The following is a 140920-nucleotide window of genomic DNA, read 5'->3' as shown; positions in this document are numbered from 1 at the left end:
ATACGTTTTATGTTTCGATTAAAGTGTTTCAGTATTAAAATCAAGACATGTTATTACCAAACTAATTCAATGAACGGTTCAAAAACTTTACCAAACTTGCAAAATAATTATTATTCACACCGGTTAAACTCCCCGACTGTTCTTTGGCTACCGGAAGACAATCGTGTCCAGTTTGCCATCGTACATAAATAATGTTAAAACATGGCCGACGATAAATGTTTGGCCGGACTCCAAAAGAAACAGAGAGCTTTCCCAAAATTCTATCGTGCGCGCAGGAGATTACCAGTAAAAAGTCTAGACAAGCTGCCACCGGAAAAACTAAAAAATAAAAAAACACTAGCACACCACCAACTTTCAACATTAAACCGAAAAGTTCCCTCTTCCCTATTTGCATGTCTGCTGTTTTTCGTTGCCTTTTTCTATTTCCCTTTTTGCTCACTATCTCCATCAGTACACCGCTGCACCGCACGGAACGAAGTCGAAGGAATTTCCTGATTACCATTACGGGGTGTTCGGAGGTTCGGGCGAACCTTGAAAACAGTACCGCCCGACGATGAGATGCTGGAAGCGGTATCAGGCGGAAGCCAACGCAAAACCCTCCCCGTGGCCTTGAGCGCCACCGATGGTGCTGCGAAAATGCACATAAGTTAGCAAACAACGACTACGGAGCTCTCGGACATTCGGTATCAATGGTAGCGAGCAGCTCCGTTTTTCGGTCGGCTTCGGGAAGGATCGGACTTTGCATCAGTTTCATCCTAACCATTCCTAATGGGGAATAGGTGATGAGGGTTTGGGAAGCAGAACTCTGACGCCAACTCCGGACCAAGTGACTCCCAACTCCCGATCGGGAAACCTTTGCGTCGGTGATGCATAAATCATTGCTCACGTTCACGAGGCTCGACCGAAGCTTTAAATATTTTGAAAAAGAAAACTGAACACAACGGGCGGCGGGTTTCTAACGATATCAATTTGACCAATGAACCGCTACTGTTTGAGCCACAAATAGTAAAACACAAAACCCTCCCCAGGGGTAAGAGGACAATTTAATTTCCCAACACCCAAGACAAAGGAAACGGACGAAACGAAAATTAAATGTTTCACCAACGAGAAACACGTCACCATTTTATTGCAACATCTGATTTAAAATATGACTCTTCTCTACATTAATTCTTCCTCTTCATTTACTCAAAGTCTTCACCAATTCCATTTTCTCTACCGAGAAGCGATTAATTTCGCTTTTAAACAATTTACGAAACTCTTTTTGCCACATCATTTCGAGCACTTCTTTTTTTTTTAAATTTGTTTGCGTACATCACTCCCCCGCGTATTAAAAAAGGGTTCGGAAAATTATTACCATTTTTAATTGCCTCATTTGCCCATTTAACTCAGCGAGATCAAAGTGCAGCTATTATTCAAATGCTGGGAACTGAGACAAAGGTAGCTATATCATAAATGCTTGTTTGATCTGCGTCTTATTTTTAAATGCAACACTTCAAAAAGTGTCGTTTGGCATTAATTATCTCGAAACGCACTAAGAAACCTTCGAATTGGGTCAAAAACGACAACCTACAATTGCAAATAAACCCGCGCTGTTGTGTATCGTCAACAGCGAAACAAAAAGTGAACGTGAACATCACACTTGTTCAAACAAGTTGAATACTCGGGGAAACACTTTGGGAGTTATGCCGAAGGAACATTCCACTTTCTTAGAACAGGAGCTTACATAAATCGGGTTTTCAAATGATCCAAATCCATTCAGGACGATACATTTACCTGCAAAGAAAGAGAAAAGAAAAAAACATAAAGTTAAACTTTGTACTGGCAACATATGGAAGAAATATAAAACAATTAACATGCAATAAGAAAGACATTGTAAGTAGAACCTAACACTTCCCCGTTCGTGTCCCAAATAGATGCACACTAACACGCCACTGGGTCAGTGTAACAGTCACAATTGACCTGTGCACACATACAAATTCTCTCTACATACACCAACGCGTATCTTTAATGGCATAAAAATCCTTCCGCGGTTGGCTTAAATTGCATAAATGTGTATTTGATTCCGTGCCTTTTCCGAGACGGTCGTACTAAAACTTCATCCATTATGCATTAGCGTTAGAATGGTTAGGGAGAAGAAAGCCTCTGCAGGGAGGGGAGGATTGGAACACCGAAGAACTGGCTTGAAGTTGATTAGGAAAATAGAGAAGGAGTTGGACAGAGAACGGGAAGTGAATGAAGAGTGGGGAAAAGCTTTGATTCTGTTGTTACAAAGTAACGCCAAGTTGTTGATCGACTTCTACGAACGCATCGGTGGAAGCGGTTGGTCTACTTCTCTGTCTCAGAACGTCTGTTTACTTATTAGTCACCACCTGTTGACTTCAGTTAGGATTAACACGTTGACTGCCAAGCGTTTTTAGCACACTTTTTTAGAACAATCTTTTTTAATAAAATTTTCTTAAAACATTTACTAAACCAACGATTTTTGAAGACTAAGCAAAAACTTAGCTTCTCAAAGAATTGACATAAAATACTACTATAATTTTTATATTGCATTTTCATTTATTTATGGATAAAAAACTTTTTAGAACTTTTTAGAACTATCACCTAGAATCCAAATTGGGGTCATTTTGACACCAACGCAGTTTTCGATTTTAATATCTCGAAAACGGCTGAATATTAAAAAAAAAAATAAGTCTTTTCTCAAAATCATCTAAAACAAAAATCAGATTCAGATTTTTCTGTTCGACAAGTTTCGAGAATCAACTTGACTATCCCTAGAATGCTTTTAAGGGTCATTTTGACCCCTACTTGTAAAACGCTATAACTTCGCTGTTCGAAAATTTTTCAAATCCGTTAACTGTTACTTTTTAGTTAATTTGTTGACTATCTTTTGACGATCTTCATATTCCGATAGCTCGGTGTATAACAAAAACGGTCGGAATTGCGTTTTTCAGCTTTTATTCATTCAAAATCTATAATGTAAATCTAGAAAAAAAAATGTACGCTAGAAAGTTAGTATGTTGAGCAACATTTCAAAAATAAAATCATATTTTTGCCATTACAAATGACGTCATAAATTGGCCTCGAAGATCGAAAATAACGCCAATTCCCATAGTAACGTATCGCGCATAACGCTTCGAAAGGCTCGCGTACGGAAAGTACGTATGGAAAATGTTGAAATCCATATCTTCGAGATCAATTTGTGGCGTTATTTGTTAACTTAAAAATATGAAATTATTTTTCGAAGGTGGCCTAACATATCAACATCATAGCGCATACTTATTTTCTGAATTTACATGATACATTTTGAAAGAATAAAAGTTGAAAAGGATTAAAATTCTACTCAAATCGATCGATCATATATCATGGTACATAAAAAAATAAAAACACCAAAAGATAGTCAATAAATATACTAAAACGTAACAGTTTATGGATTTGAAAAATGTTCAAAAATAGTGAAGTTATAGCGTTCTCAAAATAGGGGTCAAAACGACCCCCAAAAAGCATTCGGGCAAGTTTCCAAAGCCATGTATTCTAGTGTTGATATTTTCGTTTTGTAAACATCAAATTGGATGGAAAAAGGGCGAAATCAAATATGTAATTGATAAGAAAATAATAATTAAACCCATCGCTTGTAAATCTTCGGTCGGTTTACACAAGTAGAGAACCTAAATGAACCACTTAGCGCGGAAGAGATCGCTCGGAAAGGTTCGCCCGTTTGTTCCAGCATTCAGATTTAAATGGTAATATCATCTCGAAACTCTCGCAGCAAAGCCAGATTGCGATAACATCTGCGAAGTACCTTCCCTTTCGCTCTCGTCCCACTCCGTTCCACTCACTCTCGATGAAATATAATCCCACCCCGGAGCGAAACCTTTTCCGCCATCGGTTCCAAGTAGGTTTTCCCCCATTGCAGACGAGAAGCGTTCGCACGGCTTTGACCTCGAGAGATGTAAGGGAATAAAACACGATGAGACGATTGCACGTAAAGTGCAACGCTGCTGCTGCTGGTGAAGTGCAGTTTTCGTCCTCCTTACTCCCTCCATTTGGACGAAGCACTTCCACCACCCATACAGATGCCGGTCGTCGAACAACGGGCTTGGTTTATCGATCGCGATGCCAGATATTGCTAATTAAATCTTACAATTAATACTCCATCTTTCCGCCGGTGGCAAAGGGGGGTGGTATGGGCCGGGAGGGGAGAGTCTGTGCTTAACCGAGGGCGGAAAGCGAGAAACGCTAATTGTATAATGATTTGATTGATCGGCAGCTTTTGCCGATGACATTCGTTCGTACATACGGCGCGGGTTCTCTCCGGCGATCCTCCGGCGGAAACTCAAAGCCAGCTTATCTTAACCGGATCCGGCACGCTCGATGTGTTGTCGGTTTGGAAAATCATCTGTCATACTTTGAACACGCATCGACACGAAGGACTTTACAGCGCCAGACGATGGTGACTGGCTGAAGTGATCTTCAGGATTGGATGTTGGCTATTGCCCGGTCCGGAACGGGTTTGTCTTTTCTTCAAGGTGAACCTACCCACCTTGTTGCGTCCCTCCTGCTTCATCTTGATTGGTTCATCTTCTTTCCTTCCCTTTATTCACCCTCCCGCTCGGGAAAGGATGCAGTTTACAAGAATCATTTTTCATTTCGATTTAAAAGTGGTTGCTTATTTTTGCTCACCACACAATAAAAGTGCAAAATTTAATCTGCTTCTTTAACGCATCTTTCTGCTATTGTCCGTCCTCACCTTCGTTAGATTCCCACCGCGATATGGTGTGGTGCGCTGATGAAATCGAAAGGCGAACAAATTCGAAAAAGTTACCCCAAAAAACGGGCGACAACGGGCCCGGATAGCATAAGCTTCGTGAATTATTCTGCAAAATAACCGCAACAATGGACGCGAGTTCGCGACCGGCAAAAAAGGAATCAAAATGGAGCCACATTGACTTGCGCAGCGAGCGCCATGAATTACGCATCAAAGCCGCTTACCTAAACTGACGCCCCCGGCGCACGAAGGATGGGAAAAGCTCTCAACCGTCGGCCCGTTCCTTCTCATCCTCCCCCCTAAGGGACGACAATTTGCTTTCGCGCCTTATCTCGCGAACGGTTTTACCTTGAGCCGTCGAGGAAAACGAGAATAAATTTCCATACCGATCGAAAAGCATGACGAGAGGGAAGAGGTGGGGGAGTGGAGGACCGGGAGCATCGCAATGAAACGGAAAGTTTTTTTTTTTGTTGGTATGATGGGAATCGTAATCAATCGTTTGCATCTGAGAAATCGATGGAGAACAGGAAAAGGAGTAAGTAAAACAAGGGAAAAAACCACAACACAAGCTAAATAAAATGTAAAACAATGCTAGAATTGAACAAGTAAGATCGTTCTCAAGCATAAAACCAAGGATAAGATATCCAACTTTTCGGAAGAGAACATTGGAAGCACAAAGGCGACAATTCTAAACAACTCAATAAAAACACACAAACACAAATCATTGCAAATAAAGCAAAGAAGAGTTCGGAGTGACGCACGCGTAAAAATGCGCTAGAAAATTGACTTCCCTCCCCGGTTTGATGGCAAAGCGCGAACTAACCCACTGCTTTCGTATGCAAAACACGAAGTGTTCAACGATTTTTCGGTAGCCATTATTCATTATCCACCTTCACTACGTCTCATGGATCGCGTTTAACGTTTCAGCAACTAAGCAACAGGTATATTGTTTTTAACCACCAATAGGTTGAACTTCTCAAACTCAAAGTCATTTACGAAACGGTCAACTTTCGAGTTGGCAACATTTTTGTAGACCTTTTTCGATATTTCTTTTGTGTTTTAACTTGTGTTTTCCACTCCGGTGGCCCAACGGGGAAACGTTTGCGAGCGGATGGAAGCGATTTTGCAATAAAATATGATCAATTCAAATCACATCCGATCGGGCCCGGGAAGGAAGTGAAGCTGGGGATAAAAATCTGAACCGATTAGGTAGCAGCAAAATTTGCCTGGGAACACATTTATCTACACCATCTACCCCGCCACCAGGTGTACTAATTAAACACAAACCGAGTTGGACAAATAATATGGGCGACTTAAACATACACAAAACAGATTTACAAGAATATAAGATTGCTTCAATTAAACAATGAATAAATTGATCATATTACACAAAATAGTTAAACGACAAAAACCAACAAAATTTTGTGCAATAAATTAAAAAGATTTGTTAGTGTAAGAAAAATTACTAGATTGAAGTGATCATACCACAAAAATGCAGATTAAAAGTGTTTATTGCTAATTTAAAGTTTAAAACCAGTTCGTCGTAAATAATTGTTAAACCATAACCAGTTCGTCGCAAAACATTTCGCAAAAGAAAAATAGGAAATAGAAGGTATCCCCAAATGAATAATAGTTTAGAAAACTGTGTCTCATTCATCTTGGATAAAACTAGCTTAATCAAAGAAGAGTTGACATAAAACTGGAAGAAAATCAAACGACAAGTAGAAGAGTACGACTGGCTAGAGCAAAAATAAAAAGAAATGAAGCGAAACACGTATCTTCATCGGTCATGGCGATCTTCCGGCAAGTTTTACGGGGAGTACTCCGCAAGTACCACTCCCGAGGAGAAAAGATCGTTTACTCGTTGTCTTGCTTTGCGGAAAGCAAAAAAAAAAAACAAACACCAACACAGCCCCGCGGCGTGCACGCATTCACGGTGAATGTCACAGTGTAGGTCAACAGACGGCAGACGCACCGCCGCGATCGTCCGCGATCGGCTGCTGGACGCACCGCCGACGGAACCGGTTTCCTCCTCCTCCCCTCCCAGGTTTGCGATCGCCATCCGAACCGGTTACTGCGACGGCGGCGGCGACGGTGGTCAATGGCGCATTTGGCGCAGAGGAAAACGTAACGATGACCAACAAACCTTGGCGTACGAAACCAGAAGCGACTGGATGCTGTGGAACTGCGTGGCTGGAAGGGAGGCATGGGAAAAAAACGGAGGAACCCACCAACGAGCAAATATGTTCGTCGACGAACCGGCAGCAGCCTCCAATGCGATGTCGAACCGGCTGGCAACAGAGAAAGAGAGAGCCTCCTAACCAGCTTGGATTGTTCTGCGGTTGCTTTTTTTTTATTTGGGTGGAACTCGAAGGAACTGGTTTTACCTGACACCGAGTGCGTGTGGATGCCGCTACAGCCAGCATACAGTTGGTCAACGGAGTTTGCAGCCTCGTTTTTGCATGTGGCTGAAGACTAAAGACAACCGAAGATCTCCTGATGAGGATCGTCCCTCACCTAGGTTCCTCATCTCGAGGAACGGAAATGCAACTGAAAAACGCCAACATACCCTCTATTCTGTCAACACCTTGCGGTGGAATATGGAAAGCTTTCCATCGGCTGAGAACTGGAACCCGTATTTGCCTAGCAGTGACACCGTTTCGGTACACAAACCATACAATGTTGCCGAGGGGGAACGAAGACAAAAAGATGGAATGCCTTCTGCGTCGTGGCTGCCTAGTCGTTGTTTAATTAAAATCGGACGACCGACGAGCCGAACCGTAAAAGGATAATTGGTCGATACGCCGATGGATGGAACTACACATACCCGATATTCAGCGCGACGATCGGAGACGGTCATTTACGGACAATAGAGTTCACTGTTGTCTACTTGATCGTTGAGTTCTGCCTGATGCCGTTCAACAAATGCAGATGAAGAGATCGAGAGCACGTTGATTATAACGAAATAAATCAGTACAAATTGGATGTCGTGGGACGAAATTAAAAATACCTTCGTGTAGCTTCTTAATCCCTTAATCTTGTACAACACATACTGAAGAGTGTGGAAAGAAGGCAGGATAAGATAGTGCCATAAAAGATGATCACGGTAGGTCTCAAATAGCTTTGATGTACACCACTGTATCGTAAATCCGAACAATAATAATGTTCGTGAGACGTAGGCAGGAAGTGTTTTGAGGAATTATCAAACGCACATAAAAACAAACCGGTTGGACGCATCGCATTGAAATGTTTCTGTTGTCTTGTTTGTCAACATGTTTATGGTAGCCGCTCAGAACTTGGTAAATATGCTTTTATTTTACAATAAAAGAGGAACTCCAACGCGATTGTGACACGACAACTGAAAAGATTGTCAATCGAGTCCAATAAAATATACAGAATCAGGCATAAGTCTCTCACCCAAAGAACAAACGAAGGAACAGGAAGAATCGGCCACTAGTTTGGAGAAAATAAATCACCTCGTCGGCGGCAACTTCCGGCAACAGTCATACCGGGGGAGAACCTTTCGGTGGTTCAAATAAATCAAACGTGCGTCGTGCGGACTTTAAGCTTTCCGATTTTTATTGGTTCCATTTTGTTCGGCTCAAACATTCTACGGCCGGGAAAGACCGCCGCGCGCCATAAAAGCATGCGTAGTTCACTTGTGCAAAAAGGCGTGACAAGACCATTACCACCACATCACCACTACCATCACTCTCCCCCACCATTGGGGGTCGTTGTTGACACCGCGAATATAGCGCTCTATTTGCTTAAAGTTAATGGCATGAGCAAATGATTGATAATCTTTGCAGTGGATGTAAGGAGACCTCGACCCGGCCGGCCGGAAAGCTTGTGGAAAAGACAACAAAACGCGAAGGAAAACGAGCGAGTCAACCCACGTCGTGGGTGACCGGAGGATGTTGAGAAAATAAATAAATCCGTAAGGAAATAACGATGAAGAACCACAGGAAGAAAACCTTTCGATGGAGTCGATGCACGTGTGTGACGACCGTCGGTTGAAGGAAGTCATCGACCGGCGTCCAAAGACACTAGAGGCAAGTAATGCTCTTTAAAGAACTATGTAGAGCTGTGTACTTGATACTATGTACTAAATTCTTTAAAGAATTAAGCATTTTCAACTCTTTTGCAATGAGAGATAGACAAATTGTTATATCTATTATAATCCTTGTGTTATAAATACTCTTCCAACATTAGATTTGAAGTTTCCAGCCATTTTGGACATGAGGGAACTAAAGCCAACGCTTTTACAACCCCACTTTGTTCTATCTAAAAACCTATTAGTTCAACGTTCAATGTCCTTCTTCTCCTTATCCTGTGGTTTTTAATGACTAGTATGGACCGCGTGCGTCACCCGTCTAGCACATGCGATTGAAATACTAAGTTTGCCCCGCCAGAAGTTCAGTAGGACACGCCTTAAGGAGCAACGCGTAGCCGCTAAAGTTCCCACATGCAGCACGAAATGGAGCGCTCTAATCGTTGGCACATTGACAGTAAATTAATCAACGTCCACTATAAATTACGGCCACGACACGCGCCCGTTGGGATATCCTGGTATATCTGGGATGCCCTCGATTCGAACGAATGCCGGCTCGATTCCCTAAGGGAGCGATGGACTAAGCTCGGTTGTGTTGAATGGGACGTGGGGCTTTTGAGGAGAGTAAGGTTTTCTAACTTCCGCAGGCCAATTAAGTACTCTTTCATAGGAACTATATCTTCTTTCTATCCAAATTAACACTAGCTCATTTTAAAATACATCAAGTGAGGACAGAATTCAAATTAGTTTCATAACTGGGCCAATCAATTTAATTTTGCGGACAATCAAATACCCCAAGTTCCTCATCCAAGAGTTTCCGTTGGCCAATTAAGTTTGGCGAAAAGCTCCTCACGCACTCACACTCCACTGATCGGTTGATTAACGATAAATAATTTGATTGACAGCTAGCAGTAGATCGCGATAAAAAGAAAAGAGGGACATACCTAGCAAAATGCGTACGCACCGTAAGAAAGGTTGAAGAAAAAGTATCCGACAGAAAGTACAACCCTTTTTTCATTCTCGAAGTTAGACCACAAAACATACGTCCAAGAATTAAGCCATATTTTCGCCATACTACCACATCGTGCAGGACTTCTTTTTTATTTTATTTATTAGGTTCTTTTCTCCGATCTACTGTGCAACTCCACCGTACCTAGCGTAGAGACTTCGATAGATTACGGGCGGTTTAAGATTGTTCCTACCGGCGTGAGTCAGCGCTTCGAGCGCTTCGGACACCGGGAAAGCGAGAGGTGAGTAGTGTCTTGGAAAACTAAGGTAAGTTGAGTTTCGGGGCTTACCCTCACCATTCCGGCACGACACGACTCCCGCCGTTCCCCGGACCCCGTTTGAATGTTCCGCTTTGATAGCCCATTAAAGATTACCACCCGCGCGCATTTTGAGGTTATGTTGTCGGTCGGCGCCTCACGTAGGGTTCCCCGGGTCGCGGGGGTTTCTTTCCTGTCCATGGCGTGTTCAGAGGGGAGTTATTAAAAAGTGACGAAGTATTCTCGGCACCATCACCGCCCTTCCACCCCACCACACGGAGGGGTTAATGACCTACACGATTCATTAGCACGATTCCCCGACGTTCAACGCCAGCCGCGCCGACCGGTGAAGTTGGACTCGCGTCGTTCGCGAATGTGTCGGAATCTACGTCGCGAATCTGGTCCTTTGGCCGCTCGAGGAGTCCAAAAACATTAGGTGAAAGGCGTGGAAGGCACGCGGTTACGAGGCTAGTGCAGAGCGCTGGAGATCTCATATCGGCGCTTCTGGACCCGCCTTCGCACCCGTGTGGTCGTGCTGGGTCGTGATTGGCGGCGAAAAGTCATGACTGGACCATTCCCAACCCCCGCCCCATGTCTCTTGGTCCGCCGCCGCTATGCCAACGCTTCAACACGTGACACGACGAGAGAGCTAGGTTAGGTTGGATTCTTAACTTTTTTTTCCTCCTCCAGCAAAACAAAGTTTCAAATCTGTCAAACGTCAAACGTAAAGCGGCACGAGGCGTGAATTTTGGACAGTATGAGCCGTTGAGTCGGCTTCTCTTCCCCCCCCCTCCAGGATGCCCTTCATCTATTTCAACCTTCGCAGCTTTTTGATAGCTTCTTCTTCGCGTACAGGTTTGTGCGCGCGCTCGGTGGAGAATATAATGGCCGCACACAACGTGTATTGTGTTTAATCAAGCATAAGGCAATAATGCTGGCTCTAGTCCGCATTTTTATTTTTCTACTTTCGACGCAAAGAAATAAAAGATCCTGCCTACGAATTGGAACCCGAGCTGAGCTTTGCTATTGTGAACTGACGTGATCTGTATACAAAGTGATGATTCTAGCCAATTTCAACGAAATTTACCCTACAAGGGTGGAGTTCATTGTATTCTAGAGTACAAGAGTGGAGTGGAGAATAAAGTTCGTCCCTATTTATCCATCAAACAAGGGGATTAAATATTAAAGGTTAGAAAGTAAATTCCTGAGAAAAACATTCAACAAAACTCTTCAGTAAATTTTATTAAATAGCAACGATCCAATGCAAATGAAAACATGAAAACCCGTTGTATTAAAGCCGATCCATTTTTCTTTTCGTAAAAAAAACTGTTTTTGAAAGAAAAAACAAATCCATACAATGGATTAAAAAAGGAGATTTCACACACAAACAATATAAATCAAACGGTTGCCTACACAACGTGTAAGCGATGCATTACAAGAATGAATCGGCATGTTTTGCGTCCGTCATGCGTGTTTGTGATTCTTTTTCTTGTGTTGTGTTCAATTCGCGACGATTCGCGGCAAAAGCTTTCCGCTAGCCATGGTTTTGCGTTTCTTCACCCTTGTCGTCCCCATTCGGTGCGATTGATTAGTGGTGGTTCACACCGTGCCGAAGAGAAGAGTGGGTCGGTCGGTGGGGTGAGGAGGATCGAAAGATAGATAGTTACGCAGCTTAACCTTGAACATAGACGCAAGCCGGCATCATGATGTCGTCTTCATTGGTTTCACATGCCGGGCGCCTTCTTGCGAAATCTTTGAAGATGCAAACAGGGTGGAAAGGGAGGGGGGGGGAGTGAAGATAACAAAAACAACAACAAAAAATATGGACACTTTACACCTTCCCCCTCGGGCTTTAAGCCAATGGAGTTCTAAGGGCGGTTCCGCGCGGCTTCCACTTTCCTTTGTTTTAACGCGCCGGCGACCCGGCGGGAAAGGGAACACTAAGTTACACAACGGGCTGAAGGGAAGGTAAGGTAGTGGGGGGTAGCTTTTCCGCCACATACTGCGGGGCATGATGGGAGACCGGACGGCGGTGGTGCATATGCTAATGGGGGTTTCTAAGCTCTAACGGGCAAAGCAAATAGAATACGCGCAACGCCAACGGCCTTTTTCGAGCCAGCTCCGCCTTGCCAAGGGAGGGGGTAGAGGGGGGAGGGGGTGAAATGGGGTGAATGTCAGTGCAAGCCGTTTACCATACACATCGATGTGCAAAATAGCATGATGCCATTTGGATGGGGAAGGGATGGAAGAGGTTCATTGTACTCTTGCGTCTAACAAATGTCGCCCCGAATGGAATGGTTGGGGATTTTTGCACATCAGCTTTGAAACTGCTTGTCCGGCAGGTTGCGTTAGAAATAGCAAAGTGTTTGCTAGCATTTTATTTCTGCTTAGTAATGTAGTCTTTTAAGTCTGTTTTATCTATCTGCAACGTGGTATGATAGGAATGAACAACGTTTTCTTTATGTAGAACTAGTTCTTCTGGTCTTTGAACTTAGTTTTTCATTTACAAAATGGAAATCTAACTGCGTTATAAATATCACGTATTTTCCATATTTATTAAATATATAAATCACTCTATTTGTATCCAAACACATCTTCAATATTATTTTCCCCTCACCATTTTAGGATATAAAAAGGAACAAAAAACCAAGACGAATACTTTAAACTGAAATCAAACAATCTAAACGAGCCTCTAGTTTTTGGTGTGGAAAGAAGTGGAGTGGAGAATAGTGATGTGCCTTATGAATCTTTTGGCGAGATTCATTCATATGAACCTTTCATCTAAGATTCACTCAGATGGATTCTTAAATCTTTTGGGATTTCAATCTTCAAACGTTGATGAATCTTGCGAAATCTTAATGAATCTTCATGAATCTTTCAAGGATCTTTCACGAATCTTGATGATTCTTTGATTGCCTTGGATCATGCGACCAACAAAAAAAGGGTAGGCTTTCTAACCAGTTTTTGGTATTTAGTTTTCTGTTCTTTTAACATTAACGCATCTTTGAGGATTATGAATTTATCTTTAAAAGATACATGACTCTCTAAACAGACGTAAAGACTCATTTAGATTCTTGAACCTGAATCGAAATTACACAACTCTAGTGGAGAATCATTAAAGTAGCTAATATTTTTCTAATCATCTATTGAATTATTCTTCAAATAGAGTAATTTATCATGCTTTTTCCTTAATCCAAAAGCCACCATTAAAATATGAACCAATTTGTTCTATTTGAGTTTTTTGTCTCTTCCTCCTGTTAAGGGACTACGTTGTTCTATCGTTACATAGAACAGCCATCCGTGGAGAGACCATTTCCGATTGACCTATATAATTCGTGGTCTGTGATGTTTCAGGTTATCTAAATTAATATGTTTCTATCACTAGCACATGGTCCGTTCGGAGAACTTTACACTTACTTCGCATCCACCCCAACGTGCCCCAAGTGTTGCAATCTGAGATTTCCAAAGTGAACCCATCAAGTACCTGAAGGTGGCACGAACAGAACCAACGAGCAGCACACACCCTTGCCCTTTACGCCGGTACCGCGCCAGTAACGCCCCGTTCCCGGTTTGGTGAGTTGGTTTTAATTTTCCAAGCTCATCCTCCCCCTCCCAAACACCCCCACAGCATCAACAAGGGCGCGCCAACGTTACGTCACCCAACACCCCCAACCGAAGCCGCCCCAAGAAGCGCCCTCATCTGTTTCCGGCACCCAAGCAAGAGTGCGAGAAAGGGATGGAAAGGCGAGTAAGCTAAAACAAAAATTTAAAACACAAATGACGGGCCAACTGCAGAAGTGCAGATGTGCACGATGAGCCGCAGCTTGCAGAATACGAAAAAGGGCAGCAAAACGAGGCGAAGCGTATTTGATCTCTAAGCGCGAAAAGATCCGTGCTCGATCAACCAAACAGACACACATACATAAGACGGGTTAGTTTACAGTGTGCAGCAGCACGATCGGATGCACCACCAAACCCATACACACACACACACACAATCAAGCGAGAAAGTGTCGAGGGAATGGTGCAGGAAGCTAATTTTAGCGCAACACAACCAACCAACATCATGCCCAGCATCTTCGTCACGGAGGAAAAAGTAAACTAAAACACGATACGCGGCAAAAAAAGAACCGGCGCATGATGCAAGACGATGCCACTGCACTTGTGCGGCATGACGGTGGCGTTCTGCTTCTGCTGTGGCAAACGGGAGGAGTAGAGGTTGGGTTTTAGAAAATGCGTCGGAAGAGCTGCTTGGAAACGAGATAAAACGCCTGCGTTCGACGATACCTTGAAGTTTACGTTTCTTTAAAGGAGCAAAAGACGATAACAAACAGGATCGGAGAATGAATATGTTATTTATTTGATGATATAGAATAAAGATACAAAGCTTGATATGTTCCAATATTATACTTTTTTAGATTAAACATACTTTTGAACGAGAAGAATTTCACTCCGAAGATGGAAAATAAGATTGGAAAACCAAACAGAATAATAAATTAATTGTTTGAAACTTCGTAATAGGAACTAAAAATAGTTTCAAACAACTTTATCACTATCTAAAAGGCTTAATATAAAGAGATGAAAACTATGGATATTTAACACGAATAACGAACAGACGAGAAGAAAAAGATCGGTAAGTACTTTAATGTACTAGAATTGTGCCATCGTTAACGGCTACATTGAAATGAAAGTGTTCGTGAAAAGTAGTGTGGTAACAAACGAATGTTTAGAGAGGGGAAAAACGTACGAAAAGACGTTAAAGAAACCGAATTTGTCACACATGTCGCACTCGCAAAAATTGCACCAGAAATAAGAGTCGTAACGAGGAGACTTCGAACCGCTGTCTGATGCTCGAGAAAGAAAGAAAAAACAAATACCTCAAGCGAAGCAAATACCCGTGAACCCGAAAACGAAATCGAGCGTTCGAGTTTCACGCTGACCTACTAAATGTCGACCAAGATGAAGGAAGAGAGAGAGATAGAGAGAGAGTGAGCCAGGGAAGGTGGAGACGGTGTCCCCGATGGGCACGCAGGAAGCACAGATGCAAGTGGTTGGTCGCGGGCGTGCGCTTGTGAAACACCTTCGGAATCGACGGCCTGTTCTCGGCACGCGTTTACGCAGCAAGAAGACGAGGATCCGCCGTCCCGAGACGAACACGTCAAGATGATCTTCTCTGTGAGCCGCCACATGTGCGGTGACACATAAACTTCTGCGGTTTTGTTTCATTCATTTTTCGTTTCGACAAGAAAGGTTATGCGGTCGGCGGGGAAAACTACACTAGATAGAAGTCAATGTTAACGATCTTTGAAACGATCGTGTCTTCGACCGAAAGCAGTTGTCGAAAGCCGAAATGGTTTTGAGGGGGTTTTAGTTTTTTACAAAAATTGTCGCTTAAAAATAACATTTTATAAAACAAAGAAATTGTTTTAGAAAAACATTGAAAAATGTTTGGAAATTATTAACAAAACTAACAGAAACACTGGTTCTTACAAAAATGCTGCACTAAATCGTAATCAAGCTATAATGAACACAAAAAACATACGAAAACTGCAAACGAGACACACGAAAACTATCACTCAAAAACCACAAACGGGCCACAAGTTGCGTAATTCTGGGATTTCCCAAGTGCAAACTTTACAACGCGTGTCGGAACTTTCGCGCACCTCTATTCGGCGTGGTTTTCGGATTCGTGCTGGCGGAAAAAGCTACAGCTTTCTGAACCAGAACAAATTAAAATGATAAAATATAGCGTTTCAACAATCAACGGGAGCATTAAATCATTACGTTTCGGACAGTCCGACTGTTTTCTTCCATCGTTCCCGCTTTAAAGAACAAAAGCAAGAGTGAAACAAAAATTCGGCTTAGCTAACACAGTTGAAGCACAATGGATAAGTGATTCTTTAACAAATGCAAACCTTAAGAAACATCTCAAAAATGACCATCGAACGAAAGAACACAATGTTATAGAAAATGATACATCCATCTAGCGAATGGTTTTGTTTTGCGGGCGAAAACACTGGACAAGATCGTCCCAAAGGGAAAATGAAACGTTTCCATTGTGCTTACGGCGGAGTGCAGCGGTGTGGAAAATGTTGGCTCCAGGGGGGAGGGGGAAAAGAAAAATTCCAACACGTTGCCGGTAAAACAAAAACAGCCCGCAAACCGGAAGACGTTTCGCTTTTATTTCGCTTCTCCTTCCAGCAGTGGAGACGGTAATAAATCTGCTTCACAAATTTGACCGAAATGTGCTCTCGTCTGTTGCCAACAGATCGTCAGTTTGTGCGTGTGTTTGTGTGTGAATACATCAAGTGTGAAATGCCGGTCATCTATATTCGGAGTTTAATAAGCCACGACGACGAGAACCGCGACCCCATGGGCCACTCCTTGGGTTAGAAAATATGTTTCTTATCCTAGGACTAACCTGTGATTCAATTTACTGCAGACGATGTTGATGACGATGATAATGATGGTAGCAAATGTTCCTTTTCCCTCGACGAAAGAAGAAAAGCGCTTCGGCCGAATGTATGAAGAATTGCTTTTCGAGTAGTTTTTAAGTAGATATTTTCTACGAAGAATCGAACACGAACGATGGTTATCAATCTTTTTTTTTACACAGATTTTTACACAAATTTTACACGACACCGATGTTTTACTTCAACACACAAACTATTTTTACATTTTATTTCATGTTTCAACTCACTTTCCACTACTATTTACCTTCCGCTGGGTAATTTACAATTTGTGGAAACGATACTTCACATCAAAACCGTGGGAGTGGGCTACTAAACCGAACTTGGCCGAAAAAAGTCACTTCACATCACTTTCCTCACGACGATTTCACTGCTTCCCGAGCTTGCTTGCTCTTATGTACACACGACACACCTCACCCAAACGTACACCAAGGTTGCACACACCTCTCTCTCTGTTGGCTAATGTTGCCGTAATGATTTTACCTTTCCATCGGGTTATGTTTGAACCACTTCTACTTTTCTTTCACTCGCCACCACCAATATGGCCGATGGTTTTCACTTCCTTTTAACACCGGTGACGTTGTTTTTACTTTTCTTCGCTTTGTGTTGTCTCCTTTGCAGCCAAATCTCGGATGACTTTTTCTCCACCCGCCGCTCGAGATGATTCCATTTGTTTTTTTTTTCTTTCTTTCTTTCGCCTCTCTATTTCCCGGCCCGGTGCCCAATTTTTCGCATCCAACTGCCCAGCGTTTTATTTTCCGGCCAGTTCCGCGCAGTTTGTCGAACACGCTGATGCTTAGGGCGCACACTTTCCACCCCGATGGTGTTTCACATTTCACTTTTCGCCCCGGTTTCACCGGCGATGTGATTTTTTTTCATCTCCTTTGTGCCACTCAACCATTTCACTCCAGCAGCGCCTGCTTTGTTTTATCAAGGAGCTGCTGCTGCTGCTGCTGTCACAATTCTCTTATTGCATTGCTCGTAATTTTTCACTCCTCGTTTCGGAAGCAGAAGTTCACTTTACCAACTCCCACTTTTCATAGACGAGAAATAGATAGAAGGATCAAATTTATTTTCACAACACTCACAGATAAAACACCACATTGGAAAATAATGATAAATGATCTTTCTCGCACCGACTTCCTCTAGTAGCTTTTTATCTCCACTTTACTGTATGATTGCTTGTCGTATATTACGTGCACTGTGGTCGGTGTAGAATTATGCCAATTTCTATTCCTCTATAAGAAAGTGTAAATGCTTTTCGTTGAATTAAAAGTTGTGCACTGATTATCGTACGATTTTACCGATAGCTTACTCTATTCGCTTCATGTGGGAGACGGTTAGAGGAAGCATGGAGTGTGTTCTGAAAAATAAAAATAGAAAAGAAAAGATTAGCTTACAGATTTTTTAAAAATAATCAGGAGTTCGATTTATCTAGTTTAATTTAACAATTTGAAAGAGAAGAATTTATCATTTAATTAAAAACCATCACTTTAAATTGCACATAAAATTATCTTTTTCATTGGAAAAACATTCACCCACTCCTGCGACTAGCTAACATCCGTGCGCTCAATCAAGAAAATCTAATCAGTCGCTTGAAAAGCTAGAACAATTTTCACTTTCTTCACCCCCTGCTTCCTTTTCATCTCCCTGCAATGGCGACACACTTTCACCGTCAAGGTCACCGAGCAGAGCATCACATCTCAGTCCAGTGTAACAAAATCGAGGGCACTCTTTGTGGGGAGGATCCGTGGGTATCTTTTTGGTGCAACCTTTTTGCCGTCGACGGCGTCGTGAGCATTGTCCTTGACAGGACGTTGCATGCAAAAGGGAAAAGAAAAGTAAAGAATGCTTCCAACACAAACGTGGCTCAGCGAAACGATAACGACTGGCAAGAAATTGGTTGAATCAATTTACCCTCCGGGAGGAACCCGTTCGAAACGTGCTCCTTGCCAGCTTCATCAGACGAAGCTCCCTGCACTCCAACAGCGTTTGAAAGGACGTTGCAGATCCTTCACGATGGAAAAGCACGTTATCGCAACCCCTTTCCTTAGCGGGGCTGGCGACGAGGCTGGAAGAAACACCCCCTTTCTCGAACCATTTTATCAAACTGCCCCACACTTCCCCCTTTACCTTCTTCCTCCTAAGACCCCTCTCCCTCACGTGTTTGCGCTGGGCGGTAATGAATAGACGCAAAAATATGCTGCTTCTCGTCGTCGTCGTGAACGTGAAAACGAAGACGATTACCCGATCGCATGATGGAAGGGCAGCAGCATACCAATCGTCGGCAAGAACCAACCGGGCGGCAGCGTACAAAAGGTGCTAAACTTTTATGTTCATTTACATATAAAATTTTTACTCACTTCCAACGGTGCGCGCGGATTTCGAAAGCAATGTTGTTGTGCCCTGACACTGGAAGCACAGCTGCTGCCCCCCGGGGGCCAGAGTTGAATTGCTGTAGACGGGTTGTTTTATGTTTTCGCTTTTAATTTTCAGGCAGTTAAGGCGACACACGAATAACAGCCGGTACTGTGGGGTTTTACAAGGGAAATGAATGAACAATCGGGAAAAACCTGAGCAACCGAAGGAGGACTCAAAATTAGGGGTTAAATAATTGGACGTAATGAAAATCATCATATTTTATTTGAAAAAAAAGGTATCAACATACGTAACAAGCCTTTGTGGTAATTGAAAAAAAAAACTTTTTTCTATTTTAATTCGTCTGATTTTCACAAAGTCATGCTTGCCAAGTAGTATGTTAAAATTTGGTACTTTGTTACCATCTTTCAAAAGTTAAGATTTTCACAATATTCACCGATAAATTATTGTTAAAATCAAGTAAGCTTAGTTAGCGATGTAAAAACAGCAGAGAATGTTAATTTGAATTGATTTAACACGTTGACTGCCAATCGTTTTTGGCATACTTTTTTAGTACAATCTTTTTTTAATTAAATTTGCTAAAAAACATTTATTAAACCAACGATTTTTGAAGGCTAAGCAAACACTTAGATTCCCAAATAGTTGATATTAAATATTACTAGAATTTTTATGTTGCATTTTCAATTATTTATGGGTCTCAAACTTTTTAGAACTGATTTCTGCATTACTCACTTTTGGGTGACATGGCAGTCAACGTGTTAAAGAAAGTAAATCCCATAGCAGATAATTAATTAAACCACGATCAGAGAAAATAAGTTGGAGCCCAACCAGAAGCCAACACACACACACACAGTTGGGTGCAAAAACAAATCTCGGATGAATGGCATTTTGGGTTCACAAATTTACCAAACATCCCTATTCTTTGAGTCTGAAAAATTCATAGGATTCTAATGAACACTAGGCAAAAAAAAGTGGAACCTCAATTCTGGAACCGTTACATTCCGGAAAGGTGCCAAAATATATCTACTCCAACAGCCCAACCTCAGAAGAAACGTAAAACATCAAAATATGCGATCAGAATCGGATCTAAAAAGATCTGCCCCAGCATGAAAAGAAATACCTGGAAACAATTCGCTGCGGACTTGAAACCGGCGGCGTTGCTCCATTGCAAGACTGCTCCCAGTCTGGTTCTGCAACGATCACTCACACACACACAGATATTGCCGCCGAATTGTAAGAAAGATATAACGCACGTGCGAATCATGCTGTGACGATCGAAGCGACGGGAACCGGCTCGTTCCGGGCGCTCCCCAAACCCCGAGAAGAAATGTGGCCCCAAAAAAGCCCAACGTCCACGTCGTCTCCCCCCGGGCCGGGCCGAGGAGTCTGCCGAGGGAGACGATCGAGTCGCAAACCGGTTTTACCAAAAATCATTGCTTCTTCGCTCGGAGATTGTTCTCGGTTTCGTTCCATCGGTTTGCAAAGTGGAAGAAAAAGGCCACCAAAACATTTTGCCCACCACAAGAAGGTGCCGGCCGGGCGAAAATGCGGCGAGAAAGGCAAATTCGCCCCATGTTTTCTTTGGGGTTTGTCTTCGCGTTTTGTGCAGTCCAGCTTCCTTCTCTTTGGTTCGCGTTCGTGTGTCCACTTTTCCGCCGAAGGAAAGTTACTTTCCTGCCAAGGGGGATTCTTTTTGCCAAATATTCTTCCTTCTCCTTGGACCTTCAGAGTTGGCCCGCGGTGAACCGATGCGCATACCAATCAGATACTCCACCCTACTGCTCCCTTCAACCACCTCTCCTCGTTGCATTAGAACCACAACGAGATAGAGACCCCACAAAAAAACACACACACACACTACTAACGAACGCAACGAAAGGCAAACTGTACGAAAGTGAAATGGACGATGGCAGATGATGATCGAAAAGTTGAAACGGGTTTCGCGATCCTCGAAAAACCGCCAAACCACGGTGGAGAAGAAAAAAAGGCATACAAACACCCAGCAGCGGATGTCTTCGTTTTTCGCGTGTGGAGTCGCCTCAGCTCCGGCTAAGACTTCATTCAACAGTTTGGCTACCTTGAAACCTTGTTTCGGTGTTTTTTTTTTTGCTGCGCTGGAATGTTTCCCTAGGTTTCCTGGAAGGATGCATTATTCCACCAGGGTACACACATTGTTGACTCTCTGACCTTTTTGTTCTTCCCCGAAAGCTTAGATTTCATTTGGCACCTTCTGGGTGTATCATTCAAGATGGCAAAAAAGTCATCCAATTGATGAATGAATGTATGATTTTTTTATTTCCATTGTATTCCCGGAGGCGAATGGAATTATGTGGGAAGGAAAAAGACACCAAAACAAAATTGTCTTATCCGTGAGTTGAGGATAACGTTAAAAAAAAGCCTTCGCTCTCAATATCCTTACATGGTCCAGGTGAATGTCTTACTCCAATGTCTCGTTAATAGTTAAACCTAGCACGCGAGTGTTTAGTGACTTTATTTCAGAGGTTTATTTGCGCAAACCACCATTTTTGTTTCCTTAGGTTTCCAACATTCAACAACCGGACACAACGACAACACGATGGACCACATACAAATTGGGTTTAATGTAGCTATTTTCCATTTCAAATGGGTTTATTCTTTTTTCTCCCAAACACTTGTGGAACTCGCCATGGTTTAGGAGTTGAATGTTTTATGATCGTACTCGTAAAGCCTTTTTGGAAATGAACTAAACCGTTGGAGGCATTTTTTGTTTACTGAAAAAAGCGAGGGTGTTTATGGTTTCCACGCAACGAGAGGTGTGCTGAGAAGATGGTTTACAAAAACCAAAAGAAAAAAAAATAACATACACAGTGACAACAAAAACACGCCACAAAAAGCAAACCCAATCGGCGGAAGGTGGAATCCGGAAGAAAACGACAGAAAAGGGGAGAGATGAAAACAGATCCAACAACAGCAGCAGCAAAAAAAAACGACTACCACATCTAATGGAACCACCCGAGAGTGACGATGGAGAGTCATTGACATAATTAAGCAAAAGAAAAAAAAAGGGAAGGAGAAAATTGTAAGCTCCGCATTCCGAAAAGCTTCTACGAGCGCGGACTCACGGTCACAAACCGCGGGGTGTCTAGCGGGCGAGGAAAACCCCCGGAGGGGACGGTCCGAGTGGAGTCGATTGGACATTGGTGGTGGACTCGGTTGTGCCATTGTTTTTCCGCGACTTTTCACACCCTTGCACACGGAGAGAATGTAATTTTGCATAGAAATGTGAAATTGAAAAGTGGTATAATAAGAGCACAGTCAGGTACTAGAACTTGCCATTCTGTTTATAGAAAAAAATAGACTTCACTTTAGGTATAAGATTTTAAAACTAGAACAATTCTTGTTCATCTAAATTTCTAGACCGAACTGTTTGGAACTAACTCAATTTCAAAGCCGCTCATTAACACATTTATCGTCGGCATGTATTTTGACACCGTTCCAAACAACACAACACACATCAATCACACCAAAACCTCATCCGCGCATAACGAGGTTCAATTACGCCGTGGGGCAGCATAAATCGAGAGCCCCAAACGAACGGATGAATGTGTGCCAACGGAAAACCGCAGAACGAACGAATGCCAACGGTAGATAATATCTCGGCTGCTGCCGGGATTGACCGATTGGACCAGTTTCGGTTCAGGTCGAACCGGATCGGGCACTGCGCAAAGCACGAGTACAGGAGCACATGCGAACACACGAGCACACACACGTACAGCCGGAGTGAAGAAAATTGAACCGTTTTTCCGGCCCGATGCGCCTCGGTGCGCCAAAAGTTCACTCAAGAGAGAGAGTAAGTCTACGAGGGAGCAAAGTCGGGTCTTGTAACCTTTCCAAAAGCTCAGACAATGTGTACCGGATGAGGTTCCCTTTGATTGATGTTGTAGGGCCACCGAAGTCAGGCTCGCCACATACCCAATAGCAAGCGTCGGAACCGCCGGTTGAGCTGTGTTCTAATTCCGAGGTGATAATGATACGCCCGGCAAACGTGATAATTACTCCCAGAGGCCGCACACAATCCCCCCCTCAATGCTGCCTCATCGCTGTATGTAATTGCTCCCAATCAGCACAATCCGTAGCTTGCAACGAGGAAAATGGTGGCGGTGTGAACTACTGAACTTACGGTACTCCGGAATCGGAGGAAAAGCTCAACCCAAGGTGCGATAACAAGAGGAACCTTAAAGTCTATGCCGGGAGGATTTAAGTCCAGAGCTTTTGAAGTCTTTTAATCCAGGGATTTGGAGTGATTTAAACATTCAATCGGAGTATAGCTGAATGGGAGATATTTGTGCAAAGACTCAGATGAGGCTTCTATGTGACATTCTGGAGTTTTTAATCGAGAACAATGAAGTCCAATCGCATAAATATTAGTTAGTTAGTTAAAGTAGAATTAAAAGGAAGTATTAAAAAAGCAATATTAAGATGCTTATCCACATACTCCATATTCCAACTTTACTAGAAAGTGCTGCATCTTCTTTCAAAGACTTTTTATTCCACTTTTCGAACCTTCTCTATTTCTTTGGCCAACGCCCACCTACTGCTACGGAGCACAACTCCGCGCTCCTCAAGTGAGTTACCCCAAAACTCGCCAGAAAACCCCAAATTGGGCTTTGAAAAGCTCGCCGGTGTTCCAGTTTCGAAGTAATTTCGGCTTCAGGCCTGGCATGCAATTATCGATCTTTACTCCCTTCTAATCTTCACTCGGTCTTGGAGGCTTTGAAGCAATTCCCGTAGGTGAGAGAACCGTGGAGTATGCAGAAGAGGTCAATGTGAGACGGAGGGAAAGGCTGGAAGGAGAGGTTCTTCTGAAGGCTCATTTTTTCCGGTATGTGTGGAAAATTCTGCACAACGGATACACCTCAGCTCGAAGAGAGTCGGCCTCATCAGCGTCGAGAGAGAGAGAGGGGAAAACCCACCGTGGCCCCGGGTGGTCGGTAAGGTGCAGTTATTCAACTGTAAACAACATTAGCCAAAGTGTGTTACAAGTGTTCGGTATGGTCTGGCCGCCTTCGGCAGCAATGTTCGACGTCCACCGGCCGCGCGGGCCCGGCAGGGTTTCTGCTGAAAGTTCTGCCCATTACAAAAGACTTCAAGGTTCCTTCCCACCCCCTCTCGGGCTCGCGTTCTCACACCTACCCCTTCCAATCCTTCGGGCCGGCTTAGGGCAAAAAGGTACCGGACTAGCAAAACGAGAGCTTTGTGTAAACCACACTTGCTTGCTACAATGAAGCATGCAAAACTGTTTGTTCATGGCTCTGCTCTCGGCCGCCTTCATCCCCGACACCTACACACAGTAACATACCTCCACCGGGCTTGGTTTCTAACTTCCACGGAGTCACAATTACTAAACAACACAACTACAGTAGACCGTCACCACAGGCAGTTATTCTCTGTTAACCTCTTTGACGTAAGGCAATTTTCAAGTCACCGGCATAGAAAAAAAGGTTAAAGGGCACCCGCAGGCTTTCTCATTAAGAGTTATCTAATGTGTGGGATGTCCAATTCACTGTGGAATAAACGACTTTATGTATGTTACCGCTGACAATGAAATAATGTCACTTACGTCCAATACTATTCTTCAACCTAATCTGATAATACCACTCAGAAACAAACGTCAAAGTTTCTCAATAAGAGGACGAATTAAACAGTTTTCACATGTTTCCTAATCCCCGAAAGCTGCGACGACACTCAGCCGGGTTCTTACAAGAACTAAGATAAAACTAGAGGCAGTTTTCGGTCAGGAACTCGCTGAACTAACTGTATATTACTTCCCTCCTTCACTCTAGTACTTTTGGTACTAGAAGGTCATTCCCAAATGCAAGAACCTAATAGAAATCCACAACGGGTTTGGCTTGCAAATCATCCGCGTGACTTTTTCCGCATCTGCCTCTGACCCACTAATAGTTCCGATGCATGTAGACATAATAGAGCTTGCACTGCCGACCACAGGTCACAGCCGCGCGATAAGTGCAGGAAGTCACTGGAGCGTGTCCTATCGCATAACTCTCAATCGAAACCAAAATGCTATCGGTGGCACGGTGCAAGACGCAAGCCTCCTCCTATCGAACGATATGTGACTTACTGGTCGTTCTTACGCAATGGATTGCCCAGTTTCACGATAGGAAGTGAACACTCGGTAAGCAGTTTGTCGGTGATAAGTGAAGTACGTACGTGCCCCATGCTGAAACCTTCATCGGTAAACTCCGATAGCAAACTGCAGTCGGACATGGGAGGCCGTCGTCGGAAGGGAGGAAGCAAAACCTCGCGAACTCGGAGCTGCAAAGAAAATTCTTTATCGCCAGAAGTGTATATAAGGTGTGAAGTGCACTGGTACGAGCTGATGAGCGAATATTGCAAACAAGATCCGTTGCAGCGCACGCAGTTGGGATTTTCTTTAACTTGTTCTCCCACTTGAAAGCTGCCGGCCTACTACGCACCCAGCATAAACTGTTTGCCTGACATTGAAGACAGCAAAAACAAGCAATAAAACAACGGCCTACTCAAATCACTTAACAGCGGAACCATCAGTGTAAATACTTGAAAGTCTTTCCTGCCTCTCGCGGACCGTCCCTTGCAACCGTTAGAGGTACAAAGACTCGCTGCCTCTCACCTTCGCCAGATTCACCACCAGTAAAAGGGTGCGTCGGGTTTGCCTTCCAAGTGTTCGCAGGCACCACCATTTTACCACCATTTCGTAGCAGGAAGAGTTGGTACTGGTACGTCGCGAAGTAACTTCAGCCTCTTCGACTCGCGCTAAACAAACACCGTCTTTATGACAGGCGACTAAACAAACGCAAGTCGGAAGCACGAATGCCTGGACCTAACTCCATCCAGTGCCATTTCTGCCTCAGTGTCCCGCGGTGCTGCAATTGTTGAGCGAATTCCCTACCATGCACTTCAACCTACTGCCAGATGTCTCACGGCGTGTCGCCGGTCGATCATGAACTCCGCACGACCAGCAATGCCAACAGTCAAGATCGATGTGCATCGATTGAAAATGCCATCCCTCGCACGGTGAAGAAGTTGTACCAGGCATAATGGGTGTGTGTGTGTGTCTGTGAGTACTCCGGTCACGAAATGCCCTTGGAGTATGACGACGGCTTTCTTCTGATGGCCTGAGTAACCATTTAATTAACACCGCCGCCAAAGGTCAACCCGGTGAGGCAAAAGGAATGTTGGATGGGTTGCATATTACTTCTAGTCTATCGCCGCTGACCTCATTTTGTCCTGCAGAATGATTCTTCACGTCAGAAGATGTCTGCGAAAATCTGACCGAGGAAAAATGAACCACCGGAGAGGCAGGAAGAGACTAAACAACTGGCCAGCCGTCACGTTCCTGGTGGCAGATGGACGAGAGGCTACTAGAGGTCCTCAGAGAAGGCGGGTGGATGGAAAATTGATTTCATGCCGGTGGAAGATCGTCCCTTCTTCCTCGAGGCGTTGGGACTGGGGATGTTGATGGACGAGAGTCGTGAGCGCAACACAACAAACACTGAAGAAGAAGGAAAAAAAACGACCAACCTCCATCAACATCTCACGCCGGGCGGCCTCGTTTCGCTAATGAGACACACGGACGGGATGGCGTGGCTATTTTTATGCCATTTGGACTTCCCCCGACAACTCCGTCTCGGGGTGCACCCTCTCGCCTGTTTTTCCCACCTTCCACCATTTGCAATTGTAGACCTGCTCCTTTTTTTCATTCTAGAACTGCAAACCTGGTTACGGCCGAGGGAAATTAGGTCTAGTCCATTTAATTACTAGTTCGCCGGATCATTAAGTGAGAGTCGTTTGAGGAATCGCCCGGAATTGGAAGGTTTTCTTGCGGATAAATAAATAGCGCTCACACAAAAGACATTTGTGTGAAATGCAAAGGTGAAAGAAGGGAAGGAAGAACCATTTAGTAAACGGCAATTAAATGTGAGAGGTCTAAATTTGAGTAATACTGATTTCTACCACATTTTTTGACAGTCTGAAGCAAGATCCATCAAAAGACAGGTCGGGTCAAAGCTAGTTTTTGCTCCACCATTGTTGTGACAGTTGGTTGAAAAAGTGTTTACAAAAATTTCCACCATACTTGTGGGAGATCTCCGCCAAAATCTTCGCGAAATAGGTAATTGGTAATTCTAGATCACAGTAGACATGATCTCGCGGATAGAAACTGCTCTTCTGTGTGAAGTCATGGGATATAGATCCTTTTGCGCACCGTGATTGCCGAAATTAAGTATGTTGGTCTAACTTAAACGCAGCCTTCTTCCAGAATATGTTTCGAACGCTTCAATTCCTTGTTCTGTTGATGAAACATACCAAATTTGCAGTTTTACCTCACTTTCCTGGCTGCTCGTGAGAGGTAAACAAAATTTCAACCAACTGTCAAAAATTTTCCTCACGGTTTTTCTCTCGTTACACGGTATGCTGCGACCTCTTTTCCATTGACTTTGATCTGAAGTGTATCTTTACGAAAATAAAACAATAAGCTTACTGAGTTTTTCTTCAGAAATCTTTATAAAATACCATCGTTTACACTGCGGTCCAAAAAAGTAGCACAACAATCGAATCACACCAAACACAGTTTCCGAATTATTTTCAATATTGTCACCCGCCATCCGCTTACCACATCATAAATCAGTGAAATCAGTTGTAAATCCAGTTGTGGTCGCATTTTGTTACCTTTGCGGGCAACGATTGCGAAGCGAGAGATATAAATAAACGTTACAATAAATTCTAGAATTTGTACACGATAAATAACACCTCCATCCTACATTAAAAGACTGTCACACAAATAAGCCTTCCGCTCGCTGGCCTCTCCCGGCCTTCATATTTTACGAGCTTTTTTCTTGTGAGAACCCTCGTCGAAAGCTGCAAACGTTCTAGTGGAGCTGAAGTGCAGCAGCATTTCTTTGCGCATCCCCGCCTCGGCCTGAGGATAGCCATCGGGGCCACCCGCCAAGAAGCCCCGACTCGATGCAGGATTGAATTTATTCTGTCTCATGCTTTCGTCCCAGTGGAGGGCGCAAGGAGAGACCGAAAGGGGGAAGTGCATCCAAAAATGGGTGGCTTCTTCCTCTTTCGCCGGCGTCTGGAGGATGTCTTTTTTCGGGTGTGCTGTGTTGTGTTCCGTTTTTATTTTTTGGAGTAAGTTTTTGGCAAACCGGGCGGCCGTATTTTCACTGGTCAAGTGTGCCGCCGCCCCGGCTTTTGGCCGTGTTTCGTCTTCGACGGCTTGGAATGTTGGCAGCGGTCGTTTATTTATTTATTTATTTTATTTTATTTTCATTTCAACTTTGTGTTGCTGTCGAACTGCCGACACCACCACCAAAAATTGCCCCGTTCCGTTTTTACTTATTGGGCTCGTTCATATTTTTTTCTTTCTTTCTTTCCCGAGCCACGTCTCGCGAGTGTTGTGCTCGTGTACAATTGTGTTCGTTTAAGGTGAACGAAAACGAAACTTCGATTCGGGCGTATCGTTGGGATATTTATTCATTTATTTATTTACTTCTTGCCCGATTTCTCCTGACCGTGAAGTGCGCAAGCTTCCAACTGCTTCTTCGTTTAGTTGTATTTCTTCTTTTCTGCTACGCGCAGTATCTGCTTCGATCTGCGGCTCAGACAACCACCTCCCCACCCGGTCCCCAGACCAAACCGTCTCCCCGGTTCGGTTCGATATCGACATCGGCCGAAAAGGATCACGACACAAACAGCGACCAAGCATCAATAAATTTCGTGCGAGACACCATTTCACGCCAAAGGACGCCGGGGAGGAATTAAATGTTCGGGTGGCGAGGAATGGAACCGGAGCGTGGACAGATGACAGTATATGGCTTGGGGCGACACGAGCCAATAGAAGCTGGGACCAGGAATGCCAAGTTCCACAAAATAAGAGACTCCACAATTGCGGAAAGAATTCAAGGAGACGCCTTCCCTCGATTCATCCAACATCCGGTTCCGTCTCGCTCGATTAAGGGCGCTATGATTCGGTGTCAAAAGTCGTGCCAGATCACATGTTTCATACAGTTTTGGCAACCGTACAGTGTTGGCTTTAACATTTTAAACTCAAGGGGAATGTGAAATAACAAACCGACTCCATGTTCATGCCAACATCCAATCCCTCAGCAAACGATCGATAGCGGAAAAAGACAGTCCCCGGAGCGATAGGATTGCGATCCTCCCGCCCAGCAGGGAAGGTGTCGATCCGTTCGCTTCCCTTAACGAGCAGCACTGCTAAATCAAGCCTTAAAGCCTAAGGTTACCGATAATCCTCGAACCAGGCGGTTTCAACCCATTGTATCCCGGGGGAAACACTTCGGAGAGTTTATCGCATCGCCTCGGGTTTCGTATAGTTTAGTTTAATTTATTGCGGCGCAGCAAAGTTAAATCAAACGTCCAATAATGTCAATGTCGACAGGAAGCCAACCTTATTCGGCGCACAATACGATACACGTCGACATGAGAGAAGTGTTGCGAGACTCATTTTCGACAAAATTTTACAAATTTAAGCAAAATGGAAGATAATTTGAAATTGCCCAAAAAATAAATCAATTTTCAAAAACCAAAATAATAGTAACATAAAAATTAACTACTACAATAAGAAAACGTACAACAAAACACATGAATTGGATTAAGTGAAGTGAAAAAAAGACAAAACATTTTTAAAAAAATGATAACTAATCAGATTGGAAGAATGATGATGAAAGAAGATCGAAGACATTCTACAAAAGTTGGATCAAACTTCAGAAACGAATAAAACAAGCAGCAATGCAAAAAAATACATTAAGAAGTTTATAGAGACAACCATGAATTCAATGAAATAAAGTGAAAAAGAAACAAATCTTGTCAAAAGTATAATAAAAAAGTAAATAAGAAGATGGTAACACATTCATAAAAAATTAGGACAACCAGCAAAAACTAAAAAAAATGAGCAATAAAGAAAAAAACCTGTAATAACCAATCATGAGTTTGATGAAGAAAAGTGAGAAAACAAATTAATCTTTTTGAAAAATGGATTATATCTTAACAAATTGCAAGCTGACAACATTCTACCAAACTAAGATCAATCTTTGAAAAGTTTTTAAAACCTGGAATAAAATTAACAAATCCGATAAGAAAACGTATAAAAAGTTAGAAACAAATCGTGTTAAAAAACGGATGTGCTTTCGGATTCCAAAATTCTAACGACTAACATCGTCGAGGTTCGTCAAGCTGTGCAAAATAGACCGATCGTTACTTTGGCCGCTTGGATAACTTGGCAGAACGTTTCTAGCATGCCGGGAAGCAAAACAACACAGAACGTTAGATTCTTCCTTGGAGGAATAGACAACAAAAAAAGCATATTCCATAGCGAGCTTTCGTAGCACGCATACGAATGAGTTTAATTAGCATGCGCTGACATTCACATGATCAGCGAAACACACACACATCGCAGCACATTGACGGGGGTTTCACTATCATCCCTCTCCCCCCTGTGTTGAGCAACGGGGGGGACGCGGTCATCATCACACCGTCCGTGCGCCACACACCAGGTTCGTTGAACCGCGTGAAACCAACCCCTCCAGCAGTTTCTTTTGTTTTTTTGTCTTTTTTTATGTTTGTTATCCTTCTCAGTTTAGGTGTTGTGTTCGTCGGGGCGGTTTTTATTTATTTTAATTTTTGTGCCGAGCTTTTGCTTACCACACTTTATGTTTCCAACCTTCCCTTTTTTTCACGATATGCCACCCACCCCCGGGTGCGTCACCTGCCATCTCCGTCGCAGGCGACGATGACCAATACACACACACATAGATACCCACCAAAACGTGCCAGAAGTTCGCGAGAAACGCGAAACCGCGTCGCCACCGGTGCGCGTCGTCTTGTGCATACGCAAGCAAAGCGCAAAAGGTTCGCCTTCTCGGTTTCGATTTCTCGCCAAAAGTCGCGAGTCGAGTCTGGGCTGGGTGTCTTGCCGCTTTTTTCCTCTCTGCCTCACCCCGGTGCCTTATTATACAATTGGCGGGCCCGAAGAACATAAAGACACCAATTTCGCTAGCATAATCAAAAACAAAAGTGTGCACACGGCAGGCGAATTGTTTAACTCCTGGTCTGTGAAGCTGGAGGAAAGAAAACCACCCGGGAAAGAGTTTTCCAACCCCACCCGCACCTCGGTGGAAAATGGTGGAAAATGCAACCGACCGCCATCGATAAATGAAAATGCACCAACACACCAGCACACGGCACCGACGCTCGTCGTCCGCTGTTGTGTTTTGCGTTGTGTTGTGAGCGCATTTTGGGTCAAGGTTAGGCAGAGCTATTCATGAGCTGCGATGGCGTGCGTGAACGAACCGATGTGCCCCCTGTCGCCTGAGGTGGGACTGTGATTTTCCCGTGCCACGCGATGTGGTGGTGTTGGTGCATCACCTCATAACCCAGCAACCACCAACGTTGGTTCGAGAAAAACCGATGCACGTCATGGAAAAACTGTCCACAGTGGTTGGGGTTTTATTTTAACTCTTTTGTTTTATTCTCTACTACCACCACAGGTGTTGCAGGTTATCGACCGACCGCTTTTTGTGTGGCGTCAAGGAAGGTATATAAAAAAAAGGACACAACTGATGGTGAAAAACACGATAACGAAATTTTCTGGAATGAATTATGATTTTCTGTATTTTCCCAACCATTTTCCAATAACAAAGAAAGGTAAGGTAAAAATGTATCGCCTTTTTAAAACTCTTTTTATTAAATTTTGTTTTTTTCAGTTGCATTAGTCTTTCATCAATTTTAAACAAACTTGTTTGGTCCTTATTTTTAAAATTCTTTACAGTTTTAAATAAAATAACGAACACCGTTGAGTACAACAAATTTAATTATTCATTTCAATTCGTTGTCGATATTTTTGCTTAAAACGTAAATTTTTAATCCCCATTTTTGCGAATAATTTTGTTCATTATTGTTTTCAACTGTTATAATTTTCTTTCCTTTCAACAATTTAGACTTACAAGTGGTCAACAAATCAAAGCATCCTAAGTTTTGTTTTCCCATAAATCGATACCCAAAGGGTAGCTCAAAGGGAGGCCGTAGGGCCGTAACAGTCCATTATTACACATCGATTTGACCATCGGCACCTGCCGGACCGCGAACGGTGAACTAATCGCTCCACGATCGCGATTTGTGCGGTTTGGTGAAACGTGTAAAGAGTTCAAAAAAAAAAGGGAAAATTTAAAAAACCCTCCACCTAACCCCACCGCTGTCTCACCGGAGCGAGTGAAGTGAAAACTAAAAGCAAATAAAACCTCGGGCGAAAAAAAGTCAACGTAGGTAAAATAAAAATGAAACAGCCCGAATCCCGAACCATGACCGCGCGTCCGCGTTGTTGCGCGAGTTTGCGATTTTTCCTTTAGCCGCTTAGCGCTTGCAGCAGCAACAGCAGCATTGTGCAATCGTGCACGGTTAATTGTTTGAACCGGCGTTAAAACTCGGCGGCCGGCGGACGCCAAAGGCCGAGAGGGCGATGCGAAACCCGTCGAATTGCGATTTCGACCCGGACCGGACCACGGCATTGACCACCCGTGGGGGGGTGGGGGAAGTATGCAACGCCCCGCCGTAAGCGGCAAACAAAGAGTGGAATAGGGTTTTCCTATTCGGACGTAATGATGGCGATAATAAATACCAACGGAACCGATCCGCGAAACGCCGTTTGTTCCGAGAGGCCTCTTCCCCTACCAAAGCCTACCCAGGTTGGGGTTGTCCTTTGCTTGCCGTGCCGTCAAATTATACTGTTTAAAGTGTCAACCTTAGTTGCACGAAATGGGCGCTAGATGGAGCGTCGAGGTTACCTTTTAATTGCTTACCAGAGCAGAGAGGAAATGCATAATTGCACATTAGACCAGGGGTCGGCATAAATTTCCTAAAAAAAAGGCCAGATGAACATAAGAACCGGGCCGGATACCTTAAAAGATTATGTAGCATTATGTTTTCCAAGTAACAATCATTAAATCCATTTCTAAATAGTAAAGTTTCATAAAAACTACACAGAATAATTTAAAATCTTTGAAATTTTGCAGTTACACTTTTTTAAACAGTTTCGTTGGGTTTTGAGCTTTTTCAACATATTAATTTTGATTTGTTGCATCCTGTTTAATTATTTAATTGTAATTCAGATTAATCCTCGACTCAAATGAAAATTCTTGTTATTTGGGTTTACTGGCATACTCACAGTAATTAACTCAGCATCGAGAAATTTTTTGTATGAACATTGTATTCTAGCTATTTTGGATGCAAAGTAAACGAGGTATTTTTCTACGCGAGACTAGGAAATTTGAGAACAAACAATAATCCAAATACGATAGAAAGAAGTCTAACAAAAAGTATATTAGGATAGGATTAGGATCTTCTGGTATTGAACAACTCGTACAACAATTTCAATCTTCATTCTTGGGGAATTACAAGCGTGACATCGTGAAAAAGTTCGATAAGAATTGAGACGAGTTTTTCGTATGTAGTTCTAATATTTTCTTACGGGCCAGATAAAACAGGTTGGCGGGCCGGACTTTGCCGACCCCTGCATTAGACAACAATTCCGAAGGCAGCAAAGATTTGCAACGAAAAATCACGGAAAAAATTGATACTTGAATTCTGAAGCAAATGATTCAAATCTAATAAAAAACAAGAAAACAACATAATTTTGTAAAAACCAAAACGAGTCACTACAAATATACTTGCTTGGTGTTGGTAGTTGTTGGTGAGTCGCTTCAAAAAAACCATAAGTTGGAAAAGTGCCCCGCTGTTTGTGCAGTCTTTGCCGCAACGAAACATGATATCGTCTGAGGTAAAGCTCGAGACATCCACATTTTTTCACCCCTTTTCCGTACCACCCCCCTTCTCCCCTTCCTATGTGCAGTGCAGGCGAAAAAAGGTCAAACAGTTCACACATTCGCAAACGTCGCCAAAGTACCCGGGCGTTCAAGACGTGGGACTCGTCTTGTCTTGAGTGTTTAATGCATCCGCCTATTCATGCGTATTCCTCACGTCTTCAATCTTCTATTTTTTTTTTTGCCTTTGCTGTTTGTATCGACTGCCTGCTTGAGTGGCATATATTCATTTATACTTCGGATCCGCTTTATTTCCCTCGACGTCCGCGCCTCGGGCGTGCCGTAATGCGTGCGTAATAAAATGCCTGAGCCTCTACCGGATCGAGGCGGAAATTTCATCAATCAATCAATAAGCGAGGCTCTGCTTCCTCGCAATGGTGCATCTTCCGTAGCGCTTCCTCCGATGGGAGATGTATTCGGAAAACCAGCTGAGAATATATTTTAATATTTTCAAAAATGTTTTCACAACAAGCTTTATCTTCACAAAAAAACTGCATCTAGTGCAGTAATATGTACTGTTCCCCTCCTAAACTGGCCTAAGTTTGCATACATTAGAAGTAGTCCTGAAAAAAAAAACATTTTTGAAAAATAAATACAAATCACACATGCGGTATTATAACGGAAATTTAAATCAGCGCACAATGCCAGGACCCGCCTAAGTGCAGAAGCGGAATGGAAAAAGCTCCCAACATTTCAAGGGCACGGTGGGCTGGGATTTACATATGCAACGCTGGACCACCCTTTTCCGGAACAATCTACCATTACTCCGACGACGCCAACCTTCCGGTCATTCGATGAAAATTCATCCCCGCCTTGTTTCCGTTGGTTTGCTTCGCAGTGCTTTGGAAAAGAGAGCTGAAAATTGATTCTTGCAAGGACATTACTAGTTATACAAGGACTAGTTAACAATATAACTGCCTTAAAGATTCCCAACAAATGTTCGTTTAAAAAAAGGGTAAGCTTTCAAAAGATGATAAATTGTAACATATGAGTGCAAGTAGGCGTAGTTTAATAAATGTAAAACATTCGCTCTAATGCAAATGCATGCAACGCCCCTGCTGCATGGGCATACCCCGAACACGACAAGGCGAGTACATGTTGAGCAAGAAAACGGCGTCCATCCATTGAACGTTGGGCGACAAATGTGCGTTCCGCGCACAGTAAAAACCTCCATTCCGCCATAATCCCCCCCGGGGGAGGAAAGGAGGGGTAAAAGTGGTACATATTGAAAATGAAATATAGCCAAGCTGCAGGAAAGAGCTTCTTAAGTTGCACTCGGCACGAATAGGAGAAGTACGACCACACGGCACTTACTGGCCACCGCCTTCGATGTGCCTTTTGGTGCGTTAGCTTATACCTCACCCAGGCTAAACCCCGCCAGGGTTGGTAGCAACGACCGGACGCTGGTGGGCTTCGTTCCGACCGCTCACGGCCGACATCGCACAATCCTTACGAGAAACCCACCGAAGAAGGACCTTCCACCGTTTCTATTTTTTCTACTCTTCGTACGAAGCGTTGCAGCGCTTCAGTAACGTCTTTAGGAGGGGGGCAAGGAAGCAGGGGGTGAAGGGCGGTGAGAGAGGGCTGCAACATGCATGCATGCCAGCCGGTTGCATCCGTAATGAATGACAAATTATTGACCAGCGACGACGGCAGCAAAACAAAAAGTAGTAGCGAAAATCCCTTTTTCCCGACCACCTCCTCCCACTACCACCACCAACCCACACACACATACACACGCATGCAATCAAGCAGTGGGTCCAGGGCTCCAAGACGTTTCCGACATTAATAAAACATCTTCATCAGTGGTGGAATGTATTTTATGCAAATTACTCCCCACTCTGGTTCGGGGACGCATAGAAGCAGAAGGGAGGGGGAGGGGTAAAAAAGTAAATGTAAGGGCATACGTTATCTCCGACTTATACGACCCCTGCCCTCCCCTACGCCACCCCTCCAAGGAGGAGCTGGTATAATAAATGTGTGCGGCGAATTGATCGTCTCTTAAACGGTGGCCCATTTGCACATCATTTTCTAGAACAACGAATCATCTCGAGGTGCGAAGGAAATAAGATTTCATCCGGCAAGAAAACGAGTCCGGCGGGGGGCGTTCAAGTTTTATTTTTTTGAGCATATTTTCTTAACATTTCCATTCGGCTGATTTCGATTATAAATGATTTGTTAAATATCGTACAGTTGGTTTGTATATTATTTAGTTCAAAATAAAACACCTCCACTTATTCATACATACTTAAGTGATCCTAACCCTCCTACACAACGAACCCGGAGTCATTTGCATTTATTCCCGACCGATGCAGCACAGCCAATGGCGTGGCAATAAAACCTTCCGAACAAGGGATAAAAACCATTGCACGTAAAGCACATTTACAACTGCGCAGCCATGCGTCTAAATTATGACATGGCCCAAACACGGGGGGTCTCTGGGCAGAGGTATACCGCCCCGGGGACGATGTAAAGGGCCGAACAAAACCCCCGGGGGACAAGAATGAGTCAACGAAACGACAAGCTTCCGGTTTAGAAGCGGTTTAGAAGAAAACTCCACCGTACCCGCTTTTGTGGCGGGCGAAAAACAATATTTCGAAATAAATACAGGTGCGGTAAGTGCATTTGCATAGGAAACCGAAAGGCCGCCATCTAAAGCCGCGTTTGTGTCGGTTTGTGGATGTAAAATTAAATGCAAGAGCGACGTAAATATATTTTTAACTTATTAGATGGTTTAGGTTCTCTACTTTAGTTGTTATGTATTGAAGGTTTTCAAATATTTTGAGCAGTTACATATTCTTCCAACTTTTGCCGAACCTAACCTAGTTTGATGGTAGAAAGCAATTTAAGCCCCTACGCTTTCCGCTTATTTCCAATCCAACCAACCGAACTCACGGTCACGGCTCACCGCGGCGAGTGAGAGTGGCGAGTAAAAGTGAGCCAACGTTGGTGAGGAGACGCACGCGAAAGTGCACGCAACGCACGCCTAGAGAAATGGCGTTACATTGCTGGTGGCACAAAAACGAGGAAATGGATGAAATACAACAATGGGAAATAATATCCGATGCGTGGGGGTTGGTGGTGGGAGCGGAACAAGCGGAAAGCCTCTGGATGGAGAAGCTCGAACATAGAAAAAAAAGCATGCCTCCGTTTCGAATCACAACAAAACCGGGGCCCGGCCGTCGGGTTGGTTCTCCTTCTTTCGACCCACAAAATTCCACCGTTTTCTATCCATTTTCCGGCCCCCCTCCCAAACCCCATCGCAAGGGGTTTCCACCGCAGATCCGCTAGCGATTGTGTTCAGCAGCATACAGCAGAGGCAGGGCTGCTGTTGTTTGTTACAGCGAGCGGAACCCGCCGCGCTGGAGCGACGGAAGAAAATAAAAGCACCGTTAATGAACGAACGCCGCGCAACGCGATCGCGAGTCCGTTTTTCCCACCATTTTTCCTCCCGGCCGGCCTTCCGATTAGAATCGGAGGAATTTTTCTATCGTTTACTACACAGTTTTTCCTACCCGTTTCGTACGCGGTGATTCTTTACTTTATTTATGTTCACTGTTACTTCCCAACTATTCCGTATACATATATATTCTGACACTGAAGAGACGTACCTCGGAGCGCTTGCTGGTTTCAGCAACGAAGGGATGCTGCCAGTTCGTTCGCTATTCGAAAACCGGAAGCTAGTCATACACACACGCAGACACACAAAAAGAGCAGCACTCACACACTGGACGACATTTCCCGCTGAGTTGGGGATTTTCTTTTTACCTTCAAACACACACCCGGCCAATGTTGTGTTTTAATTTTCCTCCACAACCGTCGAGAGTGGTATATGATCTGCCTTCTTTTCTACTCTACACAAACTAGTTCTCTAAACTGTGAAAAAACAATCACTTTAAAAAATCAAAACTTATTATCACACTATATTAAATATCAATTGAAGCACAAAACACTTGCGTCAACAGAAGAAAGCTCGCCAGCATGCAAAGTTTACTTTCGCAAATAACTCATTAACAAAGCAACCATCTCATCTCACTTCGCTGCTCACTCTCACCGTAAGGGTGAGGATCACCTGTGCAGAGCACATTCAACAGGAAGCTGCACGCAGCAGCACAGCACCGCGATCTGGCCGACATAAACAATAAAACTGCTCAAAAGATGAACACAAACACACGCTTACACTTGCCCTCCCTTCATTCACAATACACGGGCAAAATGGTACCAATTTTGTTGTTGTTGCTCTCTTCCTTCTATTAGCTCAAATAGCAGTGAAAGAAGTAAAAGAATGAAACCACGAAACTAAACAAATCGTCATCTGGAGAAACATTACGTGCACCGTCGGAATGCAAGCACGGTTTCGCAAAACACACCCGAACGGCACGTTCGTCGGCCCCGCGAACACACTTGCACTTTTGCGACGAGTGCGCTCGCGGTTGCAACGGGAAGAAGAAGATTATCACCAATATACACACAGTGACGTTCGCGCTGGGTCCACACGGTTGGTGCACGAAAATGGTGCATCCAACCCAACACCACCCTGCTTATCGGCAACGGTGCAGTGAGGAGCAGCACTTGAGCCCAGGCGTGTCTCATTAGTGACAGCTGATAGTTTGACCGGGTTGAGTGAGTCGGTCGGATCCGTTTGCATCCGATGGCACCCTTACCTCCATAAAGTCGCCGATGCTGGTGTGTCACTGGTGCACGAAAGTTATGGTTTGTTTTGTTGGAGAACTATCTCTGACGAGAAAAGACACCAAACAGGGACAGGTGGTGGAGAGAACTAACTTAAACGAACTCACTGCGGTGCAATGGCGGGTGCAATCTCAGCCGATCACAAAATCTTCACCGATGGCGGCCAAACAAAAATGCACCGAACCGCGGGATGTCCGATGCGTTTACATCCCATTTCTCTCCCCTACAGGCGGGGAGGGACACACGTAGAGGTAGGCACACGCACGAACGCACGAAAACCCGCACACACGGTGACGCCTGTTTTTTTTTTTCTTTTCCTTTTCTATACACGGTAGTATTCGTCGTCCGTCACAGCGTTGGAGCCGTACGGCGTGCGGCAGAGGCCAGCAAAACCGAACGCATCGGAGGTTGATGAGAAACTAACGGCTCACCGTGTGCTGCGGGCGACCGAAAGCGAAACTTTACTCGCAAAGTCCCCCACAGACGGTGGTTGTTTGCGAGCGAGAGAAATCAACTGCCCGGAGAGAGCCGGTCGTGGTCGTGCTTTTTTTTGTTGGGGCCATACCACACGCTCCCAATCCCAGCTTTGGGGCTCGCGCGAGCTCATCTGCGTGAGGGAAGAGTACAATTCACGAGAATCACCTCGCTTGCTCAGCGGCGCGCGAACGCGAGAATCAACTCTCGATAAGATGGGCGTTTTTTTACTATTTTGTTCTAAGGAAACCGCCGAATCGCTGGACACGGCGAAGGATGCAACCCCGATGCAACCCCCGGCCGAGGGGGAGAAATTGTTCCGATTGCAATTGCTCCACCATTCCGTCAGTGTACCGTCTCATCGTCGACCGAACACGTACAGCATCCGGATTCTCATCTCATCAGCACGCGAGTGTCCGACAAGGCGAGAGAAAAGTAATCAGCTGACAAAAGGCTATCGCTTTACCGCTTTCAATCGGGAACTTTAATCAACATCAAAACATGTAACTCACCGGACGCACGTGAAGCTACTATCAATATGTAATAGGTCATAGAAACGACATGTGAGTTTAAGAACGCTAAAATTCTTTCCAACACAAAGGAAAATTACAAAATTCTCTCTAGATTGGAAGGAATACTGATAAAAACATCGATCTTGAACAAGTGTAAAACGAGCTTTGGAATAAATAAAATCGAAAAAGCCAATTTTAATAGCTTGTAATGTAATAAAAATAATCGTTCATGTCATTGGTTTGTTTAGAAGAATACACAACTGTTACTACCAACGTTTTTAATCCTTTTAATGATTCATGTTCAGCGATCGTACTCCTCGAAACCATCCGCAATCTCACCGATGAGTTGGAGTGAGGTTGCGGAAAATCGCGAGATCGCTGAGATGATCATACCTCAGCTCTTTCCCTGAAATCGACACGAGCGAAAACAATGCGCTCTTTTCAGTCCGTCCGAATGATGCTTCACCACAACACATGATCGTTGGGTGAAAGGAAAAAATAAAACCCCAACAGCCACAGCAAACCCTTCGAAATGGACCCTTTTCCGCGTGAGTGTGACTGTGTTTGCCCGGCAAGGAAAGGCAACAATGCAAAAGCAAAACAGCAATTCGCTCATCACTGGTCGGCGAAAGAAAGGCAAACAGAATAAACCGGCCCGCGGGGGGACAACAGGGTTGAGAAAGGGGAAGAAAAGGCACCACAAACCGGTTCGCGATCGCTTGTGATCGTTGTGGTCATCTTCCGCCCCGACGGCGGAGCGGGCCTGAGGTTGACTCCCTTTTCCGCTATGTATATCTCGCCCCATCTTTAACGTCATCCGTTCCATCTCTCTGAAGACAGTAGATCGACGCGGGGATCACGATATCATATGCCAACGATCGCGCGAACTACACCACAAACACTCACGAATGCAGTGACGCGAAGAAAATGACGATCGGGATGATGACAATGATGGTGATGATGATGATGGTAAGCCGAAGGTTCCGGAGCGGCAAACCGGTGGAAAAGCAACGACATCGACGGCAAATAAGGGGTTAAAAGTACAAACGAACATGCGACACATAAAACACGATCTAACGATCGAGAAAAAAACGGAGGGAAGGTGAACGTTGTTCGAATTGTCTTATCTCTTTCTTTATGCGCATCGCCCGATTGGAGGTAATTTAGATAAACACCGTTGACGAAAACCAAAGAGTGGTAAAAAGCAAAAGTTGAACGGCCAATTTATAGTTATGCCTTTTGCAAATTTTAATATCCCTCACTACCGTTGATTTATGGTACTGACTTCGGTGTTTGTTTCATTTGAAAACAAGTTTACCACCAAGTTGTTGTATTTTAGTTGATGCCTCTACCAATTATTACTTATTCCCTAATACCTTCCATCTTGAAACTCATTAAAATACGTATTTATTCCATTTTTGAAACATTTCCCCTAGTGAAAATTTCCTCTCATATGCTGCTTAAGAGATCATAGAGATTGGTTGTTACGTCTTTCATCCTGTTGACGATAACGCTCCCGATTTAGCCTCAACTAAGATCTATCTATCTTGCATTCTACATCGCTATCCTCTTGCTGATTCGTTTATCTTAAATCTCCTCAATAAGAAGCCTCAAGCCGCATTCGCTACTGATTGCTACAACGTTGAAATTCTTCCACGACCAGAAAAAAGCCTAACCTCTGCATACCACCCGTTGTCCGTTGCCACCCCGAGGCCGAAAGCCATCTCTTACACCTATGACCCTTGGGGCAGGATCGTAAAGAGCACCAGCAGCATGCTCTTTCCAGGGACGATCGGAATCGATCGGGGCACACTTCAAGCAGACGCTCCGAAGAGGCACCCCGGTCGCACTCCTAACTGGTTTCTAGCAGTGATATTCGGTCGATATGCGACCTTTTGCTTCGAAACACGGTATGATTCATTGCCACTCGCGCCATTGTTTCTTCTTCGTGTGTCCCCCCTCCCCCTTGGCCAAATCCTGCCTTTCATCTTTATGTGCCTTTTAATATCTGCCAGTGTATTTGAAACCAGCTCCGGTTGATCTTCGGGTGGAATAAGGTGCAGCTCCACACCGGAGGACATGTTGCTATGGCGAAGAGATGAGTTTATTACACATACAAAACAGGACAAAACGAATGGAGAAAATGCAACATGCGAGTGCATTCTAACGGACTGTTTCCAACAACAGGCTCGTTGTATCTCAAAGCTACAAGATGTTATACCATGTAGCAGATCAAGAATGATTGTTGATGCCATTCAAAACTGGAAAATACCTACTATTTACATTTGCCGTTAAAAATTAAAACAAAATGACAGTAAAGTGGAAACATACAAATTTATTTGATCATACAAATAGAAGTTTGTCTAAAGTCACTTAAACTGCCTTTGCACATTTTCAAAACATCAAAAAAGGGCAATGCAAAACCTGATTGCAGCCAGAAAGATGAAGGTTCTAAGTAGCACACATTTCGAAAAGATATACCCAAGTTACAAGAGGAGTAAGAAAAATTCTACTACTAATTATTTTATTTAATGTAAATGTTTAATTTAATTCGCTTATTTAAACCAAGAATGAAACCACGAATGATTCAATAGCGGAGGCTCGATTGCAGATAAGCAGATTTTGCAACATTTCCGTAAACTTCTCCCAAACACAAACAACCGTTGCCCGTTCCAGATAAGGGGAAAAGTTGTACCAGATAAGCGTTGCACCTTTCGCAAACGCCTCCAAAACACCTCCGAGGCAGAGAGGCGCCTTACCCGCAACGAAAAAAAAAACCGAGACGCCGATCCCACGATGACGGAATGGGGTAGAGAAACATAAATTCTTAAGCCTCCCACCATCCTTTCGGCTCAGCTCCCGTAATTGATCGATCGACTCGATCGGTTAACGATCGAAACCGTGGGGGAAAGCCGTTCTTCTCCGGCACTAGAACGAAAGAGGATTTTAGAATTCGATTTTGAGTTTTATGATTGAGTCGTAAAATTTCATCGTCGTCCCGACTCGAGACCCGGGTTGGTTTTAACCGGGCACAGCTTTATCAAGGAAGACGTTGGGTAGCTGGCACTGTGTAGGATAAGAAGAGTGGGTCTTGAACGACGAAAAACTGCAACTCGACAATGATCCCCGTTAGGAAAATTATGAAAGCCCATAAATCTCCGACCTAAACCTAATGAAGTCTTCACCTTGAGTAGAAAGAAGCGAAAGGGGAGAATGTTCCGTGCTGAACAGAATGTTAACATACAGTTATGTTTTTATTTCAGTCAATTTGAAGTACATAAACCTTGGATAACGAGTTGAAATAATATTTTCAAGGCAATCACTTTTGGCACTGGCACTTTATCTTCTAGATCCAACAAATAATTATAGGACATGTATTAAAATGTTGTACAACTCGTGCTTCCCACCATCGGTCCCTTCCGTATCCTTGAAGCGACAATCCACAACTTCCGAAAGCGTTGAGCTGCACAAAGAACTCTCGTTAGCTGCAATCTGATTAAACTTCATTCTTCCTTCGCAATGGTGTGATAATACGAAGCTCTCGCAGAGGCGGACTCCCGCTGAAATCCTTCAAGGGCGCGCCCGGACGAGATGATGCTCTTTTCAATATCATAAGAACAAAAAATAAACCAGAGAACTCCTGATACCCGATTAGCTAACCTTAGGTGGAAGTGAAAGATTGGGAAATAAAATGAAATTGAGTACTAAACACGAGCACTTTCGTCGGAGTCGAAAAACCGGCAGTTGAGAGTGGGATTTCAAAGAAGAAGTGGGCAGCTTGAAAAAAACGAACAAAAAGAAGCAGCCATTGTCCAGGGACGAAGAGAAGCAATAAATTAAGATCTTCATGTGCAATTTAGCAGCGCATTCCCACACGGTGGGGGAGGAAAAAGTGGATACATTGCTTCCGATTGCCCTTTTTCCCGGTTTTCCGACCCTTCCCTCAGTCAATCGTTCGAGTTTCTGGGCGCACCAACATCCTTAGTCCTTCGGGTTGCCCCCCGCTTGGTGTGTGTTACTCGTTCGAAAACAGGATTTAATGCTTAAGAGTTTACACTCCGGTTCATTAGCTGTGCGGTTTTCCCTCTTTTTTTCCCAACCCCACGACTCGGCACAAACTATTTATCCACCAACATCTCGATGGCAGTGTGTGGAATAATGCAACACTGGAAGCGAAGAGCGGGGATATCCTGGCACGTGGGAGACCTCTGGAATTGTGTTCGAATGTTCGAAGCCGAAGTTTTGCGTGCGGAAATGTGCCGGAGCATTAGAAACTTCGCGGTTGCCGCAAATTGCAAGTGATTTGCGAGCGCTGCATCAATTAAAACTTTTGCCCTGGTTTTACCTGACACACGCCCGTTTTGGGAGTACAACTCCGTGCGGTGGGAAAAGTCATGGTAAGCATAAACTGAAAAATGAAACAAGGTTTATCTTAACCACTATGAAATTATGCACTTTTAAACAACTTAATTTGATGAGTTAAAAAAGCTCCTTCTAAACATTTTTTTTCGGGATTACTTCTTTATGCACTTTGTGACATTGGGTGTCACCCTTACCGAATGCAACAAGCACCAAACCCTTACACACACACACGCACCGGTCTGCTGGACGGTCCATGATAAATAGGTCACCCTGGTACACCCCCAAACACCCACCCGTTCGAATGGACTTGTGCTAGATTGTGCACCGGGAGCACCACGTCCTGCCCAAGGTTAAATGTTTTTCCAACCCAACATCCTTCGGTTTCCTTTCGAGGGAGTGCTTGCTTTTTTTTCTACTTTTCCCCCCATACACCACAACTGGGGGAGTGTATTTGAGGTTACATGGTTTTTCCTTTCCTTCTAAATTGTATCTCTACACCCCGGAGGAAGGATGTTACTGGCGCGGTTGGGGAAAACGCAACGGAGGTGGAAGGTGTTTAACAGCGCGAAACAAGCAAACCGACCTCACCACCCACAGCCGAAGAGGAAAATGCACCAAGCGGACACGCTCAAGGGCAGCCAGTGCCCGCCGATTGGCCTGCCAGTCCCTTTGTGCATACATGTAAAAGGATATTTTACGACGACTTTATGCTAAACTTACGGTACGGTTTTTACTCACCCAAACGATCCCCGACACAGGATGCACTTTGTATCGCAGAAAGGGTTGTTTTTACTGGCATTTTGTTTTTCTTCAGCAAAAAACCAACTACTGGTAGGAAAAACAAGTCAACGCAGAGGTCGCCCATCGTCATGGGACTGCATTAAAAAATTATCTAATTACATTTAGCGCTTCTGGAAAAGATGACTGACTTTTTTCATGAATAAAAGAGTGTGTTTAGCTAACCTTTTACTTTTCTCTAAATCATCTTACTAACTCTATTACAGTTGCAGAAATAAACATAGCAAATATGAAAAAGGCAATAAAATTTTAAATATTTTTTTGACTTTAAACACTCTTTTTTTGTTAAATATATTCTTTAAAGATGTTGTTGTGAAAAAACATAAATTTATCTTTCATTTTACGATAGTTTGACCTTGACTTTCCTGCTTTAGAGTTGCCTTTTCATTCTTCATTTGTTTCATTTTATTTACGTTTTATTTGACGATAGTTTGACATTGTTTTTCCTGCTTTAAAGTAGTCTTTTTCATTTTACTATAGTTATGTTTCATTTTACGATAATTTAACATTGACTTTCCTGCTTTAAAGTTGTATTTTCATTCTTTCTTTGTTTCATTTTATCTACGTTTCATTTAACGATACTTTGACATTGACTTTCCTGCTTTAAAGTAGTCTTTTCATTCTTTCTTTATGTCATTTTATTTACGTTTCATTTGACAATACTTTGACATTGATTTTCCTGCTTTAAAGTAGTCTTTTCATTCTTCATTTGTTTCATTTTATTTATGTTTCATTTTATGATACTTTGACATTGATTAACCTGCTTTAAAGTAGTCTTTTCATTCTTTATTTGTTTCATTTTATTTATGTTTCGTTTTATGATACTTTGACATTGATTGACCTGCTTTAAAGTAGTCTTTTCATTCCTTCTTTGTTCCCTTTTGTTTGATATTTTTATGCAATTAAAATAAATTTATTTGGCTCCACGGAAAGAATACATAGAATTTTTAAGATGTAACCAATTTGAATTAGTTAACAAACACAAACCGATTTTAGTAGCTTTTGGAATGGTCGAAGTCATAACGAACTTAAAACACGCTAGGCAATTTCGAGCAAATCGCCCTAAAAACGTCCTCCGTGACACAAACATCGAGCAGTTTTGTATGGTGAGTAGGACGAGCAGGGCGATTGCTCGAAAAACGTCCTCCTTTTGTTTCATCCCCATACAAAAAAGGACGTTTGTTCGCGCGGAGGACGTTTCGATATTTCGAGCTGCCTAGCGGGAAGCTCCCTGTTAAAACAACCATCATTTGACAGTATCGATTTAAACAACCATTGACAATTAATTAAATAAAATCAACGATAAATCGCTTGTTTCACTTACTAACACCTTTCCCATCTGTTTTTCTTTTAATTATAGAACACTATGATGCCTGCGAAATGAAATAGAGTATTGTAATTAGCTATCAACAGCTGCTAAGAAAGCTAAACGTAATGTGAAGGAGCTGCTGAGTGGTAAAACGTTCACCATTACTCCCCCGTTTGCGCACGTCGGCAAACACATCAAACTAAAATTGTCTTAATCTCGATCCCCAATTGGCAAGTTGGAATGACATCGATGTGCATTTAGATATGCATCCTAGCCCCGTCCCGTCGCCTCCCGCGTTGGTCAAAGGCCATCGGTCCGGAAACGAGATGTCCTTGCGTTCGCCTTGATGTCCAACCTGATCTTGTCGATCTCGATTCGACCAACACTCGACTGCGTTGAGTGAGTGACAAAAAGGAGAGTACGGTTGCCGAACACGAACCGGGAAACTTTTCCCATTCCGTCACCGAGCCGAACCGAACCAACCCATTAGCCTTGTTCCTGTTAGCTAACTAGTCGTTAACGTTTCGTCCCTCTTTTCACCCCCCCAACCCCAGAGGGGAAGGTTGTATCACGAAGGACACAACATCGACAACGAACGACGATGCACTGCAGCAGCCCACCGATTGCAGCACAAGCACGGTGTGCCATAAAATATCATCAAAGTTTAAGCCAAACCCCGCAGGGTTGTCCTCAAAGGAGAGTTCCCTTCGAGGTGGTCCATTTATCGCGCGCTGATTACTATTCGGAACGGGACAATCTAGGACTTGTGGTATGTGGAACGCAAACAGAAATGGGAAATGTTGTGCAAAATGGAACATAATGTCAGTGTTGTCACCGAAAGCGGGACATCCAATTCCTTCCGAGCCCTTTATGTTTACTGCGAAATTTTGAAGGACAACTTATTTGATAATAATCCCCGTGGATCCACGCACAAGCTGCTGCTAATCCTCGTCACATGATGGACAGCTTCATACCCAACACAATCTCCAAAGCTTGCTAGGATGAGTTTGAGACACAAACCCGGTGAAGTTAGACCTGAACGAAAGTTGAAGCTCGGAGTAAAATAGCTTCTGGGAAAACGCACCCTCCATGTTTGCGGAGTTGAAGGGCAAAGTTTTCAATCTGATGCTAATACTATTAAATTAGAGTACTAGCATGAGGGGATATTGTCCTTATGTGAAGAGTGTGTATCAACAGCGCAAGGGCGTGGAGAATGATGGCGCACATAACAATGCTAATTAAATTTACCCCTAATCAGCCCTAGACGTCGAATGCTTAGGGCACGAACCAGACAGAAACACATCATCGGTATTCGGTTGTTTTATCTACCGACCGATGTGGAAAATTTTTGCCATCAAGAGAAATACTTTAAATTTACGCCAACCGATGAACCAAGTGGAGAACTTTCTCACCATGACTCAAGTTAAATCTCGCAAAATAAACCGATACGAATTACTCACGGAGCCAAACTCGCGAGGCCAGCATAAAAGATGGCACGCAACACGGCGACCAGTCTGATGGGCGCTTCCGTTCTCTCAACATTTTCTTCGAAGGTTAGCGAGGAAAAAGAACCTGAAACGCAGCCTCCAAACGACGTGAATCAGCTTCAGATTCATCCTCGAGGAAGTCGCGGTTCCCAGATCCACCAGGTCTTCCTACGGTTTCCTGTCCCAATTGGAACGCTTGGGCTTTCCGGTTCGGTTTGCGTGTTTGTTTTTTACTTCCTTCACTCCCTGCTCTCTCTCTCTCTTGAAAAAGCCCAATCAAATTCCAGACAAGCTTACCGCGCGCGTTCGTTCCGCCAAAGATTCTGGCAGGATTCTCCAGCCCCCAACCCCCTTGTGCTCCCGTGGTGAGGTTTTGTTTATCCTTTTAAATTGAGAATGACGACATCGGCAGACAGGCCGTTGCCCTTTGACGGTAGCGAAAGCAAACAGACGGAACAAGGACAAAAGTGGCGTGCGTGAGTGGTTGGGCACTGGGAAATGGTAATGGAATGTGCGCTAGAGAGAAGGAGAGAAAGAGATAGAGAGTCCACCTTCTTGTAAGGATACCTTTTGGAAGTATTTTCGGGTTCCCATCCTGTATGGGAAAATGAGAGGGAATATTTTTTACCAACGCACGAACCACTTTGCGTGAATCCGCGCAACAACTATGACTTTGATCGAACCAAAGAAAACCAAAAATGCTCTAAGCCCCTCGGAAATAACATTTTGGGCAACTCAAACAAGTCGGAAATGCTGGGTAGAAAACGGTGGATTCTAAGAAATTCTAAGTTGGCATGTTTTAACAGGTAAACTTTAGCTACAAACCAGGTATGCCCTTCATGAGGACTGGAAAAATTTAAATGTATTAGATTTTAACCGTTTTTTAATGAATGCTTTAAGTTATTTCAAATAGGGTTTATCCAAATATTTTCCTCAGTGTTAGCAACAGAAATTAATGTGAACCGGAGCAGACGAAACACGAACATGAAGCCATTATAGTTCTAAAGTTTGTGCAATGTCTCTTAGTTTTGACGCTTTTATTTTCACCTATATTATCAACATTTTCATTGAAATTATGTTTTACCATTTTGTTTTAGTTCTTAGTAAAACGTGAATAAACTAATCTTTATTCTAATTCTAAATTTCTATAATTTTTTGTTTTCTGTAAAGTACCTTAGCTTAACCCTTTCTGGACCATAAGCTATTCAAGACTTAAATTGGCAATACAACACAATATTTTGACTGGGGTTTAAAACAAGAGAATATCACCAGAAAATGTAAAAAAAATAAAAAAAAAGTTTAAAAGTAAATAAACGACGAGTATAGTTATGATATCGGAATTTCTTTTATTTGCTTTCCAATAAAAATTACAATAAAAAAATTAAAAATTCTCAAAAAAGATCTTAACCATTTCTGTAAATAAATTATAAATTTATCAAGTCTAATAAACTTTCCAAATATTGTTGGTTGATGTTTCGTTTCAAAAGAATCGTTTTGATAATAGTTGAACAAACAGTAACGAGTTTTATAGATCGGAAAAAATATTTCCCTTGGTCGGGAAAGGGCTAAAAAAAATTAGCTACAAATCTCAAGGTACTCTACATTTGAATCCGGTTATCATGGTTGTAGGAATTTAAAATAGTATAAAAAAGTTTTGCATGATAATTTACATCACATAACACCAATAAACAACAAGACCACCAAGAGGTCCTCTTGAAAAAGAAAATTCATTCATGCTTCTAGTTGGTTTTTCGTCTAATCTAGATCCGCTATCTCCCAGCTCCGACCGCAAACGCACTAGTAGTATGATTCAGTTAGGCATACAAAAATATACCCTCACGCAGAACTCGTGCCCGTGCACAGTAATAACAAACAGTCCCCGACGAGGAATCGACCGAAATCGCAAAACGGAGCAAACGCCAGGAAAACTACCCCCTTGCCAGACGTATCAGGAAGAAGATTTGCGGAAATCAACCGTAATCAAGTGCGAGCGCCAAAGGGGTGTGTGTGTGGGGGTGGGTTGTGTGACGGAGAAAGGGGCGTAAAAAATATCGCCCAGCGTCGTTGTCGTCTGGCCAAATTGGTCCAATGAACCGGCGACCTCTAGTCAAGGACGTCCTGACGGAGCAGAAGAGCGCGTACGGGCGTACGTCGTTAGCACAGTCGTCGCTACAGCAAGCCAGACTAGGCTCTACGTCCTTAGCAATAAGAGCAATGGCAGCGACTTGGATTTCCTCCCCACCCGCCACCGCACCTGGGATGGGCGGCTTTTTCTTCTCAAATCGCCTCCCTTTACGGCAGTGAGGGAAAAGTGAACACGGAGCTTTGAAAGCTTACGGTGATTTGCTTCAAGAAGAAGAAAATAAGGAGTACACAACAAATAAACACACACACAACATTTACCTGAAAAAGATGGCTCCCCTTCAACCGGAGCCGGAAAAGCTTCACCATGAAAATGAAAGCTCTCCGTGAGAGTGAGTTCCCTTGCAAGACCTCGGGGAAGCTCCAGCTCACTTCGGCCCCGAGTGAGAGAATGGGTTCCGTCTGCAAGGATCGGTTGTTGTGACGGGAAAGCGACCTCGCGAGCTCCGAGTAAAACTCGAGAGATGCCAGAACCAGTTCGTCCTTGCAAACAAGTCTGTGTTTGTGTGTGTGTTTGTGTACACGACCCCAAAAATGACGTAAGAAGGAGGGGACTGGCTTTCGAAACTTTTCTCAACCATTCTCTCACCAGCAAACACGGCCAGCATCCCCGCGTCGTGTCCTCGTGGAGGAAGGTAAAGAGTCGCACGTGAGATTTTCACTTACTCTCATTGACTTTCCTCACCTTTCGACCGTCCCCCCTCCTGTGAAGCGTTGCTTTCATCATTACATCGGAACGGGCACCGACGGTCTGGTTTATCTCGCCCAATGCAAGGGGTCAAGGACGTTTGAATAACAGACAATGCAGACGGCATGAGTGCTCAGCTTCCGAAACCGATCCTAAGCATTGGATTTTACTTCTTTTTTCCCCCAGACGAGTTTGATTTACGTTCAAAGGTCCCAGGTATATGCGGGAAAATTATGGACTAAACACTGATTTTGACAAATTTATATCACTAGCAACTAAATCAAAAACGTAAGATTTGGAGAATTACAAATTGCATTTTTTTATTTGTTGCATTAAAAGATTTTACACTATTCATCAATGTTATTTTATCTTTGTGTTACATCTCTTCTATTACTTTCTCATTACATTTCTTTTAATTTCTTACATACAAAACCCATTTTGTCAAAGTTCGATTGACTTCGAAAACCTCCTCCAACATCCTTAGATACATTTGAAAAATAACCAAAAAAGGTTGGAATAGAATCACAATACCCGTTCGAATAGATCCAAGCATGCGAAGGAGACAAACATCCTTGACATGACCGGAACGGCATCTCATCATCCATTTTCGGTTGGCCCAGCAATGAAGAAGGATTTCGTATTGTGTCCCACCGGTTATCATAACAAAGGATCACTGAATTTTCACACCACGCTCGGCGTCCGCTCGTCGTGAAAATCGCACGCCCACCGAGGCGATTACCGAGCCCAGCACCAATCGAGCAGCAAACGTAAGGAGAGCTATTTATCATCTGCCGGTGTTCCTTTTTTTCCCCCTCGTTCCGGCATCCAGCCGTCGCTCGTAAGATCTATCTCGATGCGTTAGGGCGTTTGGTGGGAGGGAAAAACTTTACGTAATAGATTGGGCATCTGGAAATCCAAAGGAGGAAACAGACCACCGGAAGCTGAGAAGTGCGATGCTTCGGAGTGTCTTCGTTCGGTAGCATCGACGAAACTTGGGACCGAACATTGGATAACTAAGTGCTTCACAAGATTGGGAGAAGTTTTATTTTTTATCCTTGGAAAGGGAACCGAATCGTAGCTACGATATATCTTTTGATTTTTTATTGATAAAATAAAGAATTTGGGTATAGACACAACTGGAAACAAAATTGTTTTAAAACATTCATAAAAGATCAAGAAACATATATTAATGATTAAAAGAAGATCACACAAAACAACAACAACTAAAAGTTTATTAGATAACTACTCCTTTCTCAGTGTAGCAACTGATTCTGTAATAATTTAAAAACAAACTTGAAATCAAACATCACATCGGTGATTCACACCCAAGAAAGGAAGCATTTAACTCCAAGTCAAGTAAAAAGAAATATTTCCAAGAAAAGTTCCGATCACGAACGAAAAGAAACTGCAACTCCGTGGAAGAAGAAGAGACCTTGAGATGGAGAACGACCAATGTGCCCTGACCTACCACAACGCTCGGGGTTCGCGCAGTATTTAGCATTCATATTGTTTATCGTTTCGCTTATCCGTCCGCTGGATTCTTTTCTTTCTTTTCCGACCACGAAACGCTGGATTATTCTTCTTTTTGCACGCTTGCATGGCGCTGGCTCGTTACGGTCCATTCGGTCCGTATCGTCATTCCTGCATCGATTTCGTGTAGAGAATTATGTATTCTCCGTACCAGCGTACACCACACGTAACGGAAAGGAAATTCATTCACCTCGGTGCAGGGTAAAAAAAACGGCTCCGGTGGAAAACGATCGGCAACTGCGAACCTTAAACTAGGTAAAGTTGTCACAAATGTTCAAAGACTATATAATCTCGTTATGTACTTGATGGAACTTTCTTGCTGGATTCCAAATAAGGGCAAGGAAACCAATTTTGACTTCCATCTTGTCCCGCAAAACCTGTCGTAGATGATTTTTGAAGTGGAAAAGGTCCAACCACCAGGCGACTCCATCGCTCACGAAAACACTACCATTTGTTGTCGTTCTCCTAAAACAGGTGTCGGTATGCATTTCCAAAAAAAGGCCAGATGATTGAAAGGAAACTGTAAGCCCAGGCCGAATACCTTAAACGATGATTCAATGTTTTCAAAGTAGTTCCTTTTTGAATGGAGTATCAACTTTCTAAATAATAAAGTTACACAAAAAAGTGACAAAAGATAAAATATTTGAAAGTTCATCGTTATTCATTTTTAAACGTTTTAAACAATCCAACTTATTTCCATTGAATTTTGATATAACAACATATAACAGGAACATGTTCAACAATTTTAATCTCCCTGATTTGGAAAGAACACAAAGCTGACATCGTGAAGAAATCCGATAAAAGTTGAGATGAGTTGTTTGTATGAAGCACTAAAATTTTCCGTTCTATTAAGTCGATCGCAATGGACGAAGGCAACCAGATACACACAACCTTCTATACCATTCTTTTCCTATCGTTCTCCAGAAAATATAAGAAAATGCGCCCTTTACCCGCCCTAAATGGGACCTAATATGACTTAAACTTTGTAGATCGAGGACTTGATCTCAAAAGCAACAAATGCTTTTTATTTTCCCTAATCACGTCGTACACATTGCTGGGAAACATAACTTTCTAATAGCATGAACAAGAATGAAGGTGGAAAAAGGAAATATTTCGAAAGGTTAACTCCGTATCGGAGATGACGGATCGCCGGAAAGTGTTTCCTTTTTGTTTTATTAAATTAAGTTTAGTATAGGAAAGATTGCTACATCGATGCCGCTAAAGTTATTAAAGCAACCCAGCGAAACTTTCAAAGATGGTTCTTTGGACTTTGTTTCGGTTGACTAAATTTCACATAACCTTAGGGTAAACAAATCCTGAAGTTGCCGGTCGGTAACGACCTTCCAAGGCAGGTGGCCAGTAGCCTCGGCCCAAAACCCCGTATATTCAATGATCCCGGTACCAACATGAACTTTCTCAGCAGGCGTTGGCCTAGGTCAGGGCGCATACCTTCGCACAGTTCAGGGCGTGGTGATGCAATCACCTCCGTCGACTGCCAAAGCCCAAATCATCTTCACACACACACTCTTGGTTCCTTCTCTCTGTCCCTCTCTAGGTACGGAAAAATGCGCCGAAACCAATGAACTGGATGACGCCAAGGACAACGATCCACAGAACTACGACCGGAGGTTTTCCGGGAACGTTCGTGTACGCTCGTAACGCTAGGAAACGGAAAGAAGTGTTTGCGTACCGTGGTTCTGTGCAAAAGTTCCGATGATGTAACAGGAAGACCGGGTGGGAGAACATTTTTGGGTGGAAAGGAACCACCATGTTGGAAGGTCTATTTATAATACAACGATTACAGTAAGCGACGTTTTATTTCGTGTTTCCATGACATCCGACGTCAGTAGGCTGCACTAATAAGCCATGTTTGAAAGAAAACGTCTTCCTGATATCAAAGCCATACAAGGGTGAGGCCTTTTTAGCCGAGTACTGAAATGGAAAGTGATTTTTTCGCGTTGCAACTGCGCGTTTTAAATAATGCACGGGTTGCAACCCATACATGCACGCCACTGCAGTGGCCACGAAAAGGACTATGTTTCGGTGGGAGGAAGTTCTCCAAATGTTCGCTTTTTGCACTGCACTTGCATTGGTGTGCATCGGCATGCCGTACATGCCCGTGAGTCCGCAACATCCCGATCGTGGCGTTGGTGGTGTGCGTCAGTCGGCAGGAAAAGGTCGTCGAAATCGATGCGATGTTCGGACGGAAGGATTCAAGTTCATTGCCTTTCCGGGATGAAAATAGAAAATTGGAAAGTGCATTCACTGGCAACCTCCCCCTGGCCAGCGTTGGGGGGGCAGTAGGTGTTCAAGGGAAAGCGGAGCCAAAACGCACGGGATGGAGAAAATGCGCCGGCGCGCGCGACTGCCCCATACAGAGACGGGGTTGCCTCCTACCCGCCGATTGTGAAACGAATACCATGCCAAAGTCGATGCAGTACATGAAAATGCACACCTCCGACGGCTGCTTTGAGGGGCTCGAAATGACGCATAAGCTTGGGCTGAGAATAAAAAAAAAACAGTAACTCTGTTCAATTTAAATCTCCCCCTTTCAGGATGAGATTACATTCAGGAGGCGTTACGATGGTTACAACCGGTTACTACCGGCTTGGCTGATGATAACGCGGCGTGGCAAACCAATTAATACTATCAAGGTGTTATCTAATCGATCTATTGCGGTCCATTACTGTCCCCACTAAGCCCCTTCGCTTTACCTATCTGACAGTAGATGGACGCAGGGAATGGCGGGGGCATTGACCGTAACCACCGCCACTGGGCGAGGAGCTTTGTTTACATCATTATCGAATTATTGGTTATCGCTTATCGCGCCCGTCCCTTCCGCCAGAAAACGCAACGATGCAATGCCCCCACCAGCGGCATTTGTTTACAATCACCACAAACGCATCACGGCGCGTACGGCGAGGGTTGGTTTTCCTGTTCTTCTGTTTCCTCTTTTCCACCGCTAAAAATAGAACCACATCGACAGCGACCCCGAATCAAAAACTGGTGGTCGTCGGAACACACTTTCAAGCGGAAAAAACACGCACCGCGTCACGGAAGAAAATGAGTAGTTTTTCTTTTCTTTTTCCCAGGAAATATGTTCCACGCTTTGTTTATTAGGATTGTCTTCGATTCTGGAGCAATAAACATAAAAGTTACAGTCATCCGTTCGATGCTACACATCTTGTTTAGGGCTGTAAATTTGGTTGGATAATACCAAACCCCGCAGTAGGGGGAAAACAGATCACCTAGTATGGAGAAAGGGAGGGAAGGAGAATCTTACCTTTTACGCCGTTTCGCCCTGGTTGCTTTTATCGCAAACCTTTCACAGATGCATCTCCATCGGGGCAGTTTTCCGCGAAGTGTCTCGGGATCATCGCCATGGAAACCCAACTGAAACTTTTTCTGCGTACTTTTCACTCGGTTCAGGTTTATCACACCGCTTGCTTGTTCTGCTTGCGCGACGCGTTGTCTTCTCCCCGAATGGCCGACGAAAACACAAACAACGGATTCAAAGCGGATGTACTGGAATACCACCGTCGTCGTGAGGGCAAAAACAAACTACGCACGAAACCCTCCCGTGAAAAAGGGCCACCCGAAAGCTTCCAGGTGGTAAGAAATTTGCTTACATTCAAGCGGACATTGAAATCACTTGTAATCTTACACGGCAAGCATACACAAACATTCACCTTTATTTTTGTCACACGCACTGCACAAAACAATTACACGATGGACACTTTTTCACGTCCCCCTTTCACATGACACTGTGAACACTACGGAAATGGGACAGATTACGATAGAATTGTTTTTTCCATATCGCGTAACACCATTCCATTCAGTTAAGCACTTGCAAAGGGTTTTGCCGTCGCTGGACGGGAAATGGTAGGACAATTTATTTATGGTCTGCGGTTGGTGCAGAAGAGGCGACCGATTTGATACTGGTTTTGACGTTTGGTTTGTTGTTGTCCGACCATCGGGACTCGGAAGATTCGAAGATTCAATCCCTAGAGGGATTCTAAAGATTCGAAGCCCATTTGACGGATTCTAAAGATTTGATTCGATTAGGATTCGAATCAGATTTAATTTGTTTGGGACTTGATTTGATTCGATTCTGACTTGATCCTAATCTATTTAAATCGACTCACAATGATCAGCCGAATTAGTCACCTAACGAGTCGAGATAATGTAATTGATTTCAGTTTACTCGTATCGAACGCTGGATAGAACGGATTATTGGACATAGATTGAGTTTTTGGCGTGCTTTCCAAGTAAGGCTCAAAAACTACAACATTTACTAAATACATTACAAGCACAGGATTACCACAGGATACCATTGTACTCCTTTGAAAAACAACGAATTTCCAGACAGATAGCCGGGAAGTCTTGACTCACCGGCATTACGAGTGTGATACCGATGCACGTCAGACCCAACCACTTTCCTCCCCCCAAATACGTTGGTACCAGGTCTTTCAAAATTTTGTACACAAAAACTACAGTTTGGAACAATCCGCTGCTTGGACTGTTCCGACTGTTTCTTGGATTGGGATTCGGATTTGGGGATTCGGTTTACCCACCACTAGAATAAAGCTGCAGCGCGCCAACAAGCTTCAAAAACCTTGGTCACAGCTTTAAATAATGACTTAAATAGCCGAATTGTTAATAACTTTAAAGTGCCTCAACCAATTTTCAGCAACAGACAAATGAATGGTCTTTTGTAGGCAAACAACTTGATACGACAAATATTCTACCTCGATTCATAGTTTATGAAATAAACATTTGAATGGGATTGAGATACAGATACCTTGATTGGTATTTTCTGCTGAAATAATAAATTGTACATTGTAAAAACTCGTGAGGGTTTATATATAACGTCCCTTTTTTATTAATTGCGTTTAGAACATTTCTACTCAGAGAGAAACGAGATTACATGGCATGTGTTTTAGTAAACTTAAACTTGGTATTATCCTAAATTCCTTAGTTCGATATAAGGCACAGTTATATTATCGCATTCAATTTACTACGTTTGTTCGAGTTAGGTTTTCTTTTGGTGTAATGCTATTCCTACCGCTGCGTTCCTTGTACGCTAAAGTTCGTTCCGTCGGTTTTTCGCTTCCAGATCGTGCTCGTTCTGTCCGATGCCGGATTCTGCTAGCAAAACCGGTGCATTTGGTAGCTGCTCCTTATCGCCCTTCTTCGGCTCACCCGGCGCTGCATCGCGCGTATCATTGTTCACAACCGTCGAGGACCCGCCCTTACCCGAACCGACGGCGGGCAACGTGCCATCGATGCGTGCGGAATCCTCCGTATCAGAAATGTAGCCCTCATCGCCGGTGTAGTGCGTTGGGTAGAGCAGCAACGGTGCGGCACTCCAGGCGTTCAGTGTACGACCATGGAAATGTCCGGCCCAGCTTTCGTTCGGGTGATTGCCAAACATGATCGGTATGTATTCGTCCACTGGCAGTAGCTTCTGGAGTGGGTTTTCGCGGAGTAATTTCTTTGCTCCCTCCAATGTAATGACGTATCCGAGCGTCCAGTACGAGTAGCCCGCCTTGACGAGGTACTCCGAACCATCGATCCACTTTTCTTCCTCTTCCTGCAGCCGTTTGCGTCCGAAATAGATCAAATCCCAGCCGCCAATGCGCCGCGCATCGCTCAACACACCGTAAGCACGCCGGCGGAAGAACGGTTCGAAGCGGATATCGTCCTCCAGAACGAGCACCTCCTGCTGGTTCAATCTTACCATTCTTTCCCAGATATAGTAGTGGCTGAGAAAACATCCAATCTCTCCCATCGTCATTGGGCTGAAAAAATAGCATCATCATTCACTTGTTCTATAATCATAAAGACCCCAATACGCACCGTTTGTGGAAGGGGTCAGCATAACCGGGCAGAAAACGAATGCCCAAATCATGAACCTTCTTATCATCCAATTGCTTGCCGTCGACCGCTGGAAAATGTTCCACATCTAAACCGAGTAGGTCAAAATGTTTCAACATTTTTGTTCGTCTTTCCTCCCGCCGGTTTAGGTTTATCATGTAGATATTGGAGAGTGATAGTTTGTCCCTTCGAAATTAAAAAAAAAAGTTATTAACGAATAAGCTCATATTTACCTCGCAAGCGCATACTTGGGAACACTCGGGACAAATCTTCTTAAGTCCTCCTTCAGTTTCACCTCGCCATACTCGATCACTATATAGCTTAGCACATTGGTCAATTGCTCCACATCCTTGCCCGGAACCGTCTCGCCAGCCTCCAACGGTACCATGATGTATCCGTGCAGCAGAGTATTGGATACGTACATCGGCAGGCCCGAGTAGTTGGCCGACATGGCAAAGATGATGATATCATCGACCGGGCCATCGTACCGACCAGCCGGAAGGTTCTTCTTCTCGAACGTAAGCTGACGGGTTTGAGCTACATTGAGGTGCACCAGCACAGCGCTGTGTACCATCGGGACGGCCCACTGACCGACCTGGTCATAATTGAGGATCTTCTTGTAGTCGTCCGTACGCTGGTAGTAGTAGTCTGGTGACATACCGCACCAAAAGTTAGAATACAGTGCATCCGAGACGAGCATCGGTGCAACGACCGGTAGGTTCAGGCCAACCAGATGCCGTAGGGTTTCGCGGTGAGTCAGAAAAACATCTGCGTCCAGAAACTAAAAACATAAAAGATGGTTGTTTGAATACCCTCATTGCACTGCTACAATGAATGCATCAGCGGTGAGAACCCAAGAGAGCAGTACACCCCATCGACTGCACATAACTTACGAAAATAAAATCTGCCCACATGTTTCGGGCCGTCTGCAAGGCTTCCTGCTTCAATCGAATCACATCTGTGAAGCGCTCCTCGTTCCAGTGCGTGTTGGTTTTCTCACTCGCTCTCCGTTGCGGTTCGTTGCGGTACTTAAAATCTACACTATGATACAGGGCAGTTGTGCGCTTCAGCCATGCTTTGGTAATTTCTACGCTGCGATCTTCGTTATGATCAGATCGTATCCTGCAGATGAGGAGCAGCGCAACGGATAAGTGATAATAGGAGACTAGCAAAGAAACTGCACCACTTACCACAGCGATACGCGGTCCTTGGGATAGTCTAATTCTTCCAAGTACGAGAAAAAGTACGGCAACGTGTGTTCCTTATTACGCACCAAAACTGCAACCATCACCGTGGGCAGTTGAAGCGTTGGTTCAACATGATCTCCAGCGACGACCAGCGACAACGACACGAGCGCGGACAAAACAATTGAACACACCGGAAGCACGACACCGCACCGGAAGGAACACATCGTGGCAACAGATTGAAGCGAAATAGATCTAGCGAGTCTTGTGCACCACAATCGCAGCAGCCCGTTTTCGTGAACTCATATCAGCTTTCGTTTAGAACGTTAAGCTACGTCAGCTTGAGCGTAAACACCACGAACACTGAAACGTAGGAGCAAAGCAATGAACCCCAAACCAACCACCCGCCAGCAGCAGCGCAATCTATGTAATGAAAACGTCAAACGTTGCGACTTCTTCATGCTGGACGTTGTTTTATGTTTTTGCTTCTGTTTCTTTCATTTGAAAGAGGCCCATACATTTCTTTCGCCTCTTCCGCCTTCCTTCTTACATCTTGAGACGATTTGTTTATGTTTTGCTTCCGAACACATACCGATACGCTCTTTATCATTGCCACATGGATTAGTTTGATAACCCTTAAAGTCATGTTTTTTAATGATAATTGTTATTTTTTATTAAACTATCATGAGAATAGTGTAATGATAATTAAAGGAAATATCACACGCTTAATTTATTTCTCACTAGGACATTCACAAATCATAATTTATCTACAGACATCTCTTAAAAGCTAGACTCCTTTTTGGTTAATGTTACATCTAGAACCTATCAATTCCATTACTAGGAAATTAAGAAGTATTATTCAATTGATTCGATTACAGTACGTCGTTTTTTGCAGGGGAAGTAAATACTTGAGCAACCGGAACGCTCCTCCGGATTAGAACTGTGGTAGACAAACCTTCTCGGCAAACAGTTCCGATATGACCGTGATCCATAGGGCTAGTACGAACATTATATACGAGATTCCAACCTGATGTGACTGTGGTAGATGGTACGGTTGGCCACCGATTTCGTCGACGTGAAACCCGAGGGGAAATATGACTGCCGCCAGACAAAACAACACCACTGAAGAGAGTATGAGGAAAAACCATTCACCTTAGAACCAGACAGTAAGATAGCGATAACAGAGAATGGTTATACCTACTTGCAGTAAAGCCAACCCACCGGGCGTACGGGATAACATTGCGATCCCAATTGCTCGATGCTAGGAGTATGATGGTTGTGGTGATACAGATGCATCCCACGAAGATGCATATTAACGCAATCAGCCATTCCGGTTGTAGCTCAGGGGTGAAGCAGACTTGTGGCCTATTATATAGCGTCATACAGGTCCACATCAAGCCTAACCGTGTTTCCCCTAGAATAAAAAAGCACAGTTCTCTGTTGAAACAGTTCATTTTCTTCGCAAGAACCTTCTTCGTACCTCCTACACTGGTAACAATCCAATCAGGCATAGCTAGACTCACAATGGCGCATACGTCCGCAGCCATAAACAACGCCGCACTGATTGTGGTTAACTTATCCATTGTCAGCAACGGCGTAAGATATACAATTTGACTGCAAATGTTCACAAATTAAGAAAACATATCTTTTCGCCTCACATCTGTAGCTGGTGGAACTTAGCAGCATTCAAATGTGTTTATGTTTGGAAAAATGGTTTGACAAATATTCCACGAGACGTCAATTGTGCAATGGAGATCAGAATGCTACGGTTGTAGGGTTTTGCAGCCCATGAAATTTGGTGCTTAAAATTAGCACTTTTCCTAAGATGCAACATTGCTGTTATTTTGTATTATTTTGTGTTTGTTCAACAATTACATAACAGCAAAAAGTTTTTTTTCCATTTGATATTAATCTTTTTATAGTTAAAGGTTGTTTTACGATTCTAAGATAAAATTCACCAAATGTTAATAATTTTTATGGACCATGCACGATTCAACTATTCTTGGCGTAAACAAATCGAAGTCATAATATCCATCGGAATTCTCTACTTCTTTGTCATCGTCGGTCAACCACGGGCGAATGGTTATAGTTTACGTTGTCTGTGCCCGGAATAAATCCTTTTTGGGATTTAGTGCGTTTGCGGTGGCACTAAAATGGCCTATTGGCTAACCGTGCGGGTGCTTTTACGATATTTTTGAATTAAGGTAGATAGTGCCGGTTTGCAAACGATTTTATTTTTGACTCGACCCGGGAAACTATCGTGTTATCGATCGGCTGGTACACCACCATTCGCCAACCATGAGCGATCAAGATGACCCACTGTCGGCGGCATGTCAGCAGCAGCAGCAGCAGCAACAGCAGCAACAGTTGCCGGTACAAACAACACCCCGCAGTTCACTCGGGTCCGGAGCGCTCTCTTATAGCAACTCCTCCATCTCACCCTCGACTAGTTCGAGCAGCTCGCAAGGGTCTGCCAAGTCAGCCGTCAGTGAATGCCTTGGAGCATGGCTCAATTACTTGCAAATCATGAACAATCTCTGTGCGGCCGGATACCGACTGGCGCAAACCATCGCTGCTCTCGAGCCGTGGGCGTACTTCGACCAACCATCCGGAACCGGCGGTCAAGCTGGGACAGGGTCGACTACGGGTGTGAATGTGTCCGGCGCTGCTGGGACCGGTGGGCCGCAGGCACAGCCACCGCCCCAATCGCAGCAGATTCCGCAGTTACCTTTCGTCACCTCACAGATTCCGTCGCATATGGCATTTCAATTCATCACGGCCTGGGATGAGCTTGCGCGGGCTTCCGTTATGGCGACCAGCACGGTTAAATCGCACATCGTTAGTGTGCTTCAGGATTTTAAAACGCAACCTCTAGCCACGGTTGAGCAGGAAAGTGAACTGTTACATATCAAGGAATACAACCAACTCATCCTGCAGGATAACGCACAAACGATGATCAACCTACAGCATCAGTTCTGCGTAGCGTCATGCGATGCTTTCGCTCAGCTTATGTGCTGCTACCAGTGCCAAACGCAGGTTGGCTTTCCACACGATCCCGATTGCCCAATGATGCAGCATCCGATGTCGGCCGCGGCAACAATTGCTCGGACTGGCGGTGGCGGTGGAGGCGTCGAGCAACGTTCGCAAACTCCCTCGCCTCACTTTGGGCTTAAAATGCAGGAAAACGCTCGGCTTTATGACCGTACTGGTTCCATTTCAACGCAAGGGTCCTCCTCTGATCACGGCACGACGGCGTACGAACAAACCCGCGGTCCATCGCCGCACGACATCCGCGGTCCAAGCCCGATCCAGGGTTACCTCGACAACATCCGAGGACCCTTGCCCAACCCGGGCCATCTGTCCGGCATGAAGGCACCGTTCTATCGTGGTTCACGCTCACCGCTCAATTTTCCACTCTTCACACTGAATGGTCAGCGCCGTTGGTCGGAAGCGGCCGCCGGGGAAGTCAACTCCGAGGCGGCTCTCGATCCCGAAAGTCAAATGCGCCGCTGGTCGATGCCGTGGGAAGCGAAGGCGGATAAAACCACGGTACACTGGAACCAAACGCGACTGATGCCGATCTCGAAGCTCGCCGTACCGGCCACTTCCGCCGGATCGGGGCCGGCGGCCAAATCGTCCCTGGGCGATCGAAGCCAAAGCACAACACCCGACTCGACCTGGCACTCGTCGATCACTAGCCAGGATGGGCTGGTGGAAGCGATACAGCTGCTCTCCTGCCGACCAATCCATCGACTGCAACCGATGATGATGATGCCACCGCCAAACATAGGCCCACCGTTCGTCGAAGAACCTTCGGGGGTGGTATGTCTCGATGTAGAAACCATTTTCTCCAATTTTAATTAATTTTTTTAACATTCCCATTTTCCTCTAGCAGCAGCAAGAATCTCAACCGCATAGCATGGCAAACCAGACGGGACTGTACGGCATCTGGACGCAACAGAACCCACCGAGTACCATTCTGCGGCAATCGACTGCCACGATACAGGACCGGATGGGACCGACGCCACTCATGAACTACATTCGCGAGCAGGACTCGTCGATCGACGAGAGTCCCCCGAATAACTGAATATCCCTACTACTAATCATCGTGACGTAGACATCATTCATTATTCATCATGTAATCAATGTACCCCCGCCGTACAAGTACCAAAGCATCATACAACTTCATACCAAAACTCATAGGCGATATTTGAACGAATTTTGTACGTAGAATCGATATGCGGTAGCAATATACTAACCGACTCATCCGACTAAGGCTGGTGTCATTGCTTTACCGCACGATCTTTTGACAGACGAAAATGTATGGGATTTGACAGCTGCAAGGTTCGCACGATTTCTTCGCACGACAAAATCAAAATCATTTGATTTTATCGGATGGACGCATCCGATTTTATCTGTCAACAAAGTTGGACTTTATAAACTCGGAGTTGTGGCTTTCATCTAAGAAAAATAATAAAATTCATTTAATTGCCTTAGAAATTGAAAAATTACAGAAAAATTGGCGGACCTGTCGTCCGACAAAACATCGTACGACAAAGCACTGACACCAGCCTAATCTCAGATCAAAGTAGCCTTCATGTAATGTCAACTAGTTTACACGTTTAGTTTCGTGATTTGTCGCGTTTGCATATTGAATGTACGTAGACAGAAACAAAACAAAACATTATTTAGATGTTGTTCGTTCGAGCTCAGATTCGATTACGAATTGGCTTTAGTCGCAAATGTATCGCAATCTCGTGTAGGTGTTCTCCGCGTAACGATATTAAGTTCAAAAATATTTAAATGTTAGTAGTGTATTCAGTGCTAGGTGCTAAACTTAATTTTAGGAAGGACACGATCACGTTCCCATCGTCCCATTTTTCGGAAGCTTTACCTTCACACGTCATCCAAAAGAGCGAATATTATTTATTGACTATTATGTTATTCAACAAACAGTTTAAAAGAAAAACACATTTCCACACGAAATCGTAAGGGTTTTATACGGCAGGTTTATTATGATTTTAGCGATAGACAAATTTAAGTGTACTCTTTCATCCTTTTGAAAAACTGATCGGTAGCAAATACTAAATAAATTTGGCTGTCTATAAAGAAATGAAAAACTGTTTCCGTTTGATAAAATTCAAATTCTGAATTCATTAGAGAAAATTCTAACTTTGATAAAAGTGATTTCAAACATACGGCTTGAGACGTAATAACTCTAAAATTCTTATCTTAATTCATTCGCATCCACTCATATGGGCTCAGTTGCTTACGTCTACTTACGTAGGCACGGGAAGGGTGGCTAGTTCAACTTTCAGCTTATCATACATGTCCTTATAGTCCGCATGCTCCCTGATCAGCATCGCTACCGTGCCGCGCTTCACTCCCATGGCCGAACCCAGATCCTTGCGGCTCGGCGTGTAGCAGTAGGGAATGTTCTTTTCTTCGCAAACGGCTGGCAGGTGGCACATGATTTCGACTGGCGTCACATCTCCAGCGAAAACAACGATTCTATATAACGGATGAAGGTTAGAAAAAAAATCATGAGTGATTTTATTCGTGGTCAATTTTGCACGTGCGATGCTTACCCGGTTTCTCCTTTGCGCAGACGAACCTGAACATCCTTCAGTCCATTACGTAGGAAGGTCTTTTGTTTCGAGGCTGGAATTCCAAATGCACCGTACCATGAGTTATTAGTTGCCATTTTTCACCACGTTACCGCGTGTTGCTTCTTACCTTTCTCGATGAGCTTGTGGATCTTTTTGGTCAGCTTCTTTGATGCCATCGGATGGGCGATAGCGCTTGCGTTTCGCAGCTTTTCCTCATAGTCGTCCTCGTCTTTCAATACCGACTCATTGGCCGACACTTCACTTGCGTCGGCTTTTTCGATTTTAATCTTACCCATGCTTTCTGTGTCGATTTATTCTTCACAAAACTATCTCTGTATCTATGGTCCGCTGAGACGCCTTGCACGTGTTTGGTAAACCGGGTGTCGATTTATTCTTCACAAAACTATCTCTGTATCTATGGTCCGCTGAGACGCCTTGCACGTGTTTGGTAAACCGGGTTTGGTTTTTGGTTGACCAGCAATTTGACAGATCGCTGTTGTGGACTTGACTGTCATGTTGGTAGCATTGTGTGATGATCAAGATGATTACATACTAAACATTCAGTGTGTAATCATCTTGGTTGTTGTAGGGATCGAAACGTCAAAATTAGTGATGGAGAAACTGAATCTCTACTGGGAATCGAATCTTTTGATTCAAATCCATTCTGAGATCCGGATCTTCGAATCCGAATCCCAATCCGTCATATGATTCGTGCTTACCAAACTTACCTATTTTTCATATTATTTGTTAAAGTTACAATTAGACAAACAATGGTTGAATTGATCCACAGGCTAAATCGATTCTGTGAATGGTCTCCAGGACCATCAGGATCGTTATCGCTCCTAGGGGGAGTTCCTCATTTCAGCATTTCACCCACCACTATGCGCCAATAGTACCTTCCTGCAAGGCAATTTCGAGCAATCGTCCTAAAAACGTCCTAAAATGAAACAAACATCGAGCAGTTTTGTATGGGAAGTAGGACAAAGTAGCACGACTGCTCGAAACGCCCTGCATTTGTTTCACCCCCATACAAAAAAGCAGGACGTTTGTTCCTCGCGTAGGACGTTTTTAAGACGATGTTTTGAGCTGCCTAGCGGGCTTGTCCCACCCCATGGAAAGATCTATTAAGGGGTCTTCTTCTTCTTTTTCTTCTTTCGGTATGCGAGTCGGGGTATATTCTCCTACGCTAAGTTGAACAATTTGTTCCCTTACTCGGGGTCCACACTACAGCGCGACGTCCCGTCACGAAACGCGACGTCGCCTGACAGGCGGCCGAACTCCATACAAAAAAAAAATGTCGCACAAATCGCGCTAGTGTAGAAACAGCGAAAAACGCGACGTCGCGCTAGCTCTTGTCAAATGTCAATTCGAAACGAAAACAAACCGACATCTGGACAAAACGTAAACAAACCGAAACACAAACGCGAAAAAAACGATTAATATTCTCCCCGAAACATCGGATTTTTCGTTGTACTACTTATTTCTAGCCTTCACAAATGTAATTCAGTTATGAAACTCCGTTTTAATTGATATTTTTACCAAAGTTTTTTGGGGTGCCGAAACGTAAACAAACTGCACTCAACAAGTAGGAGATGACGGAGAAATATATACCTCCTACGGTGGGGCAAAATATCGTCGATGGTTGTTTTAGGTGGTTTTCTCAGTGAATTTCAAATGTAGAAGCGACAAACTCACTCAGGGTGCATAAAATACGTAGCTAAACAAATATCATGCATTACTACCTCAAAATTCAACAAAAAATTTTAGCCGAGTTTGCGCCCCAATGTGATACATATTTCCACATAGGGGAAGGTGGGGCAAGACGCGCCGGTGGGGCAAGATGCCCCGGCCTGTTTTACGCTGAATTAAGCCATTTTAAAATAATTTAAGTAATAGAATATGTTCATCAACGTATCTACTACAGCCTATGTAAATTTCACTGCACGAAATAACCATTTCAAAAAGAAAACGAGAAAAAACCAAATTGACTCTAAATGATCTAATATTTTGTCACTTTTATGTAAGGTAAGGCATGCTTTGATATTATATTTTTTAAACACCGAGGCCTTCTTTTACTACCTGATAATGGTATTTAACGAATACCGAAGAGAAACTGTTTTAAAATTCTCAAAATTTTGAATAAATTACATAAAACGGACGATCCTCAGAGTGGGGCAAGATGCGCCGGCCTAGGTGGGGCAAGACGTCCTAGCATTCCAAATGTAAACAATGGGGCAGGACGCACCAGTAAAACAAGAGCAAGTCGCACGGTGCCTCCATTATCAACGCATTGTTGATTTAAATAAGTCTTATATTAAACATGCCATGTGAGTTTCATAAGAAACGAATAGTTTTTAGTTCTTCATATGAAATTTGTGTTAATTTTTTATGATGTTCAACTGTGTTTTCAAACCACAGATCATCTAGATTACAAAACGTCAAATTTTGACTCTGTCAGAAGTGCTACCTGCAAGGTTGATGTAATTGTAAAGGTTGTACTAAGGCGGTTTGTATAAAAGGCAAAAAACAGATCCGTGAAAATATTTAATAATTGTTCGGAATTCAGCAACGAATTTATACCCAAACTGTCTTTTGAATGGTGCACCACAAAATTCAATCCAATGTGGGTTACATGGGCTCAGTATCGGACTGTTTACTAGTGCCTCTGCATAGACTAACCTTTCAACAAGCAACCTTGGTCCATCTCCTGTCTGTTTTGGGCCATCTTGCCCCATGTTTACGTAGTGGCGCGTCCTGCCCCACCGGCTGGGCCATCTTGCCCCACTATTGTCAACGGAGCAAAAATTGAAAGGCCCTTGGAAAATCTTATTTAATATGAAATTGATTAGTTTGATATAGTGTTTGATATTTTTCATACATAAACAAGATGTTTATTTATCTAACTATGAAAATTAGAGACTTTTTAATGAAAGGAATGGAAGAAAATAATGTTTTTCGCTTAAGGGGCGCGTCCTGCCCCACCTTACCTTACTCCCCTACCTCTGTCGCGCTTGGCTTGCGCGATTGTTCTGCCGAAACTGGGCTACTTTTGAAACGGGACGTCGCGCTGCAGTGTGGACCCCGAGTCAGGCGACGTCGCGCTGTAGTGTGGACCCCGAGTATGGAGTTCAGCTCCTGTCAGGCGACGTCGCGCTCAAGGTGTATAAATATAGAAGGTGACTTTATGTCGCTTTGGAAGGGGTGCCATATTTGAGAAGAGTTATGTCAAAAGCCCAATCCTTTTCCGATACCCCCCCTCAAAACCCATCCCAACCAACCTTTTTGACAGCGTCCGTCATACCGTCCGCCTTCCGAACGCTGATGACGGAAGGAAGCTCTTTCTATGGAGGCATCCACGGTGGTTCGGCATGTCATGGCGGCGAGATATGTCAAAAAAATGTGTGTGTAAGTGACGAAAAAAAATGCACTACACCACATACGTGGCGTTGTGTTGTGAGTTTCAGATTTTCTATCCTTTGCATTGTGTGTACAGAAGTGGGACACAGAAGTGTTTATGTACAACTTCTCTTTCACGAAGTAGAATCTTTTTATATGTTTGACGAGGCTGCTGCTGACGAGAAGTTGAACCTTGGACCTGAAAGATAAAGAAAAGTAAGTACTACCATTAGACTAACAGTGCTGTTAAGATGTGAGGTGTTAATCGTGCTATATATATTTACAGGATTGTGCAAGATACATATTGTGCGAAAGCCTCGGGCAGTGAAACAAGTGAACAGGCGTGATCAGTGTCGTGTTCAGTTGCAGCTTCAACAATCTTGCAGGACCATCCGCGGGCATCCACATCAGCTGCAGCGGATGCATGTGCCCGGCGAATGGATTCCATTGCTCTTGTGGACTCAGCAAGTGCCGTGCAGAATTCACCGTTCAGTTGCATCAGTTGCAGCGGGTGCGACTTTCGGATGGATCCCATTGCTATCCGTCGAAGATCGTTTACGTCTGCCTGGTGCTGTTTGGACATCGTGCCATCGTGGACAAATTTAAGTAAATGTATGTATTTTGTAGATAGTTTTCAGATATATTTTATATGAGAGTAATTATATATTTATGATAATTAGTAATAAACAAATATGTGATATCTGGACTGAATAAAGCCACAATAAATTTACCAGAGGAAATGCTCGTTGCACTAGTAAGCTTACCTTAAGAAATGTATGAACAGCTCAAAATGAAATCCGAAAAGAACACATAATTAATCTAATCGAGAACAGGGTACGTATTTCTCTTTTATTTACAACACATACTTAATATATTAAAGTATAAATATATTCACAACTGAAACTGTTAAATTAAAGTATGATGTAAAGGAATGACCGATGCATTCTTTTAATTTTCTAAATTATTTCAATTATTTATTTAACTTAACAGCACGAATAAGACGATCAAAAGTCCAACAATCACGTACAGTATTGACCAAACTGAAAGATTTAAAAACATTGCTTCAGAGCTTTCACTGCAGCTCCTTTACGATTCAGTTGTTTAACCGTTTCACAACCTGACTCGTGCGTGGTTCCACCTTCAGCTCTAGTACGTCGAGCTTTGCCAGATTGTCTCCGATCAACAGGGTTATCTTTTGTTCAATCGGGTCCAGCTCGGTCGCGGTCAATACGGTCGCTTCGGTTATGTTACTTCGCCCAGGTTCATCAACAAGGCATCAGGTCGGACAATGATATTAACCGTATCGCTTGCCGATAGTCCTTGCCCATCGTAGACCGTCAGCTTGAAAACGTACCTTCCCGTGACAATGTCCGTTAACTGAAACCAAGCAACGAGGAATAATATATTAATACGCCCTACAACAAAAGGCAACAAGGATCGTACTATAAGCACTAGCTTTTGGTCACTTCCATCGATGACCGCGCCGGTTGCCAAACTTACCGGTTCCCGTGTCCAGAAGTAGTACTTATCATATAGATACTTATCATATAGATTATCTTAACGCACGAGTACTTATCATATAGATTATCTTAAATGAAATGAAACGTTCTATTTAAGCATACAGAAAACTATCGAAACAGATCAACAGGCACTTTATCTGCGTCACCATACAAATGTATTCACGTTCGTATCGCATATCGTACTACTAATTTATACTTACTAGAAGATTCATAAATGTTGCTAAGTCGGTTCATACTTTTAGCATGCCGCTTGCACAGGCTTCCCGTACGTCGATGCTGGTTGAAAAAAATTCTACGAGATGTTATTGAACAATTTGGACACTTAATATTTTTCTAGCTCACAAAATTAGACTGGTCTGTTTTGTTTCGATAGAAAGAAAATTGGTGTTAACCAACACAATCTCACAATCATTCGTTTGACATTCTCACCGTCCGGCATACCGATCGTCAGTTCTTCTGAACGAGGGCAGTGTGAAAAGGAAAGGTTGTGATTCAGTCGCGGTGAACTCACTCTTGGACACCATGTTGTTCCGGACGCTGTCAAAAAGGTTGGTTGGGATATGAATACCCCAGAAGTGTTATGTCAAGTCATGAAATGTCATTTTACACTGGACGACTTCACCTTCTAATTTATACACCTTGGTAGTTACCGCCATCGAATCCTCGTTCTCGGGGTCCACACTACAGCGCGACGTCGCGTCACAAAACGCGACGTCGCCTGACAGGCGGCCGAACTCTATACAAAAAAAATGTCGCACAAATCGCGCTAGTGTAGAAACAGCGAAAAACGCGACGTCGCGCTAGCTCTTGTCAAATGTCAATTCGAAACTAAAACTAGCCGACAGCTGGACAAAACGTAAACAAACCGAAACACAAACGCAAACAAAACGAGCAATATTCTCCACGAAACATCGGATTTTTCGTTGTACTACTTATTTCTAGCCTTCACAAATGTAATTCAGTTATGAAACTCCGTTTTAATTGATATTTTTACCAAAGTTTTTTCGAGTGCCGAAACGTAAACAAACTGCACTCAACAAGTAGGAGATGACGGAGAAATATATACCTCCTACGGTGGAGCAAAATATCGTCGATGGTTGTTTTAGGTGGTTTTCTCAGTGAATTTCCAATGTAGAAGCGCCAAACTCACTCAGGGTGCATAAAATACGTAGTTAAACAAATATCATGCATTACTACCTCAAAATTCAACAAAAAATTTTAGCCGAGTTTGCGCCCCAATGGGATACATATTTCCACATACTCCCCTACCTCTGTCGCGCTTGGCTTGCGCGATTGTTCTGCCGAAACTGGGCTACTTTTGAAACGCGACGTCGCGCTGCAGTGTGGACCCCGAGGTTCAAATGAATGTCTTGTGAATGTCATTTGAATTTTTCGTATGCAATGTAAATCACTTTTTTCGATAGTCAAATTTAATTTCGTAGCGTCAAACAACCGTAACATATAAAAATAACTTATAAAAACGGTGAAGTTTCTGTTCACGCCACGTCGGTCACGTCGGTCCATCAGTGTCGGTCCGCCAGTGTCGGTCCGCCAGTGTCGGTCCGCCAGTGTCGGTCCGCCAGTGTCGGTCCGCCAGTGTCAGTCCGCCAGTGTCAGTCCGCCAGTGTGCTTAATTTTCATGAACTCTCTTCATTTCTTTCTGTCCACTTCATTTCGTTTTAACGTGTTAATCACAATACACATATTCTTTAATTTCAAAAAGAAAACCTTAGCACTAGCGCTGGAAACGCACAAAGAATGAGACCAAAACAATCGTATGACAGGTTTTACTGAATGTTGGATGGTGGATATTCGTATGCTAACTTGATCATTTGAATCCCTGAAAAATTAGTGTCATAGGATTTCACCAAGAAAATGTCGTCGTATCAAATGACATTTTTTGACGTGACGGTCAAGTGAATGAACGAAATTTGAATGTAGAGCTTCAAGCAGAATGAATGTCAGCAATTGAATGTCATTGAACATCACCGTTTTCAACACTGGTTAGGACACAAAAACTCGTGGTCCGCTTGATTGACTCAAACAGCACGAGATGTGCGGCAGCTAGGATTTGTCTGAGCTCCAGCTCAGCGTCACCACGCGGTCGTGCAGTAACCTTACTTTCCGCTAACTATTTTCAGAAAACCCCGTGCACTGCTATCAATCCGCTCTGATGCACCGCCGAACTGGAACTGATTTAAGGAGTCACATGTACAAATCGGTTCAGTAATTGCAACGAAGCTGGTGGTGGGTAAGTCAAATCCCCAAATCCGTATATCATGTCCAGGGGGTTTTCACGTTGCACGCGAACCTCAAGACGAGACGCGATCGTAGGTACCACATCGACGACACGCCCGTCCTGGAAGTGCTACACGATCTCGACTCGAAAACAGCCAAAGAAATCCCTCCCAAAGTGGACACGATCCAGGATCCGATCTGTTGCTTGGCATCGTCGGAGAGTTTGCTTTTGATCGGCCAGTAGAGTGGCTTCATCTACGAGTACACGCTACCACTTCTGGTGCTGCCCAATCGACACTATCTGCAGACGGGAAGCTACAAGCTGGCGATCAACTGTAACTCGAGCGGTCATGATCGACGTTGACTCTTCGTGTCGACACAACAAGCAACGAACTGGAGCAATCGAGCGGCCACATCGAACGAAAGGATGCGTGGGTCATCTGCTGGACGAAGGACAACCCGCAGCTATTGGCCATCATGGAGAAGACTCGCATATATATCCTGTGTGGGGCCGATCCGGAGGAACCGAGCACCTGCTCCGGCTACATGTGACACTTTGAGGACTCTACTGGACATCATGAAGGGTGGAGGACTTACTGGCGCACGTCGGGATAGCTGAGGCGAAGCAGTTAAACGAGGATAACCCACACCCGCGGCTATGGAGACTGCTGGCGGAGGCATCGCTGAAGAAGCTAGACCTAGAGACGGCCGAAGTGGTGTTCGTGCGATCCAGCAAGTATCAGGGCATGCAGCTCATTAAACCCCTGGTCACAGCTTTGCGCAACCGCATGCGGTTGCGTTTTTTCCCATGGGAGAGATAGGAGCTGTCATGGGCTGTCAACGCAGACGCAAGACCTTGCGGTTTCTGTACTAAAAAATCAAACGAGTTTGATTCTTGCCGCAGACTCTTGCGTGTTTATATGTCAACAGTGAATATTGTTCCTAGCAGACTTTAATGAGGTTGTATGCTCATATAAGTGGTATATTCAAACATTAAAGTATTATTTTTGGCAAAAAACTGTGCTCGTTTGACAGATCAAAAACGCAACCGCATGCGGTTGCGGAAAGCTGTGACCACAGGTTAAGCGCCTCACGAAGGGCTCCAACACTCCAGTTTTCTGAGGCGGAAAAGCTGTACATGGACGTGGATCGACGGGATTGCGCGGTTCGGTTGCGCCAGACGCTGTTTCGTGATTGGTTTCGCACGGCGTAGATGTATCGGATCGGGCCGGGCACATCCGACCAGCAGATGGAGAAGACGTGGCGTAAGATCGGCCACCATCACAGCGCCAAGAAATACTACTAGAAGGCGCACCATATCGAGTTAATACGAATTAATAGATGATTATCGTGATTAAGCTGACAACTTTTGATTTAATTACTCCTAGTAGAAAGAAAACTAACGTTCAAAAGGTAAATAGGGTAAATAAGACACTGGACAACTACTTTACAATGATACTTACTCTGGCTACCTAAAGCGCAGGAACCGATAGGAGGGTTGATAAACTAGAGTCACACTTTACCGTCCTTAGCGCGGGATTAGAAAAGTTGACATTTCGATATATAGATTTTGAATCTTTAAGTAGTTTACCAGATTCCTGTGAACGAAAGAACTCTTCAAAAATAAAGAAACGCAGCTTTCGGATATTTTGATTAAATACTATCAAGCATGTTGTTCATTTGAGGTAGAACATAAATGCGAGTTTATTGCCCAACAAAGTTTCTTGTCCTTACATTAGCATTGCTTTTGCAAAATTTTGGTTATGATTAGATTTTGTTTAACACGATTATATCATTTAACATTTCAACGAATTTAGAAGGTTTATGATTTTAAAACTAACAAATAGATTGAATTGAAAACATCTAACTTTGCGGCCGCATATATTTATATAGACTGATGAACCAAATTCGTTCAGATAGTTCACATCATTTGGGTTTGTCGTTAACTCTCCATCAATTCATCCTATCCAAATTTGATTTAATTTCGTCATAAATTTCATGTTTTGCGTCTAAAGTGGAATATTGCACCCAATCTGTTAAAAATCTATCCATATCCGTCCGCGTTAGTTTTGATTCTCTCAAGCGTTTTGAAAACATCGAAGCCCATTCTTTAACCGAAACAGAATTATTTGCATGCAACTCCTTTCGTATAATATACTCTGCAACGCGAACATTATTCAACAACGCATAATAAAACACATTATGATATTTGGAATCCAGTTGACCGAAGCAGTCAAAAGCGTCTTTCTCCATTAAATAAGTGAATATTTCTAATTTGTTTGAAGCATTTTCACTGTTGCACACGCAGTAGAAGAAAGCGTTCCAGTTATCGTCTTCTTCATTGATTTCCTTCGCATTGAAACCATAATGTTCAATGAGACATTTCGCCAAAGTTAACCAACCCTCCATGCAAGCGATATGCAGAAGATTCCTACCCAATTCTTCTTCTCTGTAGTCCAGTTCTCCAGTTGTTTTCAAGTAATCGCAAATGATCTTTACCGACTTTTCATCAACCAAATGATTTTGCCTAAATTTAAGAATCTTTCCGTAGCTATTGAGGCAAGAGTTTTTTAACTTGTCCATCAACACAGGGATTCGCTTTTCGATAGGAAGATGTTCCTGCAATTTACACTCTCGTTTGAAAATATCCACACCAATTTCTTTATTATTATATGTCGCATACCAAAAGACGCTCTTTCCCTTCGAATCCACTTGACCGAAGCAATAGAAAGGGTCTATCTCCATCAAATAAGTGAAAATTTCCAGTTTGTTTGCAGCATTTTTGCTGTTGCACACGCAGTAGAAGTAAGCGTTCCAGTTGTTGCCTTTTTCATTGATTTCCTTCGCATCGAAACCATAATGTTCAATGAGACGTTTCGCCAAAGTAAACCAACCCTCCATGCAAGCGATGTTCAGAAGATTCCTGTTCGTTTCTTTGTCTCGGTAGTTCAGTTCTCCAGTTGTTTTCAAGTAATCGCAAATGATCTTTACCGACTTTTCATCAACCAAATGATTTTGCTCGAATTTAAGAATCTTATCGCAGCTATTGAGGTTAGCATTTTTTAACTTGTCCATCAACACAGGGATTCGCTGTTCGATAGGAAGATGTTCGTGCAATTTACACTCTCGTTTGAAAAGATCCTCACTAATTTTTTTATTATTATCAGTTGCATACCAAAAGACGCTCTTTCTCTTCGAATCCAGTTGACCGAAGCAATCGAAAGCATCTTTCTCCATCAAATAAGTGAATATTTTCAGTTTGTTTGAAGCATGCTTACTATTGCTCACGCAGTAAAAGAATACGTTCCACTTATCGTCTTTTTCATTGATTTCCTTCGCATCAAAACCATAATGTTCAATGAGACATTTCGCCAAAGTGAATAAACCCTCCATGCAAGCGATATGCAGAAGGTTTCTGTTCGTCATGACGGTTCTGTAGTTCAGTTCTCCAATTGTTTTTAAGTAATCGCAAATGATCTTTACCGACTTTTCATCAACCAAATGATTTTGCTCCAATTTATCAATCTTGCCGTAGCCATTGAGGTTAGCATTTTTCAACTTGTCCATCAACACAGGGATTCGCTCTTCGATAGGAAGATGTTCCTGCAATTTCCACTCTCGTTTGAAAATATACACACCAATTTCATCATTATTACCCGTCGCATACCAAAAGACGCTCTTTCCCTCAGAATCCAGTTGACCGAAGCAGTCGAAAGCATCTTTCTCCATCAAATAAGTGAATATTTTCAGTTTGTTTGAAGCATGCTTACTATTACTCACGCAGTAAAAGAAAGCGTTCCACTTGTTTTCTTTTTTACTGATTTCTTTCACATCGAAACCATAATGTTCAATGAGACATTTCGCCAAAGTGAACCAGCCCTCCATGCAAGCGATATGCAGAAGTGTTCTGCCCCTTTGTTTGTCTCTGTAGTACAGTTCATCTGTAGTTATTTTTAAGTAATCGCAAATGATCTTTACCGACTTTTCATCAACCAAATGATTTTGCTCAAAGTAAAAAATCTTGCCGTAGCCATTGAGGTTAGAATTGTTTAACTCGTCCATCAACACAGGGATTCGCTCTTCGATAAGAAGGTGTTCCTGCAATTTCCACTCTCGTTTGAAAATATCCACACCAATTTCTTCATTATTATGCCTCGCATACCAAAAGACGCTCTTTCTCTTCGAATCCAGTTGATCGAAGCAGTCGAAAGGGTCTTTCTCCATCAAATAAGTGAATATTTTCAGTTTGTTTGCAGCATTTTCACTGTTGCACACGCAGTAGAAGTAAGCGTTCCAGTTGTTGTCTTTTTCATTGATTTCCTTCGCATCGAAACCATAATGTTCAATGAGACATTTCGCCAAAGTTAACCAGCCTTTCTTGCAAGCGATATGCAGAAGATTTTTACCCTCTTCTTCTCCTCTGTATTTCAGTTCTTCAATTGTTTTCAAGTAATCGCAAATGATCTTTACCGACTTTTCATCAACGAAATGATTTTGTTCAAAGTAAAAAATCTTACCGTAGCTATCGAGGTCAGAATTTTGTAACTTTTCCATCAACACAGGGATTCGCTCTTCGATAAGAAGGTGTTCCTGCAATTTCCACTCTCGTTTGAAAATATCCACACCAATTTCTTCATTATTATGCCTCGCATACCAAAAGACTCTCTTTCCCTTCGAATCCAGTTGACCAAAGCAGTCGAAAGGGTCTTTCTCCATCAAATAAGTGAATATTTTCAGTTTGTTTGCAGCATTTTCACTGTTGCACACGCAGTAGAAGTAAGCGTTCCAGTTGCCGTCTTTTTCATTGATTTCCTTCGCATCGAAACCATAATGTTCAATGAGACATTTCGCCAAAGTTAACCAGCCTTTCTTGCAAGCGATATGCAGAAGATTTTTACCCTCTTCTTCTCCTCTGTATTTCAGTTCTTCAATTGTTTTCAAGTAATCGCAAATGATCTTTACCGACTTTTCATCAACGAAATGATTTTGTTCAAAGTAAAAAATCTTACCGTAGCTATCGAGGCGAGAATTTCTTAACTTGTCCATCAACACAGGGATTCGCTCTTCGATAGGAAGATGTTCGTGCGATTTCCACTCTCGTTTGAAAATATCCACACCAATTTCTTCATTATTATGCCTCGCATACCAAAAGACGCTCTTTCCCTTCGAATCCACTTGACCGAAGCAGTCGAAAGGGTCTTTCTCCATCAAATAAGTGAATATTTTCAGTTTGTTTGCAGCATTTTCACTGTTGCACACGCAGTAGAAGTAAGCATTCCAGTTATCGTCTTTTTCATTGATTTCCTTCGCATCAAAACCATAATGTTCAATGAGACATTTCGCCAAAGTTAACCAACCCATCCAGCAAGCGATATTCAGAAGATTCCGGCCCTTTTCATTGCTTTTCCAGTTCAGTTCTCCAATTGTTTTCAAGTAATTGCAAATGATCTTTACCGACTTTTCTTCAACCAAATGGTTTTGCTCAAATTTATCAATCTTGCCGTAGCTATTGAGGTTAGCATTTTTCAACTTGTCCATCAACACAGGGATTCGCTCTTCGATAGGAAGATGTTCGTGCGATTTCCACTCTCGTTTGAAAATATCCACACCAATTTCATCATTATTATGCCTCGCATACCAAAAGACGCTCTTTCCCCACGAATTCAGTTGACCGAAGCAGTCGAAAGGGTCTTTCTCCATCAAATAAGTGAATATTTCCAGTTTGTTTGCAGCATTTTCACTGTTGCCCACGCAGTAGAAGAAAGCGTTCTGGTTGTTTTCTTTTTTATTGATTTCCTTCGCATCAAAACCATAATGTTGAATGAGACATTTCGCCAAAGTGAACCAACCCTCCATGCAAGCGATTTGGAGAAGATTTATGTTCCATGTATTGCATTTCCAGTCCAGTTCTCCAGTTGTTTTCAAGTAATCGCAAATGATCTTAACCGACTTTTCATCAACCAAATGATTTTGTTCAAATTTACGAATCTTGCCGCAGCTATTTAGGTTAGAATTTTTTAACTTGTCCATCAACACAGGGATTCGCTCTTCGATAGGAAGATGTTCCTGCAATTTACACTCTCGTTTGAAAAGATCCTCACTAATTTTTTTATTATTATCAGTTGCATACCAAAAGACGCTCTTTCTCTTCGAATCCAGTTGACCGAAGCAGTTGAAAGGGTCTTTCTCCATCAAATAAGTGAAAATATCGAGTTTCTTTGAAGCATTTTCACTGTTGCACACGCAGTAGAAGAAAGCGTTCCAGTTGTCATCTTTTTCATTGATTTCCTTCGCTTCGAAACCATAATGTTCAATGAGACATTTCGCCAAAGTTAACCAACCCTCCTTGCAAGCGAAATGCAGAAGATTCCTACCCGTTTCTTCGTCTCTGTAGTCCAGTTCTCCAGTTGTTTTCAAGTAATCGCAAATGATCTTTACCGACTTTTCATCAACCAAATGATTTTGTTCAAATTTACGAATCTTGCCGCAGCTATTTAGGTTAGAATTTTTTAACTTGTCCATCAACACAGGGATTCGCTCTTCGATAGGAAGATGTTCCAGCAATTTCCACTTTCGTTTGAAAATATCATCACCAATTTTTTTATTTTCATTCATCGCATACCCAAAAACACTCGTTTTCTTCGAATCCAGTTGACCGAAGCAGTCGAAAGGGTATTTCTCCATCAAATAAGTGAATATTTTCAGTTTGTTTGCCGCATTTTCCCAGTTGCACACGCAGTAGAAGTAAGCGTTCCAGTTGTTGTTTTTTTCATTCATTTTCTTTGGATCAAAACCATAATGTTCAATGAGACATTTCGCCAAAGTTAGCCAGCCTTTGATGCAAGCGATATGCAGAAGATTCCGACCCGTTTCTTCTTCTCGGTAGTCCAATTTTCCAGTTGTTTTCAAGTAATCACAAATGATTTTTACTGATTTTTCATCAACCAAATGATTTCGCTCGAATTGAAGAATCTTATCGTAGGTATTGAGGCCAGAATATTTCAACTTTTCCATCAACACAGGGATTCGTTTCTTGATAGGAAGATGTTCCTGCAATTTACACTCTCGTTTGAAAAGATCCTCACTAATTTTTTTATTATTATCAGTTACATACCAAAAGACGCTCTTTCCCTTCGAATCCAGTTGACCGAAGCAGTCGAAAGGATCTTTCTCCATCAAATAAGTGAGTATTTTCAATTCTTTTGAAGCATTTTTGCTTTTGCACACGCAGTAAAAGAAAGCGTTCCATTTGTTTTCTTTTTTATTGATTTTCTTAACATCAAAACCATAATGTTCAATGAGACATTTAGCCAAAACTAACCATCCTTCTATAATGGCAATATGTAAAAGATTCCTACCATTTTCATCGTGGTATTGAAGTTCCTCGATTGATTTCATAGTGTCACAAATCAATTTATATGTTGTTTCATATTTAAAATGTAGACCTTGAAGATATTCTAACATGTTCGTTGCATTGAAGCCTGATGCTTTGAGTGATTTTATCAAATCAGTAATCTGATCTGAGTGCAAATACTTCAACTGTTCGTCAAATCTTCTTTGAATGATGAAATTGGAAATCCTCCTATTGTTCTTAGCTGCATAATAAAAAACACTCTTTCCTTTCGCATCCAGTTCACTAAAACAATCCACAGGATCTTTCTCTAGCATATGAACGAAGATATTTTTGTTGTTATTATCATCATCATTATAATCATCATCATCATCATCATCATCATCATCATCATCATCATCATCATCATCATCATCATCATCATCATCATCATCATCATCATCATCATCATCATCATCATCATCATCATCATCATCATCATCATCATCATCATTATCATTATCATCATCATCATCATCACCACCATCATCATCATCACCACCATCATCATCATCACCACCACCATCATCATCATCATTATCATCATCATCATCATCATAATCATCATCATCATCATCATCATCATCACCACCACCACCATCATCATCATCACCACCACCATCATCATCATCATCACCACCATCATCCCGTACGTTGTGATCACCCCTTTCGAAACTTGTTACGCAGTAGAAGAAAGCGTTCCAATTGTTTTCCCATGTATTTATCTCCTTTGGTTGGAAACCGTAATGTGCCATGAGACATTTTACCAAATTTGAATCACCGTAATCTACCGCAAACTGTAACAAATTTCTACCTTTTTCATCAGTGTTAGTAAGATCTATGCAGTTATCGAGAAGAAAATGATAGGACCTTAGGCAACGCCATTTAATTTTACAGTTTGGGTAAATTTTCCTAATAAAACGATTATGTAGATTTGTTTTTGATTTGTGCAATAAATATTCGACTGCGGATGCATTATCAAGGTGCAATGCTCGTAAAATCAAAAACTCCGTACCACTATCAATACCGGTATTGTCTCTTATTTCAAACTTTTTAGGAAAAATTTCCATAATATTGCGTTGCGATGAAAATCCTCTCTTCCATTCTTCAGATTGACCAACAGCATCGTCGCGGCAAGCGATTTTATGCCTATTGCAATATTCGTGGAAAAGAGATTTGAACTTCTGTTCATCATTTTGCAAGTATGCTAGCAATTCCCACAACTCCCGTTCATAATTGTCTTCTATCACTTCCAAATACTGTCGATGATCTGTGATCAAATACTGAAGAACATTAATCGAACGATATTTGAATGCTAACTTGAAATGGTATTCATTAGACCGTTTGAGTTTAAAATCATCTGAATTTTCAATGATAATTTTGAACATTACAGAATCGATTATGATACAAAACTCTAAAATTGGTATATCGCTGGCGCAGTCTTCCATTACTTTTATATGGTTTAGTCTTTTATTTAACTTTTCACCTATTACCCCGCCGCTAAAAACATCAATCGGTATCTTTAAATTAAATATTTTGTATGATCCTAAATTCTTCACTAATTTCGTGAAAAACGTTTCAAACTTAGCTGCGTAGTTTCTTTCTGTGAAGAATTCAATGATCAACACTTTAACCACGTTGAAATGATCTTCTGTAGAATATCTAGATAACATTTCAGGAGTATCGATGGAACCTCCTTTGTTTAATAATGTAAGCATCCATTGTCTATCTTGACCGTCAGCGATATATGCATAATCCAATGGAAACCATTCGAAATATGCGTCTTGTATATTCGCGCTATTTTCATCAACGCTTTGCAATAAGAAATCAGCACAATTTCTACTGGCTTTAGATGTAAAGGAAGGAAGTAAACATAATAAATGCAACGGAGTTCTTCCCCAATCGTCCCTTGCAGTAATTAAGTTTGGATTTTCAGTTAGGATGCTATCAATTTTTCCCTTTGAACCATCAAGAACTGCCATATGAAGTAAACTTTTCCTACAAATCATTCTATCTAAAAATTGTCTTATTTCATTTATGTCCTCAGTCTCATAAATTTTACATTTCAGGAAGTCCTTAACACCGGTAACATTTTGATTCGAATAAAACCAGAGAGCAGAAAAGTATTCTGCAAATAACCGGTGATTGAAGATCGGTGTGGTATTTACAACTCCTTCAATTAGACCCAATTTTTCTGAACCATTCTTAACATTTTTCATATACCGGAGTGCAGTGTTTTGCATTTCTTCCTTCAATAATTCCTTTATATCATCTTTGGACAAAATTGTGTACAAAGCCAAGAGTGAGTGGGTTTCTTTGACCTTTTCTAGATATTGTTCTGCATCATTCATTGCCTTGACCGTTTTGGAACTAGCAATAGTTGAACCGGTTTTTTCAGTGTTCACGATGTTAAGCTTCTTTTCAACAAAACTTTCTACCATACTGAGAGGTTCAAAAATATTCTCACAATCTATTATAATTTGTTTGGAAATTGTTTCATCTTCTACGTTTATATACTTGTTCACCATGGGCATCACTAGCTCCACTCCCATCGATAAAAACAGAGGGATTTCCATAAGGTTTCCCAGGAGCTTTGTTAAAATTGCAAAAACAACACGACGTGTCATTGCTTGTTTTGCAGCGTCTGATGATTTCTGTTCATCAAAGTGCTTTAAGAGATATCGACCAATAAAAGAAAGTTGATCTGCTCTGTAAAATTTCACTAAGCGGTAGCATGTGCAACTCTTCAATGTGGTTTCTACTTCTTCTCTCAAACCATACGGACGACTAGAAAGGTACACCTTACGAATTCCATCAAAGGTTTCAAGCGTGGATAATAATTTAAGCACCACCGTCTTGTAATGTGGCGCGATTTCGTCAAACCCATCCATTAAAATGACGATTAGTTTGCTGTTGAATTTATGTACAAATATTCGGATCAGTAGTAATTCCTCAGATGATACGGTTTCCATTTTGTTTTTGTCCAGCTTCAAACAACCGTTCGAAAAATCAAGTGCTTCCGCAATTGACTGAGCATTATTGGATTTCTCATTTGAATCCATTAGAAACATGTTATCGACAAACCAAGCTAAGTAAACAAGCTGAAAAAGAAATCTGATCGTGATCAGTTCATCCATAGTTTCACATTCTTTTTTGATTTTAAATTGATCGAATACCGTGCAATATTCGTTTAGATTGAACTTAATAATCCACCATGACGGACTCCTATCCTGCAGATACGTAGCTAACCAAGTCAGGTAGAATGATTTCCCAGATCCGGCTTCGTTGAAAATTACATGCACTTTCTGATCATTTTTATTGGACTGTACTTGGTTCTGAGTGTTTCCATCAACACCGGGTGGATGTGTGTATTTACTGTTTCTATGCAACCGAATTTCGTCAAACATTTCGTTGTTATGATCCAAAAATGTTTTATAAGTGATTTTATCCCCAGCTTCACTGTCAGGAAATAGTTTGGTAAGAGTTGTACCTTGTTCTCTAGCATTCCAAAAGCTCCAACTGTAAGTTTCCCGTGATTCGTTTTCATCACATCGCTCCCATTTTCTATTAATGAATAATTCTTTAATTTTCTCATAACTATCCTTCAACTTGTTATATTTTATACCTGTCCCACTGGAAAGTTGTAGGACATCTGAAACAAAATTAAGTTTATCTTCGTCATGTAAAAGCTCACTGGTTGATGTTCTGGTTCCAAAGAAATGTATGCTGTTGGTTTGATTGATTATTGTTTTTCTGCTGTCGTCCGTTAGATCTCGGACAAAAAGATCGCTTTCAATCTCTGTAGCATTATTAGTTTGGTCAATAAGTATAATCTTTTTGAAAGTTTTATGTTTGTTTTCTGATATTCCTTCATCCCACAATTCAAAATATTTAGCAATATCGGGATTCTGTTTGCATTCAACCACCAAAATAAGCGGAAAAGTAATATCCATGAAGACTTTCATTATTTCTTCTTTTGATGCGTTAAACTGTCCGTCTTCAAAAAATAAATAGGTCAGATTAGACTTGCATAATTCTAAAGTATCATATACAACCCACGAAGGTTCGTTGCTTTTCAAAATATCCACTTCATGCCCACCATTGCTAGGCTTAGAGAGCCTCAGAGCGAGTTTTTCGTACAATCTTCTCTCCTTTAATATTTCCGTCTTGCATTCAAGTTTATCTTTTTGTATATTTCTACAATAATCTTGTGACATGCCTTCATAGTGAAAAAACTTTAACGATGTCTTAAAATATTCAAAAAACTCATTAATATCTTGTTCTTTCAAAGGATTGCTTCCTTTATCTTTCATCCATTCCAATATGCAGTTCGAGAGACGGTCACGCGCAAACTCAGATGCAATAGTCTCTTGTGTATCCTTTAGTAAATAACCGGATTTCTTTAGCTCATCCTCAATTAGTTCAGATAACTCCGACTCGTTCAATGTATTTGCAGCAATTATAAATGAATTGATAAAGTTCTCTATATGCGATTCTTCTATCTTTTTAGGTAGAATAGTTTCGTTGGTTTTTGTTCCCTTATTTACCCTTATGCCTTTAAATTGAACATCTGGCCAAATATTTTGATTTTTTGGTTCTTGTTTGGTTGTCTTTTCGGATTCTTTTTTGATAAATTTTCGATACTCTGTTTCGAATTTTTTTTTTAATTCTTCATTTTCACGATTATTGAAAAAGTCTTCATTGATCTTGTAAATATTTTTTGTTTCTGATGTTAAAAAATCGTTTGTTGCAATTTTATTTTGTATAAAACCACGATTTCTTTTAAACAGAGGATTACGAAAATCAACAGTTTCTTGTTTGAAAATACATTCTGCTAATTGCTTAGGCAACTGATTAAAATCTGAATTTTCCGCCAACAACTCAGATAGCTTCCCATCGTTTTTTATCTTATTGAGGTCAAATGTGTAGGTTTCACTATTTAATAAGTTAAAAAAAGAGCTCACTAGGCTAATCTCAAAGGAGTGTTTTACCATTAAATCTTTTACTTCTTGCTCCAGACCAATGTTAGTACAAAGAACAAGCATAGGTGGTTTCGAATTCGTTTTTTGGGCTCCGTCCGTTTTTTGTTGTAGGTAAGAATTGAAGTACTTACTAATCGAATATGGGTTATCCTTTGAAGTCGATATAAGGTCGTTCCATGTGATGGATTTGGTAACATCTTCCTTGTGCTTAGCTTGGATGCATAGAAGGAACCATTGATCGCCTTTTGTAAAACGGAAAACGATGTCATCAAACTTTCCGCAGTCTGGTTCCTCAGTGCTAATGAAGCATTTAAATTCCTTGTTGTCTTTCATCTCCTTAGCAGCTTGGAGCAGTATCAGTATCAGTAGCTTTAGCTGGTATGTAACGCCGTGAAGTGTGTTTTTCAAACCATGACCTTTATCAGTTGTTCCTATATCCGATGTTTTTTCCCGTTTTGCTGGAGGAGCATCAGCATCACTAACTGAAAGTTTTCTTTTTGGCACTATGTCCGACTTATTTGCCTGCTGTGATTTATCATTGTTGTAGAGACTGGACTCGGGTGTCTCTTCCGGAACTCCATCATCATTAAATTTGGTTTTTTTGGACGATGATGTTTCTTGTTGACCATGGTAGCGTTTTTTATTTTCCATTTTATTTGACGTTTAGTATAAAAACTAAAAACGAGGTTGTGGTTTCTAAAATGAAATAAAAAAAATACAATGTTGATTAGACGTCCTTTAAGATGCATAATGCTGTGCATTAAAATTAAATTCATCGATCCCGTACAATGACTCACTACTGTAGAGGGTAAAATTGCCAATAAAGTATGTTCACTCGCTTTTGGTTTATTATATTCCTATGGGGGAGCTACCGAAACTTTCCAGGAGTTTTACAACTAATGAATAAAAGAAGTAGTATTAAATCAGTTCAGTTGAAGTGTTCTTAATTTGGTATCTTGGAAAATTTTTATTTCTACGGTGAGGAGGAGTTTGAAGTGCATCACAAATATTGAAATGTATTACAAAACATATTTATTGGTATTTATAGTCGTGATCACCCAATCGTTGTACCATAGGTCAGACTAATGTGCTCTTGCACCTTACTTCACTTCTTTCTAACAGATGTTTTACATAAAGTTTGGCTATGCACATTCATAGAATGAGACATAAAAAACAGATCTTTCATGTCGTGCCTTTTAGTATGATAGAAACAAGATCAGATGTGTTACCGGTGTTTAGAAAAGAAAACAAAATTATTGTTATCTCGAAAATAACGTTTTAATCATTGTTCACTCAATTGGATTAGTTACATGTTGTTTTATTACATTTTTAGGGAAGTTAACAAAGAAACATTAGCACCACATTATAAAAGTTTTACTTCCTAGTTTTCAACTAAAAGATGTTTTGGAAAGCACAATATTAGAGAAACGAGATTGTCTTAGATCCAACCACTTTACTGAACAAAATGCGTGTACAAGTAGTATAATGGAGGCGCCTGATAGATGAAGCGACCCAGCTGGTCCACCACTTTGCCTCCTCCAGCGCTTCCTGCCACCTCTACCCGCGCCCGCTCAGCCGTACTCATTGACAACGCACGACCAACGCAATGCAAGACACGAACAAAACAACTTGTCAGCAACAACCCTGAAAGAAAGCAACCATCCCTAACTCCGCTAAGCAGACCGTGACTCGGGGTCCACAGTACAGCGCGACATCGCCTGACAGGCGCTGAACTCCATACAAAAAAGTCCTAGCGCGATTTGTGCGACATCGCGATAGGTTTTTTTTATATGGAGTTCAGCACCTGTCAGGCGACGTCGCGCTGTAGTGTGGACCCCGGGTGAAGCGCATAATCGACACCACGGAAGTCGGACCACGCGTCAGCTAAACGCCGAAGGTCACACCAGCCAAGACGCCGCCCGAGTTCAGGTTACATCGCATGCGCATCGCTTTTCCTCGTTAACAATAGTTTAAAGTTTAAGCCGATAGTTAGGAAGCCATTCTGCTTGGCCACGCAGCTAGAACGTCATTTGTTTGGCGCACGTTTCATAGGTTAGCATTGAAAAACTATAAGTTCAACTGAGAGGCCAAAAAAGATAATATTTTAAACATGTTTTCCAGTGTGAACTTGCAAGGCCGTCAACCTGGATCTCATCATCGCAATTGAGCCGCTGTTTGCTCTCCCGTTCTCACCTCACCGCTTCCTCGACCTGGCATTGTTAATACCATCAGTTACCATAGCAAGGCGCCTAGCCGACATCCTGAGCCATGATCGCTTTGCTTCCGGAAGCTCGACAAAGAGAAGTTTAACCGCCTGCTTTTCAGCACCGACTGGTCCTTCCTGGATGATGCCGAAACGTTCGATGATGCGTTCGAGTCTCCGACTTTAACTCTGTGATAACGTTATTACTTTCTCAGTGTTGCCCTCTCCAGGAATCCCTTCCTAGTACTTTATGGTCCTATGGGCATCTTCGTGTATTGAAGGCCGACATGAAACGTGCTCAACGCGTTTTCCCATTTGTGGGTCCATCTTAGGTCCCTCAGGGGAGCGTCCTGAGTCCTGTCCTGCTCTCCATTTTAACAACGACTGCGTGGGTGCGACCTCCCTGATGATGGTCACTTACTATATGCCGTGGATGTTAAAATCTTCTTTCCTGTCTCCTCCCTCCTTGACTGTCATTCTCTCAGCTTTGGTGTACCGTAAACGGTCTAGTGCTCTGTAACATTGTGTCGTTTGAAGTGTTATGTGGTCCCTTGCGGGGAATACAGCAATGCAATGAACAGGCTGGAGGGTGTGCAGCATAAGTTTACCCGCCTCGCTACGAGACGTTTTATAAACGAATCTTCATCTACTTCCTTCATCTCTCCCACTCGGGCTTCATGTACCATTCAGCAACGACATGCGATCACTCAATCCTTGTTCATCACGAACCTCCTCCTCCATAACCTTGATGCCCCTCTCCTTCCATCGTCTTTACCCTTCTACATTCCTTCGCGTCATCTTCGTCATAGAACTCCTTTCCTGCTTCCCACCAGCCGGACAAGTTCTGGCCAGAACGATCCGTTGCTTCGGTCGCTACCGGCCTTCAATGCAATGAACCGTCTATTTGACTGCAATATCTCCATTTTCCAATTCAGTTCCAGTATCCTCTCCCTTACCCCTTATCCTTTTTAAACTAGTATGAAGTTTTGTAGTGTGTAGCCCCTGAGGCAAACAATTGTACCAAATAAATGTAAATGTACATGTACATGAAATGCTTTTATTGTATCCCTCAAATACTCTACTAGCCAATTTCAGGCAAAACACGTACAAAACAAAGAATGTAAGGATCAAACAGTTGAAACATTTATGATTTTTTCAGCGAAATAATTTCCCTTTTCAGAAAAATACTTGTTAGTTCATGTCGAATCAACAATTCATGGTATAGTACTGTGGCATGATTTAAATAGTTCTTCCTTCAAATATACTTTTTCGTAGCAAACTTTTACAATTACCACATTTTCTTCACTTTTCTCACATTGCAGTTGAAAAACTCTACGATGATCACGATCTTTCTGAGCTCAACTTTTGTGGAAATGGTGTCTGGTTTATCGCATGTTTTCAAATAAAATTACTAAAAACTAGCTGATTAACCCGATTTCATCCGGGTAGAAATAATTTCCAAACAAAAGAGTGTTTTCATTCAATATCTCGATTTTTACAAACTTAAATTTTGCTGAAAATACTATTTTTTAGTATTACCTTTAGTCGACGAAACAATGTTAAAATACATTTTGCATTCATTATCTAAAAGTGCTTCCAGCTTAGTGAAACCATTTAAAATTAATCAATTGAAGCTAGTATGAGTAAAACTGTGCTTAAACCTCAGTTGGCCCAGGACAACATATAATTGACGTCCGGCAGTTGAAAGAAATGAAAAGCCAATCCATGAAGTAAAGTCAATTATGAGAGTTGCAGAGTTTATGTACTATGTTTTTAGCACGATTTAAGGTTACATTAATTTCTTTTGCTTGGTCGTTTGGTAATAAAGTTTTGTGAAAGTTTGCGGGAGAGGTAACGAAGGGTGATCACATCTACAAAATAAAGTTCAACAACAAAATTGGCTACCCTTAAATCTAGCTTGGTGCACTCCAGACCAAAAGATTTTGCGTAATACAGTTGTATATATGTCCCTTAAAGCTTTCTGAATCAAATCAACTTAAAGCTTAAGACCGACTTAAAGCTTTCTGAATCAAATCAACATTATGATTAGTTGAAGAAAAGGAACAGAAGGAAAAAACAAAAGGGATTGCATATTGGAACTGAGGCCATCCGTCGTAAGATGGCATCATAATTTTTTACATAATTTTTATTGTTCTGGTGACAGAAAGATATAGGCAGGAAGGAGGCATAAAAATGTCGGACATTTCACACTTGAAAAATTTGCTTTCTTATAATTACGTTTGGTGTAAATTGATTAGACCAGTTCTGTGTCATTGAAAATATTTGTTACGTAGAAGAAGATAGAAGAAGTCTATGATGAGATTGAGCGCTCAAACTATGATCATTCGATTTAGTGACCCCACATACTACGAAAATGCTGGGCTAGGGGGTAAAATGGTAGCCCCTCTTACCCCTTCCTCTAGAGCGATGAAATTTTATTACACGATGGCTACATATGTAAGTAGTATGTGTACCAAATTTTTGTAAACTCTTTTTCATAATTGGAGGAAGGGGATGGGAAGGAGGACATTCGAAAGAATAATAAATTAGCAATATTCCAGCCAAGTTTAGTACAGATAGACGCAGTAGATTTTGCGTTGCATGCATGTGATAGGAATTACCGTTTTTCGTTTTGAGCATTGCTATTGTTTTACTGAAGAGGAGGAGGGTAGAGGGAATCTGGGCTAATATTGCACATTAAGAGTAAGGTCATTCAATTTATAGACCACAAATACTGCGAAATTGATACCCATATTGCATTTTTACCACTTTTAAGGTAGAGGGTAGTATGGGAGCCCTCCTTTCCTCTTCCCCTAGAAAGATGAAATTTTAACCCATGATATATCCTTATGTAAGCAGTATGTGTACTAATTTTTGTGAAAATTCGTTCAATAATTGTTGAACTTTGATTGTTTTTCATTAATTTTAGAGGAAAGATGTTCGGGAGGGGTAGGGAGGTATGAAGATTTCAACAAACGAAGTTCAAATAACTCAACCCTGGAAAATTAGCTACCTTCCCGCCAAGTTTGGTGTAAATCGGCCCGGTAGATTTTGCGTGATGCGAGCACATAAGCGACGGCTAGACACAGCGGTATTCGCACGAATATCCCGCTGGACGACGGGAAACTCCATATGAAAAAAAAACGGATTTCGTTCCCGCTATCCACTCTAAAATTGCGCTTAAAGGTGACGATGGCATTAGATAGCAATATGTAAGTAAGCGAGCGAAGCGAGTGCGAAAGCGAGATATACAACATAGATACAACACGCGCTGCTTACTGTTAGGAATGGAGACATTAGAAAAAAGAAGAGAAAACGCTAAGGCATTATTTATACTAAAATTACTGAAAGGAGAAATTGATGCACCGTGCATTTTAGAGAAAATTCAATTTCATCTACCTCGGACCGCCACACGACACCATTATTTATTATCTACTACCCGGCATAACACAACATATGGGAGCAACGAACCAATTACGGCAATGACGAAAAGCTTTAACAAGTTATACTGCGCAATAGATTTTCATACTAACACTGACATTACGAGAGAAGGACTGAGATTCGTCAATTAGATTAAGAATTTTGTGTGTTAGAATTAAGTAAATGTATACGAAATGGCTTGTGGGGCCTTTATGGCGGACAAGTAAATAAAAATAAATAAATAAATAAATATATATATATGATATATATAATACAGTGACCGGCAGGAAAAAGGGCCCACTTCGAATTTTGTTGATTTTCGCTCAATATTTATTTCTCATTCCAACTGAATATATTGCAAGTATTTTTCGTAAAAAAAAATGCATAAAATGCATTTATTATTTCTTATTTTTATGTATAATAATAAATAACTGAAGTGGGCACTTTTTCTTGTCACTGTTTTTTTAGATACTTTTTTTTATTATTTTTTTCTCAAAATCAAAATATGTTTGTTTTCGCTTACTCATTAGTGGATCTTATATGAAATATGTAAATCAATAAACGAAAAATACTTGCAGTATATTTAGTTGGATTGAGAAAAAAATATAGAGCGAAAATCAACAAAATTCGAAGTGGGCACTTTTTCCTGCCGGTCACTGTATATATATACAGACAACGGTGATTTTTATATATTAGATATAATAATTCTTCCTCAAACATATCGGCGAAGATCATACCGAGTTTGCATTTGTTTTACTTACATTAAAATTTTAACGATGTACGAAGGCCACGATCTTCTAGCACGTTGTGGAGAAGTGGTGTGTCCCACGATCTTGTCTTTTAGAAATATCTGCACTCAACGTTGCTGCTTACGTCACTAGATCGCTGATTCATCACCAAATCACGTCAGATTCGGAAATATGGCCATGTACGTTACAAATCACATAAATAAGAAGCACCGTTCTGGTCTGAGATTGCGCTGTGCTTTGATGGGCTTACCAGAGAATGACTTCCAGCATTTAGCTCGCTGATACAACCGATGCTGTTTTGCAAGCACTTCTTATCTCTTCCTTGCCGTATCCACCAAAAACCCCAGTCTGATTATTACCAGGTCACTTTGAGTAGCTTTAACACTTTGTTATCAATGTTTTCAAGATAACAGTTTCCGGTTGATAATCGACTGCTACATGCGTAAGAGGATTTTTTCGATATCACTTGCGGACTACCATAGGGAGCGGCTTTCAAAGTCACGTACACGTAACGTCACGTAGTTAAAGCAAGGAAGCGCTTTAAAACACTTTTCGCAGCAAATAAGACAAAATCAATTCACCAAACACAAGACAAATGGAATCTGTACATTTGCGCATTTAACTTTTATTTTACTTTAGTCTTTCCATAGGGATTCGTATAATTTTATAGGTATTTAGGTATTTTACTTTTGAGTTCGATGCTATCTTTGCAAGCACTTCTTATCTCTTCCTTGCTTGATCCACCATAACTCGAGTCTGATAGGACACTTTGAGTCAAACACTTTGTTATCAATGTTTCAAAGATAACAGTTTCCAGTTGATTTCGATTTCAATAAGGATTTTCTCGATATCACTTGCGGACTACTATACGGAGCGGCTTTCAAAGTCACGTACGACACTGGGTGTGGTCGATCATAAGTTTCGTCATATTTTTCGTTTATTCTCCCTGAGTCACGATCGCAATGAAAACACTTCGAAAACGGTAAAAAAGCACTCTAAACACCTTTCGCCGCAAATAAGGTGCCAACCAAATAAATCCACCAAACACAAGACGAACGAAAATTGTACAATTGCGAATTTAGCTTCTAGAGGACGTTTGGCTCCACTTTATGCTCCACGTGTACCGTGCAAAACACTTACGCCTGTAGGTGTTTAAGCTGATGTTGAAGATTGTACTTTAGTCTTTTCGATGCGGATTCGTATAATTCTGCAATTTTCAGATATTTCACTTTTAGGTTCACTTAACAACTACTCGCAGTGAAAAATCGAATGGAAAAGAATCCCAGATGGCGCACTTCTTCTGGATGAGGATGGTTCGTACCAAGCCACAATTCAGGTCATGTTGAAATTTCCGTGTTGAAAACACTGGTCACCCAAAATATTGGCACTCGGTGTACGCGTTTCTCTGGCAAGAACAGTGTGATCTGGTGACTGTATTGAAGGTGCTAAAAATGAGGCGTGATCGATTGCTTCGAGGTCTACTCGTCGACTGCCCAACATGCCTTGCTACAGATCCGCTCAAGGTACGCAACGTAGCTGTACGTCCGACTTAGGCATAATCCATCCGCAGTGTTATCTTGTTATCATTAAATACTGGTACATAGGGTGTGGCTTCACGCACACCAATAAATTTAGCCGGCACGAATTTCATCATCGTTTTCGTTTTTCGTTCTTTGTTCAACACTTTGAAAATACTCTTTGGAAACCCTTTCAAAAACCTTTCGCGGAAAATGTAACGAAATACAACTAATTAAATTCACCAAACACAAGCACGAGTGGAAACTGCACATTTCCTCATTCTACTTCCACAGGATGTATGGCTCTCCGTTTTGCTGCCACCAGCAACGTTTACGTTGCAACACAGCTACTGATTTTTAAAAAGTTTTCTTGCATTCACCCTCCCGGATGTCGCAAAAATTGTATCGGACAGAGATAAAAGATAGGAGATCAGTTATGAAAGAGTGTGCTAGCAACACCCGCATATTTCGCTCCCAGATTATGACTGTGCGTTGGCGATCCCGTTCTGGCCCACTTGAACAGATAGCGTGCTGGTCTCCTTCAGCAGCTCTCCCGGGAGAGCGCTGTGTGACATTGAGAGATCGCATGTTGTTTCTCTCGCAGCAGTGCTGTAGAACGAGAGTACTTCCTCAGTGCTCATAGCAAACGTTAAAACAGAATGCAGCCCTACTCTTACTCCTTGATAATTGGTACTCGGACATCGCGATCCTGTTCACAGTAAAGCCAAACGAGTTGCGCCAGATCCTGCAGTAACAGGCAGTGGATTTCTACTCCTTCCTTAAGTACACTCCGACTCAACTAACTTAATGACAATTTTCATATAAAAGAATAAATCCTGTTTTCTCTGTTCATGTAATACGTAAAAGTATAAAATAAATTAAATGAAAAAATAAATTTTCAAAACAAAAGTTTTTCCTTAAACGTACTAAAAAATAAAAAATAATTTAAGTTAAATGACATATGTATTTATGTATCAGTTTTTTGTTTTTGTCATTATTCGCATAGCATCGTAGATGGCGATCGAACTGAGAGCAATCTCGATGCAATGCGAATAACGATAAAAACGAAAAACTGATACATAAATACATATGTCATTTAACTTAAATTATTTTTTATTTTTTAGTACGTTTAAGGAAAAACTTTTGTTTTGAAAATTTATTTTTTCATTTAATTTATTCCTAATCTTCTTGCGTAAGCCAGTGCCTGGTGACCGCCAGTACTTTTAAGTCCGTTGTCCGACCAGCTGATTCCCATTATCCTTCGGCAACGGGTTCCTAGTTCCAACATAGGTAGCAACTACTTTTCTTACAGCATTTCCCGGGTTTTTATTCCAAAGTCTCATCAAAACAATAACAAGTAGCAGGTTTCATCTGACAAGTTGCGCTCTATAATGGCAACAACGCATCATCAATGGCATGGCAACATTACCGTTCTAAAAAGCCACATTCAATATCTAACATGTTTCATCACCCCCGGGATCATCAGGACACCTCGATGGCGGACATCAAGCGGCAGACGGAGGAGAAGATCTCCGAGTTCCGGCGTACCGCCGAAGAGTCCGTGAATCATGGATGGTACGCAGGAAGATCCCCCTTGTACGATCCCAAGAACTAAGAACGAATTCCTTCTTCGCAGGCCAAACGTCAAGCCGTAATCGAGATCCAGCGGGCGGTGGCAGCTGCCGAGGCGAGGACCCTGGATATGATCGCCCAGGAGCGGCTGAAGATGGAGAAAATGTACGCGGACATTCATCGCACCGTACCGGATGCCGAACCGGAGCCACCGATCACGAGCGGAAGTCAAAATGTAAGAATTCATCAGAACGGGAACGGACGTGGCTGTCTAACGAACGATCGTCTATAACCTACAGGCATGCTGGAACTGCGGACAGAAGGCGAACGAAACCTGCTCCGGGTGCAACCTGGCACGATACTGTGGCTCCTTCTGTCAGCACAAGGACTGGGACCAACACCATCAGGTTAGGGATAAACCGGTTTGGCGTGGAGATTCCCAGCTCTAACTTAGGTTCTGATTCCCCTTGTAGGTTTGTGGAACTTCTCGCGCCGAGAACAGCTTCCAGAAGCACACCCAGAGCACCCGCACGTCCATCGCGTCCCGGTCCACCACGCCCCAGCAGCAGAGCAACAGTACATCGAACGGTACGGCGTCCGCCGCAAAATGACGGACTAAATTGCTGAAACCTAAGAAAAAGTATCTGTGCTAGTCAAATTACCGTAGCTAACCCCGCATCAGAGTGATGTGAGTTGGTGAATCTCCCATTGTGGACGTGTGTCGAACTGCAAAACCTCCTTCGGGCCGTACGCAGGCCGCGGCAAATGCAAGTCCAACACTCCGCGTTAGAGCGAAACGCTATAAGTATGATCTTTTCCAACGACTTCTCGATTGCAATGAAGAACTCCCCAATTCGCAAACAAGTTACAAGTAGTGTTTAGCATTGTTTTGTTCTCTAGGGGAAAATAGTTAGAGTTTTAAGTTCCACAACACAACAAGGTAACATTATCATCAAACTGTGCAATATAGCGAGCCCTACCGTTAACAAAACCCGAACGCGTGCTTCTTGTTCGGTAAAGACGGAGGCCAAATGTAGTTTCATTACGCGAAACCCAAAGTAGATGTTGACCAAATTAATTTTAACACGTTGCGTACCAAGCGTTTTAGCACAATTTTTAGTACAATTTTTCAAATTACAATTTGTTTATAACTAGGTAAAACGGCCCGGTTACACGGCCCAGTTACAGGACCCAGTTACAGGACCCGGTCACAGGGCCCGTTTACATGGCCCGGTTACAGTGCCCGTCTACAGGGCCCATTTACAGGACCCATTTACAGGGCCCGTTTGCAGGACCCGGTAACACGGCCCGTTCCCACTAGTCAATTTAGCCGTTACCATACAAGTTTTCCCACCCCCGATCCCTCTTGGCCCATACTTCGGTCTTTGCACACAAGTTGTCGAGTATGCTATCTCTTTTTAGCGTGTAGCTCGGCATCGTCTGTCTCGCTCATCTGTATAAATCAATGTTCTGTCGGATCCAACCCGGGTGGTATAAGCATAACTTCCCGTGTCTGGACACAGCGATTCAAAAATTTGTCTGTGTTAGTGGAACCGTGCGTGGAAAGAAGGTCAGTGAAAAAATGACAAGTTCGAGAAGCCGCAGTTGCAGGTAGATGATTAAAGTTAGTGCGTCGCAGGCTCGCTGTTTCGCACTGCCTCCGCGAATATTACGGTTCACCCATTTTTTAAAACTAATATGGACTGTTTCGTCCTCCAACCGCTCTTCCAGGCAATTCATCGCCTCGAAGCTCTCCAACGTTGAATATGAGGTAACCACTGGCTTTGAATCACTAGCAGTTACGGATGCACTGGCGTTATGGAGTCTATCCATCATTTCGGTAAGCTTTCATGTAGCTCTTCAACCTTCGTAGTAACAATGTTCGATTGTACTTTTAGCTGCGCCATGCTCCTGCGTATCGAAAGAAATTCTTTTGCAAAGTCTGGCACCGGATTATTCGGAATGATCTCTTTTTTTGGTGAAGCCATCTGAAATTTGGGTATGTATAATTGTAAACATTACATTGTATTATTTTTAATGGTTAACTTATGCAAAGTGAGGAAATCTTACCTTTCTTCAGTAGGAGCTAAAAGCTGTACGTAAACAAATTGCGATTGCGTTATAAATAAATAAAAATTCGATGGAATTTTAGTTTTGACATTCGTGTTTTGTGGCGCCAACCGAAAGAAAATATCTATCACTACTACATACATAAATCCCATGGTCCTCACCAACACATGCATAGATCTGGGCTGCACGTTCTCACTCACACACGCTCATAAGCCCGTGGCTCAAACTCCTCAAAACTCCTCAAAACTCCTCAATTTTGTATGGGCAAAATCGAGGTGACACAAAATTAGGAGTTAGCATGCAAGTTTTTGCCTAGTGGGTTTACAGGGCCCGTTGACAGGTCCCGGTTACAGTGCCCGTTGACAGGTCCTGGTTACAGGTCCCGGTAACACGGCCAATTTACAGGGCCTGTTTACTGGTCCCGGTTACAGGGCCCGTTGACAGTGCCCGTTTACAGGTCCCGGTTACAGGTCCCGGTAACACGGCCAATTTACATGGCCCGTTTACAGGGCCCGGCAACACGGCCAATTTACAGGGCCCGGTATTACGTTCAATTTACAGTGCCCGTTTACAGGGCCCGGTAGTTTTATTGTTGATTTTATTCTGCGTTGGTTATTTTCATTTTGTTGAAGCACCACATTTCCCAAGATTAAATGCAATGTTTGATTCATAATTGTCCCCAATATCACGAAAACGTTTCATTTCGTAACTATTTCAAACTTTTGAATGAAACTGTATAGCAGATTTCCGCTTTGCTTTATTTTTCGGCAAAGTAACCATCGATAATCAATGTAACCATCGATTACCAAAAATTCATTTAACGTTCATCAAACCGCGCAACCAATCAGAGCGCAAGAAAAATTTCCCCTGCCATCGTGCATCCTTAGTATCCTTAGCTACAGCAGCAAAGTGCGTGGGAAAACCGGAACGTCGAAATTGTGCATCTCGCCTACGTGCTCGCTTCACTCGTTCAGCTTCGCTATTGCTATCTAAGCTCAAGGTCGAAATTGTCGAAATTGTCTGCATCTCACTTTCGCACTCGCTTCACTCGCTTTCAATGGTATTGCTATCTAATGCCAACGTTACGGCTAACTGTAATTTTAGAGGGCGACTAGGTAAAACGGCCCGGTTACACGGCCCAGTTACAGGACCCAGTTACAGGGCCCGTTTACAGGGCCAGGTTACAGTGCCCGTTTACAGGTCCCGGTTACAGGGCCGGTAACACGGCCAATGTACAGGGCCCGGTTACAGTGCCCATTTACACGGCCCGTTCACAGGGTCCGGTTACATTGCCCATTTACAGGACCCGGTTATAGGACCCGGTTACAGGGCCCGGTAACACGGCCCATTTACAGGGCCCGGTAACACGGCCCGTTTACAGGACCCGGCTGCAGGGTCCGGTAACACGGCCCGTTTACAGGGCCCGGTAAACGGCGGTAACACGGCCCGTTTACAGGGCCCGGTAAACGGTGGTAACACGGCCCGTTTACAGGTCCCAGTTACAGGGCCCGTTGACTGATCCCGGTTGCAGGGCCCGGTAACACGACCAATTTGCAGGTCCCGTTTACAGGGCCCGGTAACATGGAGCGTTTACATGGCCTGACAATACGGCCAATTTAAAGGTCCCGGCTTCAGGGCCAAACCTTATGGATATAGTTTTATTGTTGATTTTATTCTACGTTGGTCATTTTCATCACGTGAAGCACAACCTTTCCGAAGAGTAAATGCAATGTTCGATTCGAAATTGTCCCCAAAATCACGAAAACGTTTCATTTCCTTTTGTATGCCCAGAGAAAACGGAAACTATTTCAGTAAGATGGTGCAAACATTATTACACATACGGTATATGGGGTACACGGTGGTGCAAACATTATCACGCATACGGTATTTGGTTTCCCATAGCAACAGCATAGCGCGGTTAAGGGGAAATTCCGACGCTGTAAAGGGGAACCTGACGCGTCAGCACAGTGCATCTCACTTTTGCACTCCCATCGCTCGCTCAACTCTCGCTATTGCTATCTAATGCCATCGTCACCTTTAAGCGCAATTTTAGAGTGGACTAGGTAAAACGGCCCGGTTACACGGCCCAGTTACAGGGCCCGTTTACAGGGCCAGGTTACAGTGCCCGTTTACAGGGCCCGGTAACATAGCCCGTTGACAGGTCCCGGTTACAGGACCCAATTACAGGACTCGATTACAGCGCCCGTTTAAAGGGCCCGGTAACACGGCCCGGTTACAGGGCCCGGTAACACGGCCCGTTTATATGGCCCGGTTAAAGGGCCCGGTAACACGGCCCGTTTAAATGGCCCGGTTACATGGCCCGGTAACACGTCCAATTTGCAGATCCCGGTTACAGAGCCCGTTGACAGGACCCGTTTACAGGGCCCGGTAACATGGCCCGTTTACATGGCCCGGTAATACGGCCAATTTACAGGTCCCGGCTACAGGGCCAAACCTTATGGATGTAGTTTTATTGTTGATTTTATTCTGCGTAGGGCATTTTCATCACGTGAAGCACAACCTTTCCGAAGAGTAAATGCAATGTCCGATTCGAAATTGTCCCCAAAATCACGAAAACGTTTCATTTCCTTCCTATTACAAACATTGAATGAAACTGTGCAGCAGATTTCCGCTTTGCTTTGTTTTATTTTCCAGCAAAGTAACCATCGATAATCAATGTAACCATCGATTACCAAAAACAAAATGTTTCCCTTCCATCCTGCATCCATAGTATCCTTAGCGACAGCAAAGCGTTTAAGGGGAAATTCCGACGCTGTAGGGGAACCTAACGCGAAGAAATTGTCTGCATCTCACTTTCGCGCTCCCTTCACTCGCTTTCAATGCTATTGCTATCTAAGCTCATGGCATGGTGTAACAGTAATTTGAGAGGCGACTAGGTAAAACGGCCCGGTTACACGATCCAGTGTTAGGACCCGGTAACACGGACCGTTTACATGGCCCGTTTACAGGTCCCAGTTACAGGGCCCGTTGACAGGTCCCGGTGACAGGGCCCGTTTACAGGGCCCGTTGACTGGACCCGGTTACAGGGCCCGGTAACACGGCCCGTTTACAGGGCCCGGTAACACGGCCCGTTGACTGGTCCCGGTTACAGGGCCCGGTAACACGACCAATTTACAGGTCCCGGTTATAGAGCCCGTTTACAGGACCCGTTTACCACGGCCTGGTAACACGGCCCGTTTACAGGGCCCGGTAACACGGCCCGTTTACATGGCCCGGTTACAGGTCCCGGTTAAAGAGCCCGTTGACTGATCCCGGTTACACGGCCCGGTAACACGACCAATTTGCAGGTCCCGGTTACAGGTCGGTCATTTTCATCACGTGAAGCACAACCTTTCGGAAGAGTAAATGCAATGTTCGATTCGAAATTGTCCCCAAAATCATGAAAACATTTGTCATTTCCTATTACAAACTTTGAATGAAACTGTGTAGCAGATTTCCGCTTGGCTTTGTTTTATTTTCCAGCAAAGTAACCATCGATAATCAATGTAACCATCGATTACCAAAAAAAAAATGTTTCCCCTCCATCCTGCATCCATAGTATCCTTAGCGACAGCACAGCGTTAAGGGGAAATTCATACGCTTAGGGGAAATTCCTACGCTGTAGGGGAACCTAACGCGTAGAAATTGTCTGCATCTCACTTTCGCTCTCCCTTCACCCGCCTTCCACGCTATTGCTATCTAAGCTCATGGCATGGTGTAACAGTAATTTAAGAGGGCGATATTTGTTAAACCGATTGTTTTCGAAGGCCAAGGAAAAACATAACTTCCCAAAAATTTATATAAAACTAGGTAAAACGGCCCGGTTACACGGCCCAGTTACAGGACCCAGTTACAGGACCCGGTCACAGGGCCCGTTTACATGGCCCGGTTACAGTGCCCGTTTACAGGGCCCATTTACAGGACCCATTTACAGGGCCCGTTTGCAGGTCCCGGTTACAGGGCCCGTTGACAGGTCCTGGTTACAGGTCCTGGTAACACGGCCAATTTACATGGCCCGTTTACAGGGCCCGGCAACACGGCCAATTTACAGGGCCCGGTATTACGTTCAATTTACAGTGCCCGTTTACAGGGCCCGGTAGTTTTATTGTTGATTTTATTCTGCGTTGGTTATTTTCATTTTTTTGAAGCACCACATTTCCCAAGATTAAGTGCAATGTTCGATTCATAATGGTCCCCAAAATCACGAAAACGTTTCATTTCGTAACTATTTCAAATTTTTGAATGAAACTGTATAGCAGATTTCCGCTTTGCTTTATTTTTCGGCAAAGTAACCATCGATAATCAATGTAACCATCGATTACCAAAAATTCATTCAACGTTCATCAAACCGCGCAACCAATCAGAGTGCAAGAAAAATTTCCCCTTCCATCGTGCATCCTTAGTATCCTTAGCTACAGCAGCAAAGTGCGTGGGAAAACCGGAACGTCGAAATTGTGCATCTCGCTTACGTGCTCGCTTCGCTCGTTCAGCTTCGCTATTGCTATCTAAGCTCAAGGTCGAAATTGTCGAAATTGTCTGCATCTCACTTTCGCACTCGCTTCGCTCGCTTTCCACGGTATTGCTATCTAATGCCAATGTTACGTCTAAGCGCAATTTGAGAAGCGACTAGGTAAAACGGCCCGGTTACACGGCCCAGTTACAGGACCCAGTTACAGGGCCCGTTTACAGGGCCAGGTTACAGTGCCCGTTTACAGGTCCCAGTTACAGGGCCCGTTGACAGGTCCCGGTGACATGGCCCGTTTACAGGGCCCGTTGACTGGACCCGGTTACAGGGCCCGGTAACACGGCCCGTTTACAGGGCCCGGTAACACGACCCGTTTACATGGCCCGGTAACACGGCCCGTTTACAGGGCCCGGTAACACGGCCCGTTGACTGGTCCCGGTTACAGGGCCCGTTTACAGGGCCCGTTGACTGGACCCGGTTACAGGGCCCGGTAACACGGCCCGTTTACAGGGCCCGGCAAACGGCGGCAACACGGCCCGTTTACATGGCCCGGTAATACGGCCAATTTACAGGTCCCGGCTTCAGGGCCAAAGCTTATGGATGTAGTTTTATTGTTGATTTTATTCTACGTCGGTCATTTTCATCACGTGAAGCACAACCTTTCCGAAGAGTAAATGCAATGTTCGATTCGAAATAATCCCCAAAATCATGAAAACGTTTCATTTCCTTCCTATTACAAACTTTAAATGAAACTGTGTAGCAGATTTCCGCTTTGCTTTGTTTTATTTTCCAGCCAAGTAACCATCGATAATCAATGTAACCATCGATTACCAAAAAAAAATGTTTCCCCTCCATCCCGCATCCGTAGTATCCTTAGCGACAGCACAGCGTTAAGGGGAAATTCCGACGCTTAGGGGAAATTCCTACGCTTAGGGGAAATTCCTACGCTGTAGGGGAAATTTCGACGCGTAGAAATTGTTTGCATCTCACTTTCACCCTCCCTACGCTCGCCTTCCACGCTATTGCTATCTAATGCCATCGTGACATCTAACTGTAATTTAAGAGGGCGACTAGGTAAAACGGCCCGGTTACACGGCCCAGTTACAGGACCCAGTTACAGGGCCCGTTTACAGGGCCAGGTTACAGTGCCCGTTTACAGGTCCCAGTTACAGGGCCCGTTGACAGGTCCCGGTGACATGGCCCGTTTACAGGGCCCGTTGACTGGACCCGGTTACAGGGCCCGGTAACACGGCCCGTTTACAGGGCCCGGTAACACGACCCGTTTACATGGCCCGGTAACACGGCCCGTTTACAGGGCCCGGTAACACGGCCCGTTGACTGGTCCCGGTTACAGGGCCCGTTTACAGGGCCCGTTGACTGGACCCGGTTACAGGGCCCGGTAACACGGCCCGTTTACAGGGCCCGGCAAACGGCGGCAACACGGCCCGTTTACATGGCCCGGTAATACGGCCAATTTACAGGTCCCGGCTTCAGGGCCAAAGCTTATGGATGTAGTTTTATTGTTGATTTTATTCTACGTCGGTCATTTTCATCACGTGAAGCACAACCTTTCCGAAGAGTAAATGCAATGTTCGATTCGAAATAATCCCCAAAATCATGAAAACGTTTCATTTCCTTCCTATTACAAACTTTAATTGAAACTGTGTAGCAGATTTCCGCTTTGCTTTGTTTTATTTTCCAGCCAAGTAACCATCGATAATCAATGTAACCATCGATTACCAAAAAAAAATGTTTCCCCTCCATCCCGCATCCGTAGTATCCTTAGCGACAGCACAGCGTTAAGGGGAAATTCCGACGCTTAGGGGAAATTCCTACGCTTAGGGGAAATTCCTACGCTGTAGGGGAAATTTCGACGCGTAGAAATTGTTTGCATCTCACTTTCACCCCCCTACGCTCGCCTTCCACGCTATTGCTATCTAATGCCATCGTGACATCTAACTGTAATTTAAGAGGGCGACTAGGTAAAACGGCCCGGTTACACGATCCAGTGTCAGGACCCGGTAACAGGACCCGGTTACAGTGCCCATTTACAGGTCCCGTTTACAGGGTCCGTTGACTGGAACCGGTTACAGGGCCCGGTAACACGGCCCGTTTACAGGGCCCGGTAACACGGCCCGTTGACTGGTCCCGGTTACAGGTCCCGGTAACACGACCAATTTACAGGTCCCGGTTACAGAGCCCGTTTACAGGACCCGTTTACCACGGCCTGGTAACACGGCCCGTTTACAGGGCCCGGCAACACGGCCCGTTTACATGGCCCGGTTACAGGTCCCGGTTACAGGGCCCGTTGACTGATCCCGGTGACAGGGCCCGTTTACAGGGCCCGGTAACACGGCCCGTTGACTGGTCCCGGGTACAGGGCCCGGTAACACGACCAATTTGCAGGTCCCGGTTACAGAGCCCGTTTACAGGACCCAATTACCAGGACCCAATTACAGGGCCCGGCAAACGGCGGTAACACGGCCCGTTTACATGGCCCGGTAATACAGCCAATTTACATGTCCCAGCTACAGGGCCAAACCTTATGGATGTACTTTTATTATAAATTTTATTGTGCGTTGGTTATTTTCATCACGTTGAAGCACCACCTTTCCCAAGACTAAAACCAATGTTCGATACGAAATTGTACCCAAAATCACGAAAACGTTTCATTTTCTTCCTATTACAAACTTTGAATGAAACTGTGTAGCAGATTTCCGCTTTGCTTTGTTTTATTTTCCAGCAAAGTAACCATCGATAATCAATGTAACCATCGATTACCAAAAAAAAATGTTTCCCCTCCATCCTGCATCCATAGTATCCTTAGCGACAGCACAGCGTTAAGGGGAAATTCCGACGCTTAGGGGAAATTCCTACGCTTAGGGGAAATTTCGACGCGTAGAAATTGTTTGCATCTCACTTTCGCCCTCCCTACGCTCGCCTTCCACCCTATTGCTATCTAATGCCATCGTGACATCTAACTGTAATTTAAGAGGGCGACTAGGTAAAACGGCCCGGTTACACGGCCCAGTTACAGGGCCCGTTTACAGGGCCAGGTTACAGTGCCCGTTTACAGGTCCCAGTTACAGGGCCCGTTGACAGGTCCCGGTGACAGGGCCCGTTTACAGGGCCCGTTGACTGGACCCGGTTACAGGGCCCGGTAACACGACCCGTTTACAGGGCCCGGTAACACGGCCCGTTTACAGGGCCCGGTAACACGGCCCGTTGACTGGTCCCGGTTACAGGGCCCGTTTACAGGGCCCGTTGACTGGACCCGGTTACAGGGCCCGGTAACACGGCCCATTTACAGGGCCCGGTAACACGGCCCGTTGACTGGTCCTGGTTACAGGGCCCGGTAACACGGCCCGTTTACAGGGCCCGGTAACACGGCCCGTTGACTGGTCCCGGTTACAGGGCCCGTTTACAGGGCCCGTTGACTGGACCCGTTTACAGGGCCCGGTAACACGGCCCGTTTACAGGGCCCGGTAACACGGCCCGTTGACTGGTGCTGGTTACAGGGCCCGGTAACACGGCCCGTTTACATGGCCCGGTAATACGACCAATTTGCAGGTCCCGGCTTCAAGGCCCAACCTTATGGATGTACTTTTATTGTTGATTTTATTCTACGTTGGTCATTTTCATCACGTGAAGCACAACCTTTCCGAAGAGTAAATGCAATGTTCGATTCGAAATAATTCCCAAAATCATGAAAACGTTTCATTTCCTTCCTATTACAAACTTTAAATGAAACTGTGTAGCAGATTTCCGCTTTGCTTTGTTTTATTTTCCAGCAAAGTAACCATCGATAATCAATGTAACCATCGATTACCAAAAAAAAATGTTTCCCCTCCATCCTGCATCCATAGTATCCTTAACGACAGCACAGCGCGTAAGGGGAAATTCCGACGCTAAGGGGAAATTCCGACGCTTAGGGGAAATTTCTACGCTGTAGGGGAAATTTCGACGCGTAGAAATTGTTTGCATCTCACTTTCACCCTCCCTACGCTCGCCTTCCACGCTATTGCTATCTAATGCCATCGTGACATCTAACTGTAATTTTAGAGTGGACTAGGTAAAACGGCCCGGTTACACGATCCAGTGTCAGGACCCGGTTACAGTGCCCGTTTACAGGTCCCGTTTACAGGGCCCGTTGACTGGACCCGGTTACAGGGCCCGGTAACAGGACCAATTTACATGTCCCGGTTACAGAGCCCGTTTACAGGACCCGTTTACCACGGCCTGGTAACACGGCCCGTTTACAGGGCCCGGTAACACGGCCCGTTTACATGGTCCGGTTACAGGTCCCGGTTACAGGGCCCGTTGACTGGACCCGGTTACAGGGCCCGTTTACAGGGCCCGGTAACACGGCCCGTTTACAGGGCCCGGTAACACGGCCCGTTGACTGGTCCTGGTTACAGGGCCCGGTAACACGACCAATTTGCAGGTCCCGGTTACAGAGCCCGTTTACAGGATCCAATTACCACGGCCCGTTTATAGGGCCCGGTAACACGGCCCGTTTACAGGACCCCCCCCCCACAGGTAGCAGATTTCCGCTTTGCTTTGTTTTATTTTCCAGCAAAGTAACCATCGATAATCAATGTAACCATCGATTACCAAAAAAAAAATGTTTCCCCTCCATCCTGCATCCATAGTATCCTTAGCGACAGCACAGCGTTAAGGGGAAATTCCGACGCTTAGGGGAAATTTCGACGCTGTAGGGGAAATTTCGACGCGTAGAAATTGTCTGCATCTCACTTTCGCCCTCCTTTCACTCGCCTACCACCATATTGCTATCTAATGCCAACGTTACGTCTAACTGTAATTTAAGAGGGCGACTAGGTAAAACGGCCCGGTTACACGGCCCAGTTACAGGACCCAGTTACAGGACCCGGTCACAGGGCCCGTTTACATGGCCCGGTTACTGGGCCCGGTAAGTGGGCCCGTTTACAAGTTCCGGATACAGGGCCCGTTGACAGGTCCCAGTTACAGGGCCCGTTTACAGGGCCCGGCAACACGGCCAATTTACAGGGCCCGTTTACATTGCCCGTTGACAGGTCCCGTTTACAGGGCCCGGTTACACGGCCCAGTTGCAGGATTCAGTTTACAGGGCCCGGTTACAGGGCCAGTTGACAGGTCCAGGTTGCAGGGCCAATTTACAGGTCCCGGTTACAGAGCCCGTTTACAGGGTCCATTTACAGGACCCGGTAATACGGCCAATTTTCAGGGCCCGTTTACAGGACCCGTTTACAGGGCCCAGTTACAGGACTTAGTTTACAGGGCCCGGTAAGTCGGCCCGTTGACAGGTCCCGTTTACATCCCCTGGTAACACGGCCCGTTTACAGGTCCCGTTTACATGGCCCGGTAATACGGCCCGTTTTTAAGGCCCGGTAAGCAGGTCCGTTGACAGGTGTTCCCAAAAACTCGAAAACGTTTCATTTCCTTCGTACTGCAAACTTTGAATGAAACTGTGTAGCACGTTCACGTTTTGCTTTGTTTAATTTCGGCAAAGTAACCATCGACTGCCAAAAACTCGTTCAGCGCAAGAAAAATTTCCCCTACCATCCTGCATCCATAGTATCCTTAGCAAAAGCACAGCGGCTGGGGAAACCTGGGGAAAGTGCGTGGGAAAACCGGAACGTCTAAATTGTCGAAATTGTGCATCTCGCTTACGTGCTCGCTTCGCTCGTTCACCTTCGCTATTGCTATCTAAGCTCAACGTCGAAATTGTCGAAATTGTCTGCATCTCACTTTCGCTCTCCCTTCACCCGCCTTCCACGCTATTGCTATCTAAGCTCATGGCATGGTGTAACAGTAATTTAAGAGGCGATTACAATAATTTTTATGTTGCATTTTCATTTATTTATGGGTCAAAAACTTGGTAAAAGAGTAAATGAGGCCCCGGGCTAGATTCTCCTCTTCCAGCTGGTTCACATTAAGCGCCGGAAGCTATGCAAAGCGCGACACATGCATTCGTTTCGAATTTTTGAACGCTAACGGTTCGCTTAAAAGAACATAACGGTTTAAACTAATCACGCAGTGGAGGTTGAATGCGGGTAATATACTTTTACATGTTAAGTTACTAGTAAGTAAACTATACCACACATGATAGACAGCATGAAACAATGAGTTTAGCCGAAGAAATGATTTGGAAACGGCGGCGCGCCCGCAGCGAGCGAAGCGAGCGGACTGCGCTAGGTCTACCGAAAAAGAGAGTTTGTTATAGTTTTGAGAAATAAGGGGGGCTCGTGGGCCCCCCTCATACCGCACTACTAGGTTGATTGCGTAGCCGAAATTAACGGTACACTCTACGGTTCAAATACTCGTAGGTTGAATTTAACGAATTAATGTATCACCAATTGCATACATTCACCGCGTGACCACATTAGGCGTACCATACCAAAAACTTGGTACGGTCGAGCTCCAGCGTACCATACCAAATGCAACCCAGCACTTCTGGGTTGGCTGACGATGGTGTGCTCGAAAGACCTCGATGAAGTGCTCGACTTTTCATATTGGTAAGAACTTGTCGAGCAATTATCAGTTATTTTGTGAAAAGCATCTCCAAAAAGTTAATTGATAGAAAAAAATAGCATATTTTAGAATCATGATGGAATTTAAAACCGTTAGTATTATTTTTCCGTACCATAATATTGTTGAGACATGACAACTTTAGTCCATGGATGAAAATAATGCGCTGCAACTGTCGTTCCAACCAGGCGTTAACAAACAAAAATACTCGTTCTCTTTTCATCGTTTTTTTTCTTTTATAATAATTGATACGATGTATTTGCTTAAAACTTCTACCCGCTCTATTGGTCATAGTTCTTAATCCAACAACTATTTCCTTTTGAAAGAAGTTATGCAGCATTCAATACGTTGATAAAATTATTGTCATGTTTTCTAAGTCGTGAAACAATGAGGTAAAACGAATCTTATTGTTTTTATTTGCCTGTAATTACTATCTGTAACCGTAAACTGCTGGATTCAGTTTGAATACATAAGGTGAGCAGGACAAAGCATAGGGTTGGAGTGAGAGGTTTTGTGACTACACTTGCATCGCTCGATTCTGACAGAAAAATCGGTTTTTGACACTAGGAGCGTACCAGTTTTTTGGTATGGTACGCCTAATGTGGTCACGCGGTCAGTTTAAACGTCCACAAGAGGTGTAGCCACGATCGAAAACATGGCGGCCGGGGCCTCATTTACTCTTTTACCGAAAAATCCAAAACAAAAACCTCTTTGCGCCGCAAAGTTTTTGAGTTTGCGGCTCGTGTAGCGTGGCTCACAGAATTGGTACCGCAAAACGCGGCTACATGAACCGCAAAGATTTTGACGTAAACTTATACGGTTTTTGAGTTTGCGGTTGGAGTTTGCGGCTCGTGTAGCAGGTCGGTTAGGTCCGAATTAGAGTCCGTTCAGATGGGTTCGAATCTTTAGAATCCGTCTAGGGATCGAATCTTCGAATCTTCCGAATCCCGATTATGCCAACACTAGTCAAAATAGAAAAGCAGGGAAACTCAGGATCGGGAAACGGGAATCCTCTGCTGCCGCGAAAAATGAGGAAAGAAAATGAGGAAAACGATTACTACCCCTAGTAGCAGGAATACCTATCGTCGACCATCCAATCAACTTACGGTACGGTGTGTAAAACCTTGCCTGGGAGGAGTGATTTGTGTAATTTGGTGAAGTGAAAATGAACTGATAACGTACTGCGACTCATCTTTTCCGTGGCCCGTCTGAGAAACCGTGATATGGTATCTTTTTATTTGCGTATCGTGTACGAATTACTGTGAAAAGCGACAAAAACAACCGAACGTAACGAACAATCAAAGCAGGCAGCAGGCTACCTAAAGCTGTTGTTGATTAGCGTTTTTCGGTGATACCACTTCCAGTGAAAGTTCTCTTTACCCCAAAGTATGTCCTGAAATGGGGAAACAACTATGCGAACCAGATTACGGCACCAGCGATAAGTCGAACGACAATCGCGAACCTTCAAAAGATGATACGATGAAAACAAAGGAGCAAAAGACAAAATGTGAAGAAAACAAGAGAAAATAACCTTTCCGGTGGCTAAGAATACGCGCTCGTTTTAGAAACAAAACAAAAAAAACAATCCCACACTTACGCCACCCCATGCGTCGAGCTGCAATCAAGAAACGCAAATTGTTTTTGCGATGAACGCTGACCGATAGAAAATAGAAAACTGTTCGATTGTTATCGTTTTCGGTCTCCCTTCGGTAATCCTTTTGAAGGACTTGGGGAAGCTAAGCGCGAAGATGATAATCCGCTTCGCTATCGGAACAACAACAACAGCACAAGCGTTTCATCCTACCACAATTCCGCTGGTCTGTTTGCTGCTGCTCAGTGCTTGTACAAATGTCGTGTCACCTAGTTTTAGTAGTAACGGAACTGCTACGGCTAATGTGTCAGTAAATTATGCTAGTAATAATGCCTACTATAATGCACCACCACCGTCTCCTTCAACCGACGGTGGCACGAGCGGGTTAAAATACAATAGCTCTACCGCAGGAGACGGTACGGTTGAGGAAGCGGCCAGCAAAGGCCGTAATGGGTCATTTGGGGTCCCAACACCATGCTGTGATACTAATGGTACTGACCCGTCGGTTGGGAAAAGTCCGGCTCCCGACGGGAACCAATCGCAACGAGTGGTGATAGAATTTTCCACCAACATCGTCCAAAACGAGTACATCATCCAGTTCAATGGGTACTACAAGCAAAGGGAGCGGGAAAACTTTATCCAGTCCGCCCTGAACGGATCGAAGGTGGGTTAATAAGCCAAAAAATGATGCTGAATTCAACAGAACTTTGTATCGCTGAGAACATGTTTGACATGCCTACTTTTCGTTCGATTTTTAGGTACAAAAATGGCGCATCTTGCCGAGAAACAATCCTGCCCGGGATTTTCCCAGCGACTTTGACGTACTTGCCCTTGAGGAACCGGTAGAGTTTGCCGACGATGGTTTGATACTGCTGCGATCGCATCCCTCGATCAAAAGTATATCGCCCCAGCGGATGGTTCAACGTGCGCTCAAGTACGTGCCGGTGCATCAGTCGAAGGTGGAACAACAACAGGAGGAGGAAAATGAGGAACCTAACGAACCTAACGAGCCGGAACTCGAATTGGACGACGAGGAAACGAACGATTTTATCGAGTTTTTTCGCCAACGACGACTAACGACAGAAGATGCATCGGTTCAGCCACCGAATCGTCATAGCAACCGGAGGCTACTGCGTGCGATTCCGCGCCAAATTACATCGCTACTGAAGGCGGACGTACTCTGGGACATGGGCATCACCGGGAAGGGTGTCAAAGTGGCCGTGTTCGACACGGGGCTCGCAAAGTCGCACCCGCACTTCAAACGCATCAAGGAGCGCACGAACTGGACGAACGAGAAAACATTGGACGATGGCGTAAGCCACGGTACCTTCGTGGCCGGTGTGATTGCCTCCGCGAAAGAGTGTCTCGGATTTGCGCCGGATGCGGAACTGCACATTTTTCGCGTCTTCACCGACAGCCAGGTGTCGTACACGTCGTGGTTTCTGGATGCGTTCAACTACGCCATCCTGAAGAAGATTAATGTACTCAATCTGAGCATCGGCGGGCCGGACTTTCTTGATCAACCGTTCGTGGACAAGGTGCTGGAGCTATCGGCGAACCGGGTCATCATGGTTTCGGCGATCGGCAACGATGGGCCGCTGTATGGGACTCTGAACAATCCCGGCGACCAGATGGACGTCATCGGGGTGGGTGGTATGGACTACGCGGACAATGTGGCCAAGTTTAGCTCGCGCGGTATGACCACCTGGGAGCTGCCGGGTGGGTATGGCCGGCTTAAACCCGACATCGTCACCTACGGCAGTCAGGTGAAAGGAAGCAATCTGAACGGTGGATGTAAGTCGCTGTCGGGGACATCCGTCGCTTCGCCGATGGTAGCGGGCGCGGTTACTCTGATCGCAAGCGGCGTTTTGGATCGACTGGACGAGCTTAATCCGGCCTCGATGAAGCAGGCACTTATCGAGGGTGCCCAGCGGCTCCAGGACAACAACATGTTCGAGCAGGGTCATGGCAAATTGAACATCCTCCGAAGCATGCGCCTGCTGTCGACGTACCGCCCGAAGGTGACACTATCGCCAGCCTACCTCGATTTCACCGAGGACTACATGTGGCCGTACACAACCCAAAGCCTCTACTTCAGCGCGATGCCGGCCATCGCGAACGTCACCATTCTGAACGGGATGGGTGTGACCGGGCGGGTCATCAACCAGCCAACCTGGCACCCGTACAGCAACGAACACGGCGAACTGCTGAATATCTCGATCAGCTACTCCGAGCACCTGTGGCCCTGGTCTGGCTGGATGGCGGTCCACATTGGCGTCAACGAAGCGGGCCGAAGGTTCGAAGGCACTGCCCAGGGTCACATAACACTTACCGTGCAAAGTCCCCCCGGTCCGAACGAAACAGAACCCCGCAATGGAACGGTCAGCTTCCCGCTGAAGGTACGCATCATCGCTCAGCCTCCGCGCCAGAAGCGAATCCTCTGGGATCAGTACCACAGCCTAAGGTACCCGCCGGGGTATCTACCGCGCGATAATCTCAAAATCAAATCCGACCCACTGGATTGGCGGGCGGACCACGTGCACACAAACTTTCGTGACATGTACACGCACCTCCGAAACGCTGGCTACTACGTGGAGGTGCTAGGGGTGCCGTATACCTGCTTCAACGCGACCCACTACGGAACGCTGCTGGTGGTGGACCCGGAGGAGGAGTTCTTCCCGGAGGAGATCACAAAGCTGCGTGAGGACGTGCTGGAGCGCGAGCTGGGCGTGATCGTGTTCGCCGACTGGTACAACACGTCCGTCATGCGAAAGATCAAGTTCTACGACGAAAACACACGCCAATGGTGGATGCCGGACACGGGTGGTGCGAACGTACCCGCACTGAACGAGCTGTTGCGCGGATTTGGCATCGCACTGGGTGACCGTGTGGCCGATGGGTACTTTAGTATGCACAACCATCGCATGTACTACGCGTCCGGGGCGAACATTGTGCGGTTTCCGGTCGGCGAGGGTACAATACTGGTCGAGCGCGATCTACTGGACGAAGGGCTCGGTATTGCGCAACCGGACGAGGCTCGATCGAAGGTGCGAACGCCAACGGCCATTCTCGGAATGCTGCAGACGGATCGGCGAATGTTCGCAAGGCTTCAACCGGCCACACCAAACCCCGAGGAGCAACTCGAACCCATCCGGGGGGAAGATGACGTCGTCCAGTCGGCAATCGATCGCGATTCAATCTTAAACAAACGAATTTTGTTGAACGTGCATTCGCTTGGCGGTGGAGACGAAGATGATGATGGGGTGCCGAACGAGGGTGGTGAGTTTCGTGAGGATCCACCGGTTGGCAATCATCTAGAGGACGATCCGGCTGATCAGCACCTGCTGATTGACGAACCGACGAACGACAACACCGGTGGCGGTGGTGGTGATGACACCGGAGGAGGTGATTCCCTGAAAACGGAAGAACTCGCTCGATTGCGCGAGGGTACAAAGCCAACCAACTTTACCACGAAGGGGGCGAAAGGACTCGGTGCGTCACCATCATCCGTCGATGGTGGTTCTGGCACAACCGCTAGCAGTGGACGGATTGCTGTTTACGGTGACTCGAACTGTCTCGACTCAACACACCTGGAGAAGCCATGCTTCTGGCTGTTGGACTCGCTGCTCGAGTACACGATGACTGCACACGTCACGAATGAACTGCGAGAACTCAACAGTAGCAGGAAGTCGGAGATACTGGAAGGTAAGTTTGCATTCATAATACAAACGGTGCTTGCATTTATTGTAAATGATTGAGGTCATTCCGAGAGGGTTGGCATAAAAGCCATATAAAAAGTCAGCTCTTAGTACATTCATGTTGTTTGATTTGAACAACGTTCTACTTCGTCCTTGCAGAAAATCAAAAACCACCCCAGCGTATGCCCAACAACAACCTACACCTCTACTCGAAGGTCCTCGTACCGCACACGACCACCTTCCAGAAGCGACCGCTTCCGGCTTGCGAACGTCTAACCTGGGAGCAACCGATTACGCTCAACATGTCCACCCTGAACGGCTACGGGCCGAACGATCGGATACTCCTGCAGCAGCGTTTGCTCGAACAGGAGCTCCAGCAGCAGCAGGAGGCGCAACTCCAGCAGAAGGTCCAACAGCGGCAGCTTAAGCAAGGGGGCGTAGTGCAACCGGGGGCTGGCGGCGGCGTATTCGGCAACGAGCTGGACGACAACGTTAACCTTTTCCGTAAGTTGGAAAGTCAGAAAGGTAGGCCTGCGTCGAGTGTCCGGATATATCTAGACTCACCCTGACCCACACGCACTCGCATTTGTTTGTTACAGCCGCGTCCGTGCTGAGCGCCAACGACGAACCGGACGTGCCCGGCTGGAGGAACAAGAAGACGGATAAAATTCCACCCAACGCACCACCGAACAGTTTCATCAGCCCGTCGGTGAATCATCTGCGGGGACCACCGACGGCCGGTACTCCGATCGTGCCGCTCGTCGATCACCAAGCACTACCGGCCGGAAGATCGCCGGACGAGTTGACCGGCGGAAGAAATCGACCACCGCCATACGGTGCGAAGGACCTGTCCGGTTCCGGGCCCTCCACCGTACTCTACTGGTTGACGTCGAAGGGCGTTCTGCTGCTGGCCCTACTCGCTCTGCTGGGCCTACTGAACTGGTTGCGGAAGACGAAGGGACTTACGATAAAGCGAAGACTTAACTACGTTTTCAAGAAGATAGGCTTCTAGGTATTCCCAGCCCAATTGAGAAAAAGTACGAAGTGGGCCACAACATTCGGAACCAAAAATCTTAATTCGCAAGGGAATTCATAAGAGAGATTTTCGAAGAAGATTTCGAAATACAAAATTCAAAGACAATTTTCGCTCCTTGCTTCCCAGTTTGTTAATTTTTTTTAGGAAAAAGGAGCGGATTTTTACGCCCTCGGTATTGAAGGTTCCGTTGATATGCATATAGAAACTCTCAAATCGTGACTTCAGAGTCGAAAAATGATGTTGTTTACTTTAGTTTTGCTTTAGACAGGTTTTTTTCCGTGGTTAGCTTCGTTTCGTTATTTTTGTTGTACTCTATTAACTCCTTCACTAACCGGTGCGGTGTTGAGCAGCCTCACAATGGAGGTTTTACTGAAGGTCGATGCGAATAAGCTAGAGAGAATGCAAAGAATCATAGTTGCTTGTAAGTGAGACTTTATTAAAGCATCATTATATTGGCATAGAAGAGGAGTACAACAGCAGAAAAGACTCTAAAAGATAAAATAGCACCCTAAAGTTTCGTTAAGTTGTACCGGTGTATAGCAAAGATTACATACATTATGTTAATCCGCATTGGGGTCCACAGTTTCTTCGTTTGGTGGGAAAAGGTGGAATCTTACTCGCATCGGGTGCGAGGATGGGTGATGAAACTAAATAAAGTGAAAAATATATGTATATTTTTTATAACTAAAAATATCTTGGTACCTTTTACTATTTTGTTTTTGGCTGTTTAAAAGGTTCGAATTATTCAAATTTAGTTACGAAAAAAGCGCTTACTGAATTTTTCTCATAATGGCAATTCTCAGGAAACTAACACAGTTGGCTATGAATGGTATATTTTGTTTGGTTGAAACGGAATTTGAAATGTTAACTATTGAAACGGTCCCTGCTAATTCACAAGATTATTTTACAATTAAACCCGTTACTGCCAGTGCAATTTCGGTCTTCCTTGCCATATTTTACGTTTATTTTACCCTTGGCTTTATTTCACAAGCATATGAACAAAACAATCTCAATTTATGATTTACTGTGAGTAGTAGTAGTAGTAAAATTTCTTTTATTGATTTGTATAATTCATTACATTTTGGTGTTTTGCGAGATTTAGCGATCGCACGCTTTTCATTCGCTACATGAGAATTTTGCCTAAGAGGCAGTTTGATTTTGCATAAGTTTTGAGGTGTTATGCCAATGGGAATGAGAGTATTAACCTTAATCTAATCTTAACCTACTCCTAACCTAATATTAACCTATTATTAACCTACTAGATTTACTGTGAATACAGTTCTGTGTACTTATGCGTTATGTGGTGCTCTGTACTTTTATTTGAAGGTTTACGGGATTATAATACTTACAGACGTTGAAAGTAGATTTCGTAAGGTCTTGTGAGTAACTTTTTAAGTATAAAATATTCAAGTTTCCATTTTCTTTCACCCTTTTTACAAATAATATAGCGAGACGTTGCTAATTTATTATTCATTTACATGACATTTATTTCGGCAAACATGTCATAAAAGTTATAATCCAGGAACTTACATTCTAAACCTTAATAGTAGAGTATATGTGCTTGCGATTCTACACTTCCGAAAAGAACCGAACACTCGCAGAATAAAATAATTAATACTGCAAGGGCTGCTAGACATCCGGAAGCCGTCATGCGGATCGGACTGTTGCCCCCCATGCATAAGTTATCTCGTGGAGATCCGTCATTATCGTACCCATCGGCTCCAAGGCTCCTCCATCTTCAGCGGGGCGTTTACTTCGAGCTCGTGTACTTAGTCACCGCCTTGGTACCCTCGGACACGGCGTGTTTGGCCAGCTCACCCGGTAACAGCAGCCGGACGGCGGTCTGAATCTCGCGGGACGTGATGGTCGAACGTTTGTTGTAGTGCGCCAGCCGGGACGCTTCGGCTGCAATCCGCTCGAAGATGTCGTTGACGAAGCTGTTCATAATGCTCATGGCTTTGGAGGAGATGCCGGTGTCCGGATGGACCTGTTTCAACACCTTATAGATGTAGATTGCGTAGCTTTCCTTGCGGGTCTTCTTCTTCTTCTTCTTGTCCGATTTAGATATGTTTTTCTGCGCCTTTCCGGACTTTTTCGCAGCTTTTCCACTAGTTTTCGGTGCCATCGTTGTAAATTCACGTCGTATTTGACTTTCCGCAAATTCACTATAACTTTATTCACTGTAGAATTGAAGAATGATTGTACTTTTTCGAACGCAACTTGGTTTGACAACCTCAATGCTCAACCTTCAATTTGCCACTGAAGAAATTTCACCGAAACTTTGCTTTTAAGGAGGCAAAGGGGAGATACCAAGCTCCGCCTACCGACAGCGCAACTCGCCTGATGCCGTATAAAAGCCGAAAAACACGGAATTTTTCCCAGTCGCGAACAAAACAGAGGTGAAAGAAGCCTCCCGGCTCAAAACCTCTATAAATTATTAAATCATCAATCATCGCGAACAAAACGTTGCACAAAGCACGTCGTGTGATACAATCAAGAAATCTGTTGTTACAACTCGAACCTATTAATCATGTCTGGACGTGGTAAGGGAGGTAAGGTGAAGGGAAAGGCAAAGTCCCGTTCCAACCGTGCCGGACTGCAGTTTCCGGTCGGTCGTATCCACCGTCTGCTGCGCAAGGGCAACTATGCCGAGCGTGTCGGTGCCGGAGCACCGGTGTATCTGGCTGCCGTGATGGAATATCTGGCCGCTGAAGTGCTGGAGCTGGCGGGTAACGCAGCCCGCGACAATAAGAAAACTCGCATCATCCCGCGTCACCTTCAGCTGGCCATCCGGAACGACGAGGAGCTGAACAAGCTGCTGTCCGGTGTGACCATCGCACAGGGTGGTGTCCTGCCGAACATTCAGGCTGTGCTACTGCCGAAGAAAACGGAAAAGAAAGCCTAAGGGAGGCACCGAGCGATGGACGACAGGCGACACTACGAGCAGCTGCTTGCTGCCTAACCAACCATACCTTGAGACGACCCAAGGCTATCAAGAAAAAGGACTACGAAAACCAACCGCCCTTATCAGGGCGAACAAACGCATAGTTAAAAGAGTTAAATTCATCATTCAATTCAATGCCTTCAGTATGGGCTTTTATGAGACTAATGGTTGGCCATGAAAGCGTTTGACCAAAAAAGAAATCGGGAACTATGACTACTTCGACGCGAATGTCAAATTACTGAACTATACTACGATTCGTTTACAACTGTCTCTTTAAAGCTTCCACTAGACGTAATGAAGACGAATTCGTTTAAAAACAACGTTACGATGTAACTAGATGTAATAGCAAAACGAACACACTGGTTACGGGCATTTGTGTCGACATTGATACACCACGTAAATCACAATTTCTAAAATTTGAATTCAAAATTTCGATAAACAGACTTGAACGAACACATATGTGTTGTTGCCACTTCATAATTTCACATTGATCTGATCTTATTCTGATTGATCTGATCCGATGCAGGTATGAACGCAACTGTAGTTGATGACACAAAAAAAAAATAAATCTGAAAACAGGGTGACCCGGCAGAAGTTGTCTGGACAAACTATTTTAATATTTTTGTGATTTCGTTCGCTTATTGGTTTAGTGACTATGGAAGGTGGAAAACGTAATACAGATTTTGTTTGAATCAAATTCTCAGGTTGTTCCAGAAGACAACGGATTAAATGCGCCGGCTGATGAACGACCTTCCAAAAGATCCCCCTTATCTTTGAATGATATTAGGAAAGTATTGTACTGTTTTATTGATCATCCGAACATTTTAGAGAAATTTTCTTTACGGGTTTCCAGGCCACTAAACACGTGGATAATCAGGAGTCTACTGTACTCATATTCGATTAATCGATCCATCGATTGTTATTACCCAAAAAACATAACACACCACTTTTTGATGTAACTGTACTCGTGCCGAGCGTCCTTTCATCCTTGAACAGTTCTCAAAGAAATGCAAAAAGAAAAGGGAATAAAATGCACTGTAAAGTGGTGTTTGTGACAACGGTTTTTACGAAAAGGAGGGAAACGTTCTACAAACAACAAAAAGGATATTTACCCTTTTAATTGCATTTCGTGCAATTTCGAGAGGTAGAATTTTTAAGATGGTCTATTTCTAGAAACTATGTTTTAAAAGTAAAAGGAAACAATGAGATTTGAAGTAATGGATAATTATTCTCCTGTACCTGTATTCTATTCTGATATTTATTTTAACCTTCAAAACTTCCTCCGCATAGGTACATCTTTCTTTGCATGTGTGTGTGTGCACATTAAAATTTCCCCTCCTACTTAGATATTTCTTCCTGACCCTCGATAATCTTGCCCGCGGATGGCCAACAGGCATGACCTATCCTTTGGCACCCTTCCGTACTTTCTGGAAGTGCGTAGAATGATCCTGCAGCACCAATACATAGTACAGGGTACAGCATTTCGATGTAAAGAATGGGATGGAATGAACTCGATTTGCGAGGGGAGTGCCAAATACGGCCATTAGGAAGGTCCTTTTCCTTGCTACCCACTCCACCACAGGCCCATTCCCTTCCTCGATGCTTGCCTGTAGCAACATAAAACAGTTATCGTTCCCATGTACGGTTACCAGTTTGATTTTATGCTTGAAGTTGTAAAGTTTCATTTCACATAACGCACGTTCTCTTGCTGATCACCAAGCTACATCATGGCCCGTACCAAGCAGACCGCACGTAAGTCCACCGGAGGAAAGGCGCCCCGCAAGCAGCTGGCCACAAAGGCGGCCCGGAAGAGTGCGCCATCGACTGGCGGAGTGAAGAAGCCGCATCGTTACCGCCCGGGTACGGTGGCCCTGCGTGAAATCCGTCGTTACCAGAAATCGACGGAGTTGCTGATCCGCAAGCTGCCGTTCCAGCGTCTGGTGCGTGAAATTGCGCAGGATTTCAAGACGGATCTGCGCTTCCAGAGCGCAGCAGTGGCAGCCCTGCAGGAAGCCAGCGAAGCGTACCTTGTTGGTCTATTCGAGGACACGAATCTGTGCGCCATTCACGCGAAGCGCGTCACCATTATGCCGAAGGATATCCAGCTTGCTCGTCGTATCCGCGGAGAGCGGGCTTAATTTTCTTCAGTGTCACAATTTTCCTACGGATCCTTATAAAGTAAAAACCAATTCAAACATTATCTTTGTACTCAATTACTTACCAAAAATGGTCCCTTTTGGGACTACCAATAAAAAACTTTAAAAGAAATCTTTGTCTTGCTTTTTCGCTTCTGAGTCATAAGTTCTTTAGCTATTTTCCTATTATTTGCACTGAACTCAGTAAAAATTTAGCAACAACTGAATAGAAGGAAGTTTTCAGTCGTGTGAAACCAAAATTGTATTCCACAAAAGCGAAATCTAAATAAAAACTGAAAAAGGATGCCTGTAAATGATTTTATCATAAATAATAGTTCATTATGTATTGTGACTTTTTCTGGATGACGAAATGTTCCTTGATTGTTGTGTGTTTTGAAAACTAAAATTGAAGCCCATGGCATGACAATTTTGTGTTGGAGATACATTTAAAAAAAACTTCGTTTTGCTCTATCATTTGTTTGTATTTCTTTCGATTTTTTGTTTCACTCCTAACTTCGTTTTTTCAATGCAATATAATGGATGGTTTAAGTTAGGTAAAATTTTACTCTGGAAACACACTAACTCAAATCAATAACTACGATAAAAGTAGAGGATTAAACCTTGATAAAACAGATGTTCTAAACAGGGAAGTGTTACAAATTTAAAGCCAGATAAACAGAATGTTTAATAATAACAACTTTTCATCATCATCATGTAATGTTTGTATTATACAATGTTGTACAGGCAACTCTTATGGATGGCAGTTAAGTTGAAGATCAGGAAGGAAAATATTGAGGATCTAAAACTTGCAGGAGATATATGTATTCCATAAATTTATGAGAACTTTATCATATGTAAAAACTAACAACATAAAGCATGTTTTGGCGGGCTAGAACATCTGTGTAAGCTAGTTCCCTTTTTTTGTTTGTAACATATGCAGTTTCAGCCACTCACACATCTACAAAAGGAGAACTTCAACGAAGGTATATAAAGAGTGTTTCAAAAAATTTGCTTCATTCTCAAATTGTCTCTCGAATAGTGAACACGTAAAGTGAAAGTGAATATTTACAATGGCCCGTACCAAGCAGACCGCACGTAAGTCCACCGGAGGAAAGGCGCCCCGCAAGCAGCTGGCCACAAAGGCGGCCCGGAAGAGTGCGCCATCGACCGGCGGAGTGAAGAAGCCGCATCGTTACCGCCCGGGTACGGTGGCCCTGCGTGAAATCCGTCGTTACCAGAAATCGACGGAGTTGCTGATCCGCAAGCTGCCGTTCCAGCGTCTGGTGCGTGAAATTGCGCAGGATTTCAAGACGGATCTGCGCTTCCAGAGCGCAGCAGTGGCAGCCCTGCAGGAGGCCAGCGAAGCGTACCTGGTCGGTCTATTCGAGGACACGAATCTGTGCGCCATTCACGCGAAGCGCGTCACCATTATGCCGAAGGATATCCAGCTTGCTCGTCGTATCCGCGGAGAGCGTGCTTAAATCAAGCATCAAATCAAATCTGTCTTAACAAAATCGGTCCTTTTCAGGACCACTGAATGATACCAAAAAGTATTTCATAATTATCGTAAACATGAAACGACGCTTAGCAACATGAACGTTCGTGTATGACTCAAGCGCGTCTTTTCCCCCGCCTTTCCCCTCACTGACGCATAAAAATGGTCAAGGTAGCTAGAATTTTTTATGACTTCTCTCTGAGAACCGTTACCAACGGTTACTTGAATTCGTGTGTTGAAATGAAGTACGCAGCCTAAAGTTTGACGTTAGCAGCTGAGCTACAAATCTGACAAGCTGACGATCGTAAACTTAAATCAACAAACTAAAATTGTTATTCGTTCATTGTTTTGAGATCACTCGTCGCTGCTTCCGCACGCGTGTTTGCTAAAGACCCATCGCAAAATGAACATCCCATCCACCTCGAAGAGGTTGGTACTTTCACTATACCGGGATCTATTGCGTTACGGAGCACAGCTGCAGTACACCGATAAAGATTACTTTTTAGCGCGCATTCGGCGTGAATTCCGCCAGTCGGCGTCGCTGACCGATCCGAAAGAGATAGAATTCTCGTACAAGGTAGTGCGCCAGTCGGCTATTTTAATGTCCTTTGTACTAGCTCTAACGTTCGCTACACTTTGTTCGTTTCAGAGAGGTCGGGCCTTACTAGACCGTGCTCGTGTTATCTAATCGCCACACCGGAGGAAGATGCATTACGTTCGCCGTATTCCGCTGTTGGTTCGCTTTCCATCGTTCTTTGGTAATCATGTCTGCGGACGACCGTTCTCGAAAGCGATAGCCGACAGTCGTGTACCGGTTCTGCAGGAAGAAGACCTAGAGGAAACGTTCGTGAGGGGCAGTGGACCTGGCGGTCAGGCGGTGGCTAAAACGAACAACAAGGTCGTACTGACGCATAAGCCAACCGGCATTGTGGTACAATGTCATACCACTCGATCGCTGTTCGAAAATCGACGAGAGGCGCGCAAAGTGCTGATCGGTAAGCTGGACCAGCTGTACAACGGGGAGCAATCGGTGGCGGCACAACAGCAACGCATTGAACAGAAGAAACGGACGGAAGCTACCCGACGCAAGCAAAAGTTACAGGCACAGAAAAAGGCGTGGAAAGAGCGTGAGTTTGGAGGAAGTGTTCCGGAAGAAAAGTGACGAGAAAACGACTGATTCATTTGTTTGTAGTTTGTATTAAATAATCTTAATAGTTACTTAACTAAGCGTTTTCTTATTGTGTTTTCTCTACGTTTTCTACCACGAACTGAAATTTCCGAAGCCATTCGTACCATTCGCAACTTTACGCTTTTTAGCTTGCGTCGAGGTTTCCCCAAGGCCACTTCCTCCAGTCTTTGGACTTGGTTCTGGTAATACCTTTGTTACGCTCGTGTCCAAATATTTTCCCACGCCCGATCGGAACACCTTCAACGGTTGGCCGGACTTTTTACCGGCCACCTTGTTCCGCTTTTCCTCGGCCTCACGCTTTACCCGTTCCAACTCTTCTGCTCGCTCCTTGGCCAGCTGCTCGTCCACCTCCTGGAACGGATCCACAAACACTTGCGCTCGCTGAATGAAGATGTTTTCAATCGGTCGATCTCGGTTATCCACCTCGATGCGTTCCATCTCCGTGAGCACCTCCAAACCACCGACAAGCTTGCCAAATATTGTGTGCTTTCCGTCCAGGTGTTTGCACGAACGATAGGTGATGAAACTAAAATACGATCGAATTGGGCTACTAAATACCATCTCACCAAAGTCGAACGAAAATTACTTACAACTGTGATCCGTTTGTGTTAGGTCCCGAGTTGGCCATGGAAAGAATACCCCGGCCGGAATGCGACAGATTCGGTTTGATTTCGTCGGCAAACTTTTTACCCCACGCCGATGTTCCCCCATTGCCAACACCCGTCGGATCGCCGCCCTGGAGCATAAAGTTCCGGATGGAGCGATGGAACAGGCACCCGTTGTAGTAACCGCTTGCACAGTGTCGTAGGAAGTTTTCGCATGTTTTCGGCACTTGTTCGCAGTACAGCTCAAGGTTAAGCGCCCCGAAGTTGGTAAGCAATCGGACGTAGCCCTTCTTCTTTACGCGCTCGTACCTCACAATGTCGTCATCGATGATGGCCGCTTCATGGTTCGACACGGGAACCATTGCGGTCGAGGTGAACGAGGCGGCAACCGCACCGGTCGAGTAGTGGGCCGCATTGAACTTATCTGCCACCAGTCGCTCTTCCTTTTTCTCCTCGGGCGCTTTGTAGTCTTTCTCGAGCTGCGTAAGAATATCTTTTGTTTCGTGGGAGATGGTCTTCAGGCGTCCCTGAGGGTCCTTCTGCTCCGCCAATTCCTCTTCCGTCGGCACGCGAAGCTTCTTCTTGATGTGGTGAAAGTTGGAAATGTTAAACTTGTCCAGATTGCCCGGATCCTGGATGGTGATAAAGTCTTTCCTCGTGAACGGTGTATCGTCCAGCAGATCCTTCCAGTTTTTTGTCTTGATGTTCAGCTGTTCGATCGCTTCCCAGGAAAAAACATTGCCCGTCTTTCCGTTGGCAACAATATGCGAGTTTTTGGTGAACGGCTTGAAGAGTGTCGGGCAGTGGTACGCATCTTCGTGGTTCTTGGTGAAGTTGAGTTTTACCAGCGACTTTCCGTCGAGGGCCGCTCCGGTGACAGGGTTTACTTTGAACTTTTTCAAAAACTCCACAATCGCCGCCAGCTCAAACACGTTGCCATCTTTATCGCAGTACGGATGTTCGAAGGGAACCATCGAAAGGCAGCAGTGATCGAAAGGAAGGCGTTTGAATTTGATCGCTTCATTTTCGACCGAGTCAGGTTTGTGGCCTCCATAAAACTCCGACCACTCGGTGTACGTAAGGTACCTGTTCGGAACAAAGGAGTGTAAAGCATCATTTCAACTGAACTGAAGACCGCAGAACGATCAAATAATCGATATTTAGATTTACATTTTATCCTTTTGATGCTGTTTTTTACCCATTTTAATAAATTTGTGGACAAACTTTTGTAGTAAACTGAAACACTTCTGTTGTTTTGTTTACACTGTCACGAAATAGCTCAGTTTATTGATGGCTGCATACTTTTTTCATTGAAATTGTAAACACACTCAAGGTTTATATATTTAAATTGAGCAACTTTTTAGAAAACAATTTTTGTTTATTGTTTTCTCTTGCTGTATAAATAGAGAACCACATTTCGAATAACAGACCCAATACGCAATAATAGACCCGATACACCAATGAATAGGGTAATAGAAATAGCAATTATCTTGGTGTATTTAATTACGAATGCTCAAACTAACAATTATGCACCATCGTTCTCGGTAGAAACATGACAAAGGGCTAAAGATGTTGTCTCCCCGAAGTTGACTCGCATTGCGTTTTAATGTACTGGATGAAAAAGTTGGACACATATAATCCGCAACTGATGATTGCATTAGTTCTTCTTCACGACAGCTTGGCTATCGTTGTTCTCCAGATAATCGTACGACAGTTTTGCAATGAGCAGTCCCGACGAAAGGCCGAGCGCAGTCGAAAGGCCCTGGTTGCGGGGAATGGCTGACCGGAGCACTGCCCACACAAGCACCGAACCGAAACTGAACAGTACCGATCCGCAGATACTGTACGCTACACGTTTGTTCGATGGCAAAGCTTTCAGATGCGGCCGGCTGTACATATACAGCGTGGTGCCGAAAATGGTATGCAGTAACAGGAAGTTCGTCACATCTCGCTTGGGCAGCAATCTGTAAAAGAAAACCGGGTTTACAATCATCATTGCGATACGCGATTGGGAGCTAAACCAGCTAGAGAAACTTACTTGATCGCGATCGAAGGGTTCATTACGTTGACGGACAACGCCGCATAACTGACCATACCCTTCAGTGGAAAATAGTAGAAAAGAATGTTTTCCTTCGTTAATGGCCGCAGACGAAGCGAGGAGCTGGCTTCAGTCATGGTGGTAGAGTCGGTCGAGGTTTAATAAACGGAATACCAAACAAACTATTGAGTTTGAGCTGAAAACGAGACCGCACAAGAAAACACAGCAACGATTGTGTAATAAAGAATCACCAGACAGATACGTCACTGGAACAACCTGACAATCGGCAGAAAAGTAAACAAAAAGTGACATTTTCCTGAGGGGTAGGAATCTTTTTCTAGTTACTAAATGTCAATTCTTGGAATCGAGAACACTGTATCAGAAAAACTATTTTATTTGAACTTTAAGGCAAACACTTCTCTGTGTATCTACAGCACCCGGCAATTCTATCCTAAAAATTGGTTCATTTTGGTCATCAGTACCAACAAGGTAAAGAGACATGAAAAGCTGTGACGACCCAACTTTTAGTTCTAGTAATCTTGGTTTCATCAAACCTGTCAGAATATTCTGCACCGTTGCGGTAGGAAATGTCAATTCTTGGAATCGAGAAAACAAACGTTTCACGGCCGACCGAAAAGCGCGTCGATCAAAGTATCCCGGACTGTAGAACGGAAAACTAGAGTGTTTCCTGAAGCAGACCAGTGCTTTCGCGGTCGTATAGTTTTTGACTAGGTGTGTGATTTGAGTGTTACTCGTGAAAAGGAAGTTACTTTTTCCAGTTGGCCAACGAGTCCTGCAAAGGCGGTAAGTACGTATCCTGTCAAGAACATTTCTTGTTGTAGTGGTGAAGTATAGTCAGAAAAACATGTGGATTCCGGCTTCCCAAAGTATATTAGTCAAAAACCTACAGAAACCGAAAGAGTTAGGGCTACTTCCATCTTATTTCATTGTTTCAAGGATCCATCAAACCCGGAACCGCCTGGGGCACCGTACCGTATGGTTCCTCAGGACCGAAGTAAAGTTGATGTTTCCGTCGCATATATGTGTGTATGCGTTGGTAGCGAAAGTTTGATCGAAGGAAGCCGCGAACCGAACGAACGTTCTTGCGTGTTTCTTTGTGTATTTATTATTCCTGTTACATCTGCCGGCTCGATAGTTGCATGGAATTGAGTTTATTTTACATCGAATATTTTTTCCAGAAAAAAATGTCAAAGGTTGCTGGGATGCTGAAAACTAATCTGTTTGCTCTAAAGTCAAATTATTTTACTACAATTTAAATGATAAATTGTATGGTAACGTGTTAAGCGCTACGTCGGTCCCGTGAGGCCGACAGCGTTCTTTCCCGTATGCCGGCGTCGGTCCACTCGGACCGACAGAGCCGGTTTGGTAGGGACACAGGCGCTTCGGGACCGACAGCATAGTAAGTTATTCAAAAGCATACCGTCGGCGGCATTATTTGAATCATTTGCTTGGGAGTCGTCGGAAAACGAACAAAATTTCGACATAAGGCTTTGCATAATCTAGAATAAAACATTACATTATTGAGACATTATTGTTTCTATTAGTAGTCAGACATCGCTTTGTAGACAGAATTGTTCTAATTCCAAAGAAAACAGATGCCACAGATGCAGGAGTCTGATCGTATTTTCATTTCTCTATTTTGCCTCGTTCTGTTTCGTCGAGACATGATTGAACGTGAATTCATTTTGCATGGTTTGCTACGATTCGCTGGCAAAATGGAAAGCAGTGCAAATTACGCGTAGTGCTTAACATGTTAACTTAACAATTGCCAGTCGACTTTCTTTTACTAGTTGGATAGCACAGGTTCAGAAGAAGGCGTAGCCTGGCCTTAAACTGTTTTAAAAAACTGCTGTTAACTGCTTTTTTTGTATTCAATAAAATTAAAAGTCTAACCATGCACAAGTCTGTTCCATTGCATCCAGAGTATGGGCTGCGTGGACGATTTTGTTTCGATCGGGTGGATCTGAAAGAAGCACGCAAAGCCAAGCCGCCTCCTATCTACTGTTGGCATCATTAACATTCCGATTCTTTTATGTTGTGATCGGAAAACATAACTATCTTCATTTGTGGTCGTTAAATCCTGAACGAACATTGTATGAAGTGAATGATATTCGCATGTATAAAGCCTAATTGATCAATTAAACCCCAATGAAAAGAGAAGAAGGTCGCATACATCACGTAGCTCTGCAGATTCTTTTCCTAGAAAACAGGGGCTGGGTTTCTTTAACGATAAACTCTAATGACACCCACAGTTGCATCGAAGCGTGTATCGAATCAGTGTAGATGCACAAGTGCATTTGTGTGCCTGGTTTGGAGTTATCTAAACCACAGTAATAAAGAATCTATAGCCATCATCATCAAACATTTTCCTCACGTGTGTATAACCGATAGATTATTTTCTATATTGTCTCGAGGCTGTCTAGACATTTGTGAGGAGTAAATGTAAAAACAACATTTTTCATTTTACTCCTACTACTTGCTAAGTGTTACATGGTTTTACCTATTCTACGTGTTGGTTGAGATGGCTGGAGCTAAAGAGACAGGAAGTTAATGTAATGTTTTATCTTCCTTAATTGGACCTCCAAACGTTCCTTCACTATACTTGTACTTTGGAGCAGATTTGATGTCCTGAGTCTCCATTTGTCAGTAATTAATAAACTTTCTATTATCCTTGTAAATGTAGCTAGTAGTGAAATGGATATGGGAGGTGGTGGTGTGCTCTCGCTTACTTTAGCATTGATGTTGATATGCTGTAAGCTATTTATCTAATAAGTGAGGGCATTTTTTCTCTCTGTGTTGCTTTGATGTCATGTCACGGCATGCTTTGATGTCATTTTTAACGATTAACAGAATTATTTTATCGAACTTTCTATACCATGGGACTGTTGTACAATCATGCGCCTCTTATAATACTTAATCTTATGACTTATAAGATAATTAATTAAATTTTGATGCAAAGAATGCGAGATAAAATTTATGCTCAAGAACGAACGGTAAAATAAAACAAAAGTTTCTGGTATGCTAATATCTGTGCGTTCTTTTTTGGGAAGATGTTTGGTCGTTTTACGATAGCCATTTGGTGCCTTCCCCTTGGTCGGCCTTTTTGGATATTAAGAGTCGAGCTGAGAGAAACGAGTTTTATGTTGGCTTGGCTGCGTTATAGATGTTTTACTGATGTCGTATATTGTTATAGTATGCTATGATGTGGTAGCAGGCTAGGATATAGGATAGCATACTATATAAGAACGGACTGAGGCTCAGATACAGCAATTCGCATTCAGAAGCTTAAGTAGTTGGAGTTTATAATAAATAACCCACGAACATATCAATTGGCGACGAGGATGTCTGAAGCGGATCTCCGGGAAGCAATTCAAAAGTTGACTGCACTCATCGTTAGGCAGCAAGAACAAATCGAAAATCTAGAAAACCAAAGTCACAGCGGTAAAATTATAGAATCAATCGCTTCTGGCATTCAAGATTTTTACTTCGACCCGGAAAATGGAAAATTCTTCGATGGCTGGTACGGGCGATACGAAGATGTCATCACGAAAGATGGTGAGAGTTTGGATGATGCGGCGCGGGTAAGATTGTTACTTCGCAAATTGAGTACATCGGTCCACGAGAAATATGTAAACACCATCCTTCCGAAGCATCCTAGAGAATTCACCCTGGTAGAAACGGTCAAAAAGCTAACGAAATTGTTTGGACGGCAGAAATCACTCTTTCATGCCAGGTATCATTGTTTGCAGTACGTTAAAAATGAAGCGGACGATTTTTCAACGTTTGCTGCGAATGTGAACAAACATTGTGAATCGTTTCAACTGTCCAAGCTTTCTGTAGATCAGTTTAAAGCTCTTCGTTTTGTGTGTGGTTTGCAATCCCCACAAGATGCTGACATACGGACACGGCTTATTCAGAAACTTGAAAATGATGAGGCTACGGAAGGAGTGAACAATCTAACGTTGGATAATCTTGTGGAAGAGTGTTATCGATTGACAAATCTGAAACAAGATACTATGATGATACAATCTAACGAAATGCGAAATGTAAATTCAGTTTCGCATCGCCATATTAAGTCCAGTCCAGAGAAGAAAGTGCCAAAATATCCTTGTTGGAAATGTGGAGAGAGACATTTTTCACGCGAATGTCCTTACAATTCCCATAAATGTTCCAAATGTAAAAAACAAGGACACAAAGAAGGCTATTGTTCCAAAGTAAAGCCTTTTAAATCAAAACCATCATTTAAGGAATCTAATGGAATTTTTACGATCTGCAACATTGGAAGCAAGCGGAAATTCATTCCAGTTAAGCTAAATGGTGTTGGAGTACAGCTACAATTTGACTCAGCGTCGGATATCACAATTATCTCCGAGGACTTATGGAAATGTATTGGAAAACCGATTGCTAAGCCAACGAATGAAAAAGCCGTTAGTGCATCTGGAAATAATTTGAATCTGATTGGAGAATTCTTCACTGAAATTTTGATAGCAGATGTGATAAAAAGAGGACGTATTTTTATTTCGGACAATGAGAAGCTTAACGTTTTGGGCATTGAAACAATCGATCTGTTTGATCTGTGGTCAATACCGATCAACACATTGGTCAATGCAGTGCATCAAAGTAGCGAAGATGTCGTGGAATTTCTTAAGCGAAAGTTTCCCGAAGTTTTTCAGAATACACTGGGAAGATGCACTCAAGCAAATGTTAAACTGTACCTCAAGCAAAACGCACGTCCAGTTTACTGTCCGAAGCGTCCTGTGGCATATGCAGCACTTCCAAAGGTCGAACACGAACTTCAACGTTTGGAGGACAAAGGAATTATTTCACCGGTAAAATTTTCAGATTGGTCAGCACCTATCGTAGTTGTGCGAAAAGCGGATGGTGTCTCTGTTCGCGTGTGTGGTGACTATTCAACTGGTCTGAATAATGCCCTGGAGTGTGATCGTCATCCTTTACCTCATCCAGATGACCTTTTTGTGGAACTAGCTGGTGCACATTATTTCACTCACCTAGATTTGTCGGATGCTTATCTACAAGTGGAAGTTGAAGAAGAATCTCGAAAAATGCTCACTGTGAACACTCATAGAGGTCTTTACCAGTACAATCGATTACCTCCTGGAATCAAGTCTGCGCCTGGAGCATTTCAGCGCATCATCGACAGCATGGTTGCTGGGATTCCTGGGGTGAAACCTTACTTGGATGATATTCTTATTGCTGGACGAACCAAAGAAGACCACGATAATCGTTTACATGCTGTTCTTGAGCGAGTGCGTGAATATGGATTTCATTTACGTCTTGATAAATGCCGGTTTGCTTTACATCAGATCAAGTTCCTTGGGCACATCGTGGATAAAGATGGAATTCGTCCTGATCCATCTAAAACAGAAGCTATTTCAAAGATGCTTCCTCCAAAGAATGTAGCTGAACTTAGGTCATTCCTTGGTGCTATAAATTATTATGGACGGTTTATCAAGCAAATGAAACAGCTTCGAGCTCCACTAGATGACCTACTCAAGAAAAATGAAAAATGGAATTGGAGTCCGGATTGTCAGAAGTCCTTTGAAAAATTTAAATCCATTCTTTTATCGGATTTATTACTAACACATTATGATCCATCAAAGGAAATAATCGTAGCAGCAGATGCATCTCAATATGGTCTGGGAGCTGTAATAATGCATCGTTTCCCAACCGGAGAAGTGAAGGCAATCGCACATGCATCTAGATCGTTGACTCAAGCAGAAAAGAATTATGGGCAAGTCGAAAAAGAAGCATTGGCTCTGGTGTTTGGCGTCACGAAATTTCATAAGATGTTGTTCGGTCGTCATTTCCTGCTTCAAACTGATCATCAACCCCTGCTTAGAGTTTTCGGTTCTAAAACTGGAATTCCAGTTTATACTGCAAATAGGTTGCAACGTTGGGCGTTAACGCTGATGTTGTATGACTTCACTATTCAGTACGTTTCGACAAATAATTTTGGCTGCGCAGATTTCTTATCACGATTGATGTCATCACAAGAAAAACCAGATGAAGATTACGTGATAGCCGCAGTACAAGTCGAAACTGAAGTAAAAGCGATATTAGAAGATACCATTAGCAATCTTCCGGTAACGAACAAAATGATTGTAGAAGAAACTCAGAAAGATCCCCTTCTACAAAAAGTTGTAAAGTTTATCAACGAAGGTTGGCCAGAAATGAAGTCGTTACCAAATGAAGACATAAAGAAATTCGCCTTAAGACGAGACGGTCTTCAAGTGGTCGAAAATTGCGTTATGTTCGGTGACAGAGTTGTCATCCCGTTTAAGTTCAAGAAAAGAATTCTTTACCAATCACATCGTGGACATCCAGGCATCGAACGAATGAAAGCATTAGCACGAAGTTATGTGTATTGGCCAAATACTGACGAAGATATAGTTCAATATGTGCGCCAATGTAATTCATGTGCTGAAGCAGCGAAGTTTCCAACAAAATCAACACTAGAATCATGGCCTCTTACAAATAGCCCATGGCAGCGTATCCATGTAGCAGGGTGGCCACTCAACCGGGAAAACCGGGAAAACCGGGAATCAGCCTTGAATTTAATTTAACCGGGAAAAAAACCGGGAAAACCGGGAATTTTGCCAAAAAAACCGGGAATATTTCTCATATAGCTATTTTTTGAGATTTTTATATTTTATTGTCGAAGCGTAATTATATTATCATATAAAACTGTCACTACATTTCAATTGTTAAGGGCCACATTTTCTGTCCACTGTTTGAAGGTTCAATGTATTCGTATTCCGTTCTCGTTTCTTCCAGTAGTGCCGGCGTAGAGGCAAAGCGAGAAAGCATGATGATTTTGTCGCCAGGGAAGCAATTAGCCATACTCTTCTTCGGACGAGAGAGAACGCCTCATGCGAATGACAAACGCATCAAGGGTTTAACTTTGGTAACATGGTGACAAGGTTTTCCAGTTGAAAATGCAAAAGCATTGATCATCTGTTTAAACACTCGATATGAAATGGCAAAGCAACCAAATGTATTTGTATATGCTTCAGAGAGTAGCCAAAACAATTACTTTAAATCTAGTAAATCTACTAGATAAAAAGCTTATCGCCTCCTATGATATTCTACGAAAATATTCACAGCGCTCAAATCCGTGGTTTTCAATTGAAATTGAAAACCTCTGTCCCTCTACCAATATTTCCTGTCAATCCTTCTTAATTCTCAAAGTGATTACTATCCAGTTGGATTCATCCCGAAAAAATCGCCTTGATTTTCTTAGAAAATTTTTTGACAATCGTTCCTTGTTTTGTTTACGGATTCAATTCATCAGTTATTATTATTTTCAAAAGTTATTGTTATTTTTAATAGTGCGGAAGATGCTGTTATACATCGTGTTTTGCTATTTGTTGTATAAATAGTGCGTAGAATGTGAAAAAACGCGTGGTAAATGTTATTTTACATCAATTTTCAGAAGATCAATTGAGGCATGAGATTATCGTAGGCGATACTGCGACCTTAAAATCATTATCAAACTTAAGGAAGGAGTAGAGCAGGCAGTGGATTGCCTGCTACTGCGGGATCTGGCGCAACTCGTTTTGCTTTGCTGTTAACAGGATCACGATGTCCGAGTACCAATTATCAAGGAGTAAGAGTAGGACTGCATTCTGTTTTAACGTTTGCTATGAGCACTGAAGAAGTGCTCTCGTTCTACAGCACTGCTGCGAAAGAGCACAACATGCGATCTCTCAACGTCACACAGCGCTCTCCTGGGAGAGCTGCTGAAGGATCTGTTGCACGCTATCTGTTCAAGTGTGCCAGAACGGGATCGCCAACGCAGTCATAATCTGGGAGCGAAATATGCGGGTGTTGCTAGCACACTCTTTCATTACTGATCTCCTATCGTTTATCTCAGTCCGATTCATATTTTGCGACATCCGGGAAGGTGAATGCAAGGAAACTTTAAAATTGTTCCAAACGTTCAAACGTTCTACATCATCCTTTCGTTTCCATTACTTGTTATTGTGTTTATTGAAGTGTTTTTTTATTCTTGTGTTTGCTATCAGGTAAGCTTTCTGCCGTACGGTTTGATGTAAATTATTAACTACTATTAACAATGTTCTCCATAGATCGCTAGCCATGCCAACCACATATTGGTACCTATCGCGAACCAAGTTAACAACCGGTCGATAAACATATCGACCGATATAATGACAGTAATGGCGGAATGGTATCGCAACGCATCAAATTTATCAACCCGTAAAAACGCGTGTACAATTGCCATGGCTACCGTACAAATCGTGGGGAAAAAATCGAGCAGTTGTTAAAAAAGTCTTTAATTTGCATCGCGAACGAAACATTTTTTTTATATCGACCGATATATTTAACTACTGCCTCAACCCATCCGATATACTGAAAAGAGCTGTTGACCGTGGAAAGATTTATTTTAAAAAATGTAAAAATGTTATTCTGTGTTAATTTTTTGCTCTCTTATTATTTTTTAACCACTTTAGCCCATCAAAAAATTTATTTTTCTGGTGAAATTTTTTTTTGTTTTAAAATTTGTTTTTTTATTTAACCGCCTACACGGGTAGTTATTGTAGTTTTATATTGAAAAAACAATTGATTGGATTGTCGTATCGGCGTGAAACTTTTAGAATGCCTAGAAATAGTAATTTTCTATCGTTTTGCTAAAAAAAACGTTTTTAAACAAATTTAAGTAATTTTTATTTGCCGTTGTCGGTCGATACCCCTCAAACGTTCCGTATTTCTCGTACTTCGGACCAATTTAAATTTTATAGAGATGTCGGATCGATTTTATAATTTCAAAAATTCATTAAGTATATTAATTTGAGGTTCCAAAAAATTTCAACGGTATAAAAAAATGAGTATTTTTCTTTTGTACAGTTATGCATTGTGTTCCCTGTTCTTATAGATTCACGTATTTTGTTTTTTGGTTCCTGCATTAGCGCCCGTATCGTGGAAGGAGACACCGTTTTCGCAATTTCCGTTCACTTCCTGCTTGCCAAGAACATCTCTAACTGTTACACCACTTCGCCTAAGACAAAGTTTTGTGATTGCCCAGTATTTTTCATTGGGGCGAAGCTGTGGCAAATTTGGTTTTGGTACAAAATGAATCTTATTGACCCTGTACCACTCTAAGACAACCTTAGAATTATGGCAGGTCAAAAACTTGATAGAAAAAAGTACGTGAATGTATAAGAAAGAAATAGAAAAATAGAAATATTCGTTGCTTAATCATCCATGGTTTTAAAGGATAAGCAGAGTCCCCTAAACAACAATAAAAAAAATCATAAATATTGGGTACAAGAATGTCATATGTAAATAGACAAACCCAACAGCTTCATCGTTCGTTCACCACTGTTTCATTTTTCTTCTAAGTATAAAGATATTGGGCTTGTATTGTATTATCTACAAATAGGATCATTTGCCTGTGGTCACATATCTAGAAGATCATTATCAACAAGCATTTTATAAAGAAGTGTTAAATTTAATATTTACCATTAAAGCGTTTAAACTGTAAAACCCTTTTCTATTCAAATATTGAATTGGGTTGTCGTAAAGTGCGACAATTCTGATGTGAGTTCCATCGGTGCACATAACTACACAAGGACAGGTAATTTTTTACAAAATATCTCCTGGCGTCTGCTTTTTCGTCGGCAGTCATATCCATGGTTATGAAATCCGCTAGTTCACGTTCCAACGCGGCTAGAGTTTGATCTAGCGTTTCAGAAAAAGTAGATTGGGCAATTGCCATAGTAAAATCGATACCAACACTTTGTTGGTACGACCCTTGAGCAAAAAATCTTTGTTCCACAATTTTTCTTCCGCCGATAACCCACGCTTATGCTTATGCTAGTTCCACTTTGGCAAGGATTTCTTCAAACACCCTCTTCGGAACTAGGTAATTGTTAATGAAGCTGAAAAAGGAACATATTAAAACAGTGGCAACGATTGTTGAGCCAATACGCTTACGTTTTATCCAATAATTCAAGCGGATCAAAATGCTTCTTCAATCGCCTACGGTATGCTGCTAGATTTATCTCCTCTTCATTCTCCGCATCATTTGAAAATAATAATGAATTTATCATTCAAATCTTTTGGATGCTTCACGAACTAAAATGCTTCTCGATACGATAGAAGTCGCACTAATTGTAACGTTGTTAAAAGTAAACAAACTCTAGGTTTCCATGGTAATTTGACAGACGGCGAAACTACTCGATAGGTATTTTTATGGGTTGTTATAATTTTACCGACTGCTCAGTTGAATACATTCGCGATACCAATTCGAGTAGATAAATTTATCGGTCGATATAATCAAACGGGTTGGTAAATTTTACCGACTGCTTTCGCGATAGGTACCATTGTCCCAGCTACGAAAATTCGTTTCCGTGGTGCTCCTCCGATCCGAAGGACATTTATGCAGCGATTTGCAAATGGTGCAGTAAAAAAATAAAAATCAACTCTATGGGCAGAGTGGCTTTGATTAGTCATGAGAAAAGCAAAGGACATCAAAAACTTGCGTTGGTGCAAAAAACGAACCTTCCAATCAACCATTTTTTAGCAAGTAAGGAAATTAAATTGTTTTTGACACGCTGAGCAAAGCGGTGATTTTGCTCTCGGCCGAACGGAATGTTAAGTGTTGGACTCTGGAGCCCGGCGTGTTTAATTTCTTAATCCTGCATAATAATTTCATTTTATTTGTATGAATTTGTTTTTTTAGATCAAAACCTTGGTATTCATTCATCTTCATCTTCGTCACTACCTTCAACTTCCACTGAAGTGGCTGCCCAAAGCACATCTTCAGCTTCTTCCACCGTCACCAAAAATCAAGACCCCACGACTCCCAACGTCTTGAACAAATACTTGTTGAACGATCAAGTTGCAAAAGCCGAAATTTTGTGGGCGCTGGAAACTGTTGTCACTCACAACTCCTATCGCAGTGCTGCAGCTAACTCGAATCTTTTTAGGAAGATGTTTCCCGATAGCCAAATCGCTGCCAAGCTTGATATGGGACGCACAAAACTTTCCTATCTCATAACTTACGGTTTGGCACCTTATTTTAAAAATGAAATCTTCAAGCAACTCGATACATGTTCGGAGCTTGTGATTGGTTTCGATGAAACACTAAACAAAGTGTCACAGCGCCAACAGATGGATGTCAGTATAAGATTTTGGAACTACAACGTCGACCGGGTAGAAAGTCGATACCTCGGATCGGCGTTTTTGGATTCCTCGCGCGCGTGTGATCTTCTAAACGGATTGAAGCAATGTACGAAAGGAAGACCCTCTCTTCTTAATAATGTGTGTCAACTCAGCATGGACGGACCAAACGTCAATTGGCGATTAATGAAGGACCTAAATGAGGAAATACGGAATCTACGTGGTGTGCCATCCTTTGATCTACTAAACATCGGTAGCTGTGGGTTGCATGCTGTGCACAATGCTTTCAAAGATGGTATGAAGCACACTGAGTGGAGCATTGACGAATTTTTGGCATCGCTTTATCACATGTTGAAAGATTTTCCTTTGCGTCGTGCGGACTACAAAGAAACCACTGGATCTGATATATTCCCGCTGAAGTTTTGTCCTGTTCGATGGATTGAGAATTTGATTGTTGCTGAGCGTGCTACAAAAATGGTTCCTCATTTGAAGGTGTATGTGGATGCAGTTAAAAACCAGCGTGACAAAAAGCTCAAAGAAGGCCATCATTTGTTTAAAAGGAGTTTTGCAGCAGTAGCTCAATCAAAGCCCTTCGCTCTAGTAGAAAAGGCCGTTTCTGATCCAATGTTGAGCCCAAAACTTGCGTTTTTCGTTTCATCTGCTGCATTGGTGGAACCTTTTTTGCGAGAGTTCCAGAGTGATGCTCCCATGGCACCATTCTTGTTCGAGGAATTAACTTCGCTAATTCGTTCAATTATGGGAAAAGTTCTAAAACCCGAATTCTTGAATATAAAAGCAAAAGAGATTACCGATATAGAGTTAACAGACAACACCACTCTATTGGCATCGCAAGTAGACATCGGTTTTGGAGCCAAAGCGGCAATTAAAGCAACCTTGGCGCGCGATAAAATTTCGGAAAAGCTGATCTTGCAACTCAAGAACGATTGCAAAGCGTACTATATTGCATTTTTAAAGAAAATTTGTGACCGGTCTCCACTAGTACACAGGTTTACTCGATTTATTTCGTGTATAAATCCTGAGACCATAACGCATTCGCGTGATGTCGCACTGAAACGATTGGAGTTCTGCCTGGATGACATGGTTCAAAAAGAGCAAATACCGGGTTCTGTCGCTGACAAAGTTCGTGAGGAATTCTCAAAGGTATTGCAAATTTCTGGCCTACAATCATCGTTAGCAGGCTATAAACGACATGATTGTAGGTTAGACACATTTTGGATGAGTGCTCTTAAGGATTCAGGGAAAGATTTCGCAAACTTCAGAAATTTTTTGCAAAAAATCCTGATTCTTTCGCATGGCAATGCAACATTGGAGCGAGGATTTTCTGTAAATAAAGCGTGCCTGGAAGTCAATTTTATCGAAGAAAGTTTAGTAGCACAGCGAATGGTGTACGACGCCGTTTTGAACGCTGGTGGTGTTCTAGCTGTCGACATAAATAAATCTATCATCCAGTACGCTCGAAACGCCCACGGACGCTATCTCGAGAGCTTGCAGCAGAAGAAAAATGAAAAGGATCAAAAAGACAAAGAAGGTGCTATGAAAAGGGCAAAGAACCAAGCAAAGAAGGAACTGGAATCGAAAAAGGCGAAAATACTCGCAACCTGTCAAAAAGAAGTGGCATTAATAGATGAGGCAATGGAAAATTTGGATAAATAAGTTAGGTTTAGTAGCACTTCTTTGTTACCTGACTTTGTTAATCGTATTGCTAAAAATGAAATGGTTTTTGTTATTTTTTTTCTCCCTTGATTAAAATACTGAATTAGAATTTATCAGTGATCTCAATCTTTGTCGATAATAAAAGACATACAAAAAACCTGTTATCCTGTTGAGTTTATAAGGTTGCTTACAGTAAATTTACGATAAACAAGAACTTACGGTTCTTGTCCCGCGTAAATGTGTTGCTTGTGCAATCTCTTGCTGCACTTGCTATGAATGTGTCACTATGGATGTAACTTTCGGATGTGATCTGATCGATTTCTATGCTTGCAACAAATTTGCCTTTTTGCATGGAATTTCAGTCGCGGTGTGATGATTATTATTCTCACGGAAATAATTACGTATGTTTCATTCTATTTGTCAGCAATGGTTTGATATGGATAAAGTTATTTGTTTTACGTTTAACGTTTTGGTATGGGATCTTATTGCATGGCGGCATTCGCTAGACGAGTGTGCTGGTCAGTTTTAAATCTTGGTGAAATGTAGGTCATTTAAGTTGTTGGTGTGTTTGCTTGAAATTTTGATAACGTGAATCATTTGTATCGACGTGTTTATTAAAGTATATTTTGATAGAAATATTAGAAGATGTACAAAAGATATGCTACATCTCCCTTCTTTTGTTGAACAATGTTACAGGGTTTACCATTTGATAAGACAAAATAATCAGATGATTCCACAAACGCAGTAGATGATTCCACAAACGTGAAAGATAACATGCCAAGTGAGGCATGTACACCACAATCGTGGCACATGATATCACAATTGTGGGAGATGATAGCACAAGCCCGTACGGATGGTCTGTCAATCGCGCGTATAAACGAATCCACAGCGATTCGGCAGACTTGTAGACCCGCGTTGACTTTCGTTTATACGCGCGAGTTTGTACTTCACTGACACCATCCGTACGGGCTTGTGCTATCATCTCCCACAATTGTGATATCATGTGCCACGATTGTGGTGTACATGCCTCACTTGGCATGTCATCTTTCACGTTTGTGGAATCATCTACTGCGTTTGTGAAATCATCTGATTATTTTGTCTTATCAAATGGTAAACCCTGTATGATTGAGCAAATTCTATGAGCGAAAGAAAATCATTATTCATTTCTAATTTTGAGCCGTATCAAAAAATTTTTTTTTAAAAATTTTGAAGTTATTTCCTTAAAGCATTCTTCAGCACATAACTTAGATGCAGTTTTGAACTACCTTAGAAGTCATAGAGACATATAACAGATAAGTTTATCTACTATGAGCAATCGAAATGTAGAGAACCTGCATAAACTAGAAAAAACCGGGAAAAGCTGGGAAAAAACCGGGAAAAACCGGGAAAAAACCGGGAATTTGAAATCATAATCTGAGTGGACACCCTGATGTAGATTTTGCTGGACCTATCCATGGATACTATTATTTGGTTATAGTGGATGCATTTTCCAAATGGCCAGAAATATTCCGCACACGCTCCATAACTGCCAGTACAACAGTCGAGATTTTACGTGAAATTTTTTCTCGTTATGGAAACCCAGACACATTGGTATCGGATAAGGGAACACAGTTCACTGGTGCTTTATTTGAAGAATTTTGTCGAACAAATGGCATAAATCATCTGCGATCTGCACCATACCATCCACAGTCTAATGGTCAGGCAGAACGATTTGTTGATTCACTGAAGCGTGGTCTGAAGAAGCTGAGCAAAGGAGAATGCCCTGATCTTGAACATCTACAAACATTTTTATCAGTTTATAGATCAACTCCAAATCGAAATACTCCTAATGGTAAATCTCCGGCAGAAGAATTTCTTCAGCGTAAAATCCGAATTCCTTTGGATTTATTAAAAAGAAAGGAGTCAACGTTCGAGCATTCGATAAACATAAAGCAGAATGAAGCATTTAATAAGAAGCATGGAGCGAGTTATCGAGATTTCAGATCAGATGATTTAATCTATGTAAAATATAGAACCAAAGGACTGAATAGCGAATGGCAACAAGGAAGAGTCATTGAACGAAAAGGTTCGGTAAATTACACAATTATGTTGGAAATCAACGGACGAACAAGAGTAATTTGGGCACATATCAATCAAATGCGTAGGCGATATGTTGATTGTGGAACCAAACATTCACCACAATTAACTGCTTTACCATGGCAGATTTTGATTGATGAAACAGCGCCTGCAGCGAGAGAAACAAACAAACCAGAATCATCGGTGATGTCCCAACCAGTTGAAACCAATGAATCACTGAAACCCCCGTTTAACATGGTTCGAAGATCTTCTCGAATTAAAAATAAGGTCTTGAAAAAATCCTAAAAGGGGAGGTGTTATAGTATGCTATGATGTGGTAGCAGGCTAGGATATAGGATAGCATACTATATAAGAACGGACTGAGGCTCAGATACAGCAATTCGCATTCAGAAGCTTAAGTAGTTGGAGTTTATAATAAATAACCCACGAACATATCATATATGTTTTCGCATATCGTGTTTTCGTGGAACGTTGATAAAACATACGTATTTTTATCAATGTGTCCGAAAGAGCGGGCGTTGTGATTATTCATTATCCATTACAAAAATCTAACGCAGATACAACAGTTTTTTTTTTGCAAAAATAACCATACCCTCATGAAGACAACAATTCATCTGTTTCGTGTTGAAGACAAACTTTCATTTTTGGGATTGTGTTTTTTTTGCGCCGAATCATTCATTATGTACTCACGGCATAAAATGAATATAGACGTACCGGGCCTTTGTAGCAAAAAAGAAAATAATTCACATTTGCCCCCTTTTACTTCTTTCACCTCTAATTTGGCTAATTTATGCTTGATGATTGTGCTTTTTGTTGTATTGAGAACGAAACGTGTAAAAAGAGATAAGAAATCGAATGAATAACCTCGCTAATTAGTAAGTGGTGTCTTTCGATCCGGTATCTCTTAAATCCATAATTATCACTTCGAACGCGTGTTGCCGGGCAGTGTGAGAGGAAGATCTTCGTCTTGCCAAACGGTATCTGGAACAGGAACAGGAACGGATTCGTGTAAAAAGAATTCATTGTCGAAGATGATGTATAAAATCGTAGGACTGTCGGCCTATTCCAGCTTAGCCCAGCTTCGTGTTCTCTGGCCCAGGGGGGTGTGAAATTAGAAACATTTCTCTCCGCACATGCTCCAATGTCTGTCGTCTAAGCAATAAGAAAATAATGTGTATCACGCGGGCACACAATATCGTCAGCGATGTGCTGTTGCGTGTCAATGCACGGACATACACACACTTTTGTTGGTAATGCAGATAGGATGGTTTACTTGCGTATAGGGGAATAGGGGGTAGTTGCAACCTCTTCAGTAAACTAATAATTTTTCTCAGTCCCATAGTTGTGTACTAGCAGCCGATTTCATGACGGTTTGAGAGATTTCGTTGAGGCTTTAAAAGATTTATTCTTTTTTAAACTCTTGTAATACCTTATTATTACGTAATAATAAGCCGAAAAAAGAAATGCTAACTGGGGATGTAATTTGGAAATTGTAAAATTCATTATGAACATACTCGCAACGTTTTGCCCCGGCATTGGGTATGGGGTCCCTTATTTCTGTATACAATTTGACTGAGCTCCTTCCTCTATTACAGTGCTGCACAGACGGTCGATTACAGCACCCCCTTACATACGACCACATTGGGAAAGCATAACCTGTTCCTATTCGGATGTGTTGTATCAAAACGATCCCCCGCACTGGAATTGTTTCTTTCTTCGTTGGTTGTTCTGTCTATATGGGCAGAGCGCAGGTGATCAGTTCGGATGGCCGGTTAATTTTCCTTGCCTCTCAGCTAACCCCCACACCCTACCGCTCTGCTACGGGCCGAAACGGCGTAACCCTTTTTGGCGGAACGGCCACATATTCGCGTCCCTTTGTGTGTTATCTCCGCCGTCTGCGCGTGTTGGTTCGCGATGCTCGCGCCTGCCCGCGTGTGTGTGAGTGTGTGAAAAGAGCACACGCGGCGGCGGAACCGCCGAGTGCAGCTGCGATCGGTCGATGTGTGCGCGGGCGCGTTCGCGATCGCGTCAGTCTGGCTCAGTTCTTCGAACCGCGCAGATCGTCGTGTGTTCGCCGGGAGGATCGCTATCGTTTTTGTGTCGTGTTGAGAGTCTGTGGTTTTTTTTTCTGTCGCCAGTACTCTTCGGTGTTTCTTGGACTCGATCACTAACCGTTGACGAGTGTGGTTTTAAGGTACTTTTTGAAGTTAGCCTTTTAAATGTGCCTCACTAACGTGGAGCGCGTTTTCGTTCATAACCGCGTCTGTACTAGCGACCTTTAGGCGCTAATCTCGAACGTGCCAACTTTGAATGGTTCATACCTCTACGTGCTCAAGTTCTAAAGGTTTACAAGAAAAAATGCCAAACGGTGTAATAGATTTGCGCAATAAGCAGACAGTTTAACTTGAGTACGAACTCCAACAATTGTGTGATAATGGTGATTTTTTGTTCTTACCGTCAGCTGATTTTGACATCACGCATGTAAACTTTGTTGTGCAAGGGTGTGTCGAAAGCCCCCCGGATGGATGTGTGCGATAGCTAAAGGGGACTATGTCCAACATTTTTTATTGGAACGCACTTGCACTGACCGTGACTTGTTCATAACAATTTGTTGTAAAACAGGACGGTGCAATCGGTCCTCTGTTCTGACGTAGGAACATTTAATCTCGTTTAAAAACGACACACATAAGAAAATGAACACATTTTCTTGAACGAGACCTCCCTTGTTGCCGCCG

At 43.1% G+C, this 140920-nt stretch overlaps 14 protein-coding genes and 1 pseudogene across 17 annotated transcripts; 7 read left to right on the top strand and 8 right to left on the bottom strand.

Moving 5' to 3' along the window:
• Positions 1–56667: 56667 nt before the first annotated feature.
• LOC131286735 (glycosyltransferase 25 family member) lies at positions 56668–59262 on the bottom strand. Of its 2 annotated transcripts, XM_058315731.1 has the most exons (6): positions 58868–59262; positions 58571–58799; positions 57926–58458; positions 57660–57863; positions 57081–57601; positions 56668–57008 (listed from the first exon to the last, which is right to left on the bottom strand). In XM_058315731.1, the coding sequence occupies exons 1-6, from the start codon at positions 59086–59088 to the stop codon at positions 56884–56886; spliced, it is 1833 nt and encodes a 610-aa protein (XP_058171714.1). In that variant the 5' UTR covers positions 59089–59262; the 3' UTR covers positions 56668–56883. The 2 variants fall into 2 exon arrangements, with proteins under 2 accessions (XP_058171714.1, XP_058171713.1); XM_058315730.1 differs by having other exon boundaries at positions 56668–57601.
• Positions 59263–59572: 310 nt separating this feature from the next.
• On the bottom strand, positions 59573–60547 carry LOC131287691 (uncharacterized protein C16orf52 homolog A). Its single transcript, XM_058316768.1, has 3 exons — positions 60342–60547; positions 60063–60275; positions 59573–59983 (listed from the first exon to the last, which is right to left on the bottom strand). Exons 1-3 carry the CDS (start codon positions 60442–60444, stop codon positions 59796–59798), a joined length of 504 nt encoding a protein of 167 aa, XP_058172751.1. The 5' UTR covers positions 60445–60547; the 3' UTR covers positions 59573–59795.
• Positions 60548–60938: 391 nt separating this feature from the next.
• On the top strand, positions 60939–63118 carry LOC131289434 (uncharacterized). 2 transcript variants are annotated; one of them, XM_058318692.1, is made up of 2 exons: positions 60939–62683; positions 62757–63118. In XM_058318692.1, the coding sequence occupies exons 1-2, from the start codon at positions 61160–61162 to the stop codon at positions 62946–62948; spliced, it is 1716 nt and encodes a 571-aa protein (XP_058174675.1). In that variant the 5' UTR covers positions 60939–61159; the 3' UTR covers positions 62949–63118. The 2 variants fall into 2 exon arrangements, with proteins under 2 accessions (XP_058174675.1, XP_058174674.1); XM_058318691.1 differs by having other exon boundaries at positions 62754–63118.
• Positions 63119–63850: 732 nt separating this feature from the next.
• On the bottom strand, positions 63851–64854 carry LOC131289436 (H/ACA ribonucleoprotein complex subunit 2-like protein). The gene is made up of 3 exons (XM_058318693.1): positions 64598–64854; positions 64450–64522; positions 63851–64372 (listed from the first exon to the last, which is right to left on the bottom strand). Exons 1-3 carry the CDS (start codon positions 64764–64766, stop codon positions 64141–64143), a joined length of 474 nt encoding a protein of 157 aa, XP_058174676.1. The 5' UTR covers positions 64767–64854; the 3' UTR covers positions 63851–64140.
• Positions 64855–68962: 4108 nt separating this feature from the next.
• Positions 68963–69910, bottom strand: LOC131285817 (dyslexia-associated protein KIAA0319-like). Its single transcript, XM_058314670.1, has 4 exons — positions 69898–69910; positions 69816–69842; positions 69310–69422; positions 68963–69243 (listed from the first exon to the last, which is right to left on the bottom strand). The coding sequence occupies exons 1-4, from the start codon at positions 69908–69910 to the stop codon at positions 69109–69111; spliced, it is 288 nt and encodes a 95-aa protein (XP_058170653.1). The 3' UTR covers positions 68963–69108.
• Positions 69911–93344: 23434 nt separating this feature from the next.
• LOC131285815 (protein CBFA2T2-like) lies at positions 93345–94068 on the top strand. Its single transcript, XM_058314669.1, has 4 exons — positions 93345–93446; positions 93522–93692; positions 93757–93864; positions 93931–94068. The coding sequence occupies exons 1-4, from the start codon at positions 93345–93347 to the stop codon at positions 94066–94068; spliced, it is 519 nt and encodes a 172-aa protein (XP_058170652.1).
• A 13880-nt stretch (positions 94069–107948) lies between these two features.
• On the top strand, positions 107949–113536 carry LOC131289050 (membrane-bound transcription factor site-1 protease). 2 transcript variants are annotated; one of them, XM_058318249.1, is made up of 4 exons: positions 107949–108775; positions 108870–111816; positions 111969–112313; positions 112409–113536. In XM_058318249.1, the coding sequence occupies exons 1-4, from the start codon at positions 108269–108271 to the stop codon at positions 112819–112821; spliced, it is 4212 nt and encodes a 1403-aa protein (XP_058174232.1). In that variant the 5' UTR covers positions 107949–108268; the 3' UTR covers positions 112822–113536. The 2 variants fall into 2 exon arrangements, with proteins under 2 accessions (XP_058174232.1, XP_058174231.1); XM_058318248.1 differs by having other exon boundaries at positions 111969–112334.
• Positions 113537–114307: 771 nt separating this feature from the next.
• LOC131289052 (histone H2B-like) lies at positions 114308–115096 on the bottom strand. The gene has a single exon (XM_058318252.1). The coding sequence runs from the start codon at positions 114968–114970 to the stop codon at positions 114596–114598; it is 375 nt and encodes a 124-aa protein (XP_058174235.1). The 5' UTR covers positions 114971–115096; the 3' UTR covers positions 114308–114595.
• Positions 115097–115306: 210 nt separating this feature from the next.
• On the top strand, positions 115307–115878 carry LOC131289051 (histone H2A). The gene has a single exon (XM_058318250.1). It carries the CDS (start codon positions 115376–115378, stop codon positions 115748–115750), a length of 375 nt encoding a protein of 124 aa, XP_058174233.1. The 5' UTR covers positions 115307–115375; the 3' UTR covers positions 115751–115878.
• A 1572-nt stretch (positions 115879–117450) lies between these two features.
• On the top strand, positions 117451–119444 carry LOC131285814 (uncharacterized). Its single transcript, XM_058314668.1, has 3 exons — positions 117451–117467; positions 117510–117921; positions 118992–119444. Exons 1-3 carry the CDS (start codon positions 117451–117453, stop codon positions 119403–119405), a joined length of 843 nt encoding a protein of 280 aa, XP_058170651.1. The 3' UTR covers positions 119406–119444.
• A 333-nt stretch (positions 119445–119777) lies between these two features.
• Positions 119778–120205, top strand: LOC131289509 (mitochondrial ribosome and complex I assembly factor AltMIEF1). The gene is made up of 2 exons (XM_058318785.1): positions 119778–119996; positions 120069–120205. Exons 1-2 carry the CDS (start codon positions 119823–119825, stop codon positions 120105–120107), a joined length of 213 nt encoding a protein of 70 aa, XP_058174768.1. The 5' UTR covers positions 119778–119822; the 3' UTR covers positions 120108–120205.
• Positions 120126–120632, top strand: LOC131289508 (mitochondrial translation release factor in rescue). The gene has a single exon (XM_058318784.1). It carries the CDS (start codon positions 120126–120128, stop codon positions 120579–120581), a length of 456 nt encoding a protein of 151 aa, XP_058174767.1. The 3' UTR covers positions 120582–120632.
• LOC131289507 (RING-type E3 ubiquitin-protein ligase PPIL2) lies at positions 120291–122467 on the bottom strand. Its single transcript, XM_058318783.1, has 3 exons — positions 122384–122467; positions 121199–122299; positions 120291–121134 (listed from the first exon to the last, which is right to left on the bottom strand). Exons 1-3 carry the CDS (start codon positions 122413–122415, stop codon positions 120678–120680), a joined length of 1590 nt encoding a protein of 529 aa, XP_058174766.1. The 5' UTR covers positions 122416–122467; the 3' UTR covers positions 120291–120677.
• Positions 122468–122678: 211 nt separating this feature from the next.
• Positions 122679–123490, bottom strand: LOC131287588 (uncharacterized). Its single transcript, XM_058316651.1, has 2 exons — positions 123252–123490; positions 122679–123177 (listed from the first exon to the last, which is right to left on the bottom strand). Exons 1-2 carry the CDS (start codon positions 123386–123388, stop codon positions 122871–122873), a joined length of 444 nt encoding a protein of 147 aa, XP_058172634.1. The 5' UTR covers positions 123389–123490; the 3' UTR covers positions 122679–122870.
• Positions 123491–132743: 9253 nt separating this feature from the next.
• Positions 132744–133363, bottom strand: LOC131285813 (putative nuclease HARBI1; annotated as a pseudogene).
• Positions 133364–140920: the final 7557 nt, after the last annotated feature.

The sequence above is a fragment of the Anopheles ziemanni genome, chromosome 3 (assembly GCF_943734765.1).
Source record: "Anopheles ziemanni chromosome 3, idAnoZiCoDA_A2_x.2, whole genome shotgun sequence".
NCBI classification, from domain to species: domain Eukaryota; kingdom Metazoa; phylum Arthropoda; class Insecta; order Diptera; family Culicidae; genus Anopheles; species Anopheles ziemanni.
Note: the sequence above shows the minus strand (reverse complement) of the source record. Positions and strands in the feature narration are given on the sequence as shown.

What these genes read in the sequence shown, in the direction of transcription:
- LOC131286735 (XM_058315730.1), bottom strand. Translation starts at nt 59,088, where the DNA reads ATGTGTTCCTTCCGGTGCGGTGTCGTGCTTCCGGTGTGTTCAATTGTT. An exon ending in AAGGACCGCGTATCGCTGTG is followed by an intron (nt 58,800 to 58,867) that starts GTAAGTGGTGCA and finishes CCTCATCTGCAG; the next exon opens with GATACGATCTGATCATAACG. An exon ending in GCTGACCCCTTCCACAAACG is followed by an intron (nt 57,602 to 57,659) that starts GTGCGTATTGGG and finishes CTATTTTTTCAG; the next exon opens with CCCAATGACGATGGGAGAGA.
- LOC131287691 (XM_058316768.1), bottom strand. Translation starts at nt 60,444, where the DNA reads ATGGATAAGTTAACCACAATCAGTGCGGCGTTGTTTATGGCTGCGGAC. An exon ending in GATTGTTACCAGTGTAGGAG is followed by an intron (nt 60,276 to 60,341) that starts GTACGAAGAAGG and finishes TTTTTATTCTAG; the next exon opens with GGGAAACACGGTTAGGCTTG. An exon ending in GTGGGTTGGCTTTACTGCAA is followed by an intron (nt 59,984 to 60,062) that starts GTAGGTATAACC and finishes TACTCTCTTCAG; the next exon opens with TGGTGTTGTTTTGTCTGGCG.
- LOC131289434 (XM_058318691.1), top strand. Translation starts at nt 61,160, where the DNA reads ATGAGCGATCAAGATGACCCACTGTCGGCGGCATGTCAGCAGCAGCAG. An exon ending in TCGAAGAACCTTCGGGGGTG is followed by an intron (nt 62,684 to 62,753) that starts GTATGTCTCGAT and finishes ATTTTCCTCTAG; the next exon opens with CAGCAGCAAGAATCTCAACC.
- LOC131289436 (XM_058318693.1), bottom strand. Translation starts at nt 64,766, where the DNA reads ATGGGTAAGATTAAAATCGAAAAAGCCGACGCAAGTGAAGTGTCGGCC. An exon ending in CCACAAGCTCATCGAGAAAG is followed by an intron (nt 64,523 to 64,597) that starts GTAAGAAGCAAC and finishes TTGGAATTCCAG; the next exon opens with CCTCGAAACAAAAGACCTTC. An exon ending in CTGCGCAAAGGAGAAACCGG is followed by an intron (nt 64,373 to 64,449) that starts GTAAGCATCGCA and finishes TCCGTTATATAG; the next exon opens with AATCGTTGTTTTCGCTGGAG.
- LOC131285817 (XM_058314670.1), bottom strand. An exon ending in GACGATCGGTATGCCGGACG is followed by an intron (nt 69,423 to 69,815) that starts GTGAGAATGTCA and finishes TCGTGCGTTAAG; the next exon opens with ATAATCTATATGATAAGTAT. An exon ending in ACCAAAAGCTAGTGCTTATA is followed by an intron (nt 69,244 to 69,309) that starts GTACGATCCTTG and finishes GCTTGGTTTCAG; the next exon opens with TTAACGGACATTGTCACGGG.
- LOC131285815 (XM_058314669.1), top strand. Translation starts at nt 93,345, where the DNA reads ATGTTTCATCACCCCCGGGATCATCAGGACACCTCGATGGCGGACATC. An exon ending in GGCGTACCGCCGAAGAGTCC is followed by an intron (nt 93,447 to 93,521) that starts GTGAATCATGGA and finishes CCTTCTTCGCAG; the next exon opens with GCCAAACGTCAAGCCGTAAT. An exon ending in ACTGGGACCAACACCATCAG is followed by an intron (nt 93,865 to 93,930) that starts GTTAGGGATAAA and finishes TTCCCCTTGTAG; the next exon opens with GTTTGTGGAACTTCTCGCGC.
- LOC131289050 (XM_058318248.1), top strand. Translation starts at nt 108,269, where the DNA reads ATGATAATCCGCTTCGCTATCGGAACAACAACAACAGCACAAGCGTTT. An exon ending in CCGCCCTGAACGGATCGAAG is followed by an intron (nt 108,776 to 108,869) that starts GTGGGTTAATAA and finishes TTCGATTTTTAG; the next exon opens with GTACAAAAATGGCGCATCTT. An exon ending in GAAGTCGGAGATACTGGAAG is followed by an intron (nt 111,817 to 111,968) that starts GTAAGTTTGCAT and finishes TCGTCCTTGCAG; the next exon opens with AAAATCAAAAACCACCCCAG.
- LOC131289052 (XM_058318252.1), bottom strand. Translation starts at nt 114,970, where the DNA reads ATGGCACCGAAAACTAGTGGAAAAGCTGCGAAAAAGTCCGGAAAGGCG.
- LOC131289051 (XM_058318250.1), top strand. Translation starts at nt 115,376, where the DNA reads ATGTCTGGACGTGGTAAGGGAGGTAAGGTGAAGGGAAAGGCAAAGTCC.
- LOC131285814 (XM_058314668.1), top strand. An exon ending in GTCGTATCCGCGGAGAGCGG is followed by an intron (nt 117,922 to 118,991) that starts GCTTAATTTTCT and finishes AAGTGAATATTT; the next exon opens with ACAATGGCCCGTACCAAGCA.
- LOC131289509 (XM_058318785.1), top strand. Translation starts at nt 119,823, where the DNA reads ATGAACATCCCATCCACCTCGAAGAGGTTGGTACTTTCACTATACCGG. An exon ending in AGATAGAATTCTCGTACAAG is followed by an intron (nt 119,997 to 120,068) that starts GTAGTGCGCCAG and finishes TGTTCGTTTCAG; the next exon opens with AGAGGTCGGGCCTTACTAGA.
- LOC131289508 (XM_058318784.1), top strand. Translation starts at nt 120,126, where the DNA reads ATGCATTACGTTCGCCGTATTCCGCTGTTGGTTCGCTTTCCATCGTTC.
- LOC131289507 (XM_058318783.1), bottom strand. Translation starts at nt 122,415, where the DNA reads ATGGGTAAAAAACAGCATCAAAAGGATAAAAT. An exon ending in CAGCATCAAAAGGATAAAAT is followed by an intron (nt 122,300 to 122,383) that starts GTAAATCTAAAT and finishes TGTTCCGAACAG; the next exon opens with GTACCTTACGTACACCGAGT. An exon ending in AACACAAACGGATCACAGTT is followed by an intron (nt 121,135 to 121,198) that starts GTAAGTAATTTT and finishes ATCGTATTTTAG; the next exon opens with TTTCATCACCTATCGTTCGT.
- LOC131287588 (XM_058316651.1), bottom strand. Translation starts at nt 123,388, where the DNA reads ATGACTGAAGCCAGCTCCTCGCTTCGTCTGCGGCCATTAACGAAGGAA. An exon ending in AACCCTTCGATCGCGATCAA is followed by an intron (nt 123,178 to 123,251) that starts GTAAGTTTCTCT and finishes TTTCTTTTACAG; the next exon opens with ATTGCTGCCCAAGCGAGATG.